Below are 144,179 nucleotides of genomic sequence, written 5' to 3'. Positions count from 1 at the left end.
TGGAACCGACTGAGGAGCCGTAAGGGCATTGCATAGCTTGTACGAAGTTTGCTTTTAGAGATTATGGGCTGTTTACAGGGGCCCAACCAAACCAAACTCGACCAGACCACAACCAGACCGAATCACATAGATGACGCAAGTATGATCCGTAAATCGTACCAGACCAGATCTCATTCACGCGAGTTTATACAAGGCAGACCAACCTTAGACCGATCTGGATCGATCTAAATCGGTTTCGGTCTCTTGTTAACGGCCCCAGGGTTGTTAATTTCAGAACCTGAAACGTTGTCACATACGTCATTCTGAAAATGCTCCACTTGCGACTATTCCTTGCCATCTACCCGCTATTAATTTGACCATGTTACACAAAACACTTGGAATTATCCTAAGATGCCAAACTTATTCTTAACAGATCTTACTCTAAACACTCTAAAGTGGTATAACAGCGCTGAATAGGTACAAACAATATTAAACCAAAAGCGCTAGTAAGTTCAAAGAGCTTCTCTTTTATTGAATTATACAACACTACGGGCTTGTTATAAGTAATCAGAAAAGCCATTTTTCGCATTTGATTTCATTACTTTTTCTCAGAGCTTGTATTTGAAGTGACCTGCAATAAATGTTCCCGAGACGACATGGAAAGGCCATGGAAGGAATGCTGTGGTGATCAGACATTCTTCTATGTAGCATAAAGAAAGGCATTTCTGTACAGTTGTCTTTCCCGGACTGAGAGGAAATGAAAATGCACCATGAAAATTATTCACCACCAGCAAATTATTGGTTGATGCTTTGAGAGAGGAAGCTGCAATAAAACTTATTCCTGTATCACTTTTGTTGTTCATCTGTCCTCAAGCCGGACAAGTTCTACTGGAGTTGGGCGCCAGAGTTAGCTACGAAGGTTTACAATTTCTCCGCAACGGCGGACCGCGGTGATGTCAAGCTATATAATAGTCATTTGACCTTAGTCCTCGTCATAAAAGCTTCATTTTGGTTTTGGTACTGCCAGCACCAGGGAGCCGGCTGACGACTGAACAAGCTATGCAAACAAACTGGTTCGAGAAAAAAACATGCTTTCGCATACCTAGGAGCTTCAGATTAACATGTTGGCGTGTCAAGTGAATAGAAATATTTTGTTACCAAAGTTTGAAACATAAGATATAAAGTTTCCAATGTGGGTTATTGAAATGCGTGTTATGAAATCGTTACAGAGAGACACTGAAAGACTCCTGTGCAGCGTGGCCTTTATTAGCCTAATCTGCTGTTTCGAAATGTCATCTTAATTAGGTGGCTCCGCAATGAAACCCCCTAGTTCATCTATCACCGCAAGTCTTCTAGACTACGAGAATGCCGATTTACCTCAACGACTGTACCCAATGTTGTTTTTGGCCTACCAGATCTTGACTCGTTATCTGTGGATGTTACCAGTAGCGATGGGCGTGCCGGGAAACATCCTTTCCATCCTGGTGGCGAATAGGAAACACAACCGGGCGCTCTCCCCGTGTATCTACATGAAGGCGATGGCCGTGGTGGACACTTTGATGCTCATTCAAAACGCGGTTTATCACCCGGTAGTTTATTTTAAGTTGGGATATGTCGATGAAGACCGGAAAGAGGCATTTTTCAGGTCGGCACGGTCTAACTAATATCAATTATAACACCTTCTCTATGCATAATCTATCAAACGCGTGCACAGAATTAAACATGTGAAATACGGGTTTGAAGGGGTACCCGTTCTTAATCACCATGATCATTGGCGCCTATGTCGCCTAATGAGACGATTTTACTACACGGTTTTGCCACTTCATTAAATTCCTTCATACGGGTTTTTTCTCGTTTCATTCTATTAACTTCAGTAGCCCATCGGTCCTTTAGTGTACCGTTTTCTGTGAAGTTTTCGGAGAGAACGCTTAGTGTTGGGAAGCTTAAACCTAAGAATGTTTATGTTTTTGACTCTTTGTTTTATGAACATTATATGGAAAACTATGTTTCTCGTGGGGAAACTCTTTTGCATTTATTCTGGCATTTATTCGTTGATGCCTTTGAAGAAGCCTAATCAAGCTTTACGTGTTGGTCGTGGAATGTTCATGGCCTTTCTCAATGCAGTAACGATTCATCCTTTATATACATATATATATGATATCTGTTAATAGCTCATTATGTGTACGGTAAGAGAGACACAATACCTGTCTGATGCATTTAAGCCACGCGATGTTGAGGTCTTCCATATACGGTTTTGACATGTCTAATAGTTGGTATCCATAAGGGACATACAGACGTTTTTAAATAGTCTATATATTGTGCTGTAGTTGGTAAATCTAAACTGAGACATTAAAATGTTCGTGCGTTTATAAAGATCATTTATACATAGTTGTATCCGCCTACGTCGTACGTCATGACCCAGAAGTATCCCTAAATGAATTTCCTCTTGGGATACTCTGATTGCATTACCTTGAAAAACCACCACGGGTGGAGGATCATTACACCCAAATACAAGAAATTTGCTTTTCAACGCGTTGAAAGAAATCATATACTCAAGCGAGAACTCGCTTGCAACCTTCAACATTTTCCTAAGCCCGATTAATGACGGCGCTAAAATGATGACATCATCTGCATAGGCAAAGGCGTCAAAGAACATGCTGCCAATGTGGCAGCCAACCCCAGATTTACCCAATTTATCTAAAAGTTCGTCAAGATATATACAGAACAATACTGGTGATAATACACCCCCTTGTTTCACACCATTCCTAACTGAGACTTCCATCGATAAAACCTCACCCCACTTTACTTGCATGATCTGATTTGTATATAAATTGGCCAGAAGTCGTGCAATTAAAGGGCACAGGCTTTTCTTCATCAATACCCTAAATAATTTAATGAAATGAACACAATCGAAGGCCCGACTTGCATCAAGCATAACACAGTAGACTGCAGTTTTGCAGCTATTGTAATATTCTATAACCTCATTCACAACAGTGCTGCATGTAGCCGTTGACATCCCAGCCTTAAAACCAAACTTGGAGTCAGATGTAGATAAAATAGAATCGTACTTCTTTAATAGGATGTTATCGGGAATCTTGCCAATAATGCTGCTCAGAGAAATACCTCTATAATTCTCTGATGAACATAAAGACTTCCTATTATTTTCAGGTATCGGTATTACCTAAGACCTTGTTAAATTGGTAGGACAGTAACCATGTGAGATCATCGAACTAAGCAGAAACGATATATACGTATAACGTTTAGGACCACCATTCATAAAATGATCAGATCTAATGTCTGAAATACTGTTTTTGTTCCCGCTTTAAGCTGTTTCACCCCGTGAATAACTTCCTGCACATTAACTCGATGATCATTTTGGCATTGACCAACTCAGCAATTTTGTAAAATACTATCATTTAGCAAGGAGGATACCGCGGTGACGTCACATCACGTGATCACGACCCATATTACTGATCGTTATGGCCAATCAGATTCAGTCTACTGACAGCATCAGCACTGAACACATCTCCACGGCTCACTGTCTGGTGCGCTCCTGTACACAAAAACACCAATAGACATGAAATATTGCAATACCTAGTATGGATTCTTCCTGTGTAAAATAAAATTTACAGAGCAGATTAACTGCCACGAATAAAAAAGACGTTTGGCGTGTCCAAAGTGCGGAAATAAAGTCTCCGCTAAAATACACTACGAAATACACTAGGCAATGCACTACGCGATACTCGGTAGAGATGCAGTTGAGTTTGTTATTGTTTTGACTTAGAAGCCCGCCCATATCATAATATATTCATGTATTCATGAAGTTTGAACTCATTTCTGTCCCATACAACTCTAAGAACAGTCAATTTCTCCTTAAATCATCACCGAAACCGCGATATCCGCGGGAAGATTTCGTTCTCGAAAATGCATGATCTTACGGTGGCGCTAACTCGACAAATAGAGGGGATCTATGGGGATCTATGCGAGTTTTAGGTCCTACAGGTCTCGAACTTGTAAAATCTGTAATCATGCCTCCAAATCCCATTATGATAATGAAGAGATTGCCCCATATCTGGGAGACTGTTTTGAAACCATCGCTAATTTTGGAAGACCGATGCCCGGCTATTTGGTTTTAAAAACCCTATTTTTCCCCATCAAAACAGCACTTTTCATTATTCAAATGATAACTTGTTGTCTGAAGACTTATTTCATAGCAGAAAGTACTAATAACTCTGATTTGATGCGAAAAATCTAACTTTATTTGATGACTTGATTTTCCCTTGGCCGTGGATCGAGTTTGTTTACAATATGCAGCGCCATCTTGGAAAAGCCGTGACGTCACCGCGGTATCCTCCTTGATCATTTAGACACATTTTCAACTCATGCATTTCATCAACTTCATACGGAACTGAGTTCTTTAACCTACTGAATTTATTTGCAAAAACTTGACATATCGCCTCACTCCCCTCAACACCGTCCATAGTATTAGATGTGACACGACCTGTACCTTTTATTTTCTTTACATCTGTCCGGAATTCCTTACTACTCTTACCCCTAGTTGAGTTTGCCAATTTTATCTGCAGCTACCTTATCTTGATTCTTTTTCACCTGTTTTACCGCTAAATGATATTGTGCCCTAGTGTTGCGACGTATGTCTGCGACGTAACCATTTCTTGGTCTCCCATTTTCCTTCCATAACTCATGCCAAAACTGAGCCCGTCTCTTTTGCTCACTGATTTCTTCGTCTCAACCTGCTCTACCGCGAAAGGTACTCTTATTACTAAAAGGTATGGTTTCATCACCTGCCCTAACGCATGCCGATACTATATCATCGTGGAATTTTTCTATATCCCCAGTGTGGTTCGTACACGAGTAATTATTACACCTAAGTGCATGAAAGGGAACATTTATTTCGCCTAATTTGGCTGTTAATACTTCCTGATACCTCACAATGTCGTCTTGAGCGACACTGTCCCATAACTGGATTTTTACCGCCTTTCTATCATTGTTATCGGACATTTTATCAGTTTGATTATTTACTTCAACAACCAGTTGTAAACTGGAGTGGTCAGATACCGATGATACTAGTAAAGATGTTCACATATTTGCATGCTTGGAGACGTGGGTTAGTTCCACAAGAATAGATGAGATAACAAATGTAGATTAGTATATTCAGTTTTCGAAACCTGGGATAAAGTACAGTGGGGATGGTACGGGTTGGTAATCAGTTGGTACCAATTTTAGTTCTAGAAGATGTTCGACGTGGCGTGAAGTTATTGCAGATAAATGCTTATTGTGCCTGGTTAAAGTTGCTAAAATCTTTTTTGGTACTGAAGATGATAGTTACGTGTGTTTCGTGTACACACCACCAACAAGGTCTAGCGTGTACACAGCATCACCTGATTTTGATGCTTTCAGTCTTTTGTGAGATGGATATCAGAAATAAAGTCAGCTTGGGTGTGTTTTGCTAATGGACGATTTGAATGCTAGAACGGGAGTGGTGGACGATTTTGATGATTGTCAAAATACTCACTCTTTTCTGATCAGGTACTAGATACACCGGTGTGGGAGACATTAAGATCTCGTGTAATGGGGATTCTCGGTTGAATGTTTTTTGTCGGAATTTTGTTAATTGCTTGAGTGTAGAATCGTGAATGGCCGCGTGGGTGGGGATTACTTGGGACAGGTATCCTGCCATACGCATGCTGGGGTGAGCTTGGTTGACTGATGCAAACGCTGACAAATCTGTGTTTAAAACATTTCGTCTTTTTATGTATCTCCACCAAACCACCTATCAAATCATTCGTATTTCGTCATCGCTTATGGATGTGAGTTATTTTAAGAATGACCACATTACCCCCAAAAGCCTGGAGGGGATATGCTTTGTATAAGCAGGTATTTGGTAGGCATTTTGTCCATGTTCCTCTGTGGAGAAAACGAGGTTAAAGATTAGGGACTCGTTAGAACGTAATTTGATTGATGAACTGAAATGCAAAAGTAAATTGGAGTTGTATTCTTCTCTTAAGGTCAATTTCAGAAGAGAACGGTATTCAGATTCAGTGGTTAACGCTAACTTTAGGAGTCATTTCAAGGGTTCGTGTATCAGAAGATCATAACTGTCATATTGTGTCTTGGAGAAAGAAAACTATCCCTAGGGAAAACGGGTATGTTCATTGTGTACCGCAGGTGAGATAGGGTCGGAGTTTCATGCAAAATGGAATGTGTCAGGCATGATATGAAAGAATTTCGGGCAAAGCTCTGGAGGAATTGAAATTAATTGATTTTTTTCGGGGGGTTGGCAGTAAAAAGATCTTTACATACTGGTTACTGGGTCATGACGTGAGTATGAGTCATATAGTAGAGGCCTTTCTATGGAAAATTGTGAAATTAACAAAGTTGTGTCAAAAAACAACCTGCTGCTTTCAGTCGTGACTGACGAGTGTCACGACTCAGAGTGAACTCTGTGTCAAAAAAGAACCCGCTGCTTTCGAGTGTCACAACTCAAAGTTTTCATTAGGCCACACTGTGTCTATGAAGGGTTAAGGTACATGTAGATGTAGGAGAAGAAAAAAATGGAGGTCCCATACGCACCAAAGGTACGAAACTTCAGCATTTTTATCACTTCACAAGTTCGCCCCTATACGTCATTGTACTAGGCAAGGTACAGAACGGGGAACTTTCGCTCCTTCGATACCTCTTTGGATTTTTGCTCCCTCTTCTGCCTGAACCCCTTTACAATGCTTTGACTCCATACTGACACTTGATTCAGTAACCTTTTCTTTTTAGGTTACATTGTTATACAGTATACATGTTCGCCGTGGCTTCCGGGCTCTTTCTCGCAGAGATGAGCGTTGATCGTCTGATCGCGGTGAGGTTTCCGATGGCTGCCCCAAGACTCTGCACCAAATCAAGGGCCATCAAGACGGTCATCATCACGACGGTTATATCGATAATATTCAATCTCCAAGTTCCATTTGTGATGGTGTATGTCAAGAATCTAGTAACAGGTATTATGAGTGAAATGGTGAAACTTCGTCGAGGGTCGTCCTACTCCCTGAGATCAGCGAGCACACCTACCTTGGTAGAGCCGCGCACCAGATGTAAGGCATTTGGGGGCCGGTCTTTCTATAACTCAGCTCCAGAATGCGGCTAAGATTCCTTAAGTAATTCTTCTAATTGGGGCGCAATACTAGTTAACTTTAGATCGATTGATAAAGTCCCTCAATACTCCGATGCATCAACAGTTCGATAGGGCCAGTCTCTGTGCTTGCATTGGCTGCCATTAAAACCGTCCAGGTTATATCAGTAACAAAATAGTAACCCAGGCAGAGAGCAGTAATACGCAGGCCCTAGGTAATGGACGAGTCTCGACTCTGCACTGGTACGGTGTGAATTCAAGATTCTCCTATATATATATATCTTCCATTTCCCCCAATAACAATAACGAAATACTGGTCAGTTTCACTGGTAATGTTACTTATTTCCCAGTTGGTGCAATATGTACCACAAGAAGTTTAGTTGTTTTTATTGATACTTTGTTAAGAGTATGCGGTCAAAATGTCTGGCAGGTTTATCAAGGAGATGATGGTAGTGTCGTTATCATGATGCGAGTGTAGGAGTTGAAAATGTTGAGCCCGCCTCTCGATCACATGACAAGTTAAGACAGTCAAATATTTTGAAATGACGTGGATATGGATTCACATCCTATGCCATGTCTTATTAAAGTTTTCATGCAAAATGTTATATCAACTGCCACTAACAGCAAGCTTAAGAAATCGATCAATGGACACTTGAAGAGCACTGGAAAACATCACTGAAATCGCGATATGCACGTTACATGGTTATCATTGTTTATCCACTCTGCAGCATCAGGCCAGAGCCCTCTATCAATCATTGTGTACATTAAGAATACATTTTTTTTCATAAGTTTTGGTAACAAATTACACCAAGGACTAATCGACCCGCTCAAAATTTATATGTGTCGAGAAAATCCTTTGCCAATATAAAATTAAAATTTAAGAAAATTCCGAAACCGATCGCCTGAGAAAAAAGGAATTTCCGTACAGCATATCCATCAAATCGTCACTCGGGCATCGATATAGCACTATCAAAACACAAGTTATGAACTGACCAGTAGGACCATATTTTCTAAAACATATTGTGAAAAAGCATATTTCTGTGATGGCCCGGCTCTGAAGATTTAGAATCAACCACAGCTTGGGAATAATCTCACTTTGATCCATCCCAGCCATGTATTTACCACAACCTGACATTTTAATAAGCTCTATGTGACGGTGTCACACTTAAGGTTGTGGACGAATGCCTGTCTCTGCCCATCATGAAATCGGAACAACATGAACAAACCCGCCCATCACTGACACGACCTCCATAAATATGCTTCCAGTTTGCAAGTGTATTCTATAAAGCTGCGAAATTCTTGGAAACCGGTCCGAAAGCTTTATCGCGGCCAGTGGTTTTGCTCCAACATGTAAGTGCATGACCTATTCGCAGGGAAAATGCTAGGGACAATCGTTCGCCTTATCCCTTCGTATTTTGTTGTCAAAATGTTTTGTTCGTGGGCATTGCGAATGGATGTCACAAACCAAATCACAACTCGTGCTGTACTCATAATTGCACAGTATCAACTATTGGATCAGCCGGCCCGATGCAGTCTCTCACATGTGCATACGCGATAAGCCAGAAAACCCAATGGAAGTCTGAGTATTCGTTCAAGTAAAGTTTAAGTAAAGTCTACGTGACCTTGTTTTCGTTTACGAAAAAAATACCATTTTATTCCTCAGGCACCGAAATTCTCATCATCCAAGTCCAAGAATACCCACAAATCGAGATTGTTGCCTCATTGGCACAAATGTTTATGGCAACTTTCGGCCCGTTCGTCGTCATAATCGGGGCAAATCTAGTCATTATTGCCACGGTTAAAAAGGCATCGGCGCAGCGGGCAAAGATGGGCGGAACTATCAGAGAAGGTCAAGGTCAGAGGAAACTGAGGGAACAACAACACCTAACGCGCATGCTCATATTTGTTAGCCTGGCATATTGCGTGACGTCACTTCCATATCGACTGCACGGAGTGTTGATGGATCTGCCAGCTATCGGGGAGATTTACAAAATGGATGAAGTCTATTGGAACCTGCGGTATCTCGTCGAGGTCTACGCTGTAGTAAATCTGTGGCTTTTCAACTATGCAATTAATTTTTATATGTACTGTATAGGGGGCGGTGCGAAATACAGAAACGATTTGCGCGAAGTATTCAGAGAATCATTCCATTGTTGCTTCAAATCATAATCGTGCTGTTCCACCTTGACTTACGGACCCCTGAATCATGAGACAGCTATTTTCCCTTGCAGTAAGCAAAGCTTAAAGGGGATTACTCACAAACAACGCTTCGGCCTATATTTTGCCTTTTCTCGGGTGGTGAAAATTGACCTTCTCATTTCCTTTTGATAAGTCCGGTGCAGGTCAGAAAGCTAGACGCGGCCTGTTGAACAACGATGTGGACAATAGGCCAGGGACCTGTTTCATAAAGCCTAATAAAGTGCCTTTAGCCCTAATGCTAGGATAAAGTCACTCCTTAAAGGAAGAACGCGTTTCATAAACGCGGTGCCTTTAAAATATCTAGGTTAATGTTACCATTAAGAGTGTTTCAGGTAGTGGTTTTATCCTGTCTTTATTTTATTCGGTTCCTTTAAACCTGAAGGTGTTCTAGAGTTCCTTTAGTCGCGAGGACTTCGTCCAGGGAAGACATGGAATCATGTTGCGCTTGATTCAGGAACGGAATAGGCGAAATCTTCGACGAGACCGGGTATTCAGGGATCGATTCAATCCGCTGGATTCCGTGAGAGATGATTTATTCATCAAGAGATATCGTTTACCGAAGAACATATGTTTTGATTTTGTCGTCAGCTGTCGGAGGAGTTGGAGCATCCTACTCAGAGAAATGACGCCCTCCCAGTATCATTGCAAGTGTATATAGCATTACGATATTTGCAACCGGGCATGAACAATCTGGTATCGGTGATATTAACCATGTGAGCATTGCGACAACATCGAGGTGTATTGGCGCTGTGTCATCCGCGTTTGCAGCACGCATTGACCAACACGTTCACTTCGAGAGGGACCACCAGAAGGTCACAACCAAATTTTTTGATAACACGGGTTTTCCAAGAGTAATTGGATCGATTGATGGGACCCATTGTCGTATACGCAAGCCTCACATCAACGAAAACGTGTATATCAATCGGAAAGGAATGCTAGTTTGTGATTGGCATATGATCATAAATAACTGTGTGGCACGTTTTCAAGGAGGGTCTCATGACGCCTTCATTCTCCACAGTTCAGCCCTTGGCCAGGCATTTGAAAACAATCCATCGAATGGTTGGATGTAGGGAGACTCGGGGTATCCTTGCAAGAGGTGGCTTTTGACACATCTTGCCAATGCCCAAACCAGACAGAAAAGGGCATTCCAGTGGATGCAAATAAGAGCCAGATGCATCATAGAACGTTGGAACGGTCTCCTAAAGCAACGGTTCAGATGCCTCCGCAAGGAGATTCAATGCACACCACAAAAGGCAAGCATTATCATTCAGTCCTGCTGCCTGCTCCACAACATTGCTGTCCGTGATAGATTGCCCTTAGTGAAGGATTCAGATGACGATGACGATGATGACGAGACCTCTGAATTGATGACGCAGGGGATGATGACTTTCCTCCTCGAGACACAGAGTTAATGCATGGAAAGGAAGTTTCGTATGTCGAAAGGGCATTCATATAGTGTATAGGAACCAAAGACACTGAAATCGACACATTTTGCCACGGCCCGATCATGTATTACGAATCTCAACACAATAAATCACTCTGCGTTCGAGTTTGTTTTTTTTTCACTAATGAGGTACACCATACAATCATTTATTAATGGCAGGCATGTTAAATTTAATGTAATGGCAGAGTAAAAACGAGTTATGAAACGCTTTTGATACACAGCTATAAAGAGACGTTATAGCCTTCCTTTATGGTACCTTAAAGGAAGTCTGTTAAAAAGTTTTATGAAACAGGTCCCTGGCCTGCAACAGGGTTCCATTCAGAAACTCGCGCATGACATGATGTTGCATCAATTGCTCTGGTACCGACTGATGAGCGGTAAGGGCATTATATTGCCTCTATGAAGTGCGCTGTAAGAGATTATATGAGCCGTTTACAGGGGACCCAACCAAACCGAACTTGACCAGACCACAACCAGACCGAATCACATCGATGACGCAAGTATGACCCGTACATCGAACCAGACAAGATCACACTCTCGCGAGTTTATACGAAGCAGACCAACCTTAGACCGATCTGGATCGATCTAAATCGGTTTTGGTCTCTTGTTAACGGCCTAGGGTCGTTAATTTCAGAACCTGAAACGTTAGTCACACACGTCATTCTGAAAATGCTCCAATTACGACTACTCCTTGCCATCTACCCGCTATTAATTGGACCATGTGACGCAAAACATAAAATAATCCTAAGATGCCAAACTTATTTTTAACAGATCTTACAATAAACACTCTAAAGTAGTATAACAGCGCTGAATAGGTACAAAAAATGTTAAACCAAAAGCGCTAGAAAGTTCAAAGAGCTTCTCTTTTATTGAATTATACAACACTACGGGCGTGTTATAAGTAATCAGAACAGCCATTTTTCGCATTTGATCTCATTACTTTTTCTCAGAGCTTGTATTTGAAGTGACCTGCAATAAATGTTCTCGAAACGATATGGAAAGGCCATGCAAGGAATGCTGTGGTGATCAGACATTCTTCTATGTAGCATAAAGAAAGGCATTTCTGTACAGTTGTCTTTCCCGGACTGAGAGGAAATGAAAATGCACCATGAAAATTATTCACCACCAGCAAATTATTGGTTGATGCTTTGAGAGAGGAAGTTACAATGGAATTTATTCCTGTATCACTTTTGTTGTTCATCTGTCCTCAAGCCGGACAAGTTCTACTGGAGTTGGGCGCCAGAGTTACTACGCGCGCTTAAAATTTCTCCGCAACGGCGGACCGCGGTGATGTCCAGCTATATAATAGTCATTTGACCTAAGTCCTCGTCATAAAAAGCTTCATTTTGGTTTTGGTACTGCCAGCACCAGGGAGCCGGCTACCGACTGAACAAGCATGCAAACAAACTGGTTCGAGAAAAGAAACATGCTTTCGCATACCTTTAACATGTTGGCGTGTCAAGTGAATACAAGTATTTTGTTACCAAAGTTTGAAACATAAGATATAAAGTTTCCAATGTGGGTTATTGAAATGCGTGTCATGAAATGGTTACAGAGAGACACGGAAAGACTCCTGTGCAACGTGGCCTTTATTAGCCTAATCTGTTGTTTCGAAAAGTCATCTTAATTAGGTGGCTCCGCAATGAAACCCCCTAGTTCATCTATCACCGCAAGTCTTCTAGACTACGAGAATACCGATTCACCTCAACGACTGTACCCAATGTTGTTTCTGGCCTACCAGATATTGACTCGTTATCTGTGGATGTTACCAGTAGCGATGGGCGTGCCGGGAAACATCCTTTCCATCCTGGTGGCGAATAGGAAACACAACAGGACGCTCTCCCCGTGTATCTACATGAAGGCGATGGCCGTGGTGGACACTTTGATGCTCATTCAAAACGCGGTTTATCACCCGGTAGTTTACTTTAAGTTGGGATATGTCGATGAAGACCGGAGAGAGGCATTTTTCAGGTCGGCACAGTCTAACTAATATCAATTATAACACCTTCTCTATGCATAATATATTAAACTCGTGCACAGAATCAAACATGTCAAATACGGGTTTGAAGGGGTACCCGTTCTTAATCACCATGATCAATGGCGCCTATGTCGCCTAATGCATAGTTGTATCCGCCTACGTCGTACGTCATGACCCAGAAGTATCCCTAAATGAATTTCCTCTTGGGATACTCTGATTGCATTACCTTGAAAAACCACCTCGGGTGGAGGATCATTACACCCAAATACAAGAAATTTGCTTTTCAACGCGTTGAAAGAAATCATATACTCAAGCGAGAACTCACTTGCAACCTTCAACATTTTCCTAAGCCCGATTAATGACGGCGCTAAAATGATGACATCATCTGCATAGGCAAAGGCGTCAAAGAACATGCTGCCAATGTGGCAGCCAACCCCAGATTTACCCAATTTATCTAAAAGTTCGTCAAGATATATACAGAACAATACTGGTGATAATACACCCCCTTGTTTCACACCATTCCTAACTGAGAATTCCATCGATAAAACCTCACCCCACTTTACTTGCATGATCTGATTTGTATATAAATTGGCCAGAAGTCGTGCAATTAAAGGGCACAGGCTTTTCTTCATCTATACCCTAAATAATTTAATGAAATGAACACAAACGAAGGCCCGACTTGCATCAAGCATAACACAGTAGACTGCAGTTTTGCAGCTATTGTAATATTCTATAACCTCATTCACAACAGTGCTGCATGTAGCCGTTGACATCCCAGCCTTAAAACCAAACTGGGAGTCAGATGTAGATAAAATAGAATCGTACTTCTTTAATAGGATGTTATCGAGAATCTTGCCAATAATGCTGCTCAGAGAAATACCTCTATAATTCTCTGATGAACATAAAGACTTCCTATTATTTTTAGGTATCGGTATTACCTAAGACCTTGTAAAATTGGTAGGACAGTAACCATGTGAGATCATCGAACTAAGCAGAAACGATATATACGTATAACGTTTAGGACCACCATTCATAAAATGATCAGATCTAATGTCTGAAATACTGTCTTTTTTCCCGCTTTAAGCTGTTTCACCCCCTGAAAAACTTCCAGCACATTAACTCGATGATCATTTTGGCATTGACCAACTCAGCAATTTTGTAAAATACTATCATTTAGACACATTTTCAACTTATGCATTTCATCAACTTCATACGGAACTGAGTTGTTTAACCTACTGAATTTATTTGCAAAAACTTGACATATCGCCTCACTCCCCTCAACACCGTCCATAGTATTAGGTGTGACACGACCTGTACCTTTTATTTTCTTTACATCTGTCCGGAATTCCTTACTACTCTTACCCCTAGTTGAGTTTGCCAATTTTATCTGCAGCTACCTTATCTTGATTCTTTTTCACCCGTTTTACCGCTAAATGATATTGTGCCCTTGTGTTGCGACGTATGTCTGCGACGTAACCATTTCTTGGTCTCCTATTTTCCTTCCATAACTCATGCCAAAACTGAGCCCGTCACTTTTGCTCACTGATTTCATCGTCTCAACCTGCTCTACCGCGAAAGGTACTCTTATTACTAAAAGGTATGGTTTCATCACCTGCCCTAACGCATGCCGATACTATATCATCGTGGAATTTTTCTATATCCCCAGTGTGGTTCGTACACGAGTAATTATTACACCTAAGTGCATGAAAGGGAACATTTATTTCGCCTAATTTGGCTGTTAATACTTCCTGATACCTCACAATGTCGTCTTGAGCGACACTGTCCCATAACTGGATTTTTACCGCCTTTCTATCATTGTTATCGGACATTTTATTAGTTTGATTATTTACTTCAACAACCAGTTGTAAACTGGAGTGGTCAGATACCGATGATACTAGTAAAGATGTTCACATATTTGCATGCTTGGAGACGTGGGTTGGTTCCACAAGAGTAGATGAGATAACAAATGTAGATTAGTATATTCAGTTTTCGAAACCTGGGATAAAGTACAGTGGGGATGGTACGGGTTGGTAATCAGTTGGTACCAATTTTAGTTCTAGAAGATGTTCGACGTGGCGTGAAGTTATTGCAGATAAATGCTTACTGTGCCTGGTTAAAGTTGCTAAAATCTTTTTTGGTACTGAAGATGACAGTTACATGTGTTTCGTGTACACACCACCAACAAGGTCTAGCGTGTACACAGCATCACCTGATTTTGATGCTTTCAGTCTTTTGGGAGATGGATATCAGAAATAAAGTCAGCTTGGGTGTGTTTTGCCAATGGACAATTTGAATGCTAGAACGGGAGTGGTGGACGATTTTGATGATTGTCAAAATACTCACTCTTTTCTAATCAGGTATTAGATACACCGGTGTGAGAGACATTAAGATCTCGTGTAATAGGGATTCTCGGTTTTTGTTCGGAATTTCGTTACTTGACTTTTGTAAATTGCTTGAGTGTAGATTCGTCAATGGCCGCGTGGGTGGGGATTACTTGGGACAGGTATCCTGCCATACGCATGCTGGGGTGAGCTTGATTGACTAATGCTAACGCTGACAAATTCAGATTCAGTGGTTAACGCTAACTTTAGGAGTCATTTCAAAGGTTCGTGTATCACATCATAACCGTCATATTGAGTATTGGAGAACGAAAAATATCCTTAGGGAAAACGGGTATGTTCATTGTGTACCTCAGGTGAGATAGGGTCGGAGTTTCATGTGAAAATAGAATGTGTCAGGCATGATATGAAAGAATTTCGGGCAAAGCTCTGGAGGAATTGAAATTAATTGTTTGTTTTTTTTCGGGGGGTTGGCATGCAGTAAGCAGATCTTTACAATCATACTGGTTACTGGGTTATGACGTGAGTATGAGTCATATAGTAGGGGCCTTTCTGTGGAAAATTGTGAAATTAATAAAGTTGTGTCAAAAAACAACCTGCTGCTTTCAGTCGTGACTGACGAGTGTCACGACTCAGAGTGAACTCTGTGTCAAAAAAAAGAACCCGCTGCTGTCGAGTGTCACAACTCAGAGTTTTCATTAGGCCACATTGTGTCAAAGAAGGGTTAAGGTACATGTAGATGTAGGAGAGAAAAACAACGGAGGTCCCATACGCACCAAAGGTACGAAATTTCAGCATTTTTATCACTTCACAAGATCGCCCCTATACATCATTGTACTAGGCAAGGTACAGGAGGGGGGACCTCTCGCTCCTTCGATAACTCTTTGGATTTTTGCTCCCTCTTCTGACAGAACCCCTTTACAATGCTTTGACTCCATACCGACACTTGATTCACTAACCCTTTCTTTTTAGGTTACATTACTGTACAGTATACATGTACGCCGTGGCTTCCGGGCTCTTTCTCGCAGAGATGAGCGTTGATCGTCTCATCGCGGTGAGGTTTCCGATGGCTGCCCCAAGACTCTGCACCAAATCAAGGGCTATCAAGACGGTCATAATCACGACGGTTATATCGATAATATTCAATCTCCAAGTTCCATTTGTGATGGAGTATGTCAAGAATCCAGTGATAGGTATGTATGAGTGAGATGGTGAAACTTCGTCGAGGGTCGTCCTACTCCCTGAGATCAGAGAGCACACCTACCTTGGTAGAGCCGCGCACCAGGTGTAAGGCATTTGGGGGCCGGTCTTTCTATAACTCAGCTCCAGAATGCGGCTAAGATTCCTAAAGTAATTATTCTAATTGGGGCGCAATACTAGTTAACTTTAGATCGATTGATAAAGTCCCTAAATACTCCGATGCATCAACATTTCGATAGGGCCAGCCTCTGTGCTTGCATTGGCTGCCATTAAAACCGTCCGTGTTATATCAGCACCAAAATAGTAACCCAGGCAGAGAGCAGTAATACGCAGGCCATAGGTAATGGAAGAGTCTCGACTCTGCACTGGTACGGTGTGAATTCAAGATTCTCCTATATATGTATATGCGTATATATATATATATTTTCCATTTCCCCCAGTAACAATAACGAAATACTGGTCAGTTTCACTGGTAATGTTACTTATTTCCCAGTTGGTGCAATATGTACTACATGATGTGTAGTTGTTTTTATTGATAATTTTTTAAGAGTATGCGGTAAAAATGTCTGGCAGGTTTATCAAGGAGATGGGGATAGTGTCGATAACATGGTGCGAGTGTAGAAGTTTAAAAAGTTAAGCCCGCCTCTCGATCACATAACAAGTTAAGAGAGTCAAATATTTTGAAATGACATGGATATGGATTCACATCCTATGCCATGTCTTATTAAAGTTTTCATGCAAAATGTTATATCAACTGCCACTAACAGCAAGCTTAAGAAATCAATGGACACTTGAAGAACACTGGAAAACATCACTGAAATCGCGATATGCACGTTACATGGTTATCATTGTTTATCCGATCTGCAGCATCAGGCCAGAGCCCTCTATCAATCATCGTGTACATTAAGTAAAGTTTAAGTAAAGTCTACGTGGCCTTGTTTTTGTTTACGAAAAAATACCATTATAATTCTCAGGCACCGAACTTCTCATCATCCAAGTCCAAGAATACCCTCAAATTGAGATTGTTGCCTCATTATCACAAATGTTTATGGCAACTTTCGGCCCGTTCGTCGTCATAATCGGGGCAAATCTAGTCATTATTGCCACGGTTAAAAAGGCATCGGCGCAGCGGGCAAAGATGAGCGGAACTATCAGAGAAGGTCAAGGTCAGGAGAAACTGAAGGAACAACAACACCTAACGCGCATGCTCATATTTGTTAGCCTGGCATATTGCGTGACGTCACTTCCATTTCGACTGCACGGAGTGTTGATGGATCTGCCAGCTATCGGGGAGATTTACAAAATGGATGAAGTCTATTGGAACCTGCGGTATCTCGTCGAGGTCTTCGCTGTAGTAAATCTGTGGTTTTTCAACTATGCAATTAATTTTTATATGTACTGTATAGGGGGCGGTGCGAAATACCGAAAAGATTTGCGCGAAGTCTTCAGAGAATCATTCCATTGTTGCTTCAAATCATAATCGTGCTTTTCCACCTTGACTTACGGACCCCTGAATCATAAGACAAGTTTTTTTCCCCTGCGGCATGAACAACGTTTCGGCTTATATTTTACGTTTTCTCGGGAGGTGAAAATTGACCTTCTCATTTCCTTTTGATAAGTTAGGTGCAGGTCAGAAAGCTAGACTCGGCCTAATGAACATCGATGTGACCAATAGGCCAGGCCTGCCACAGGGTTCCATTCAGAAACTCGCACATGACTTCATGATGCATCAACCGGCTCAGTTAATCTTTCGGCCTGACGAAAATGTGGACAACAGGGCCTGCAACAGGGTTCCATTCAGAAACTCGAGGGTGACTTGGTGATGCATCAATTGCTCTGGTACCGACTGAGGAGCGGTAAGGGTATTATAATGCCTCTATGAAGTGCGCTGTAAGAGATTATATAAGCCGTTTACAGGGGCCCAACCAAACCGAACTCGACCAGACCACAACCAGACCGAATCACATCGATGACGCAAGTATGACCCGTACATCGAACCAGACCAGATCACATTCACGCGAGTTTATACAAGGCAGACCAACCTTAGACCGATCTGGATCGATCTAAATCGGCTTTGGTCTCTTGTTAACGGCCCTAGGGTCGTTAATTTCAGAACCTGTAACGTTAGTCACACGTCATTCTGAAAATGCTCCAATTACGACTACTCCTTGCCATCTACCCGCTATTATTTGGACCATGTTACACAAAACACTTGGAATTATCCTAAGATGCCAAACTCATTTTTAACAGATCTTACACTAAACACTCTAAAGTAGTATAACAGCGCTGAATAGGTACAAAAAAATATTAAATCAAAAGCGCTAGAAAGTTCAAAGAGCTTCTCTTTTATTGAATTATACAACATTACGGGTGTGTTATATTAAGTAATCAGAACAGCCATGTTTCGCATTTGATTTCATTACTTTTTCTCAGAGCTTGTATTTGAAGTGACCTGCAATAAATACCCCGAGACGACATGGAAAGACCATGCAAGGAATGCTGTGGTGATCAGACATTCTTCTATGTAGCTTAAAGAAAAGCATTTCTGTACAGTTGTCTTTCCCGGACCGAGAGGAAATGAAAATGCACCATGAAAATTATTCACCACCAGCAAATGATGTTGATGCTTTGAAGAGAAATTTACAATGGAATTCATTACTTTATCACCTTTGTTGTTCTTCTGAAGTCAAGCCGAACAAGTTCTACTGGGGTTTGGCGGCAGAGGTAGCTACGAAGGCTTAAAATTTCGCCGCAGCGGCGGACCGCGGTGGTGTCCAGGTATATAGTAGTCCTTTGACCTTAGCCCTCGTAATAAAAAGCCTAATTTTGGTTTTGTTACTGCCAACACCAGGGAGTCGGATAACGACTGAACAAGCTATGCAAACAAACCCATTCCAGAAAAAGCATGCTTTCGCATACCCGGGAGTTTCAGATTAACATATATTGGCGTGTCAAGTGAATACACTATCATGTTACCAAAGTTCTAAACATAAGATATAAAGTTACCGATGTGTGTAATTGAATTTCGTGTCATGAAATGGTTACAGAGTGACACGGAAAGACTTCTGTGCAGCGTGGCCTTTATTAGCCTAATCTAATATTTCGTAACGTCATCGAAATTTATTTTTTCGAGGTGGCTCCGCAATGAAACCCTCTAACTCATCTATCACCGTAAGTCTTCTAGACTACGAGAATACCGAGACACCTCAACCACTGTATCCCATGTTGCTTCTGGTCTACCAAATCTTGACTCGTTACCTGTGGATATTGCCAGTAGCGATTGGCGTGCCGGGAAACATCCTTTCCATCCTGGTGGCGAATAGGAAACACAACCGGGCGCTCTCCCCGTGTATCTACATGAAGGCGATGGCCGTGGCGGACACTTTGATGCTCATTCAACACGCGGTTTTTCAACCGGTAGTTTACTTTGAGCTGGGACAATTCGAGGAAGACCTGAGAGAGGCATTATTCAGGTAAGCACAGTTAAGCGAATATTAATATGAACAACTTCTCTATATACCATACATAACCCCTGAAAGTGATAAGTGATGTACCGATTAAAATAGGTGATGCTGCTATCAGCCCCAGTGTGTCTGCAAGAAATCTAGGAGTAATTTTTGACAATCAACATTCATTTCATAACCATATTTCAAAGGTAGTCTCAGCTGGCTTTTACCACCTCCGCAACATTGCATCAGTTAAAAAGTATCTTCCAGTTGAACTTCTCACTAGTCTTGTACATGCATTTATAACATCACGTCTAGACTTCTGCAACTCTTTATTTTATGGTCTACCTTCATATGAAATCAGTCGGTTGCAGAAACTGCAAAATCAGGCAGCAAGACTTATTACCAAGACTAAAAAGTATGATCACATTAATCCGGTTCTCAAACATCTTCACTGGCTGCCAGTTGCACAAAGAATTCATTTTAAGGTGCTAATTTTTGCTTTCAGAGCCGTGCACGGCACAGGCCCCCGACTATCTTTCCCTCCAAGGCCAGGGTCACCAGAGACACACAAGGGCATCTGCTGCCCCAACCCTGTCTTGGCAATTTGCAAAGAAAAAGACAGCGGGAGATAGAGCTTTCGGGATCTGTGCCCCACGTCTCTGGAATGCCCTTCCAACTTTTATCCGTAACATTCAATGTTTTAAATCTTTTAAATCTGCCCTCAAGACCCACCTTTTCAGTGAGGTGTATTAACTTAATTTCCTGTATGCAAATATGTTTTAATAAGTATGTTTTATTGTGTAAATGCACTTCACTGTACAGCGCCACTGACAATTAATTTTAAAGTGGCGCTATATAAATAAATAAATTATTATTATTATTATTATGAAACGCGTGCACAGAATCAAACATGTCAAATACTGGTTTGAAGGGGTACCCGTTCGTAGTCACTCGCGCCTTTGGCACCTAATGAAACTATTTAACTACACGGTTATGCAACTTCATTATATCCCTTCATATCGGTCATGCCATCAACTTTAGTAGCACATCGATTCTAAGGTGTACCATTATGAGCATGCATAAAATATGTTCAAACACGGCTTGAGATTTTGTGATTGTACCGTACCGCATCTGGATGTAGGAAAACGAACGGACTGGTCGTTGGCAACATGCGACAGCTTGAAATAATGATTCCCTTTAATAAGATATAGTGGTTAAGACCACCCTGGCGCTATGGGCGTATGCAAGTTGCAAGTGTATGGATACTATACGTGAGCTCGTCTACCATGTTATTCAGCCCTGAAAATACAATAGCCTCTCTATCAAGGAGACCCTTGGGACCGAGAAATGCTGTACTTAATCGAGAGGTGTCCTGATTACAAATGTCATATTGAGTGTTGAAATGACCAACTTCGAGCAAAATGAAGTATCCTTAAATAGAGAGAGAGACCTTATCAGAGAGGTGCCCGCTTCCACTGTACTACTCGATATCAGCTTTAACCGAAGGGACCAGCGAAAAAATCTGAGACATAATTTTGGTTACAGACATTTTAATACTTAGTGGTGGACTCTGTGTCAAAAAAACAACCCGCTGCTTTCAGTCGTGACTGACGAGTGTCACGACTCGGAGTCCTGACTACAAGACGAGGGTCACGACTCAGAGTTTTTCATAGCCCACTTTGTCATCAGACCACAGACCACTGAATCAAGGGTCTATAAGGGGTTAAATGATTGTAAACTATCCATGAAAGGTTAAAGTAGACGTAGGAGAAGGAATCACGGTGACCGAAAGGTAAGAAACGATAGCATTTTTATCAAAAGACTCGCCTGTACATCAATGCATACGCAATGTACAGGGGGTGGACCTTTCGCTGCAACCTTTCACTCCTGTGAGACATTGTTGGATATTTCGCTCCTTCTTCTTGCTGAACCCTTTTACAACGGTTCGACCCCTTACTGACTCTTGATTCAGTGAACTTTGATCTGATTCACCTTTTCCTTTCATATGTTTCAGATTAAATTACTGTACAGTATACATGTACGCCGTGGCTTCCGGGCTCTTTCTCGCAGAGATGAGCGTTGATCGTCTGATCGCGGTGAGGTTTCCGATGGCTGCCCCAAGACTCTGCACCAAATCAAGGGCCATCAAGACGGTCATCGTCACGACGGTTATATCGATAATATTCAATCTCCAAGTTCCATTTGTGATGGTGTATGTCAAGAATCCAGTGACAGGTATTATGAGTAAGATGATAAGACTTCGTCGAGGGTCGTCCTACAACCTGAGATCAGAGAGCACCCCTACCTTGGTAGAGCCGCGCAACAGGTGAAGGCATTTGGGGGCCGATGTTTTTATAAATCACCTCCAGAATGCGCCTAAGATTCCTAAGTAATTCTTTTAATTTGGGCGCAATACTAGTTAACTTTAGATTGATTGATAAAGTTCCTCAATACTCCGATGCAGCAACAGTTCGATAGGGCCAGTCTCTTTGCATTGGCTGCCATTAAAACCGTTCTGGTTTTATCAGTACCAAAATATTAACCCATGCAGACAGAAGTAATACGCAGGCCCTATGTAATGGACGGGTCTCGACTCTGCACTGGTCGAGTGCGAATTCAAGATACTGCTTGACAATAGCTATTTTTCATTTCCCCGTTTGTTGGAGCCGCTACGATTAAGAAATACCGAAAGAGCCAGGATCAAATGAGCCATGCTATAATTTACCCGGTGAAGCAACTGCTTATCTGAAAAAGCCCTTTTCCCCTATTGCGTAATGCACAACCCTTTTGCCATTACTTCTAAATCTGCACATATCGCAGAATGAACGATCGTATGAACAAATTTGCTGATGGTTTCATGAGGAAGATACGTTCCTCTCAATTTCAACGTAATGTCACGCTTTAAAACCTAGACTCATTCGACTGAACAGTTTATGGCAAGCCGTCTGTCTAATAATTAAGAAAACCAGGTTTCATTGAAAAAAACCTGGTTTTCTTCTTAAAAAACTTAGTTTCATGGAAGAAAACCATGTTTTCCTCCATGAAACTATGTTTTCTTGCAAGAAGCATAAGTTGATTAAAAAACCGAGTTTTCTTTAAAAAAACCTGTTTTTTTAACAAGATAACTTTGTTTTTAAAATCAAAATATGCTTCTTCCAAGAAAACCTAGTTTCATGGAAGAAAACTATGTTTTGTGGAATAAACCAAGTTTATATGCATTTCTTTTTCAAAACCAAGTTTTAATGAAAAAGACCAGGTTATTTTCAAAACCTAGTCTTTTTACCTCGTCCCGGACTGGCCCAAGCATGGCAGGGGAGAGGTTGGACTTTGCTTACCCGGGTTAGCAACTCGGGTTACGGATTTCTTCAGACCTAAGTGTTCTAAAAGTACAAATACGCAATGAAGCGGAATGCAAGGTATGTTCTTGACGATGTATTTTGAGCTTATGTTTCAACAATTGATGACGATAATTGTTGCAGAGCCGCAATCATGAAATTGATAATAGAATTTTATCGTGAGAGGGAAAGGAACAGTCGTACCAAAAGCCGCACAACCCGGGTAAACTAACGTGGATCGCCAATCTCGCCCCAGAGGAGCCACGCGAGTGCTGAGGTAAAAAGACTAGGTTTTCTTCTTTCGAAACTAGGTTTTCTTCTTAAAAAAACAAGTTTCATGGAAAAGTTTCATGTTTTCTTCAACGAAGCTAGCTTTTTTTGGAAGAAAAACAGGTTTTTATGAAAAAAACTAGGTTGTTTTAATTATTAGTCAAATGGCTGGATGAAAACATGCTTTTTCTTTTTTCGAAACTTGGTTTTGAAGAGAAATCATGGAACCTACACTTTATCTAAAAAGAATAAGTTATTCTTAAAAAACCTAGTTTTATGGAAGAAAACCTAGTTTTCTTGTTGAAAACACACTTTTCGGGAAGAAAACCATGTTTTCTTATTTAAAAACTTAGTTTCATTGAAAAAAACATGGTTTTCTTCCATGAAACCAGGTTTTTTAAGAAGAAAACCAGGTTCTTTTCAAGAAAACTAGGTTTTCTTAATTATTGGACGAACGGCTTGCCATAACAGTTTGCCTAGTAAACCAAACCTGCGACAAGCAAACTTACTTAAAATGACCTAAATGTACACTCCACCTATCGTGAATCATACCACCCTAAAGAATCAAGAGCGTGCACTTCTTAAATTGATTTGTAAAACGACTATTTATCGTAACTGTTACTATGGTATTTTCAATCGCACCGACTGTGAAATCAGTTGTTATAACCTTGTTTACTACCGAATCAGTAATTCTTAACCATTTTAATCCCACAATAGTATTTCTTGCTATTTTCTTTAGCGAGAACAATAACGAAATACTTGTTGGTTTCACTGGTGATGTTACTAATTTCCCAGTTGGTGCAATATGTAAAACAATATGTTTAGTTGTTTTTATTGATATATCTTTTAAGAGTATGTGGTAAAAATGTATGGCAGGTTTATCAAAGAGATGATAGCAGTTTCGATGACATGGTATGAGTGTAGGATTAGTTTAAGAAATTTAGACAGTCAAATATTTTGAAATGACGTGGATACAGATTCACATCCTATGCCATGTCTTAATAAAGTTTTCATGCGATAGAATATATCGACTACCATTAACATTAAGCTAAAGAAAGCATCGGGCACTTAAAGAAGACTGGAAAACATCACTGAAATCGCGATATGCACGTTACATGGTTATCATCGGTCACCCAACCTGCAGCATCAGGCCAGAGCCCTAATTTAAACACCGTGCAAATAAGTGTACATTTTTGTTCATAAATTGTGTTAACGAAATTACACCAAGGACCAATCAACCCACACAAAACTTATATGTGTCGAGAAGAACCCTTTGCCAATATCATACTAAAGTTTAAGAAAATTCCAAAACCGATCTCTTGAGAAAAAAGGCTTATCCATCAAACCGTCTCTCGCACATTGGTATTGCCTATCAAAACACAAGTTCTAAACTGACCAGTAAGACCATTTTTTCTAAAATATATTATCAAAAAACATATTTCTGTGATGGCCTGACTGTTTAGATTTAGAATCAACCACAGCTTGGGAATAATCTCACTTTGATCCATCCCAGCCATGTATTTGCCACAACCTGACTTTCAATAAGCTCTATGAGACTGTGCCACACTTCCCGTTGTGGATGAATACTTGTCTCTGGCCATAATGAAATCGGAACAACATGAACAAGCCCACAAGCCATTGACTCGACCTCGATAAATATGCTTCCAGTTTACAAGTGTATTCTTTAGCTGCACCATTCTTGGAAACCGGTCCGAAAGCTATATCGCGGTCTGAGTGGTTTTGCTCAAACATGTCAATGCATCACCAATTCGCCGGGATGTAGCTTAGGAAAATCATTTGCTTTATCCCTTCGTATTTGTTTGCTGTCAAAATATTTGTTTTATGGGCATTGCGAATGGATGTCACAAACCAAATAACAACTCGTGCTGCACTCATAATTACATAGTATCAACTCCCGGATCAGCCGGTCCAATGCAGTCTCTCACATGTGCATGCGCGATAAGCCAGAAAACCCAATGGAAGTCTGAGTATTCGTTTAAGTAAAGTTTAAGTAAAGTCTATGTGGCCTTGTTTTCGTTTACGAAAAAAATACCATTATATTTCTCAGGCACTGAAGTTCTCATCATCCAAGTCCCAGAATATCCACAAATCGAGATTGTTGCCTCATTGGCACAAATGTTTATGGCAACTTTCGGCCCGTTCGTCGTCATAATCGGGGCTAACCTAGTCATTATTACCACGGTTAAAAAGGCATCAGCGCAGCGGGCAAAAATGAGCGCCACTACCAGAGAAGGTCAAGGTCAGGGGAAACTGAAGGAACAACAACACCTCACGCGCATGCTCATACTTGTGAGCCTTGCGTATTGCGTGACGTCACTTCCATATCGTCTGTACTATATGATGATGGATCTACCAGCTATCGGGGAGATTTACAAAATGGATGATGTCTATTGGAACCTGCGCTATCTCGTCCAGGTCTTCGTTGTAGTAAATCTGTGGTTTTTCAACTATGCAATTAATTTTTACATGTACTGTATAGGGGGCGGTGCGAAATACCGAAAAGATTTGCGCGAAGTCTTCAGAGAATCATTCCATTGTTGCTTCAAATCATAATCGTGCTGTTCCACCTTGACTTACGGACCCTTGAATCATGAGACAGCTTTTTTCCCTTGCAGTAAGCAAAGCTAAAAGGGGATTTCCCACAAACAACGTTTGGGCCTATATATTACGTTTTCTCTGGTGGTGAAAATTTACCTTCTTATTTCCTGTTAATAGGTCCGGTGCAGGTCAGAAAGCTAGACTCGCCCTAATGAACAACGATGTGGACAATAGGCCAGGCCTGCAACAGGGTTCCGTTCAGAAACTCGCGGGTGACTTGATGATGCATCAATTGCTCTGGTACTGACCGAGGAGCAGTAAGGGCAATGTAATGCTTCTATGAAGTGCGCTTTAAGAGTTTATATGGGCCGTTTACAGGGGACCCACCAAACCGAACTCGACCAGACCACAACCAGACCAAATCACATCGATGACGTAAGTATGACTCCTACATCAAACCAGACCAGATCACATTCACGCGAGTTCCTGGATCGATCTTAATCGGTTTTGGTCTCTTGTTAACGGCCCTAGAGTCAATGGTTAATTTCAGAAGCTTAAACGTTAGTCACACACGTCATTCTAAAAATGCTCCACTTATGACTATTCCTTGCCATCTACCCGTTGTTAATTGGACCATGTTACGCAAAATACTTGGAATAAACCTGAGATGCCAAACTCATTTTAGTAGCCCATCGATTCTAAGGTGTACAATTATGAACATGCATAAAAATATGTTCAAACGTGGCTTGAGATTTTATGATTCTACCGTACCGCATCTGGATGTAAGAAAACGAACTCACTATTGTGGTAACATGCGACAGCTTGAAAGAATGATTCCCTGTTATTGTCCCTGTTAATCTAGTGGTTCTATTAAGACTTTCCTTGCGCTATTGGTGTATGCAAGTAGCAAGTGTATGGATACTATATCTGAGCTCGTCTACCACGTTATTCAGCCCTGAAATTACAAAGCTTCTCTATCAAGGAGACCCTTGGGACCGAGAAATGCTGTCCTTAATCAAGTGTTGTCCTGGTTACAAATGTCAAATTGAGTGGAAATGACCAACTTGGGGCCAAATTCAGTGTTTGTTAATATAGAGGGTGTCCTTAGTAGAAATGTGTTCGCTAAGGGAGGTTCAACTGTACTACTCACCAATGGAACCAGCGATACATGAACACATTTGAAACAAAATTTTGGTTACAGCCATTTTCATACTTTGTGGTGAACTCTGGGTCAAAAAAACAACCAGCTGCTTTCAGTCGTGACTGACGATTACATCAAGTTTGATTGAAAAAAAGATATACTGCAACAGCTTCCCTGTGGAATCAGCCGGTTCTGAATCAGATGCCGCTCGAACGTCCGTGACTGCGGGTTTTTAATACGGGGATACAGAAATTTGGCGCTAGAGAGTACAAGAAGGATAGGTAAGGAGGCTGGAGCAGATAAGACGTCAGTTCCTACCGTCTTCTTGTGTTGAGTGCCTTCGAAACACCAAGATCAGGGACAAGGCACCAGGGACAAACACCTGCGATGTAATCACGCTAATCTTTACAGAGATTGAACCTGTCATCGTGACCACGGGAGCTTTCTTTTGCAGCCAGTAGAATTAAATAACGGAATACTCATTTACCGACTAATTGAACATCATGAAAATGATTTTTTTAAACCGCCTAGTCGGGTTTTCTTTCGGAGCAATATCTGCTTTGCTTTTTGCTTTAGGCATGCTGGGCTTCAAAAAAGCAAAAGTAACGGGAAGCATCGAAAGGTCGTTGTTATGCGTGAGGGTTCCTTCTCTCGGAATTGATATGACTTGCTCAAGGAGAACCTCTCCTTGCGCCGAGGAACAAATGGCTTCTTGGAATTGCATGCATATTCACGAACTATCTGCTGTATTTGGGGCTTGGTGCTTTAGCCTTTGGAGATGTGAATGCCATTTTCTACTCCGTAACGATAATGCTTGGGATCTAAGCTTACTTTCTCCTAAAAGAACCTTTTTTAATATTTGACATTATCATTACTATTGTTATGATAATCGGTGTGATGTTTGTTGTCCAGCCAACGTTTCTAAATTAGTTGTTTGGAATTCGTGGCAGTGCCGTATACACGAACCGCACAATGGAACATCGAACCATAACTCGTAACAGGAGCGTAGTGTCGGGCTCTCTAAACTCTACAGAAAAACACTCCGTGGATCATGAAATCAGTTTTTTCAGCACGGAACATTTTATTCACGAGCAAAAGTATCAAACTATTCAGGGGCTGTAACCTTTCCCTAGGCGTGGCAAATGAAGACGGGTTCAAACTTCCACGAATCTGGGCATTCGTGGTGGTGTTCATTGCGGCTTTTGCATCGGCATTCACGTGCATTATCGTTAGAAAAGCCCGGGAACTTTCGTCAGTGTCTTTCATTTGTCAATCGAATTTAGTATCGTGTGTTATGGGAATGGTGTTTCTGACTATCTTCGGGCTGTGACGATTCCCTGCAGTGGTGGCTCCATGGCTGTATCTCGGCGCAGAGTCACTTAACATTGTGGTCGGCCACTTTGTCTTTCTAATTGCGTTACATTACAATTCGAAACAGCAACAATCGTTACAATAGCTCGAACGATGGGAATACCCTTTGCGTATGCTCTTCATGTAATATTTCTCAACGACATTCCGAATGCTTTGAATATTGCCGGCACTAGTTTGGTTTTTGCCGTAGCGCTATTGTCAAGTGGTAGACGACACTGACGATAACAAAGCATTCGATGAGGAAAGTAAAGCAATTCTACGGGACAACGAAGCAAAGTCGTAGAAAATTGGTGATTGGCGCGTGCAGCCTTCACAAATTCTACAGGAAAAAGAAGCGAATCTGTAGACAATTAGTGTTAAGGATTGAGAGAGTCGGAAGTTTGCGATACATGAACGTTTATTCCGCGACGACAACGAGGACAACGCAACAAGTGAACTAAAATATACAAAGAAACATACATAAGCTTTGCATCAGGGAGTTATTAAATACCAACGGTTAAAACGGCAATAAATGACAAATTTAAAGATAAGAAAATTACCTACCGAATTTGCCCGCACCAGTGCAACGTGGGAACACCCGGAGTGAAAGACCGAAAATGCCAACTAACATGGCGGGGAGGCGTTGCCGAATTTATAGTAGGCCCAGAAAATGATGTAACAACCGTGTCAACCCTAGTCCCTATTGATCAAGAACTTCATACCGTGGCCACGGACTTCATAATCAGGAGATCAATAGAGGCCAAGGTTGACACAGAATCCAGGCCTAGAAATTCGGAGGAAAGGAAATTTAAATATTACTTAATGAATTCTGAATAATTAGAGACTGGCGCAGGCTTCATTAATTCTACAGGAAAAAGAAGCGAATCTGTGTAGACAATTAGAGACTGGCGCAGTCTTCATTAATTCTACAGGAAAAACAAGCGAATCTGTCGACAATTAGAGACTGGTGCAGCCTTCATTAATTAATTCCACAGGAAGCAAAGCCGTTGACAATTGGTGACTGGCGCAGAAAAAAACTGCCTGTCGTTATAATAATCATCAGCTCCAGGGACAATGACATATTTCTAATCAACATTGGCGTGCTTTTGTTATTTCGACAGTGTGACATTCACATTGAGCAAATATTCAATGACGATGCCATCTGGACTCTGATGAATGATAAGATGTTCCCAAGTATGCAGTTTTCATCACAAATTGCTCATTATATAATTACCAGAGATTGTTCTCAGCGACACTCAAAAAGACTGGACATTAGTGAGACGATAACACTGCTGTTTCAAAGAAAACAAAGTTCGAGGAAAAGAAAACTAAAATTTGCAAATAGTCAATCATATTTGAGCAAAAATCTATACACCAGTCAACTAATGGGTAAACAACCCGTAACATGTGTGAAGTGATTATACTGATGATACTTTTGCGCACGATCTTTGAACTGGCATAGGACTTTAATTTGGCAAAACAAAGCCTCATTCGAATAGTAGCAGGGGCAAAAGTTGTAATTTCTCAACCCATCTTTCTTTTGTAGAATGAATTGTTACTGATGTACTTTCAACTGAATTTGAATTATTGTGATATTTTCAAGGGGAGTACAAACATGACAAAGGGCTTTTCTTGAAAATGTTAGATTTTGGCAATAAATAGAAAATGTTTAAATACCAGTTTTTTACACGTGTCATTCCACTAACTGATTCCAGCTATATTCATGCAAACTAACTCGTTCCAGAAAAAAACATGCTTTAGCATACCGGTGAGCCTCAGATTAACCTGTTGGCGTGTCAAGTGAATACAAGTATTTTGTCACCAACGTTCTCTATAAGATATTAGGTTTCCGATGTGTGTTATTGAAATGCGTGTCATGAAATGGTTTGTACAGAGAGAAACGGAATGACACCTGTGCAGCGTGGCCTTTATTACCCTGCTGTTTCGTAACGTCATCTCAATCTTTATTTCCGAGGTGGCTCCGCAATGAAACCCTCTAATTCATCCTTAACCGCAAGTCTTCTAGACTACGAGAATACCGAGACACCTCAACCACTGTACCCCATGTTGTTTCTGGCATACCAGATCTTGACTCGTTATCTGTGGATGTTACCAGTGGCGATGGGCGTGCCGGGAAACATCCTTTCCATCCTGGTGGCGAATAGGAAACACAACCGGGCGCTCTCCCCGTGTATCTACATGAAGGCGATGGCCGTGGCGGACACTTTGATGCTCATTCAACGCCTTATTTTTCAACCGGTAGTTTACTTTGAGTTGGGACAAGTCGAGGACGAAATGAGAGAGGCATTATTCAGGTAGGCATAATCTCATCGCGAATATTAACAATAAAAAATTTCTCTATCTATAATCGCCAAAACTCGTGCACAGAATCAAACATGTGAAATACGGGTTTGAAGGGGTACCCGTTCGTAATCACCATGATCACTGGCGCCTATGGCTCGTAATGAAATAATGTAACTACACAGTTATGCAACTTAATTAAATACCTTCATTCATTTTTATTCTCGTATAATTCCATTAACTTGATGCTGTCCTTAATCGAGAGGTGTCCTGATTACGAATGTGCGTCAAATTGAGTGGAAATGACCAACTTGTGGCCAAATGAAGTATTCTTAATAGATAGGGTGTCCTTAGTAGAGAGGTGTTCGCTAAGGGAGGTTCCACTGTACTTCTCACATACGGAACCAATCAACGATACATAAAAAATTCCGAAACAGAATTTTGGTTACATCCATTTTGATACTTAGTGGTGAACTCTGTGGCAAAAAAACAACCTGCTGCTTTCAGTCGTGACTGACGAGCGTCACGACTCAGAGTTTTTCATAAGCAACTTGGTCTTTAGACCACAGGCCACTGAATCAAGGATCTCTTATGAGTTTAGATTATTGTAAAATGTCCATGAAGGGTTAGCTAGAAGTATGAGAAGGAGTCCAAGGAGGTCCCGTAATACACCGAAAGGTAAGGAACTTCAGCATTTTTATCTCTTCACTAGTTCGCCCCCTGTACACCAATGCACAACGCAATGTACGGGGGAGGGTGACCTTTTGCTCCTTCGAGACCTCTTTGGATGTGTTGCTCCCTCTTCTGCCTAAACCCTTTTACGATATTTTGGCCCCTTACCGACTCTTGATTCAGTGAACTGTGATCAGACTAACCAATTCCTTTCAGGTTATATTACTGTACAACATATATGTACGCCGTGGCTTCCGGGCTCTTTCTCGCAGAGATGAGCGTTGATCGTCTGATCGCGGTGAGGTTTCCGATGGCTGCCCCAAGACTCTGCACCAAATCAAGGGCCATCAAGACGGTCATCATCACGACGGTTATATCGATAATATTCAATCTCCAAGTTCCATTTGTGATGGTGTATATCAAGAATCCAGTGACAGGTATTATAAGTGAGATGGTGAAACTTCGTCGAGGGTCATCCTACTCCCTGAGATCAGAGAGCACCCATATCTTGGTAGTGCCGCGTACCAGGGGCAAGGCATTTGTGGGCTTGTCTTTCTATCAATCAGCTCCAGAATGGGCCTAATTGTGGCGCAATACTAGACATGCTAGTTAACTTTGATTGATTGATTGAAGATAGAGTCCCTCAATACTCCGATGCAGCAACAGTGTGATAGGGCTAGTCTATTTGCTTGCATTGGCTGCCATTGAAACCATCCGGGTTATATCAGTGTTCTTGCGGTTTCATTGGGGACCGTCCAAAATGGTAGTAACCCAGACAGCAGTGATACGCAGGCCCTAGGTAATTGACGAGTCTCGACTCTGCACTAGTCCAGTGTGAATTTAAGATTCCGCTCGACGTTATAAGCTATTTTCAAATTCCCCCGTTTGTTGAAACTACTACGATTAAGAAATACTGCCCGAGCCAGGATGCAATCAGCCATGCTATGATTTACCCGGTTAATCAACTGCTGATCTGGAGACCCCCCCCCCCCCCCCCCCCCACCCATATCCCTCTATCGCGTAATGCACAACTCTTTTGCCAATATTTCTAAATCCTCGCATATCGCAGAATGATTTCATGAGGAAGATACTTTCCTTTAAATTTAAACGGAATGACACGCTCTAAAACCTAGGCTCATTCGATTGAATTGCCTGGTTTGCCATGCTTGCGACATGCAAACTTAACTACAAGGGACTAAATTTACACTCCACCAATCGTGAATCTTACCACCCTAAAGAGGCAAGAGCACGCACTTGTTTAATTGCTTTGTAAAAAGACTATTTGATCTTAACTGTTCACTACTATGGTATTTTCTATTGCACCGACTGTTAAATCAGTTGTTTCAACCATGTTCACTATCGAAGTATAGTAATTCTTTTAATCCCACAATGGCATTTTTTGCTATTTTCTTTTGCTAGAACAACAACGAAATACTGGTTCGTTTCAGTGATATTGTTACTAATTTCCCAGTTGGTGCAATATGCACTACAAGAATTTTAGTTGTTTTTATTGACAATTTTTTAAGAGTATGTGGTAAAAATGTCTGGTAGGCTAATCCAGGAGATGATGGCAGTGTCGATAACATGGTGCGAGTGTAGGAATTTAAGAAGTTTAGCCCGCCTCTCGCATGCCAAATTAAGACAGTCAAATATTTTGAAATGACATGGATACGGATTAACATCCTATGCCATGTCTTATTCAAGTTTTCATGCAATGTACAATATCAACTGCCGCTAACAGTAAGCTAAAGAAACAATGGACACCTAAAGAGCACAAAACAACATCACTGGAAATCGCGATATGCACGTTACACGGTTATCATCGGTCACCCAACCTGCAGCATCATGAAATCGGGACGACATGAACAAACCCGCACGTCACTGACACGACCTCGATATGCTTCCAGTTCACAAGTGTATTCTGCTATACCTGCGCCATTCTTGGAAATAGGTCCGAAAGCTATATCGCGATCAGTGGTTTCGCCCCAACATGCCAGTGCATGACCAATTGGCCGGGATGTTGTTTGGGACAATCGTTTGCCTTATCCCTTCGTATTTTGTTTGCTGTCCAAATATTTTGTTCCTCGGAATTGCGAATGAATGTCACAAACCAAATCACAACTCGTGCTGCACTCATAATTGCAACTAGTATCAACAGTATCAACTCCTGGATCAGCCGGCCCCCGATGCAGTCTCTCACATGAGCATGCGCGAGAAGCCAGAAAACCCAAAGGAAAGTTTGAATATAGCCTACGTGGCCTCGTTTTCGTTAACGTAAAAAATATCATTATATTTTTCTCAGGCACTGAAGTTCTCATCATCCAAGTCCCAGAATACCCACAAATCGAGATTGTTGCCTCATTGGCACAAATGTTTATGGCGACTTTCGGCCCGTTCGGCGTCATTATCGGGGCAAATCTAGTCATTATTGTCACGATTAAAAAGGCATCTGCACAACGGGCAAAGATGAGCGGAACTACCAGAGAAGGTCAAGGTCAGGGGAAACAACAACACCTAACGCGCATGCTCATACTTGTGAGCCTGGCATATTGCGTGACGTCACTTCCATATCGACTGTACTATATGATGATGGATCTACCAGCTATCGGGGAGATTTACAAAATGGATGATGTCTATTGGAACCTGCGCTATCTCGTCCAGGTCTTCGTTGTAGTAAATCTGTGGCTTTTCAACTATGCAATTAATTTTTATATGTACTGTATAGGGGGCGGTGCGAAATACAGAAACGATCTGCGCGAAGTATTCAGAGAATCATTAAGTTGTTGCTTCAAATCATATAATCGTGCTGTTCCACCTTAACTTTTGATACAAACGCCTAAATCACGAGACAGCTTTTTTTCCCTTACAGCAAACAAAGATGAAAGGAGATTTCGCACGACCAATGTTGCGGCCTACGTTTTAGGTTTTCTCGGGTGGTGGAAAAGGACCTTCTCATTTTCTGTTAACTCGGCCTGATGAACATGTTGACAATAGGGCCAGCACAAGGAGTTCCATTCAGAATCTTGCGCATGACTTGATTATGCATCAATCGCTCTGGAACCGACTGAGGAGCGGTTAGGGCATCGTAATGCTTGTACGAAGTTCGCTTTAAGATATTATATGAGCTGTTTACAGGGGCCCAACCAAACTGAACTCGACCAGACCACAACCAGTCCGAATCACAACGATGACGCAAGTCCAACCAGACCAGATCACATTCACGCGAGTTTATACAAGGCAGACCAACGTTAGACCGATCTGGATCGATCTAAATCGGTTTTGGTATCTTGTTAATGGCCCTAGGGTCGTTAATTTCAGAACCTGAAACGTTGTCACACACGTCAATCTGAAAATGCTCCACTGACGGCTATTTTTTGCCATCTAACCGCTATGAATATGTAAATGCTACGCAAAACACTGAATTTTTGTACCCAAGAGGATTTTCCTATTTCAGTCACCATGGTTACGAAATATTTTGTTTGTACTTATTCGTATACATTGACGTAATGCATTGATTTTTGACATTTTCCGCTCTGTACTGCTTAATTATCGACGAACTTTGATAAACTCGTCAGGCTATTTTTCATCTATCTCTTCAAATGTTTCAAGTTGCGTTTTGAAAAAAATATATTTTCTTGATTTGCGAATCTCTTACCCAAAAATTAAGTTGGGTCCCAAAATCAGATGTACGAAAATCCAAACTTTGAAGAAATCGGTCCATTAGTTTAGCACTACAGCCCAAAATGACAGTGACATTTATAATTATGAAAAACCTGTACGAGTCAAGCAGGTTAGTATTTCTGCTCAAAAATGGTATGGAAACTGCGAGCTGGCATGTATGTATGGTGTATGATATAGATTAGGCAATGGATTATACTGATTTTAGTAAGTCATTGATTGACCATCGAGCACGTCTAAAAAACGTTACAGAGCTGCTTACAATAAAATTTTGTTTTCAGTTTATTTTGATCGGTGAATATGCGAATGTGCGCTCTTGAAAATTCGTGTTGAATTCATACCACTGTCACTCTATATCAATGAGTGCAAGGCTCCAAAGATAAGGCTTGGCAGAGTCGATGATGCGAAGCAGATCGACTTCTGTTTTTTGGTAGGTACACCAAAAACAGTAATTGGTCGTCTTCGTTACACTGAGTGCTCTATCCTAAGTTAACACCAGACGGCGCTACCTGCGTAATTCTCGTAGTCCAGTCATTCTTTCGTGAGGAAGCGAACAGCGCAGACCTTATCTAGGACCTCACTTGTAACAAAAAGTATTCAAAATAATAAGTGGTTCGCTTGGTAATCGGACCAAAGATATGAAATAAACTAGTCTGCTGGGTGGTCAGACATTAGAGAAAATAATCAGAGATCCGCTGGATCGCACTAAAGATAAAATAGTCTAGTCTGCTGGGTGGATCAGACATTAGAGAATATAATCAGGTTCGCTGGGTGTTCGAACCAAAAATAAACATAATCTATAAGTCTGCTCGGTGCTCAGACAGAACTATAATGAAAAGGAGAGTACCGTAAATGAGCAATTCTCGATCTCGAAATGTCTGGGTGACTATCGGTGTGAACTCGATTCTTATTGTTTAAAGAGCTAAATATTGTTTAAATAGCTCACCTCTCAACTCAATGTTTTAATTCTGATATGTTGGAGGGCCCACAGAATTTGTTCCTTTTTTCCACAGAGTTTACTTATTAATCTTATCTTCAGAAGGGCCAAGAATAGTCTGCCGGGCGGTCAGACTTGGAGAATAACTTGTAATATAATATAAATTATAGGCAAAGCCTCGGTTCTAATTGGTCTGTCCCTCTTATCCAGGACTTCTAAGTCCCAGTGAAAATTCACGCGGATAGGGCGGACAAGATTGATTGGAACCTAATAAAACAACCAACGCCCAATAGACATGAAGCACGCAAAAGAGCCTCAAATTTATTAAATGGTTACATCACTCCTGGCACAAACGGTAGGCGTAACCGCACTCCGTCCTAGGCAAGCGCTGAATGGATATGTTCCACACCATTACATCAGCCAGGCGGGTTCAAGTCAAACCTTTCAAGGGAATGAAAAGATTGACGTAATCTTTCCCCTCAAATGTCGACAGCCAACACAGACGACCTCACTTCTACTCGTATTGGAGAACAGTCAACATGGCGTGCCACGATGACCAGCAGCAGGCAAGCAGTTTGAAGCCACGCCTGTGGCTGAACGCGAACGCTAACCTTCACGGGAAGGACTTGCTACAACTGATAGGGAAAGTCCGGGCGTATGACGAGACAGCAATCGAAGCATCACTCCGTGCACCTGAGCTCCTAGCTTCGTTTAAAGAAAAACACCTTCTCCACAGCTACAGTCCGGCCGAACTATTTCAAGAATTCAAAAAATTAACTGCCTTTGACCTAGAGGTAAGCAAACAAATTTCTTTAAAAAATCTTTAGAGAACGACTAACCTCGGTATCAATAAATGGCAACCTAGAAAAAGAAAAAGAAAACAGCCTTATGAAAAAAGATTGGTAACTAAATATCGAGTCTTTACCTCGTGTAAAGTCTGAACTAAAGCCGCATAATTGACTTAATGGATCGGCAGGCACCTTCACGGTTTTTAGGAGCAAATGAGATCCGTTAAAAATTCAGCGGGATAGGCCAAGCTATACTCTTACTCTAACAAAAATTTTAATCGCCACAGGCCACTCTGCAAGCTATAGGGCTAGAAGACAACATGAACAACAGGAGACTGGTGTGTCATGCGGCAATCATATTTGCAAACGAAGAGGCCACCCTGCCGGGAATGCCCGTCGGACCCACCACCGAAAAAAATTCTATGCCTACGCCAACGCAAGCACATAAGCAAAAACAGCCCCAAGGGAAGAAGGACCAAAACGAAAAGGCCAAGCCTGACGAGGAAGCTCATAAAGGGGGAAAAAGGGTGAGTAAAAAAAAAAAAAAAAAAAAAAAAAAAAAGCGTTAAGCGGGCTCAGTTAAAACAGACTTGAATTCATTAAAACCAACAAGAACTGTAAACGAATAAATCAAATCCAAGTCCATGAATGCTCAATGGGATGATGGTGGTTAATAGGAATCGTACAACGCTTGCAGATCAGGGACAGCCCATTCAAGCTTTAGACTGAATTCTTGTCGGCAATTATAAATGGAAGCTGAAAGAACATAAGCCGGGTCAATTCTACTCCCATGAAACAAATTTCGGCCAACAACTCTACACCATCATACTCAAAGTAACAATCAGAATGTTAAACCACTAAACGTTAGGTTAAATCGTCCTAGGCATGTGGATTCACTTGCTCATATTAATTTCAGGCTGAAACAGAGGAAAGTGCGGATGCCACGAGCATAAAACGACTTGCTGTTTTAGAGCAACAAATGAAAACGTGGAAGGAAACCTCCGGAAAGGTTACAGTGGACACGGCTCTAGCACAGGTGAGAGCATTAGCCGACAGGATCACCACCACTAACTCGGCCCTTTATAGCAGCATTGGAAGTGCTATACGACACTGCGGTGATTCACAATCATGCCGAGAAAGAACACTTTAAAATGGCCCTCAAGGCCGTCAGAGCTAAAGACAACATGAAAGTCCCGTTGCATGGGCTAGTCATAAAATTGATTGGTACGGATGTAGCTAAGAAAATAAATGCCAGCGTTGACAGTTGGTTGAAAATCAGCAAAAAAGTGTCCTCGCCCTCAACAAATGTAGTCTCAACTCAAGATTCAAATAATGAATTCACAAATAATTCTAACCCTTCAAGCCCGAACAACTACTGGCAACCTCAAAGATGGTGGGCCCCTCCACCACACTAGGCAACAATTTTAATGGTCCAACGTGGGGGAGAGGCTTCCAAAACAGGGGTAGGAACAATTTCTATAGGGGAAGTATTAGTCGAGGAAACCCAAGGCCAAGGCAATGCTATGTCTGTAAATCCACGGAACACTTCCTGGATAAATGCCCAAAAATCGCGGCTTTATCGGCAAATTCTGAGGAAAAATAACCGATCATGAAAAATTGAAAGAAAGATAAAATTCTTAAACAAGAAACTAATGGGGAAATTAGAACCTTCCCTCTGAGACACTAGAGAAAAAATAAATAAATAGAAAAAAAAAATAGTTCAAAGGTCCTTCCCAAAATAATCAAGGACTCTCCGAATCTCACTTCCAGGAGCTCCTAAGCTCCAGAAGCACACGCTTCGCGGGAGTGGGGTAAGGGGTGTCCCCTGCAAAAAGAAAAATTTAAATTTAAATTTAAAAAAAAAATTTAAAAAAAATGAAATAATAATAATAATAATATAAATAATAATAAAAATTTTTTTTTTCTTTTTTGGTTGTTTTTTTTAGGTAATCCCCGAATGGGAAACCAACCCCGACTTCGACCCCATAAAAGCATCAGCACAGAAAAACGAAGTGACATGGAAAAATTGCAGGGGACACCCCCTCCCCACTCCACCCGAGAAAAAACTACCAATTGAAAACGAAGACCTCACAGAAAGCAACTGGGAAACACTGCTACAAGCTTTTCCTTTCAGAGATCCAAATAGTTTTGTTGCTGGCATGTTGCACTCTCAAAAAGAAAATTGGAAATTTGTTACTGACTCAGTTGATAATGACTCGTCCAAACTCGTGATGGATTGGATAAACAACGGTGTAGACATAACGAAATACTTTAAACACTTCAAAGGAAACTTCAAAGGGAAGTCTTATAACCATGACACTCCTCCTCCAGAAATCTTCAAGAATCACAAATCCTGTGAATCATTCAAGGCCGAAATCACTCAACAAATTACTGAAAAATTGAAGAATGGGTCGTTAAGACTGTTGGGGAAAGTTGGAGAAGTAAATCCACCACATTTAGTAATGCCCTTGATTATGGTTCCACAAACCAACAAAAACAGGCTGTGTCACGATGAGAGATTTCTTAACTTATTCATAACCCCAATTAGCTTCAACTTAGAATCACTTCCCATTATTCAGAAACAAATCTCCAAGGGAGATTTCATGGCAAGTACAGACGAAAAATCCGCCTACGACGGCATTTCATTATCAGAAAACTCCCAAACCTATTTCGGAATAGAATGGGGTGGCTGGTATTTCATTCACACAACCCTTCCTTTTGGATTCAAACTGAGTCCATATATCTACCAAACCACAGGCATGCAGGCTACAGAATATTTAAGGACTAGGGGCATAACTACGTTTCAGTACTTAGACGACAGATTCCTTGGCCCCTCGCAAGTAACAAAATCCCCATCCCAATTCAATAGCACGGGTATATCCTTATACACATCCACCGCCACCCTCTCGTTGCTAGGATATACTTTCGCCTTTTATAAAATAACCTGGGTTCCTACTCAAGTGCTAAAACATCTTGGCTTTCTGCTTCATTCGGTGGAAATGCATTTCTCAATTCCGACCGCGAAATTAGAATCCTTCAAAAACCTCATGAACACATTGCTCGCTCAGTCCACGGTCCACATTAAGATCATACAAAGGTTTATGGGGAAATGCATATCTTTCCAGCTATGCATTCCAGGCGCAAAACTATTCATCAGAGAAATGGCTGTCGCCATCTCTGTGGCAGGCAAATCTTCAAGACCAATCCCGATATCGGGCAAACTGAGAGAAGAGATCGAAGCGTGGAAGTTTATATTTGAGGAAAATGTTCGTCTGCTTCCCTGGAGAAAAGAGCGACACTTTTCAATCACTCTTGCCTCAGACGCTTCAAAATTCGCATGGGGTGGCGTCATTGGCGAGATGAAAATTGGCGACTTTTTTCCCAAAGAAGACAGCAGACCCATTCACCTCAAAGAAGCTGAAGCCCTTCTCAATACGTTGATCTCAGTTTCAAATCAATTAAAAGACAAAAGGGTAGATGCATACGTGGACAACATGGCGCTCCTGAAAGCATGGGAGCACGAAGGTGCAAAAGACATAAACCTAAACAGGTTACTAAAGAAAATATTTGAAATCACGGTATCAGCAAACTGCGACCTAAAACTTCTTTTCGTACAATCAAACAAAAACCCGGCCGACACTCCCTCACGCAAACTGTCCAAACTCGATTCCATGTTGTCTCCACATCAATGGAAAATAGTACAAAACAGATACGGACCACACACCTTTGACCTAATGTCCCTCGATTCAAATGTACAATTAGACGACAAGGGCGAAGCCCTGCCACATTACACTCCGTTTCCTCTACCAGGCAGCGCGGGAGTGAACTGTTTTGCCAAAACTCTGGATCCAAAAGAAAACTACTACTGTTTTCCCCCACACGCAATGGCCGGCCCACTAATAAAGTTCATTCTAGAAGAATGCCAAAGGCCAATCAGACTCTCTCTGGTCATACCACATATCTCACCCCTACCGCCATGGTGGCCTGACCTTGAAAGAAATGCAGAATTATGCGTACTGGCTCACAAAGGTGAAGAATGTATCCTTGCCCCATCCCAAAACGGTTTCATTTCCAGCACTATAACACACAACCTTTATTTGGCAAGGTTTCAACTTACTTAAAGCGAAATATAAAGTGAAATGTAAACTTCTTTCTCAAAATTCAGTTCCAGAAAGCCAGTGCTGAAATTAATCTGTCGAGGCTGCACGAAAGGGTACAATCGATAAAACGCAGTTTTCAGGCCACAGCATATCAGAGAAACAAATGTAAGCTTTTTCAAGACTTGGACTACTTCGTTAAACAAATTGGCAAGGATATAAAAAGCTGCACCCCATATGATATATGCCTTTATCTCGCGTGGAAAGACAACAACGGGAAAACCATAGTGCATAGCACTTCTTGCCCGGAAATCACGGCAAAAAATCCTAGCTGTAAATGTCCCAGGAGATTAGCATTCGGGACAGTAGCGGGGAAAATTTCCCAACTAAAACGAATTTTCCAAAAGGAATTGGGTCGTGAGAAACCTTGGGATATTTTTGAAAAAAACGGTAACCCAGCAAACTCACAGGAGGTCGCTGATTTCCTGAAACTAATAAAGAACGAACAGAGCATCGCACACTCCTGCCCAAAACAGGCGGTGCCGCTCTTTATAAAAAAGCTGGCTCTGATCTCCATGTATATCGACAGACGTCTGTCAGATACTCAACAAAAATCGACTTCAAAATATATCTTGGCACGAGACCAAGCGATATTTAAAATGATGTTTTTTGGCGGAGATCGGGCCCATGATGCTGGCATTATGCTCTCGCAAGAGGTAAAGTCCCTCCCTTCTAAATCGGGCTATATGATAAAACACACCTGGGGAAAAACATTCCGTCTAGACAAAACAAACGTCTTCTCCCTCTTTCGCTGCAAAGATGAAATGATATGCCCGGTGGCAGCATTGGAAAAGTATTTTGAACTGACTCAATCTCTGAACATAAACCTCTCCCACGGTTACCTCTTCAGACCAATAAACCAATTAGGAGAAGTTGAAGACAAACCCCTATCATACGAGGCGATATACGACAGGTTAAAACACTACCTGTCTACTCTGAACTTGGACGAAGGCGAAACACCACACAGCATAAGGGCAGGCTGTGCCATCTCCAATGAGGGCATTAGCTAGACCAGACCCCTCCGCAAACCAACAAATAAAACGTCACGTTGGATGGTTCTCAGACTCTTCGGTAAACCACTACACGCGCAGCAAACAGGTCGACCAGGCAAACGACCTTGCCAAGGCCATGTCCAGCATTAACCAAGGCCAAAATAATGAATTTGTGGACTTTAACTGTCTTCAGTCAGCATTCAGACTGGATAGCTAGACAATAAATTTCATGGCATCTGTTTGAGTGAAACTTAGGAAAAAGCTATTCATCTTTCAATGTTCATCTTCAGGCCTACACACCTTTGCCGTCATATTTCACAACTGGCTGTTTTACAGTATAGAATAATCCAAAAATATAACGATCTCGAGAGTTAGGTCCTCAAACGTCCTCGGGGACTGGGCATGTCGCAGCAACACTAGGGTTGTAGAACTAGCACCCCAATTCTAAAAGTCTTCACTAACTAGCACTCGTGCAAAGAAGCAAAGAAAATAAAAAATAAAAAATAAAAATAAAAATAAAACTAATCACCAGGACGTTCAACAACCATATACATGTATAAGTTGGAGTAAAGGCCTCGCAGCATGATGGTCTAAATTTGATCTGTGTTAGTTTAGTTTGAATATTCTGTGTACCGGTAAGCTTGAAATCAGTTGTATCGTATTACGCACCATTATATTAATTCATTCAGTCAATTTGAAATAAAAACCACTATGAAAAAATCTTTTCGCTGTCTTTTGTTTCGTCTTAGAATTGAGAGAAATTTTCCTTAGGATGGGGTCCTTAGTTCGGGATAGACGGAAACTTACTCTCAATGCTAATACAAAGGGACCAACATCTAGCTACTTGTGGAAGGAAGGATAGAATATTCCGCCCCAAACTGAATGAAGCATGAAGGGAGCGCTCATGGGTGTTCACTTAGGATACGTAGTTATCCTAAGTTAACACCAGACGGCGCTACCTGCGTAATTCTCGTAGTCCAGTCATTCTTTCGTGAGGAAGCAGGAGGCCAAAACTTGGTTAGGTTGAAACTGAAGACTGCACCATTCTTGGGTAAGGGAATCTCTCCCCGTATGGCAATACACCAAAGAATGATAATCCATTTTTCAACACTCCCACCCGCCCACCCTCGGGAACAGGTGACACCTGTGAATGCTCCAGTCATGTCGGAAGAATATTCCGCCCCAAACTGAATGAAGCATGAAGGGAGCGCTCATGGGTGTTCACTTAGGATACGTAGTTATGCAGGATTCATCCACACACACTGCGCACGCCAAGGACCCAGCCGCTCAATCGGCGTTAGCAGAAAAAGAGAAACTTATCTCATTTCAGTAAATTTCGTTCAGTGCGGTCGCCTAATCGGTGTCAGCAGAACGTTGATTTCTATTCTTTACGCTACTATATACAGTAGGCCTAAATGGGAGATATCACGTTGTTGGGCTGCGCTGGTGTCTGTCGGTAACGCTGTTGGAGTAACTGAGCTCTAGTTAATCGGTTGAAGAGCCTTGAAAACAACGTCGTTGCGTGTGCATGTCGAAATCGCATTTAGAGAACGATGGTTGACATCGAAGTATCATCGGCGCGTGGATTATGGAAATCCTTCAAATTGAATCAGATCTACAATTGCACTACCCCTGGTATCATGTTGAGCTAAAACATATTTGATTGGTCAACGAATAAAGTTTGACATGCAAATAAGATGTAAATAATGTTTTGACACTTGGCATGTTCATGGCATATTGAATCGGCGAAAAGGGCGACTTATCAGTTACACAACCATTTACCCCGATGCGATCACAAATCAATTGACGGCATAATAGACCTTCATGGACACAGATTATATGAGGTAATGCTGATATAAAAATTAATTGTTTCTACAAGAAAATTGCGTCATTTAGTCGGGCCAAGCGGGCACTCCGAGCAAAATAGAACCGAAGAAGCAAGTGTTACAATATCCAATCGCGCGAGCACTGTGAAAATATTAGAGACTTTTAGCAACGTCGAATCTCCTGCCCGTATAACGTATCCCTATCAATTTTGCGTACGATGTCATTGGGGTGTGTAGTGTCGACGACAATTGTAACCCCATAAGTATACGGTAAAACGCAAGAACTGTATTTCATGCGGAAAGCAATACGTATGATATTAAATAATTTAACTCGCATTTGCTGCTAAATTGAGACTTCTATCATCTTTCAATCTCTATATCATTGCTTGAGAAATGTTATAGATTACATTGATGATGCTTTCGTTTATGAGGTATGTTTTTTGGGAGAAATTAGAGGCCTTTTCATTGCCATGCATCTCTTCAGCTGTTCACAAATTGTACACGGATGAACTATCGATGCTTAAGCGCATTTTATGTCCTGGCTGTGACGAGCGATATGACGTACACGAGTACCCAGGCTCTAGTGGTGCAGCCATTTTGAATGCTAATCAAGTAGATCCTGGATGTAGAGGTTGTCATGTCTAAAGACATGCTGCCAATGAGCAGTGGAACGGGAACATGTATGGAAGAGAAGGATATTCTAAACTTGCAGAGTTTTTCTGTTTTTCAATCCAAGGTCAGGTTCCTAATTCATTTCGACTTTAGTATCCAATCTGGCCTACCTTGGGTACTGCATCCTTTGTCTCTTTTACAGACTTAAAGACTTCAACAACGCAATAAGAGCAGCTATTGGGGGAGGGATCGTTATTCGCCACTTTCCTCAAGGAATCATGTAAGACTTCCTGTTAAGTTTTGACCAATCAAAACCCCCGTATGTTATCATGGCCGTGCTGTCTGTGCCGAACAAGCATTATAGCTCTCTTCTGATTGGTCAGTACTTGTGATATATACCGTGGTGATGAGAAATGGCTTCTCACTGAGACGCCGTTCATCTTGTAGTAGGATCAGGCTTAATTTTCCTGAATAGGCCAAATCGAATACTTGCTACACAGAGAACACATAATAGAATGTAGACTTTTTGTGAGTAAGATTCAGTTAATATTAGACCACATCAAAGCTTTCTCGGTCAGATTCTGCAGTTCCTTAATGCTGAATCCACTAAAAACTTTGATATATTAGTTCATCACATCTGCTTGGACTATTGTAACAGGGTAGCTTTTCGTACCCTAAGCACTATTTCTTCAATATGTCAAATTGTGAGATACTGTACACGTTTACCTTTTAGGGGGAGAAACTATCAAAGTACAAGCGTAAAGGTATGATAACTATCAAGCCGTCCGTTTCTTATGATGTTGGCAAATATGAAAACATAAAGTGTTTATGTGATTATGATTCGAATGCAATCGTTTTCGTTCAGGAAATTCATGATGACGAGTTTTGGGTCATTAAAGATACCTTAATTTACAGACCTACTAAAGGTGCGATTGATACATATTTCAGGCTGGTCCATAAAACGTCGGCATCGTCGGTTATAATTGCCTTTTTTTATAAAGCTTGTATCACATGCAAATTCTCTTCCTGGCCTTGAGAGTAAGGCCCGGTGTAAAAGTAAAAAGTGTCCCCCCTAGAAAAAGTGTCCGGGCCTATTGTATTTTGACAGATTATGGCATATGGTTCTATAGAGGCAATGACCGTCAAAAGCTCAGCGCATACTAGAATCCTTTGTTCCCGGACATTTTATCCTAGGACATTTCAAACTTCTACACCGGCCGACAAAATCATGTGTATAAATTATTTGATGTTTTGTCGGGTCAAGTAACTGAGCTTATCATATCATAAATATAAATACCATGCTCAGTTCAAAAGAAATTTCAGCATATTCCGTATAATATGGCATGAAGGACATGCAAAACTTATAGTCGTACAGAATTTTCATAGGAGAAAGGATTCCATGATGCTTTTCACGAGAAACGCCTATCGTTTGCATATATATATATATATAATTATGACCGGAGATTACACATTCATCTTATGTTACATTCAAATCTTAATCTCTACTTGAAGTCAATTTTTAATGGACAACGTTAATATCTTCGGGGAGTATTTTCAGTTACCACGGGAGCATATCAACTCTTGTAAGTATGTGGTTCAATAATGGATTTCTAAGTTCTGTTAGAATGTTCAGAATGGTTTGTTTTCCAATTAACATACGGCATAAAAAGGAATACAAGTTTTGTGAACAGGTACTCGATGCTATCGTTTCTCTCACTTTTTCCAGATTTATCCGACATTATAACCCCATTCGACATAGGCCTATTTTCACAGATTTTCTAGAAATCCGACCTTTCAGGGAAACGTTTGGTAATGTCGGACTTTAGTCGGATAAATCAGGAAAAGTTAGGGAAACCGTTAACACGGTTAAGAAGTCGGAAAAAGCCTTCTTCTACTGATAAATCAGGAAAAAAGGTTCGAGTAATCGTTAAGAAGTCGGAAAAAGCCTTCTTCTACTAAAAAATCAGGAAAAAAGGTTCGAGTAATCGTTAAGAAGTCGGAAAAAGCCTCCTACTAGTAAAATCTACATGAGTGGGCTAGCAGTGCGCGCATAGATGGATATCTGCTGACCTCACGGCTAATTTGTAATCATCATGCGCGCGTATTCTCGTATCTCTTCAACATGGTTTTCATGAAGAAAAGTTGCGACAAACCGTCCTCCTGTTGATATTTCTCTCGATAACATAATGATGCTTAACCGATGTTGTACGGCTGTTATTGTGACAGCATTTTATCTAAGTTTTATAATATGATATCATGCAAATCACGAGATAAACTCCTCGTATCAAAGTGAAATCACCAACGATCGTGCAATGTTGTTACATCACGCCATCCCCTCTGTCCTGTCTGTTGATATAAGGTATATGGTAACGACGTCAGGATGACGTTATTTAGTAAAGAAACATATCCTCCCTATCTATGATGGTCCATAGGTCGAAAATCTTGATTATTTTTACAATAGAGAGGGTAAGAGCAATGGAGGAATTGAGCAATGGAACGGGAGCCTGTTTGGAAGAGTAGGACATTCTAGACAAGCAGATCACATCTGTTTTTTCAATCAAGAGTAATATTTCCTCTGTAATTTCCAATTTGGTATTATTCCATCCATGCCTACTTGAGTAATGCGTATTCTGTCTTTTTTACAGACTAGTACCCGAGGTGCTGTTATTATCGTACCCGATTATTCACTTTTTGGGACCTCCTGTCCGTTCAAACGAGTAAATGCTATATTATGTCCTTACATGTACTATGTGTAACAAATATCCAATCAAATTAGACTGAATACCAGGGTTTGGAGACCATACAAAGACATTTATCCTATATAATGTACAATTAATATCATCAGAAACTGGCCTGTCTGCGTACAAATGCGTTTTGGAGGCGACCTGCAACTTCCTATGAGAATGTCGTTGATTTTGAGGATGAAGTCGTGTGTGGGGGAGGGTGTGTCACTGTCCACTAAGGTTACCACAGCGCTAGCAGACGACAATAACAAATTTTAAGACTCAGACCGATTCAGCAGTGAACAATTCCTGTTCTATGGTACTCGACGTAGATTTCTTGGTAGATATTTTCAAGATGATAACTTTAACCAGAGTCTTTCTATTTTGTATAGAAAGACTCTGCTTTAACACATCTGTCAATATGTTTCTATCAGTGTATAGCCGTCCTGAATAGATAGAGGAGACAGTGTTTTTTTTAGTCCTATATTTCAAGATACAAATTTCCAACATATCAGCATTATAATAATGATAATAATAATAATAATAATTTATTGAATTAAAAGTACAACATTAATGAAAATACATTTTCTATGCACTGTACATAAAATAAAGACACCGAGATAAAAGAGACTAATCAAAACTATTTATAAAAAGATGTGTTTTCAGTTTTTTCTTTAAAATTGGTGTCTCTGTGAGGCAGCGCATTTCTTCCGGCAGGGAGTTCCACAGTCTGGGGGCCACCGCCCACAGGGATCGGACACCATATTGCACTTTGGTACGAGGAATGGCAAGGAGCCAGGGGTCCGTGGTCGACCGAAGACCGCGGGAGTAAGCCCGCAGACTGAGGAACTCCTGTAAATATGACGGACTGGTTTCTTATGCAGGACATTATGTGCCACCAGTAGGAGTTTATAATGGATGCGCTGCCTCACATGTTTTCAAAACAGGAGTTATGTGCTCCCTCCTCCTGGTTCCTGTGAGAAGTCTCGCAGCAGAGTTCTGAGCCCTCTGCAGGCGAGAGATCTCACAGTCAGGCTAACCCAGGAGAAGGGAGTTTTGAAAATCTAAGCGAGTGGTAATAAGTGCGTTAATCACACGGGCACATGTTTTGTAAGTTAAGATCTTCGAACTTTTGCCAATCTAGAAATCTGGATACAGACTGATTTGACAACGCTGGATACCTGTGGAGACATGCTAAGGTGTGTATCAAATTGAGCCCCCAGGTTTCTCACCTGGCTAGAGGCTTGAACTGAGGCAGCACCAATCTGGATGGTAGGGAGTGGCTTCAACTTCGACATCCTTTGTTTAGAAGCAATGATTATGAATTCTGTTTTCTCATCATTGCCCTTTAGATGGTTGGGTGCAAGCCACCCCCTTACATCACGCACGCAGTCCTCGGCCTTAGATATGGTCCCAAGCAGCCCTGTCTGTGAGGTCTAAAACGTTGTGTACAGTTGTACATCATCGGCGAAGCCGTGTCGCATCATGTCATGTCATATTCACTCTCAACTCGGCTCTATAAGACCAGGCTGATGATACCGCCCAATACCACATTTATGATGTTTATTCATAATAAGGATATTTATCCAGGTTAGAAGTGTTAGGCCCACAAAATTTCTCGTCAGACCTCATTGGTTGGAATCGTGATTTTGGGTAATCCTACAGGTATAATTAACAATGGTCGGGCGAGAAATTGTTGCGAGTTGAGATTATATAAGTTGTAAAGATTACTGCATGCGTTGTGTTGTGTAGCATGTATATTAGTATGTATACCAGAATAGGCAGCGGTTTCATTGGGGAGTAACACTAAAACCCGGATTTTCATACACCCTCCCCCCTTGTACGCACCCAATACGCACTGGCCTAACCCTCCCCCCCCCGCCCAAAATGATGAAACAATTATCGGTTTAGATACCTGGCACGCCAATGGTGGGAGAATTACTAGGTGGTGTCGGCGTCCGATCAGCTCAACTATTAACACGACGTGGGTCGTATATGAAAACGTTATACCTATATATAGGAAGGTAGTTTTGGGCACTTTCCCCTGCAGTGACACCAACCATGCCCATTTGCTGTTCCTGAAGCCTTCCACTCCGATGGTCGCTTAACTCTGTGCAAAACTGTAGATTTGACCGGCGACACGAGACAAGACCACAATTGATTTTTTAAGCCTTTTATCAGTTAAATTGTCAATGTTTGACCGCGACGCATCAAAGAACGCGTGGTGTTGTGAATCTGAAATTTAGATTATGTTATTCCGGACAGTCGGGCAAGTAAATGGTGAAAAATAAAATGGTGATTGACCACGGAAATTTTTTTTTAATCGACAAATTAGACAGACTTTGATATTTCCACTCTTTTCAGCCAACTGGCAGAAAAAACTCAAAACACGCCCCCTATTACCAAATTAGCAAAATTCGAAATTAATTTTTTCATCAAATAATTTCTTTATATCTGTAGACTTGCCACAACAAATATTTTTTCAATACCTCTCCAAATATGTACTTGAGAGTAAAAAACATGCACTCGTCTAATAGATAGGCCTGGACCCTCCAACCTATGAATATTCATTAGTGGTCTTGTCTCAATGAAGGTACATTTCAGGGGTTAACATTTTGAGATTTTTTTCAAACTAATGTACATGACATCCCACAACCCTCCAACAAAGGAAAGTCATATCTGGACATTTTTGGAGAAATGAGAGACATTTCAAAGAGTGGTACAACTGTGCCAAAGCGAGGAAAGAGGACAAAATCGACAAAAAGTCATGATTTTGCACCCAACAGCACCAAATTCAAAGACCTGCCCTGGCCAGAATAAGCAAGCTATGGAGCTGAAACTTTAGGATGTGATTTAGGAATATCTTTGCTGCTTAGGGAACAACTTTCAGAATCAAGGCCTAAGTAGTTTCAAAGAAATTACAAAATGAATGGCAAAACAACAAGACTTGTAAAAATGAAACCGAACTTAGACCGGGGTTAGGTTGACTCTTATTTGGGTCAAATTAAGTTTTTTTCTCATTATTTTAGCTTGTTTTGACTTTAAATCATCAGCAATACAATATTCTAAATGAATTAGAGTGATTTGAGCACATTCAAATTTTTCACTATATTGACCCAAAATGTAGTGTAAATAGAGACAAGACCACAATTGATTTTTTAAGCCTTTTATCAGTTAAATTGTCAATGTTTGACCGCGACGCATCAAAGAACGCGTGGTGTTGTGAATCTGAAATTTAGATTATGTTATTCCGGACAGTCGGGCAAGTAAATGGTGAAAAATAAAATGGTGATTGACCACGGAAATTTTTTTTTAATCGACAAATTAGACAGACTTTGATATTTCCACTCTTTTCAGCCAACTGGCAGAAAAAACTCAAAACACGCCCCCTATTACCAAATTAGCAAAATTCGAAATTAATTTTTTCATCAAATAATTTCTTTATATCTGTAGACTTGCCACAACAAATATTTTTTCAATACCTCTCCAAATATGTACTTGAGAGTAAAAAACATGCACTCGTCTAATAGATAGGCCTGGACCCTCCAACCTATGAATATTCATTAGTGGTCTTGTCTCACACAGAGAATAGCGCGCGGGGTGGCCATTATCTTTAGTGAGAGAGGAACGCGCGGATCTATCTAATAATCGATTGTGCGTCAAGCCGAGCTATCGAAATTGCCATTATGACAATAATTATGACCTGTCGTCTGCAAAGTTATGAAGAGCGGTGGGGTTTGTGTTGTCTTATAAAAGCCGGTCCCTGGAGCACTGTCCATAATTTTGGTTGAAGTTGAATGCATTTTTGGGACATTTTTGGGAGGTTTTCATGGTCTTGTCTGCCGGATCACTTCACCAGGGTATATGATAAATTTCCGCACTGTTGACTCATGAAATGCTCCAATATGCTAATGAGAACTCCTGTTGACTTTTGACAATCTACCTTATGATGATGACCATGCCCCCATATGGAAGCAACAAAAAATGCTATTTCTCTATAATCGCTACAGAATCCAAATATCTAAGCCCGCTCTGTAGGGCGTCTGTAAAGCAAGAAATAAAAAAATGAAATAATGAAATGCCGTCTATGCTGATTCCACTTTCTATAAACACCCATTTCTATTTCGTTTCTATTTCATTTCTATAATATATCTTGATTTCTCATTTCTTGCATTACAGACGCCCGGTGTAATGTTTTTGAGTGTTTCTGTTTTTGAGTGTTTCCCCTCATTGTTTGGGAACGCTCAAAAATAGATTGAAAAGTCATGGTCTCTCTAGCTGCCTATTGTTTGGAAACACTGAAACATGGGGAACAACCACAGATGTTACACCGGTGTAAGATCTGTGGTTGTTTCCCATGTGTCAGTGTTTCCAAACAATAGGCAGAAACAAAATTGTCAATCTATTTTTGAGCGTTCCGAAACAATGAGGGGAAACACTCAAAAACAGAAACACTCAAAAACAGAAACACTCAAAAACATTACACCGGCTCTGTATGAATCCCGACTCTGAGGAGGAGTTTTTTAATCATCCGATCTAAACTGACGGAGGAGTTGCATTTCAAACTAGTTCACCTCTACTTCCATTATAGCAGTGATAATCGTCGATAGTGTATTTGAATTTGTACACATAACGGTGCACATGGCCGTTGATGACTAAGACACATTAGATACATTTGTGAATACATTACATTACTGTTTGAGCCACATATTAGGTTTCCTCACGTTTGACTGATAATCGCCGTCCTTGTAGCGTATAGACCTACACGTCAGAAACATCGGCCAGGTTTGCCCCTCCAGGAGCTCTCACGACTTTCGCAAAACCATTGTGGCCGGTAGGTGATAAAGTATGGAATTAGTGAAACCTTGGAAACACTGATAAACCTTGGAAACACTCCTTAAAATGCATAAAAACATGAAATAATGCCATTCGAACCTAACGTGGTTACGAATCAACATTTGGAGCTTATTCTTACATGATCAGATCGGAATTTTATGGTAATTTAGAAATCTGTCGCATATCCGATTCAATAGTCTATATTTTAAAACAACCCAGTTGTTCCTCGCCTCCAGTGTACAGTACTGATCTCCCAAATATGGGAAGACACGCCCACCACACACCCATAATATGGACCAATAGCGCTCCGCTTATAAATACGCCACCACCACGCGGGGCCTTTTCGATCAGACGAGTTGCTTGGGAAGTTGGGGGCCTGTCATGCATTATGCATGGATAAGGTTGACGACTATGTCTGGGCCTAATTGTCTATGATTGACTGATATTTTATAACAAACGATGAATAAAAGAAGCCTAGTCATGTATGTTTATATATATTATTACCGAAGTTTGCGGATGAAAATTTCCTTCGCCGTGAGCGATTTCTTACATCTTCCAGTACGCATCGAGGGATGCAGAGATCTTTGTGACGTCACCAGTTCTAAGCGGTTTTTTTTATTCACGTGTGTGTTTGTCCTATGATCTCGTGCATCTAGTACCGAGCATAATACTTTATCGTCTATGGAATACAAAACAATCATAAAAACTAATTTTTGCTTCCATTGAAGAGAAATAAAATATTTTAACGACCACAGCGCATTGCCAATTGATGACGTCATCCTCCACATTAAAAATGTTGGCTTCTGAACTAACTGGCAAATTGCTATCAATAAAGTCAGCTGGGACGAGACTGTCAGTTGGGAGGGTATAAATCGTGGAAGGAACGCACCCGATTTCCCGCGCTATTTGCACAGTGATTCCATGGTTTACATTGAATATTACAAGGTTTATCAGTGTTTCCAAGGTTTCACTAATTCCATACTTTATCAACTACCATTGTGGCCTCACTTCTTACCGCCCTTCCTCTTTCGACATTTTTTGAAAGGCGTCAAGGTTTCTGGGTCAAAGGTCGGCATGAACGGAACGTATCTGAAGAAATTTACGCTTCTGACCCAAGGCATGATATAGGGAAGATCGTAGATTCGTGAGCTTCCTTTGACGTGAAATTCTTCGTCAGTGCCACCTGCGAAGTTCAACATACCGCGTTCTCGAAGAGTGCCTATCAAGAAAGATAAATCAGTGATAGGAGTGTGACGACAGGAATAACCCAGAAGAACACAACGGATATGGTTCGGCCCATCCGGTCCGGGTGATGCGGGGACCGGTCAGTGAGCCATAGATCAAGGTATTCTGCAAGCTTTAGTGAGCACTCACCTGGAACGAGGTTGTCAAGGAAACCCGCTGTCATGCCTCCGATAAAGAGGGCGTTCGACAGCCAGGCATTGAGAAACAAATCAGCTTGGTCATTGCCTAGAAATAAAAAGAACGGACGTAAATACGTAGAGGGCCCACTTGGGAAGAATGATATATAAAATACTTTTATTACCGATACTGCTCTAAAGACTATATGCATAGTGTCATAGGTAACTGAGAAAGACTTAAGTAAGATGCTTTTTTACCATCACTACTGATGAGAAATGCATGGAAGTAGCATGCTGCCCACACTCACCAGTTTCGAACGAGTTTCCATGGCTAAGCCATGACGGTATCGCCAGACCGAGTGTCAACGAAAATCCTAAAATAGACAGATTTCTGCTGGAGTTGAGATCCACGTGACTTAGATTGGACATCCCCGCCCCCACGATGAAAGCTAACTGAGTGAATATTAGAGCACCGAGAACAGGTTCAGGTAGCATGGCCAATGCGGCACCGAGTTTACCTATCACTCCACACAGGACGAATATCAGTCCGCCTATTTGAAAGCACAGTCGACTTCCCACCTGAAAATGCAATAACCATTAGAGAACGATTGTCCTTCTTTATGTAAGGTAAAATGGGGTATTTGTAGCCCCGGTGTGACAGCGGATATAGTCCCCCTGGAGTCATAGTCCGGTAGCATTGTATTAAGCAGCATGATCTATTGTACCGCTAACCCTAACCAAAACATTTAGCAATGCGGACTATTGTTACACGGACTATCAGCCCTAGGACTACTATCCCCGTCACACCGGTCTAATTGTAGCCCCTGGCAATGTTTTTGAATCATATTCCTGTAACCATGGAATTATTCAGCCAACCCAAGCATGGATATGAAAGAGGTGACTCTTGAGTATCACAACATAAATAGTTTTGGATTATGCAACATGTTATGTAAGAGCTTTGGCGATAAGAGGTAAACAAATCACACACATGCACAAAAAAAATGGGATCGAACTCTTTACAGGTCTGAATTTTTCACACTTGCAGAGCATTGATATATTTGAAACTTGGTTCAGATCATCAGCATTGAGTGTAGAGAATGTTGTATGCGGCATTTGATGTCATTTTGAAAAGTAAAGTCACTTTTCTGACCAAGGTACCCTCGGGGTATTTGTAGCCCGTTGGTTCGAGGTATTTGTAGCCCCTATAAACAGCTCAATATATCCTGTCATGAATCATGAAAATGCTAGGTTTTTTTATTCTTATGCCCAAATTATATATTTTTTGATCATAAATCTATCCGAATGAGATACAATGTTAACCCTTTATGTTCCAACAATGATACATTTGAGGTTTAATACTAGTTTATCTAAAATTATTTAGAAATAATATTAATTTTATCAAAGTTACTGGCGTCTCTAGTTAAAGCCTCACCATTGACTAGATAGCAGCATGTGTACATTTCATTACCATTAAGGGGTGCCAGCTATAGTTGGGGTTGATACATGACCCATAACTTACCCATACAGTTTTTAATGGCGCACTACAAGACCTTCAGTCAATTCAGAATGTCACAAGCTGTTGTCTGACACATTGTGTAATGTACAACAGATGTGATAAATAGAACTTTGTGTTTCTACACCAGTTTAAAATCAGTCTGATTTGCGACGATATTATTTAAATTGATGGTAAGTGATTGCATCGAACATCACTTAATGTGTTCAATAATTATCGTTCAATTCCAGAAAAATCTCGTCGTCGATCGAGATCGGAATAATATTGAAAGCTTTATTACTCATAAAGACCATAAACCTGTGAAAAACATGTCTCATACATAAAAAAACATGCATTTTTAAATTTTAGCCTGGTACCCGAAGGCCACATGGTATTTGTAGCCCCTGACCACAAGTCTTGCATTCTTGTCTCTCTGAGGCATAGTTTTAGAATTAGGAGTGGTGCCATTACAAGATGCTGGCCAGTTTTAGTGAATCTGCCTGGAAATCTCTTGCGTAACTAAAGTTATAGGTGAAAAAGGGGCTACAATTACCCCCATTTTACCTTACATTAATTGTATGTAAAAAGGTGTGAGATGTTTACCTTTGTTATCGCAATGGCGCCGATATTGCTGCTGTAGGATGTCAGTGCAGCGCCTGAGCCGTACAAGCCAGCTAATAGACATACAAAACCCTCCATGGCCAGTCCCCGGTTGATCGCATGCAGGGGTGGTGGTGCCTCCTCACAGATTCTGGCACAGGCATAGTAGTCACCGACCGACTCGATCATCGAGGCGATGAAGATCATGAACATAAAGAGGAAGCCTGTCGCACTCACGGTGGGTAGACCCCACTGACCTACATGGGCGAGAAAATGCAAATATAAGGTATATAAGCTAAACAAACCTTGGTGGAAGCCCATGCCGTTATTACGGCTGAGGAGATGAACGGGCAAACTGTATATTATATCCCTACACTTATGGTAATACAGCATAATGCATTTGCAGAGCTTTAAATACGAGTTATTAGACTTGAACAGATTTGTACGGTACGGCAAACCTAGTAATTTCCTAATGTTTTTTCTCCATGTAACATCGACATCTTCAATGCCTTGAAAAGATAAATCGCACCTCTGGTACCCATATAAAGACATGCAGTCTGATTTAAATAACTGGTACTTTACAAGGTAACGCCAGATATACACCTGAATAACACTGAATACCCCTATACAGGGTGTCTCATAAAAAAGATAATCCTAGCAAAATGGGTTTATATCTTTTGAACCATACTTTCTACAACTTCTCTCATTGCAGCACAGTACAGTAAAAGCTATGAGCTTCGTGTTGATACCATTGCGACGTCCAACCTGTTATGCATGACTGAGTATCATGGTCTTGAAATGACATGCAGAAATCACCTTGTTCCAAGTAGGGAAATTCAAGCTTGACATAAGCCACATTACGTGGCTGAGAATGAAAGCATGATTAATGATCAACAACTCATTACTTTCTTTCAGATAAATCACATTTTACCTGAATTCAAAATTTTTACAATTTAAGCCATAACACCCTCCACGTGATGACCCCCTCCTCCTTGGATGCATTTGGCGACGTCGACACATATCCTGAACAGCCCGTGTCAACACCTCTGCATTGTCCCTCAACTCATTGATCTCCCGAATTATGCGAGCTCTCGCTTCTGCTCGACCTTTGAACTGGAGTCTCATAAACCTTGTTCTTCAGGTACCCCCAAAGCAAAAATCATAGGGAGTCAAATCTGGTGACCTTGGTGGCCACTCCACTGGGCGGTGCAGCGCGATTACTCGTTCTCCGAACAAAGCAGTGACCATCAAGGTTTCTTGAACTGCGCGAAGGCGATGTGCTGGACCACCATCCTGTGCCCGCCATAAGCGCCTGAAAGTACCCCTCCCAGTTATGACATAAAACTCATGAATCAATGAACTATTGACAATAAATCATGTGTGAGGACAACTGCATGGAATTTCCCAACTTGGAACAAGTTCATTTCTGCCCGTCATTTTATTATACCATGGTGCTCAGTCATGCGTGACTGCGTGGACGTCACAATGGTATCACCACAAAGCTTATAGCTTCTACTTTAGTGTGCTAAAATGTCAAAAGCTATATAATGAATGGTTCAAAAATATCAACTCATTTCGCCCGGATTACCTTTTTTATGAGACATCCTGTATTCCCTGCACTCATGGTTATTACGGCTGAGGAGATGAACAGGCCAACTATCAATCCATGCACGCATGGTTATTACGGCTGAGGAGATGAACGGGCCAACTATCTATCCCTGAACTCATGGTTATTATGACTGAGGAGATGAAAGGGCCAACTATCTATCCCTGCACTCATGGTTATTACGGCTGAGGAGATGAACGGGCCAACTATCTATCCCTGAATCCATGCTTATTACGGTTGAGGAGATGAACGGGCCAACTATCAATCCCTGAACTCATGGTTATTACGGCTGAGAAGATGAACGGGCCAACTATCTATCCCTGAATCCATGCTTATTACGGTTGAGGAGATGAACGGGCCGACTATCTATCCCTGCACTCATGGTTATTACGGCTGAGGAGATGAACGGGCCAACTATCTATCCCTGAACCCATGCTTATTACGGCTGAGGAGATGAACGGGCCGACTATCTATCCCTGCACTCATGCTTATTACGGCTGAGGAGATGAACGGGCCAACTATCTATCCCTGAACCCATGCTTATTACGGCTGAGGAGATGAACGGGCCGACTATCTATCCCTGCACTCATGCTTATTACGGCTGAGGAGATGAACGGGCCAACTATCTATCCCTCCACCCATGGTTATTATCTCTAAAGAGATGAGCGTTCATGATCTTTCCTAAACCCTTCCTACTCGAACGCACCTGGGTATGGTACAAAGAACCACTTTGCCTGGTACAACCCGTCAAGAGATGCATCAGTCCTTGTCGTGTAGGCAGGATCACTCGGGTCATCCGTGATTGAACCAGTGGCGGTCATGATCCAACACACTATCCACGAAATCAGCAGGCTCAGGAGAATCTGAAATTATTGTCCAAATCATTATTGAGGAGGTATAAAGTTTCCTCTCTCTCTCTCTCTCTCTCTCTCTCTCTCTCTCTCTCTCTCTCTCTCTCTCTCTCTCTCGCTCTCCAGTAGCAAAATAACTGTTTCAGTTTCAATTCAGGGCTGGCTCCTCATTGACAGCGGCACAGGCAATAATAGGCCTACACGGTCAGGTCTTGTACATAAGTAACGTGGGATAATCGGGGAGCTTCTTGCATTCCAACATGCCCCGATCGCAGTGTAGCATTGTCTGCTCTGCTTGATGTGAGGCTGAAGTTACATAGACCTCACGTTTCATCGACTCACGACTCATTTGTCACTTGTCATTCGTGACCTGATGAATGGACATTGGAAACCTATTGACCTGTTCTCATTGAAGTGAATTTTGTAAGTTTTGCCCGCATTCGTCGTCTCACGTCATTTCATGTCATTTCACGAGTGAGGCGATGAATGGACATGTTCATTCTTTGTGAAATGAGCTGGCAAAGAGAGTGGACGTCCATGTGCATTTGTAGTGATATCGCCTTCGAAACTGTGAGTATAGCTACTTTTCGGCATTTTCATTAGTTTACACATTAATACAATAGCTAATTTCGATTGGAAATGAGAAACAATAACAAAAATGCAGCACTTTTATGTACCACATTGTTCTACTTACAGGGAATAGTTTAAATGAGGGTATCCAGACAACATGAAAACGTCTCTTTTTGGACCAGCTAACCACGGGAGTTTTGAGTTCACGCATGAATGTGGAGAAGGTGACCAGTAGAGCAGTAGTCCTGGAATCGAGACATTTAAAATTTACAGTGAACAATTCCAAACCCTCTGCCGCAATTTTGTACTCTAAAATAACGGTTCTCCATCAGCCTGGAATGTTCAAGTTGCGAATGGCAGGGAAGTCTGCCAATCATTATCTACGCAATGTGTGTAATGTTTTAGTTGCCAATGGCAGGCCAGGGTCGTCTATCTATATTCTTTCAATACCAAGACTAACGTGATAAGATCGGCGCTGTTGCAACTAGTATTTTGTATCTCTGTAATATTTGCCTCGACGACATCTCCGTACGGATTCTTACCCAGGAGCTCGACTTACATTGCTCCTATTGCCCAATATTTCTGCATCAAGTCCGTGCCATATTTAAAGAGTGATAGACCAATAAGCATGATAACTGGCGTTACCGTGATGGGCCCGATAAACCGCAGCAGTGTGTTGAGAATGCCAGATGCACCAAGAAGAAACTGTGCGAGGGACGCCATGATCATTGCACCTTGGAGCTGGAATAAATCATAATGCTGTGTTATTCCGAAAGCCTGCTATTCTCGAGCATATCTTAAATGTTGTTTTTGGGGGTCCAAAGACGTCGGTGAACACGCCTAAAAAATCGGTAATTTTTCGTACCAAAAGACCCAATGCCAAAAAAATGGCAGTTTCATGCCCAGCAACACATTCTGCGCTCATGATGTCATTATATTTTCGAAGTGGCTCTGTACACAGCATGTATCCTCCGATCATGCATCACGGGCCACCATAGTTTTTAAAATGGGTTTTCAAGAACGCCATATTGCAGACACAGTCGTCCAAAGCAAATGGGTTGATTTGAATAAGTTGTTATACGCACACCACAATGTAATCCATTATTACATGAATAAAGATACATAATAATAAGGAAGGGTCATATAAAGACCTATGATATGCAATACAACAGCTGATACAACTCTCCTAACGAGACGGGATTCCTAAAAAATCGGTTTTTCAGCTCCAAAAGAAACGGTGGCCGTGCCTAAAAGATCGGTAATTTTTCGCTCCTAACGAAACGGTGCCGCTCCAAAAGAAACGGCGAGCATGCGCTTATTCAATTGATGACGTCATTCGGAATCAAGATAGATTGCAAAGCACGTGTTTACTTTCCGCGAATGTTTAATGTTTAAAGTTATGATTCGATATTTCTATGTTTGCCTTACTTTAGCCCTAATTTTGAATGCGCCTTTATTAGTCAACAGTTCCGAGGTAAGCAAAAGACTATGATAGGCTAGAAGACGAGACTTTTATGCATCGCACAAGTAAAGAATCTGCTGGTCATCTCTAGCCCAAGGCATAATCAGAGGGCACCTGTAATGTAGCCTTATATACAGTTACATTGTGTACAAGCAGTACTAACAGAATTTTTAGCTATGTAATTACATATATGGGCTCCATTGCATGATAGTGTATGTTGTAGGCTTAAGTTGCTGCATCTCTTGAGCCGCTCTTGAGTTTTACCAGGTATTACTTCTCAGGCATATATTAAGGGCGTTTAGACGCTTCCCAAGAAAACTGCATTCGGATCCGATCGGATCGAACCCATTCCAAAACGAATGGGGGTCTCATTAAAATGTACCCGTTTAGACATCCTGACAATATAAAGCCATTTCAATGAAATAGGCGTACTTCAAAAAGGTACCCCGGATCTTCTGGTTTATGTAGTCATTCCTTAGGCCTATCTTAGGCCTATTAATCGCATAATAGCGCGAACAAATCATTCTAAAAAATATTCACTTTTGCTTTTTGCAATATTCTAGAATATACAAATCTTAGATTAATGTGCTTATTTATGTAGGTGTAGGGCCTACTTTCTTTTGTACCGGATTAGCAAACACAAACTGGTTTCATTGAATAAAATTGTATGTTGATGCAGCATATCAAAGGTTTTGTCTTCTGATACTTTGTCTTTTTTTCAGGATGAAAAAGATTAAAGATGTCGTGGCTCAAGCGTTATACTTGATGATGACTTACTGATGGCTCTATTGAAGAATGAAAAAAACGTGAAATGGTCTGACACTTTAACATCTAAAGTTAGTATCTCTGCTTACAGACGTTTTAAGTCAGGAAAGTATTTGTTTCGCCTTCATCATAATCCAATGACCGGAAACACCAGTATGAGAGAAATCCCTCTTTCAAAAATGAAGCTCCTCTTCGGTCGATCCAATCGCATCAGCCGATGGAAAGGTGTCAAATAGACCTTGTTGAATTTTCTAAGATCCCTGTGACAATCGATGATAAAACATTTAAGTACGTTATGTCGCTAATTAAATTTTTTTCCCGCTTTGTTTGGATTCGTCCAATTCAATCAAAATCTGCGGACAATGTGACCAACGAACTTTTCCCATCTTTATGGAATACGGTGCGCCCAGAATTATTCAGAGTGTCTAGGGTGGTGAATTCAAAAATGTTGTTACCACCCTCTGCAAGCTGTTGAACGTGAAAATCATTCACAGCAGTGCGTACAATCCCCATCACAAGGAAAGGTAGGTTACGTTTTTCAAGAAGGAACCAACAAATCATTTCAGTTCAGTTTCAGCGGGACTTGCTGTACGCTTGGAGTAATAACCTTGACTACTCCAAGCTGTACGCTAACCATCATTCATTCAAAATACACAGTTTACATAAAGACATCATTAAAATATCACAATGTATTAAGCCGGAATTCATGGGTATACGGCTCGTGCAGTGCATTACTTTTGGTTTAGTCCAGTGTTTGCAATTGCTAGGATTAGTATGTTGTTAGCCCCGACGGGCTGCTTTAAACCCAGTCAACACCTTTTGTGAATGTAAAACTCAATGACTGTATACAGCAGAATGCAGCTTCTTAATTTATCGTTGAATTTCTAATTGCAGATCGAGCGGTCACATTCTACGTGGAAGGATAAGCTGCGATACGACTTAACAAACACAGACATCGGCGCTTTGACAAATTGGGTAGAGAAAACACCGCATTACGCTAGGCTTTACAACGAGTCTCCTCATGAGTCACTTGGAGGTAAATAGCATAATTAACGTGTCGTGATTATTCGGAAAAGCAAAGCGACTATGTGCAATATGACGTAATGCAGTGCCGAATATGTTACATCGCACCCATCTGGGAATCCTTTCATACCTCCTCCAATAACGAATTATTCGTATGGTTTACTCGAAATGATGGCTGGCCTTCACCGAACATGTATCGTTGATACAAATGCAGTAGCCTAAGATTGAAAATATAATACTGAACATATATATATTATCAGTGATTCACAAGAAGTAATATAGGCCCATGGTAATAACGGGCACCATGTCATTGAAAAAAACAAAATTAATACAGAGACATGTCTTGGTCAGAGGTGTGTCAAAGATCGATGTATGTCACACTGTTTCGTTACAGTTTTTGTATTAGTGATGATTAGCATTTTGAATATATAATAATAACATTTAATCCTTTTAGGAGCTACATCATCATTTGAGGCATTCTTTGCAAGACAATCCAACCACCCTGGTAGTCTACTAAAAGTTGGGAATGACGATAATCATATAGTGACTTTGAATGTGAAGAGGAAACATTGAATGTGAGCATCTTAAAGAACGCACCGCACTCCTTGTTTGACATTGATGCCCACCGTATAAAAACTTAGATGTAATTGGAGACAAGTCATGCATAGTTCCACACAAGTCATTGGACCAGTTGAAAGTAAATGATATAAGATATCTGCAAGAGTTGTTAAAACACAATACTTAATGGCCTAATGTAATGATAGTGTCTGAAACAATTTCTGGTCCTCAAAATGGTAATGACAAACAACACGTTCATGTGCCTACCCATATTTGAGGGTAAATGAAGCCAATCGGCCGGTCTGTATTAGTGTATTTGTTTGAGAGAGTTTGTTAAAGGAAATAAGATATTTGACGCAGCCGGTTACTTACAATTATATAAATTTTGACTAACTATAGCCTCTTTTACACTACGCATTTTCAACCGCGCTCAGCCCGCGTCGAGCGCGTCTCAGGAAAAAAACACGTAGTGTAAATGGATTGAGAGGGTTCGGCACTGTGCTACTTTCATGTGGGTCGAACCCCCCAAAGAGTGGTGAGCTCGACCCGGGTCGGGCACGGCTCGGCATGAAAAACGCAGTGTGTAGACACGCTACCAGGCTCGACCTACTTCCATGGACCACTTTTTGCGAAGTGCGCATGCTCACTGATCGACCTTGATCCCTCGGTGTCATTCCCGCGAACTGCCATTGACTGCTGTCAGCGTTTTTCCATTCTTTATTGTGTTTTACCCTTTTGAAGCCGTTAAAATGGCAACTCGTGGTACAGCGTGGTCGGCAGATGAGACCAAAATATTGATTGCCTTGTGGGGGGGGGGGGGGAAGATGTTACCCAGGCCCAACTAGAAGGAACACGCCACAACAACAAATGGTACAAGGAGATTGCGAAAGGACTGGAGGAAGCTGGTTTCCCTGACAGGGAGTGGAAGCAGTGTCAAGAAAAGATCAAGAAGCTGAAGAAGAAATATCGCGAAGTTTTAGACAATAACGTTCGCTCTGGAAAAGGAAGAAAGGAATGGGAATATTTTGACAAAATGCACGAGATTCTAGGTACAAGGCCCATGTCCAGGCTTTCAATTTTGCTACAATCGGCAGAAAAGAAACCCAAGGCAAAAGGAAAAGCGAAGAAAGTGTCCGCAGCAGCCTCAGGCAGCGAATCTGCAGACAGCACTAGGCCTAGTAGTCGGGCTTCGACCTCCACAGCAACAGATGATGCAGGTGCCAATAATGCCAATGAGAATTTCCTACCTCAAACAGAGGACGGAGCGTCGATCCAGGTAAATTGGCGCGGTGACAGAGATGGATTCTTGTGCGTAGTGTAAATGGTACATCAGAGGCGGGCTCGGCCCGGGTGGAGCACGGCACGGTTTAACCGGGTTAAAAAACTGTGTAGTGTAAAAGAGGCTTATGTTTCATTGTGTGGAAAATTCGTATGTTCACATACGCCACGAATTATCATATAATACCTTTTTTTCAGGATTCCATAGTAAATACTACGGCAGAAGAAGAGAAGCAAGATTGCACTGACGGGTTCTTGAAATTTGCAGAATTGAGACGTAAAGGAATCCGCAAGGATTCTGCCAGGGCAGCTCAAAGGATCAAAACGCCCTCCGTCTGTTCACGATGTGGATGAGGAAGTTTTTGTCAGGTTTATTGGAAAGGATAAACGTGTAGCGCGTGTGGCCGAATCATAAAAGCCCCAGTTGCCGTCCAAGGAACTATAATTGAGGCAAATCCAGAACAATATAGATACAAAGTGTCGTACAGAGCCGACGATGAAGAAATGGTGACCGAGTGGGTAGGTGGACAGGCTTACATCAGTTACTAAGGAAACCGAAGAGGGCAAACAATGAAAGATACGCGAAAATCCCCCCAAGTTCATGAAATTAAAGAAGGTGTGTGCATGCGACAATGAATGTGAACGGAAGCCATCACCTCGATGCAGCTACAATATGCACCGGATTTGCTGTCAGAAAGTTAAATCTGTTTATCCTTGTGCAGTGCACCGAATGGCAACACCCCACGTTCCTAGTGCAGGCTATTTGGAAAGGACTGGTGACATTGATCACACCATTTCAATGCTTGAAATGGTGCAGCTTCAAGCGGCTACAGAGGAGTCGCAGAAGGCTAACCGCGAACACGACGAAGCAGTAATGAACCTCCTCGAGAATGCCAGACTCAATGGGTATGGAATACGGAATTTTATTGAAGCGGATGGGGACTGTATGTTTGCGGCAGTTGTAGACCAACTGAGACGCATTGGTGTAAATGATTTTGATACTGGCAGTCTTCGGCAGACAACAGTTGCCTACTTAAGACAGCATCCGACGACAAGTGACGGAACGCCACTTTCCTCGTTTATTGCCGGCAATAACTGGAACGCGTATTTGCGTCAAATGCAAAAGGACGGAACCTGGGGGGACCATGTTTGTCTCTTAGCATTAGCTGAGGTGTTACAACGAAGAATACAAGTTATACCAAGCATTGGAGACGCAATAATTTAAATAAATCCAAGTGGGATAATTATATCGCCTACAGAGCCATCAAGAACTTCATTACGTCAGTTTAGAACCCATTGATACACCGGCTGACTCACCAACCATTTCACTTGTGAAACCTCATACAGAACCAAATAACTCAAGCGATACCTTGGAGTATATAGGCTCGCCTACTACTGTAACAAATGCGATTGACCTAAATGATACATTAATTAACATGGCAAGGGAACGAAGAGGATCCTGAATATCTTGCGACACTTGATCTCGGTGACACGGAGATTGCTTTGGGGATTAACAATATCTCTAGGCAGTGGGCCATGGAGCTTGAGAAAGAGGGAGTAAGGCTGAAAAAAGTTTCTGGTCAATTCGTTGTAACGGAAGAACAGTTAGACAATTTTGATACATTTCGAGACAACCTCAGTTCTACGGACCTGAGCAAGCGTTCAAATTCAGCTCTGCTTCGTTTATGAATGAAACATATTAGGCCGAATTCCCAATGAGTTCGTTTTCCTTGACACTCGTGCTGCAAATGAATACGATCTTTGGAAAAATGCAATAAGTAAACTAGGATGACTCCAATGTTATGATTGGCCTTATAAAATGACAGACTAGACTCGACAGCATTAGATAAAGAACGCTTTTCCAAAATGGGATAAGTGTCTGCTCAATTTTTTTTCTATCATGGGCATCATAGTAATATTATCGTGTCATGGACTATTTTCTCCGCAAGTTTTCCTTCTTATTGAACGAAACACCTTGATCATGTGTGTGTGGGCAATAATGCGGTAATCTTTTAATGCGTTTTGTATTACGTAATGTAATGTATTTTCAAATGCATTTTACTCATTTTGAAAAAGAACTCTTCATAGGCTGCACTCCTGTCTCTCAGGGTAATGTTCATGTTCTAAGGGTAACTTAGGTGTTTTCTTAGGTGGTTTACACAATAATTTTCATTGATTCTGTCGGAACGCCACCACGTCTTATAATATCGCGTGAACGTACAGTGTTCATGTAAATTACTTATTCATAATTGAAATCAACATTTGTGTGCATTTATACCGACGATATAGCGTTTTGTTGATTAGTATTGGGGCATTTTGTCAATCGTTTTACAAAGTAGAGAAGTCAGGTGTTATTCATTTATTTGGCGCAAAGTACATTTCCATAATGTATTATATTTTGTGTGTGATAATACGGTCCATATACTCCAAATGCAATGCAATAACTGGCTTCTCGAACATTTTGAATCGCGCATATACATTTACAATCATTCATATAACGTTTATTTTTAGAAAATTAAAACAGATCATTCGTTCTCAATGCTTTAAATTATTTTCGCCTTCTATTCCTTTCCCATGATGAGCCGCGAGGATAGGCCCTAAAGACCATTTAGTGTATCCCACTGCAGGTTTCCTATATTCTCTCGAAACTGCCCCTCTAAACAGTATTATCGGATCTCAAACTCCTGAATCCCGACATTGCATAAGGAATGATACTACAAGTCCACATCATTGCGCCTATCTGTGAATTCATTGCATAGAAAAAAGACATATTGTCGGCAGATTTGTGTGAAAAATTATAACTATAATTATGACTGTAAAGAGCATCTTTGATGGTGTAAATATTAATTTTGAACATCCCATTAATCCACGATGATATACAGATGGACTGCTTATGTACCCTTGACACAAAAATAAAATAATAGCAAAAATTCCGATTGAAACTTTGCGCCACTGACCGTTTCTTTTGGAGGCACCGTTTCGTTAGGAGCGAAAAATTACCGATCTTTTAGGCACGGCCACCGTTTCTTTTGGAGCTGAAAAACCGATCATTTAGGAATCCCGTCTCGTTAGGAGAGTGACATACGTGGCCTAGCAGATAAACTACACCTCTAACTAATATTGATGCGTGCCAGTGCAGATAAACTGCACCTCTAACTAATATTGATGCATGCCTTGGTAGATAAGCGAAATCACTAAGCACTACTAATATTAATGCATGTCCTGGCAGATAAACGGCCAATATCATGTTCGTCTTCAACCTTTCCTTGACTGCATTACCTCTCTCATTCGAATCTGCCAAACTTCTGTTCGATCTATGTTTGTTTCGTTAAGACGAGTTGCATTCAATGTGGAGTTGAAGAGTGAATGATTCGACAGAATTGATTCATTACCTGCAGAAAATAAGGAAACTATGCTAAGCTAGTTGGTGGAGATTGGCCTCCGTGGCATTGGCCACCGACCAGTTTGAGGAGAGGAAAATCTCTGACATGAAAATCGTGCAAAACGGGCTAGGATAGGGGTTGCTGAACGCTCAAGAGGTAGAAGAAGCAGGAGAAATTGTAGAAAAAGAACGTTATACTATTAGCAAGTGAACCATTCAAAGGTGGAGATTTAAGCAAACCTTTCATTTATTGTCTTTCTGAAAATCTTCTTATCTTCTTATTAAAGGCTGATGCCTTCATGCGAAAGTCGAATAGAATGAAAGAGAACCAAGGTAGAAGATATAAAATAATTTGAATAGTGTTTCTTAACAAATTACCTATTGTTAACTAATACCAATTACAGTGCAAAAGTCATATTGCCTCTGTTTCTGAACTAAGAATGTAGTGCGGTTATTCGGTTCAAGAGGGCAACTTAACTAATCATCCTCATAGAGTGTGTCAATGAGTTCATCATGTTAGAAGACATTACAAATGCAGGCTACTCACCACGGGCGAGATCTGGGCATCTCATATGGTCAACTGATAATGTTCCTACAATGGCTGGGAGGATGAGATAGTTTCCACCCTGCAATATAGGAAGCCTGAAAGCGGAATATTCATTATCTAAACATTAGCCTTAGACAGTGATTGACCCCAGCTTCCACTGGTCTGCACCACAAGTCATGGATCAAACATCTAAACAACAGTCTTCAAACAATGATCGACCCCAACACCCACTGGCGTGCACCACAAGTCATGGATCAAACATCTCAACAGCAGTCTTCAAACAATGATCGACCCCAACACCCACTGGCGTGCACCACAAGTCATGGATCAAACATCTCAACAGCAGTCTTCAAACAATGATCGACCCCCAACATCCACTGGCGTGCACCACAAGTCATGGATCAAACATCTCAACAGCAGTCTTCAAACAATGATCGACCCCCAACATCCACTGGCGTGCACCACAAGTCATGGATCAAACATCTCAACAGTAGTCTTCAGACAATGATCGCCCCAAGCTTCCACTGGTCTGTACCACGCGTCATTGGTCACACATACAAACAGCAGCCTTATACAATGATCGACCCAAACTCCTACTGGCCTGTACCACAAGTCATGGATCAAACATCTCAACAGCAGTCTACAAACAATGATCGACCCCCAACACCCACTGGCGTGCACCACAAGTCATGGATCAAACATCTCAACAGCAGTCTTCAAACAATGATCGACCCCCAACATCCACTGGCGTGCACCACAAGTCATGGATCAAACATCTCAACAGCAGTCTTCAAACAATGATCGACCCCCAACATCCACTGGCGTGCACCACAAGTCATGGATCAAACATCTCAACAGTAGTCTTCAGACAATGATCGCCCCAAGCTTCCACTGGTCTGTACCTCGAGTCATCGATCAAACATCTAAACAGCAGTCTGTAGACAATAATCGACCCCCAACACTCACTTGTCTGTAACACACGTCCGAGAAAGGGACTTTGTGAGGAGGAAGATGTCAACATATCGCATGCTTAGAGAACAGTGAAAGTCATGTGAGAGCTGTTCGGTTGCATTCCACTCCACCCTTCTCCTTCCCGTCATCCTTGCAGCTATTAGAGTAACCGGATCACCAAGATCATATTTTGAATCGTCCCACTTACCTCACGCCGATGGTTGTCTGGAGAAATGTGGCAATCCCGCTTGTGACGAGGAATGTGGAGACGAGTTCGGCTTTTACAAGGTTCAGATCCCCGGCACAAATGAAAGGGGCTATGAGCAAGGGCAGGCCAACACAAACATTAATAGACACCATGATTTGCTGAAAATAGTGATAACGCGTTGTTAATTCTACATGTATCATTTTTGCATGCAAGATGACAGCCTTATTCAAGTATATTCAATGGATTTAACATGCAGTGATAAATGAAAAATGTTCATTGGAGTACAGGAATCGTGCGGTTAAACAATAGTTTTTATTTACCAGGCCACTTCACTTAATAAAGCATTATCTTGCACAAACAATGGTTACTAATGTAACATATGAATATGTATTAGGTTCACTGGTAGCAGCCAATAGGAACATCCTGTGCCATCTCATGCCAGGCTCTGTTATGTAATGCTACCAGGTGAACCAAGGGGTACTTCCTGTAGAGAGAGAGATAAGCCTTGGCTCTGGTCGAAGATAGACCGATCAAAGGAAGTAAGAGGAAATAAAGAATATGAAGGATATATCACGTTGTCATTGAGTCGAACCTGGAGGGCGAAATCCACTACACTACAAGGCCACCTTCCCAGGATAATTTAACGTGAACCGGATGGATGTTATGATAACTAAACGAAATGAAAAATGACAATGGTTAAAGGAACGATGTGAAACGAATATGGAAACCGTTACGCGAATAGGAACACTGTATATTTTGTTTTCACCGGAGCGAAGTTTATGCCCGCCATCTGACCATCCGATGGCCATCGTCATATTTAAAGTTGCAGAGAGAAGCAAATGCCAAATCTGGAATTAACTCTATCGTCTTTACTATCATTTAAGAACAAGAACGGATTTTCGTTTTCATGATTTACCATCATTGAAATGAACTTTATTTGATTAATGACACGGTTTTATTTTTGCAGCGGATGCAATGTTGCTTTGACAACATTTAAATTTGTTTCACACTATGTTTCCAGATTATTTTGCATTATCCGAACTAGTTTTGAACCTATATATTAGAGATGTTACCGCTTGCAGACACTGCCTCTCGTTTTCACTGAGTGTCTGAATGTCTGAACAAACGCTTTATTGCAAATGCAGCTGAACATTTCGCGGCGTGTTAGAATGTAAAAGTGGTACGTAGATTTTTATTGATATTATTCGGTTTTTCGCAACATCAGTTAAGATTTTGAATGGCTGTATTGCTATGAATTGTAGCCTAACTGGTTGAGTATCAATTTAAGATTTATTTGTATCACTATGATACAAGTAGCTTTAACAAGCCTCTAATTTGAGAACACTCAACATAATTTGGTTCTTTTGAATAGTGGATATGATAGAAAGTTGCGTGCGGGATAAAACAGACTACGGCCCTGTGTGTATCAGTAGGTAAATTATTTTGCCTAGGCCTGCCGGGGTCGCCATGTAGTGTAGTGGCATTCGCCCTCCAGTTTCCGACTCAATGACAACGTGATATATCCTTTATATTCTTTATTTCCTCTTACTTCCTTTGATCGGTCTATCTTCGACCAGAGCCAAGGCTTATCTCCCTCTCTACAGGAAGTACCCCTTGGTTCACCTGGTAGCATTACATAACAGAGCCTGGCATGAGATGGCACAGGATGTTCCTATTGGCTGCTACCAGTGACCTGATACATATTCATATGTTACACTAACTATCAGACTATTTGGTTAAATAAAGCTGACCATAGCTACTAACTAACATGCTATTTGGCTGCACACATGTGAAATGTACCTGGAATCCAAAAATAACCGCCATTAAGATTGAGGGTCTGTCTTCGACCCGATACATCATACCTTCCACTTCGTCTTGGGCCTCGGTATGACTCTTTATTACGGATCCATCCTCGAAAACTCGATGATCATCTGTGTCCTGCTGGAGCAACGAGCGGGGAAATTGGCCTATACTTTGATTCATGACTGCCCCTCCTAGTTCAGTCGAATCCATTAGCTGAAAGCAGATATCAGTATTACTGTAAACATGCCAAACACTAAATCGACAAAGCCGAGACACAAAGTTTAAATCTGATATATGTGTGCAACACAAAAAAAAACGGGCCGAAGATTACGAGCAAACGACCTTATTATTCACATAGTGAAAGATCGGCACCTGTTATGAATACTTCCATTACACATGGCGAGCTACATGCAGATATGATTCACATCTGCATTTTGAATAAGATCTACATATCACATGTCACATTTTGCATCCAGGTCGTCAATGAAGGTGGCAGTAAGTCACGTGATTGGAGCCGCGCCTCATCCTCGATTATGCCTTAACCAAGCACAGACGTCCTGAAACAAAAAGGGTTCAACCAATCAATCAATCAATCAATGTTGGCATTTATAAAGCGCTCCCATTGATCAGCGAGTGGGTATTCTGGTGCGCTTTTTTCCCAAAGGCTTCTGCAAAAAGGTAGGCCTTTAGGAGGGACTTGAAAGTCTGGAGGGAATCAGTGTTACGAAGCTTTTGCGGCAGCTTTGGAGCAGCCGCCGCAAACGAACGACCACCAAGAGTCTGGCACTTGAATCGAGGAACCTCAAGGAAAATCGCAGGTCCTGATCTAAGGCCTTGGCGATCAAACCTTCTTAATTGAATCATGGATCTGAGATATCCTCCCCATTCAAGCACTTGAACACTAGAAACAGTATCTTGTACTGGATCCTGAACTTGACTGGAAGCCAGTGCAGGTGAACCAACACAGGGGAAATATGGTCGAACTTTCCCACCAAACACACAACTCTCGCGGCAGAATTGAAAACCCGTTGGATTCGGTTTGACAACTTGGTGGGAATACCATTTAGGAGAGCATTACGATAATCAAGGTGGGCGATGATAAAAGCATGTACTAGGGTCTTGGTGGATTTTTCTGAGAGAAAAGTTCGGATTTGTCGTATCCGATAGAGACCGTAGTAGGCATTGGCACACATTTTGTTTACATGTGTCTCCATGGACATGTTGCAATCGAACCATGCACCGAGATTGTGGACACATTGGACTGGTTTGATATCTGTCCCTCCAACCGTTATTGATGCAATGTTCACCTTTGCAAGCTGCTGCCGTGTGCCAAAGATGGCAAACTCAGTTTTAGTGTCATTGATCATGAGTTCATTTTCAATATACCATGCTCTAACTTAAACTATGCATCTCTCGGTGGCTTCATCGCTTCAGTCTGGGATGTTAGTGGCATTGGTTTAAAGGCAAGGTACAGCTGATTGTCATCTAAGAAACCGTGGGCAGAAGGTAGATATTTTGAGATGAGGCTGTACAATCTTGACACGTAAAAAAAAAGAGAACGGGGCCCAGGCAGCTTCCCTGTGGCACGCCACATCTAATCGTAAAGTCCCCCGAATCTCCCCCCTTTAAAACAACGCGTTGCCTCCGGTATCTAAGGTAACGGCTTAGCCAGCCAAGGGCACTACCACCCACCCCAAAGTCAATGTTCAAAGTCTCCAGAAGCTTGGAAGTGTCTACAGTATCGAATGCTGCACTGAGATCCAGCATCACCAGGAGCACGACTTCTTGTTTATCCATGCTCATGAGAATGTCATTTTGAACCTTGACTAGAGCAGTTTCAGGTGAGTGGTTCTTCCGATAGGCGGATTGCACCACAGGCAGTGGCGCGAAAGACTTACTATGTACAACCAGTTGTTGGACAACCGCCTCCTCCACTACTTTGGAGATAAAACTCTGGTTACTTACAGGTCTGTAGTTCGAAAGGACCAGATCAAGTCCTGACTTCTTAAGTATTGGTGTTAGTAGAGCTGTCTTCCACTGGTCAGGTATCAGGCCTGACTCAAGGGACCGATTGACTATCTCAGTGATAATCGGAGCAAGGTCACCGACTGTTTGCTTTAGGAGCCAGTTCGGGATAGGATTAAGACCACATGAAGCATTCGAAGAGCTCATAATGATCCGCTTTACCTCATCTTCCGTAAGAGGTGAGAAGGCCTCAAGAGTGGACGAGGGCTGTGATGTCACAGCCACAGTTGGTGCCACGTTGATGTTGTGAATCTTGTCTCTAATGAGGTCAATCTTGCGCACGAAGAACTCACCGAAGTCATTTGCCAGTGTCTTGATATCATAGTGGTCAGAGAGCTGGACCTCATGGCTACCTTTCATGAAAGTGTTAATAACACGAAACAACTTTTTCGAGTCACTGTCACATTCATCAATAAGTCTTCTGTAATATCTCCTCCTGGCAGATATAATTGCCCTCGAGTACTCATTCCGGAGTTTTCGATATTCTGAAGCGGCTGCTGAAGACATGTGACGTTTCTTCTCCAGCCTTTTCCGTTTGGATCGAAGCTGCTTTGATGGCCATCGAACCACGGTATCATTGGTCTCGTTTGTTTCGTTTTGGTGATGACAGGTGCGTGTTTGTCAAGCAGTTCTGACAGGGTGTGGTTATACTGATCCACAAGAGTAGTCACTTTTTCATGCGAGCTAATAGCGGAGCATAATGGTGATGACCTAATCTCAGCCCTGAAATTATTGACATTGATCTGGCGCAATCTCGGTAGGTGTATGTATGCGTAGTCGCTTTGGGTTTCAGGAAGATAAGTTTTGCAGGAACAAACAAATGATCCGATAGCCTCAAAGTAGCCCGTACATCTCCAGATATAACCTCTTGGGACTCCCTTGTGAGAATGAGATCCAGGGTATGTCCCGAGATGTGTGTTGGACCCCTGACATGTTGCTTCAGACTAAACATTTGCAGGAGATCATTGAATAGCCTAACTTCACGTTTTTCAGGCATGGCCATATGTAGGTTGAAGTCGCCAGAGATAATGAGGACCTCCGGGGTTATAATGAAGGATTCAAGATATTCCGAGAATTCCCGAATGAAAACCCCAATGCAGTCACCACAAGATTTTGGCCTGCAGATCACAACATTCTTTATCATCCGTGATTGATATTTCAAGGTCCATTCGGAGCATTCAAACGAATCCTTTGCAAAACTGTCCCCTAGCTTTATATCCAAATTCGTACGATACATCAGCCCAGTACCACCACCTGACTGATCACCTGGCCTGGGGACGTGGTTGAAATTGTATCCCTCGATGGAGAGCGAATTTACAGTGACAGTGTCAATTTCCTTTAACCATGTTTCTGTGAATGAACAAATGTCAATGTCTTCGTGAACAATGTAGTCAGTGATGTCAGCCACTTTATTTCGGGTTGATCGAGCATTGACGAAGGCAAAATATAGCCCTTCAACACCTTCCCTAGGAACATAACGCTTGGCAGTGTGTTTATACAAATGTTGGCTTGTTGTTGTTTTGAAAAGTGCTACTGTATTCACTGTATTCGAATGAACTTAGCTTTATGATTTCAACATCACCAGATGTCACTCCAGATGAACACAGCATCCCTACTACCTGTCTCATATACCTGGGACCTTTGGTGTGGGATGCGACTTTTTGATGAACACAGCATCCCTACTACCTGTCTCATATACCTGGGACCTTTGGTGTGGGATGCGACTTTTTGATGAACACAGCATCCTTACTACCTGTCTCATATACCTGGGACCTTTGGTGTGGGATGCGACTTTTTGATGAACACAGCATCCCTACTACCTGTCTCATATACCTGGGACCTTTGGTGTGGGATGCGACTTTTTGATGAACACAGCATCCTTACTACCTGTCTCATATACCTGGGACCTTTGGTGTGGGATGCGACTTTTTGATGAACACAGCATCCCTACTACCTGTCTCATATACCTGGGACCTTTGGTGTGGGATGCGACTTTTTGATGAACACAGCATCCCTACTACCTGTCTCATATACCTGGGACCTTTGGTGTGGGATGCGACTTTTTGATGAACACAGCATCCTTACTACCTGTCTCATATACCTGGGACCTTTGGTGTGGGATGCGACTTTTTGATGAACACAGCATCCCTACTACCTGTCTCATATACCTGGGACCTTTGGTGTGGGATGCGACTTTTTGATGAACACAGCATCCTTACTACCTGTCTCATATACCTGGGACCTTTGGTGTGGGATGCGACTTTTTGATGAACACAGCATCCCTACTACCTGTCTCATGTACCTGGGGCCATTATGGTGTAGGATGCGACTTTTTGATGAACTCAGCATCCCAACCACCTGTCTCATATACCTGGGGCCATTGTGGTGTGGGATGCGACTTTTTGATGAACTCAGCATCCCCACCACCTGTCTCATATACCTGGGGCCATTGTGGTGTGGGTTGCGACTTTTTGATGAACTCAGCATCCCCACCACCTGTTTCATATAACTGGGGCCATTATGTCGTGGGTTGCCACTTCTTGATGAACTCGGCATCCCAACAACCTGTTTCATATACCTGTTGCCATTGGTGTGGGATGCCACATCTCGATGAACTCGGCATCCCCTCCACCTGTCTCATATCTCTGGGGCCGTTATGGTGTGGGATGCCACTTTTTGATGAACTCGGCATCCCCACCACCTGTCTCATATAACTGGGGTCATTATGGTGTGGGATGCCACTTCTTGATGAACTCCGCATCCCCACCACCTGTCTCATATACCTGGGACCATTATGGTGTGGGATACCACTTCTCGATGAACTCGGCATCCCCACCACCTGTCTCATATACCTGTTGCCATTGGTGTGGGATGCCACTTTTTGATGAACACAGCATCCCTACTACCTGTCTCATGTACCTGGGGCCATTATGGTGTAGGATGCGACTTTTTGATGAACTCAGCATCCCAACCACCTGTCTCATATACCTGGGGCCATTGTGGTGTGGGATGCGACTTTTTGATGAACTCAGCATCCCCACCACCTGTCTCATATACCTGGGGCCATTGAGGTGTGGGTTGCGACTTTTTGATGAACTCAGCATCCCCACCACCTGTTTCATATAACTGGGGCCATTATGTCGTGGGTTGCCACTTCTTGATGAACTCGGCATCCCAACAACCTGTTTCATATACCTGTTGCCATTGGTGTGGGATGCCACATCTCGATGAACTCGGCATCCCCTCCACCTGTCTCATATCTCTGGGGCCGTTATGGTGTGGGATGCCACTTTTTGATGAACTCGGCATCCCCACCACCTGTCTCATATAACTGGGGTCATTATGGTGTGGGATGCCACTTCTTGATGAACTCGGCATCCCCACCACCTGTCTCATATACCTGGGACCATTATGGTGTGGGATACCACTTCTCGATGAACTCGGCATCCCCACCACCTGTCTCATATACCTGTTGCCATTGGTGTGGGATGCCACTTTTTGATGAACCCGGCATCCCCACTACTCTTATATGCCTGGGGCCATGGTGTTGAATGCAACTTTTTGATTTACTCGGCTATGTCTTAGCAATCATGATCACTTTACACATGTTACAGGTTGTTTACCCGTTAAACTATTAGTTCACTGCTGTATCGATTTTTGCTCAAATATGATTGACTATTTGCAAATTTCAGTTTTCTTTTCCTCTTACTCTGTTGAAATGTCACTTCCTTTTTTCTTTAGAACAGCTGTGATATCGGCTCACTAATGTCCAGTCTTTTTGAGTGTCGCAGAGAACAATCTCGGGTAAGGAGCAATTTGTGATGAAAACTGCATACTTGGGAACATCTTATCATTTATCAGAGTCCATATGGCACTGTCGTTAAATATTTGCTCAAGTCACACTTTTGTCGAAAAAAGTTGATCAGCAGTATACAATTTTCCCTGGAACTGATGATTGTTATATAACGACAGGCAGTTTCTTTCTTCTGAAGGACGACCGGGAATCGAACCCGGTGTAACAGTAACAATTACCCCCCTGGAAAAAGTGTCCGGCCCTATTCTGCAATATGGTTCTATTGAGACCCTGACCGTCAATGGCTCAGAGATTGAAGCGCATAATAGAATCCTTTGTTTCCCGGGCATTCTATCCCAGGACATTTCAAACTTCTACACCGGGACCTCAGTGGCCACAGGGCCATGTTCTCATTGCTCTACTTCACTTCAACATACCCTGATGAGGTATTAAATAGCATATATACAATACGGAAGGACGTTTTTACAGGGGAGGGGCATACCAGACTGCTACACTGGCGTTAACTCGCGCTACATGTACTCCCCTATGTTTGAAGGCTGTGCCAGTCACCAATTGCATCATTTTACCAGCTTTGTTTCGATGTTCCATCGTGTGGTTCGTGAATACGGCACTATCACGAATTCCAAACAACTCCTTTAGAAACGTTGTCTGGACAACAAACATCACACCGATTATCAAAAGAATAGTAATGGAAATATCGGAGATTCCCAAATGTTCTTTTAGGAGGAAGTAAGCTAAGATCCCAACCATTATTGTCGTGGAGTAGAAAATGGCATTCGCAACTCCAAAGGCTAAGGCACCAAGCCCCAGATACAGCAGATAGTTCGTGAATAAGCATGCAATTCCAAGAAGTATGCAAATTTGTTCCTCGGCGCAAGGAGAGGTTCTCCTTTAACAAGTCCTATCACGACCAAGAGAAGTAACCTTAGTAGCGTGCAGATCTAGAAGAACGACCTTTCGATGCTTCCTATTCCTTTTGCTTTTTTGAAGCCCAGCATGCCTAGGGCAAAAAGCAAAGCAGATATTGATCTTAAAGAAAACCTGACTGGGCGGATTTTTATCATTTTCATGATGTTCAATTAGTTGGTAAATGAGTATCCCGTTATTTCGTTCTACTGGCTGCGAATGAAATCTCCCGTGGTCACGATGACGGGTTCCATCTCTGTAAAGATTAGCGTGATTACATCGCAGGGGTTTGTCCCTGGAGCCTTGTCCCTGATCTTGGTATTTAGAAGGCACTCAACACAAGAAGACGTTAGGAATTGACGTCTTATCTGCTCTAGCCTCCTTACCTAGTCCTTCACCAGCGCCAAATATGTGTGTCCCCGTATGAAAAACCGCAGTCACGTACGTAACACATACGATGAAAGCATTCCACTCGACGACAGCGCGGCTGGAGATCCAAAGTTCGAGCGCCATCTGCTTCAGAACCGGCTGATTCGACAAGTGACATCCCACACCATAATGGCCCCAGGCATATGAGACAGGTGGGGGGAATGCCGAGTTTATCAAAAAGTGGCATCCCACACCATAATGGCCCCAGACATGTGAGACAGGTAGTGGAGATGCCGACGAGTTCATCTAGAAGTGGCATCCAACAACATAATGGCCCCAGGTATATGAGACAGCTGGAGGGGATGCCGAGTTCATCCAGAGTGGCATCCAACACTAATGGCCCCAGGCACCTGAGACAAGAGGTGGCGATGCTGAAAGCATAGAGCTAAGTGCATTTGAGATATGGCATCGCATGAGCATGGATCCAGTGAATACAGTTGCACTTTTCAAGATAACAACAAACGAACATTTGTATGAACACAGTTGAACCCTTTTTGTTTCAGGACCGCTTTGCTTTGGTGCAGGCATCATGGAAGATGAGGCATGGCTCCGCTCCAATCACGTGACTTACTGCAATCTTCATCGGATACTCCAAAGCGACACGACCTGGATGAAAAATGTGATGAGTAAGTTATTATTATTATTATTAAAACAATTTATATAGCGCCTTTTGTAAAACACTTCAAGGCGCTTTACCTTTAATTTAGGTTTGTTATTTAGGTTTTAATGACGAGTATGCAAAATGTGATATGTAGATCTCATTCAAATGCAGATTTGAATGAAAATCTACATGTAGCTTGCCATGAGTAATAAAAGTATTCATAACAGGTGCCGATATTTCACTGTGAGCGGATCTGTAATTTCGTGGCTGCCGCAGTAATACATTATTTTCAATTTACTCAAATCCTCAATCTTTGTGGATAAAAAGATGGTTTGCTTTGAAATTGTCGGCCCTTTTGTTTCGTTGTGTTGCAAAGATATACTTTATTCTCGGTTTTAAACGACCAGTCCGTTGGCCTTGTCCCAATTCACGATTACAATACTGCAAAGCCACATCCATGAGTGGAGAATGGAGGCATGTCGTCAAGAGCGAATTTTCAGTGTCTGGATTGGCCAGATCAGCAATAAATTGACAGATTTGACGTAACCGGCTGGTTATCATTCTGATATTCTGACCAGTCACTATAAAATCAACACCATTTCTTCAATGAGCGGCAAAGCTAAGATTACACACTGCGGGTCTATGCTCCGGATTGGCTTGAGCGTTATAGCAGTACTAAATTATGACCGCCTCATTGTTGAAAAGGGGCTGGACAAACTACACGCTGAACTGGTCTTTTAAACCGTAAAATAAAATATCTGATTCAAGCTTTTGTGCATTTTGATCAGCCAAACGCCATGCATGCTGGTGTGGTGGACAATGACTCGATGCTTCTCGGCTTTGTCGATTTTGTGTTTGGCATGTTTACAGTAATATTGATATCTGCTTTCAGCTAATGGATTCGACTGAACTAGGAGGGGCAGTCATAAATCGAACTACAGGCCAATTTCCCCGCTCGCTGCTACAGCAGAACACACATGATGATCGAGTTCAATTCGAAGATGGATCCGAAATAGAGAGTCAAACCGAGGCCCAAGACGAAGTGAAACGCATGATGTATCGGGTCGAGGAGAGACCATCAATCTTGATGGCGGTTATTTTTGGATTCCAGGTACATTTCACATGTGTGTAGCCAAATAGCCTGTTAGTTAGTTACTATGGTAAGCTTAATTTAGCCAAGTAGCCTGATAGTTAGTAACCGTTGTTCAAGTGCAAGATCAAGCTTTATTTAGTGAAGTGGCCTGGTAAATAATAACTATGGTTTAACCGCACAATTTCTGTACTCCAATGAACATTTTACATTTATCACTGCATGTTAAATCCATTGAATATACTTGAATAAGGCTGTCATCTTGCATGCGAAAATTGATATACATGTAGAATTAACAGCGCGTTGGCACTATTTTCAGCAAGTCATGGTGTGTATTAACACTTGTGTTGGCCTGCCATTGCTCGTAGCCCCTTTCATTTGTGCCGGGGATCTGAACCTTGTAAAAGCCGAACTCGTCTCTACATTCCTCGTCACATGCGGGATAGGCACATTTCTCCAGACAACAATCGGCGTGAGGTAAGTGGTACAATTCAAAACATGATCTTGGTGATCGCGCAACTGTGATAGCTGCAAGGATGACGGGAAGGAGCAGGGTGGAGTGGAATGCAACCGAACAGCCCTTACTTGACTTTCACTTGACCTTCACTGTTCTCTGAGTATGACGATATGTTGACATCTTCCTCCACACAAAGGCCCTTTCGCAGACGTGTGTTACAGGCCAATGGATGTTGGGGGTTCGATCATTGTCAGAAGACTGCTGTTTAGATGTTTGATCCATGACTTGTGGTGCACGCCAGTGGGTGTTGGGGGTCGATCATTGTTTGAAGACTGCTGTTGAGATGTTTGATCCATGACTTGTGGTGCACGCCAGTGGGTGTTGGGGTCGATCATTGTCTGAAGACTGTTGTTTAGATGTTTGATCAATGACTCGTGGTACAGACCAGTGGAAGCTGGGGTCAATCACTGTCTAAGGCTACTGTTTAGATAATGAATATTCCGCTTTCAGGCTTCCTATCATGCAGGGTGGAAACTATCTCATCCTCCCAGCCGTTGTAAGCATATTATCAGTTGACCAGATGCGATGCCCAGATCTCGCTCGGGGTGAGTAGCCTGCATTTGTAATGTTCTCTGACATGATAAACCCATTAACAAACTCTGTGAGTGTGTTTAGTCGAGATGCCCTCGTGAACCGAATTACCACACTACTACATTCTAGGTTCAGAAACAGAGGCATTATGACTTTTGCACTGTAAATGATATTAGTAAACAATTGGTGATTTGTGAAGAAACACTATTCAAACCATTATATATCTTCTACCTTGGGTCTTTCATTCCATCTGACTTTCGCATGAAAGCATCAGCCTTTTATAATAATAAGAAGATGAGAACATTTTCAGAAAAACAATAAATGAAAGGTTTGCCTAAATCTCCACCTTGGTTCCCTTGTCAATAGTATAACGTCTTTTTTTCTTTTTCTACAATTTCTCCTGCTTCTTCTACCTCTTGAGCGTTCAGCAACCCTTATCCTAGCCCGTTCTGCACGATTTTCATGTTATAGATTTTCCTCTCCTCAAACTGGTCGGTGGCCAATGCCACGGAGGCCAATCTCCACCAAACTAGATTAGCATAGTTTTCTTATTCCCTGCAGGTAATGAATCAATTCTGTCGAATCATTCACTCTTCAACTCCACATTGAATGCAACTCGTCTTAACGAAACAAACATAGATCGAACAGAAGTTTGGCAGATTCGAATGAGAGAGGTAATGCAATCAAGGAAAGGTTGAAGACGAACATGATATTAGCCGTTTATCTGCCAAGACACGCATCGATATTAGTAGTGCTTAGTAATGTCGCTTATCTGCCCAGGCATGCATCAATATTAGTTAGAGGTGTAGTTTATCTGCCCTCGCACTCATCAATATTAGGTAGAGGTGTAGTTTTTCTGCCCAGGCACGCATCAATATTAGGTAGAGGTGTAGTTTTTCTGCCCAGGCACGCATCAATATTAGTTAGAGGTGTAGTTTATCTGCCCACGCACTCATCAATATTAGTTAGAGGTGTAGTTTATCTGCCCTGGTACGCATCAATATTAGGTAGAGGTGTAGTTTTTCTACCCAGGCACGCATCAATATTAGTTAGAGGTGTAGTTTATCTGCCCACGCACGCATCAATATTAGTTAGAGCTGTATTTTATCTGCCCACGCACTCATCAATATTAGTTAGAGGTGTAGTTTATCTGCCCACGCACTCATCAATATTAGTTAGAGGTGTAGTTTATCTGCCCTGGCACGCATCAATATTAGTTAGAGGTGTAGCTTATCTGCTAGCCCGCGTATGTCATGCGCCTATGCGGCGGAGCGCCTAAAATGCCGGCTTTGGGGTCCAAAAACGTTGGTGTCCGCGCCTAAAAAATCGGTAAATTTTCGTGCCAAAAACGATGGTCCCGTAATCTTTGGCAGACAATGACTGAGAAACAGCTATCACTTTTTGTTGTGGTACCATATATCATTGTCTACTGTTTTCAAGTTAGTCATCATAGGATCAGATTTGGGGGCTGCAAATATTTCAAACAGACGTTCTGGAATTTCTATGAGTTCTCGCCTTATACAATCAATGCCAATCTAGTCAAAATTGTAATCTGGCTCATCTCTTATCTGTTGTATTGCATACTATAGGTCTTTATACTTCCTTAATCTATTACCTTCCAAATAGCGAAGAACACTTGTTCCTTGGGGCCATTTAAGGCTGTTCAAAGGCACCAAATTAAATTGAATTTGCTGATGAATTTCTGTGCTACGGTTAGAACAAGGACTGCAGCAGTATATTGAGAATAGGCAGTGCACACGACGCTGTCCCATTTCACTACATCCGGTCACATGCCAGCTGCACGCGTTCTCGGGTTTGTAAATACTAGTATACGCATTCTTAGAGTATATCATATCATGCATATGACGTTTATGTTAAAATGCAGACTCAGCAATATATTGCAAGGCACTCGCAGTACTTGTCACGTCAGCAACCCGTAAACAAACAATTTTTATCGCAACGGTTTGCAATTATGACTGCGATTGACGATGCATGTATGTACAAATACTTCTCGCCTGGGGTAAAACCGGTAATCACTGTGTAACTTGATCATTGCGGGCCGCAGCTCATACCGATTCTTGACCATCGCAATCGAGAGATTTTTGCGTCTCAGGCTCCAGCGCTTGAGTTGTTACAGTAGTATGACAGGCGAAGTGTTGTTTTATTCGATCTAAACAAAAATTTTATTTGCGATAAGAGTTTTTATCTGCAATAAAACTTTTTATATACAGTAAAACTTTATATATCCAATAATATGTTTTTATATGCTGCCATAAGTAAATTTTGGCTTATTGAACATACATGTACCAAATTTTCAAGTAAAAATTTGTTTGTGCGAAAATATGTTTATATGCAATAAATTGGATTCTGGGAAGGGAGTGACGTCATGGATGTAAACATTTCTACACGTGCTTCACCACGTGTTTGTGAACAAAGACTGGCTTTGTGAAGAATGTAGGCCAACATTCCTGTCTCATTGCAAGTGCAGTGTAGCACGCCGAGACACTGGGTGTGCATCGGGTATTGACATCCGCCGATTGTGATAACCGGAAAGGGGTGGCGGTAGTGGTCGTGGCAATGGCTAATTGGCAGATTTAGGACGTAAGGCAAGGGAATGTGAGATGAGTGTTGGGTCACTTGTCACTTGTAAATGGAACTCGTACAGAGGAATAGTCTTTATCATCGGCAGTTAGGCCCCTTGCCCTGCCCTGCTCCTCAAAATGTTATCAACTTCAGTTTTCCCTAATATTGTCGACCTATACCCCCCTCCCCCAGAAGGGCACGATGATCACCATGAAAACAGTCCTTCTCACTCTTAGGTCATCACGTCACTTCCTTTCCCAGAATGCGAATTATCGAACATATAAAATGTTTTCGCACATAATTATAAAAATGCGAATGCTTGAAATGTTTAAAATACCATAATCTTGTTATCGCATACAAAAAATACTATCGCACAAATTGTTTTCAACAACTGCATAGAAAACGTGTTAACAAATAGAAAAAAATTATTGAAGATAACAATTTTTAAGATCGAATAAAACAATACTTCGCCTGCCATACAGTAGCGTGTACGGGAGATATTGAGGCAAACGGTTAACCCTCTGGTTATCACCCATTGGCCAAAACCTAGGAAAAATGCTAGGATAGTGCCAAATATCTTAAATCTATACATAACTGATAAAAATATGAAAAACAATTTTTTTTCATTTTTTGTAATGCATTAATTCATTACGCACTTCTCCAATTGACCACAGTTGCTGTGGAGCAATATGGTTTTGGTGTGGGTATTTCCGGCTTGATCCAATATGAACCCTTTCAACCCACCCCAGAGACACCTGGGTGCTGCCACCTTGAATATATGAATATTTGGATTTGGAGATAAACAAAATGTGCTATACAGGTATCACATATGGAATATTGATAATTAGGGTTATTTATGCCATTTGGTGAATAACTAATAACCCAAACTAACCCTAAACAATCGGCACTAGAGTTTCACTTGCCCTCAATGCAGTAATGCTATTGTAAAGAGATAATAAATCTGTAATTATAGGACAGTGGGGAGGCTTTCCCCTTTCGTTCTATCCTTAGAGTAACCAGACTAAAGTCTGAATTCTGTGAACAGCATTTATATTATTATTCATTAGCGGGTTCATTACAAAGCTCAAACCCGATTTTATGCTGAATGCTGCGGCAAGCAGAAAATGCATGCTGCATACCGTCTGCAGACTGGGGGTTTTCTCATGAGTCAATAGAATCTAAGGTTTGGAATTAGGGGACCATATCAGTAGTTGCTTTGCGCCAACTTTTTTTCAAAGTTTGTTTTCTTATATTTGAATTACCTGTGAATCATCTTGCAGGAAGATTTTTTTGGGTGTGCATGACAGATGACGTACTTAATACAGAACATGTATATTGTATCGGCCTGTTGTGCCTCGTGCGCCTGGTTGATTGGCCGGCAAGGTTGGGTTCGTTTCAAAGGCAGCATTTCATGATAAAAAGTGCTGAATGACATGGGTAAAGATAATTAAAGATAACAGAATGAAGAAACCCAGGGAACAGAAAACCATTGTATATCAAACACCCACCTTGACAGTTCTCCTCTGTCTCTTGATGTCAAGTGAAAATACCGGCCTCTTTGACATTCTAAACAGGTGTTGTTAGGCCAAATAAAAAAATTTTTCAGGCAAATGTTTATTACTACAGTCCTCGTCACAAGATACATCCTAGCTGATTAGCATCATGTAGGCCCTACGTGCTAAATCCGTGCGAGTCACACATACATGTAGCGTGCCAGTGGATGCACTTGGTTCACAGTTAAAGGAATTTAGGCCTACACCCAAACTCGTGGTGTATCGCAAAGCCTGTTTGCACAACGGCCTAGATAATCTTTGTTCTACCGTTTGGCATATACCTGAAATGGCCTCTTATTTTTTAGTGTGAAAATCACATGGCAACTGTTGAGATGGTCCCCTAATTCCAGATCTTAATTTTAATACAGAAGTTGGCTTAAAGCAACTGCTGATATGGTCCCCTAATTCCAGACCTTAGATTCTATTGACTCATGAGAAAACCCCCAGTCTGCAGACGGTATGCAGCATGCATTTTCTGCCCGCCGCTGAACGCTGTGAGTTATTGTCATACATAATGTAGTCCATTATGCATGTAGTCCATAATGCATGTAGTCCATGTACATTACTCAGCCCTACACATACAAGACATGCAAGACGCGTGGAGCTATTGAAAAGATGTGCATGTATGTCAGTGTACTGGGGTGTATTCGACTCCCCGTTCTCGAACCAAGAACGGTGTTCTCGAAGGAGTCGAACACGCGAGAACGCATTCGGGAACCGCTCCTGTTCCCAAATCCCACATCCCCTCGTCTGCTGGTGCAGCGGGAACAGACCAAGAACAAAGATGGCAGACAAGGACAGTTCGTCTGCTTTTTACGTTATTTTTTGTGCGATTTCAACAAGAAAACAATATCTTGAACAGCTTTAACCTGCTCTACAACTTAAAAATGTAAATATGCACTTGTACTAATAGTCGACGAGACGTAAGGCGGAAAAAGGGACTTTATCGCGCCTTGTTTGTAACTTGCCGGCCTGGTTTTCCCGTGGTCCGTTTTCCCCTGCCAGCAAGCTAAACATATTGGCTAAGACACATCCAAGTACTTAAGAATCCCTGGTTCGCAAACCTTTTCGTTTCTTTCCGCTCCAAATAAGCATTCTTATAAAATTCGGATCATCTGTCTTTGGAGGGAGATTTTGACTCCATGATGACTTTAAGCACCGATGGGGTATTGGAAAATGAGCTAGGACAGGGCACCAGTTCATTCATTCCAGGCGGTGGAGAGTGATGACTGTCAGTCCAGACTTTTCCAGTCCAGTCCAGTGTTTTGTAATCCATATTTTTCCAATACCCAGTGTCCTGTGTGTAGCTACGGCAATCAACTCAATTTCAGACCGACAATATGGTACAAAAAATTACCGATTTTTTAGGCGTGGTCACCGACGTCTTTTGGACCCCCAAAACCGACATTTTAGGTAGGCTCGCGACACACGTACAGTTTCAATATTCGAGAATAGCAGGATTTCGGCATAACACAGCATTGTGATTTATTCCAGCTCCAAGGTGCAATGATCATGGCGTCCCTCGCACAATTTCTTCTTGGTGCATCAGGCATTCTCAACACACTGCTGCGGTTTGTCGGGCCCATCACGGTAACGCCAGTTATCATGCTTATTGGTCTATCACTCTTCCAATATGGCACGGACTTGATGCAGAAATATTGGGCAATCGGAGCAATGTAAGTTGAGCTCTGGGATGTCGTCGAGGGTAATGCTACAGAGATACAAAAATACTAGTGGCAACAGCGCCGGCTTAGTGTTGAAAGAATATAGACAGACTACCCTGCCATTGGTAACTCAGACATTACACGCATGGTGTTAATGAATGATTGGTAGACTTCCCTGCCATTGACAACTTGAACATTCCAAGCTGATGGAGAACCGTTATTTCAGAGTACAAAATTGCGGCGGAGGGTTTGCAATTATTCCCTGTAAATGATGAATGCTCTTGATTCCAGGACTACTGTTTACTTGGTCATCTTCTCCACACTCGCCCTAAATGATGAATGCTCTTAATTCCAGGACTACTGTTTACTGGTCATCTTCTCCACACTCACCCTAAATGATGAATGCTCTTGATTCCAGGACTACTGTTTACTGGTCATCTTCTCCACACTCACCCTAAATGATGAATGCTCTTGATTCCAGGACTACTGCTCTACTGGTCATCTTCTCCACACTCACCCTAAATGATGAATGCTCTTAATTCCAGGACTACTGTTTACTGGTCATCTTCTCCACACTCACCCTAAATGATGAATGCTCTTGATTCCAGGACTACTGTTTACTGGTCATCTTCTCCACACTCACCCTAAATGATAAATGCTCTTAATTCCAGGACTACTGCTCTACTGGTCATCTTCTCCACACTCACCCTAAATGATAAATGCTCTTAATTCCAGGACTACTGCTCTACTGGTCATCTTCTCCACACTCACCCTAAATGATGAATGCTCTTGATTCCAGGACTACTGCTCTACTGGTCATCTTCTCCACACTCACCCTAAATGATGAATGCTCTTGATTCCAGGACTACTGCTCTACTGGTCATCTTCTCCACACTCACCCTAAATGATGAATGCTCTTGATTCCAGGACTACTGCTCTACTGGTCATCTTCTCCACACTCACCCTAAATGATGAATGCTCTTGATTCCAGGACTACTGCTCTACTGGTCATCTTCTCCACACTCACCCTAAATGATGAATGCTCTTGATTCCAGGACTACTGCTCTACTGGTCATCTTCTCCACACTCACCCTAAATGATGAATGCTCTTGATTCCAGGACTACTGCTCTACTGGTCATCTTCTCCACACTCACCCTAAATGATGAATGCTCTTGATTCCAGGACTACTGCTCTACTGGTCATCTTCTCCACACTCACCCTAAATGATGAATGCTCTTGATTCCAGGACTACTGCTCTACTGGTCATCTTCTCCACACTCACCCTAAATGATGAATGCTCTTAATTCCAGGACTACTGTTTACTGGTCATCTTCTCCACACTCACCCTAAATGATGAATGCTCTTGATTCCAGTACTACTGCTCTACTGATCATCGTCTCCACACTCACCCTAAATGATGAATGCTCTTGATTCCAGGACTACTGCTCTACTGGTCATCTTCTCCATATTCATGCGTGAACTCAAAACTCCCGTGGTTAGCTGGTCCAAAAAGAGACGTTTTCATGTTGTCTGGATACCCTCATTTAAACTATTCCCTGTAAGTAGTCACATATGTCAGTGCAGTGACATCAAGCAGAGATCCATCTAACTGCGCGCGGGTAAAGGTAAAGGAATCAGCAGCAACATCCATGAATAGACAGGCCCGGATCACCCAGCTAAACAAAATGCAACTCTTTCGCGCGAGACACAAATCGATCAGGAAATCGTGACCGCTGCCGACAAAAACGAGGCTTGTTACATCAAGCATTGAAGACAATCTTGCTGGAAGTGTATAATTCTGTGGAAATAAGTGTGTGTGACCAACCCCATCACCTTCCTGGGGAGGGTAGCCGTGTTCTGAGCTAACAGTGCAGTAGGACAGTGTTAGACAAATGGGAATTATCCAAAGTTGATATTCAACCAGGAAAGTCTGTTGTTTCTGAACCATTGTACATGTTGTAAGATGTCAACATGAAAACACACCAGGCAGTCTTAATTTTTGCTGTCCTACAACACCATTGATTTTTTCGTGTTTTTTTTCAAGAAATAAAACAGTTTTTTGGGACCTTTTGTAAATTGACGATTACATAATAAAGACAATAATGCACTTTATTGTAATCATCATGATCATACAGACAACAACATTTGCGACATCCTTGTCAGAATTGTTAAGAAGATATCATAAGTTGTAGGTGTTGATATTAGTATGAGCTAGACTGTTTAAGACCTGATCGTGTATTATTCACTGTGACGCTGTCAATGAGGAGCCAGTCCTGTTTGTTCTAGCGTTGTTCTGCATAGACAATCACTACTGAATTGAAACTGAAACAGTTATTATGCTAATGGAGAGAGAGAGAGGAACCTTACCTCCTCAATAATGATTTAGACAATAATTTCAGATTCTCCTGAGCCTGCTGATTTCGTGGATAGTATGTTTGATCATGACGGCCACTGGTTCAATCACGGATGACCCGAGTGATCATGCCTACACGGCAAGGACTGATGCAGCTCTTGACGGGTTGTACCAGGCAAAGTGGTTCTTTGCACCATACCCAGGTAGGAAGGGTTTAGGAAAGATCATGAAAGTTCATCTCTTTAGAGATGATAACCATGGGTGCAGGGATAGATAGTTGGCCCGTTCATCTCCTCAGCCGTAATAACCATGCATGCAGAGGTAGATAGTTGGCCCTTTCATCTCCTCAGCCGTAATAACCACGAGTGCAGGGATAGATGGTTAGCCCGTTCATCTCCTCAGCCGTAATAACCATGGGTGCAGAGGTAGATAGTTGGCCCGTTCATCTCCTCAGCCGTCATAACGGCATGGGTTTCCACCAAGGTTTGTTTAGCTTATATACCTTATATTTGCATTTTCTCGCCCATGTAGGTCAGTGGGGTCTTCCCACCGTGAGTGTGACAGGCTTCCTCATCATGTTCGTGATCTTCATTGGCTCTATGATCGAGTCGGTCGGTGACTACTATGCCTGTGCCAGAGTCTGTGAGGAGGCACCACCACCCCTGCATGCGATCAACCGGGGACTGGCCATGGAGGGTTTTGTATGTCTAATAGGTGGCTTGTACGGCTCAGGCGGCGCACTGACATCCTATTGTAGCAATATCGGCGCCATTGCGATAACAAAGGTAAACATCTCTCCCCTTTTTACGTACAATTACCAATAAAATGTACACAAAGAAGGACAATCGTTCTCTAATGGTTATTGCATTTTCAGGTGGGAAGTCGACTGTGCTTTCAAATAGGCGGACTGATATTCGTCCTGTGTGGAGTGATAGGTAAACTCGGTGCCGCATTGGCCATGATACCTGAACCTGTTCTCGGTGGACTAATATTCACTCAGCTAGCTTTCGTCGTGGGGACGGGGATGTCCAATCTAAGTCACGTGGATCTCAACTCCAGCAGAAATCTGTCTATTTTAGGATTTTCGGTGACACTCGGTCTGGCGATACCGTCATGGCTTAGCCATGGAAACTCTTTCGAAACTGGTGAGTATGGGCAGCATGCTACCTCCATGCATTTTCATCAGTAGCGATGGTACAAAAAGTGTCTTACTTAAGTCTTTCTCAGTTACCTATAACACTACGCATACAGTCTTTAGAGCATTAGTATCGGTAATAAAGGTATTTTCTATATAATTCTCCCCAAGTGGGCCCTCTACGTACAGTCATTTCTTTTTATTTCTAGGCAATGACCAAGCCGATTTATTTCTCAATGCCTTGCTGTCCAACGCCCTCTTTATCGGAGGCATGACAGCGGGTTTCCTTGACAACCTCGTTCCAGGTGAGTGCTTACTAAAGCTTGCAGAATACCTTGATCTATGGCTCACTGACCGGTCCTCGCATCACCCTGACCGGATGGTCCCAACCATATCCGTTGTGTTCTTCTGAAGGGTTGTTCCTGTCGTCACACTCCTATCACTGGTTTCCCTTTCTTAATAGGCACTCTTCGAGAACGCGGTATGTTGAACTCCGCTCGTGGCACTGACGAAGATGCTCAAGAAGAGGATCACCTCAAAGGAAGCTTACGAGTCTACGATCTTCCCTATATCATGCCTTGGGTTAGGAGCGTAAAATTCTTCAGATACATTCCATTCATGCCGACCTTTGACCCAGAAACCTTGACACCTTTCAAAAAATGTCGAAAGAGGAAGGGCAGTAAGAAGAGAGGCCAGAATGGTTTGGCGAAAGTCGTGAGAGCTCCTGTAGGGGCAAACTCTAGTGACGTTTAACGCTGCAAGGACGGCGATTATCAGTCAAACCTGAGGGAACCTAATATGCGGCGTAAATAATAATGTAATGTATTCACAAATGTATCTTAATAGCATTCCGCGAAGATGAGGTCACTGCAGCTGCTGCCCTCTATTTCCCCATCGCTGAATTACAGGCAATGTCGGACAAACATGCGGTTTCGTAATTGATTCAGGCTTTCTAACTAGGGCAGTTAGATTCAATCTGGCACATGTCCGAGTGTTGGAAATACTACATAATTGTTCTGAATATTTCTTTCTCTGACTCTATGGTATCATTCATGCTAAAAACAATGCAGGGTCAAAGATAATTGACTTTGAAATAAGCTCAAATGCGTAGAAATAAGTGTCGATGTCCGACTGTCACGTGACTAAAACGTCATCAATTTCTTATGCAAATGACCTTGTGAGCTATAAATAGTAACTTCGCGGAATGCTATTACCATAGCTTCAGCAGCCGGCGGCCGTCTCTACTGCACCACGAACAAGTGTTCTGATAATGTGTCTTTGTCATCAACAGCCATGTATACAATCGACGATTATATACACAATCTTAAAACGTGCTGTAAGTGTATGCCTTGCCTAGCTTACCGCTGATCGAGATACAAATAATGACTGCGGTCAGAACATTGGCGCTTCCGAGATTTTGCGTATTATCAGCTGCGGTTTCTGCCAAAGCAAACACCTCAAAACTATTCAAGTAATGTCCCAACTGATATAGGGTATCGATTGTGCAAATACAAATTGACATACTCACCTGACAAATGTAACCAGATCAAAATTTTGCTATTCGGGTCCTTCGGATAACAAGTTGCCGAACATGTTGTCGAATGTTGTCATGTGTATACAGCGCCAAATTTTTGTTGCCCAGGTGTGTTGCCGAGATGTTTCCAAAAATGTTACCGAAAATGTTGTCAGTGTGTACAGAGCTGAGGACACACACAGAAATTGGTTAAATTTTCAGCTAGGTTGACCCCCGTGCTCCTAGTCTAAAAGGACCCAAACATGCTCCCTGTATAGCAGGTCTCCCATAGCACAAGTTTATGTGGCCTGTCTGACTTGGCATACAGTCATGTTTTCGAGTTAAGAGGTGTTTGTTTTCGGTGTAGGCCCAGGGGCAGTGATGTTGGGAAGTTGTTGTGGTTGGCCTTGGGCCATCATGTAGGGTTGGATTTTGATCCACTTATTTCTACTTTCACTCTGGTCCTTCTAATATCGGTGTTGCAGGGATGATTAGTTATTTATCGTTATATAAGTATAGGAAGAGACTATTTGGCAAGCCCGGCTCACCAAACAGCGCCTTTTTTCTGTCCCAGATGGAGAGCCGAACTCATGCATATTCAACCATCCAGGAGCTCATTATCATTCGTGGCAACACGGTCAGCAACACTGGAGTTACAGTGAAACGCCTTTAGAAATGCACACTAATGCATTTAACATGCTTATCAGTTAAATCACGTTTATGACTTTTTTTGTAAATCCATACAGTCATGTACATGTACATGCTTCTTCATGGATTATTGACCAAAACCCGAGTTCAGTAACAGAAATTGAATCGAGAGCGGGAAGTCGGCCATTGTTAAATATGCGCATGTAAATTCGAATATGACGTCACTGCTCTCTGATTGGCCAACATGTTGTAACCTCTCCGGCTTGCCGAACAGGGTGGCTTTTTAGTGCTGTTTGGCAAGCGGCTCTCCAAACAGGACAAAAAAAGATGCCTGTTCGACGAGCGGCTTGCCAAATAGACCCGGTGTAACCATCTGTGGTTGTTCCCCATGTGTCAGCGTTTCCAAACAATAGGCAGCTAGAGAGACCACGACTTTTCAATAGGGGGGATACACAGAAAAACTTGTCAATCTATTTTTGAGCGTTCCCAAACAATGAGGGGAAACACTCACACACGGGAAACACTCACATATATTACACCGGCCATAAGTATATACGCCCTTCATTTCATTTCTACATGCTATGCATGCATGCAATGCACGAGGTAATGCATGCGTTAATGCATTAGCTAGGCCCTGGCCTTATTTGCTTTTAGGATAGGCTCATGTCGTGTAAGGTGAGCGCAAGCATTTACACGCCCTCAGTGGCTTATAGATTTGCCGTATAGGCCTATTTACATTGTACTGGTTTTATTCATATTTTAGGTGTTCTGACTCATGAAACATGTCTTCGTTGTATGTACATTATTATTAATAAACATTTAGTTGAAGTTGTTTCCCACTCACCCATCATTTAAATTTTTTGAACCCAACCCCACACGGTGGGTGTTATCGATCAAGTGTAAGGGGTTACACAAACACCAAGGTTTGATAAATTCAGCAAGACATTGATTATTGGATTAACATCAATCTGTTGAATCGTTGGCAGTAACACATTCTTGAGAGATTCTTAATAAATAACTTATTCAGTTATATCTACTTCGTTTCAAAATTCAAGATTGTACATAACATGCTCATATGCACACAAAACCGAATAAAATATTACCTGATAACCATGTTTGGACTTTCGACCTGGGAAGGCGTGACAGGCAACGAGAAACAAACTATGAAATACATGTACATGTAGTGTCAAAGAACATTGTTACTCGAGCTGACCTTATGGTAAGTTTGGCCTCAAAATTTCATAATTCATGGGTATAAAAAGGTGCACATTCTGATCATCGGCGTTTATCTCCAAAGGTCAGCTCAAAACGAGCTTGAAGAGTGCTCACTGACAACGTTAACCCCTTGTGTTTGGCATGATAGTCTGTGAAATGTGAAATCGTTGTATCGATGTTAGGGGGGTCAACGAACAATTATTTTTCTCCTGGACCCTGTCAGAAAGCATGCTAGCTTATAACATCATGTTGACTTGTTGTTTTATGTACATCAATGCATCCATGTGAAACACCAATGGAACTTGTCGTTCATGGTGACAGATCATATGTTAACCCTTGCACTGCCATGTGCAACATACTTTTATTTTTCAAAATTCAAACTGTCCCAGCTCATTGCATCGTAAAGTGTTAATGATGACACTGGTATAATTCGATGCAGAATCACACCCTTTACAAAGGGGTGTAGCCAGTTTTTCAAAACTCCTCCCTATGTTAATTTCATGATGAGTTTTTTCGACAGTCTACTTTTTTCTGATATACCCTGTATAGATACTTGTATTGTCTCTCTATGTAATCACCTGTGGAGCCATGTCATGAACTATCGATGAGTAAACACTCTCTATTTCCAAATTGGCTGAGAGGTCTGTTCGAGTTTCTCAACATCAAACGTTTTAAGGATTAGCAGATCAGACCATCATCATCGTTTCGCTCCGGAACCAGCATGATTTTGTTTCGTGTTGTATTTGTGCTCCTAGGAATTTGTGGCTGCGTTTCGACTTGGAACGATGACCAACAAGGTACGTGTTATGCTTCCACTATGGGGACGATGTTAGCTACTTGGGTCGAAATCAACTGGAAGGGCCGGCTGCAATATTGGCAACAGTCGAGAAGTTAAGCTAAACTAACCGATAGACCACCAGGAGGGTGCTATTTGGAGCTAAGGAGGACTTCTGGCTGCTAGTATGTGGGCACTAATAAAGGTGATAAACACCTAATGCCATTATCCTACGATGGCTTTCCCTCTTTTATAAAAGTTGTTTCCGGTTTCACCATTAGGATCTACAACTGCCTTATGAGGAACGCATCTCTAAATATCATCATCAAACACTTGTACAGGTGACCTAACATGGACTTGTCTCATCCAAACATACACGGTATAGAGTGACACGACAGGTCATAATTATTGTCATTTTGGCAATTTCGAGAGCTTCACTTGACGCACAATCGATTATTAAATAGGACATGTTTTGATTAATCGGGGAAGCGGCGTGGTCTCGTGGTCAAGGTCTCGGACTCAATCCGGAGATCGTGGGTTCGATTCCCGACTCGATTCCCGACTCTGACTGCTCGCTTTGGATCTTGGGAAACTCAATTTAACCTACTTTCATCACCGCAACCAGGTGTTGAATACCAGTCGGACTGGGGAGGTATCCTGCGATGGACTAGCATCCCATCCAGGGAGAGTTAATTCTCCTAAAAGTCACTTAGCGCTATTGAAACTGGGATAAGCTCCAGTAATTGGCGCGGACCTATAGGCCGAGCAGACTTTACCTTACCAATCATTACATTATTAATCATTACTGCGCTGCCACAGTAGATGATAAACAACAGCTTGGACTGAGCCGAGCAAGTTCAATCATCAAGCCTCCCAAAGCCCTTTCATTATAAGGAGGTACCTTAATTTGTAAGTAACGCGTTAGCAAAACATTCTGAAGCCTAAAGAATGAAATGCACTCCATCCGGAATATACAGACAACAGAAGGAGAGTGCAGAGTCAATTTGCCTGCGCAGAATTTCTGTGATTTCCCCCGAGATCCGCGCTATCCTCCGTGTCAAATATTTATACTTCTTTCCACAGTTCTGCACAGAGTTAAGAGAATCATCGGAGGGGAAGGCTTCAGGAACGGCAAATGGCCATGGCTGGTGTCACTGCAGGGGAAAGTGCCCAAGACTACCTTCCTAGGTATAACGTTTTCATATACGACTCATGATTGTGGAGCGGCGGTGCTGAGTAACCGCTGGATCATTACTGCAGCTCACTGCTTTGGCAAGCGAGGGTAAGTACCCGCCTCAGAGAAAGCTCTCTCCGTAGTTCAGCGAGCACTTCAACCTTCGCCCAAGATGCACCAATTTATTGCAGGCTATCCGAAAGCAATCGTGGCATTCAACAAGGCTCATAGAACACTTGTTTTGTACACCGTGCCATGTCGTACATGGACCTCAGCCAGTCATCTGACGGGTACGACACCTGTGTAAAAGGTCACACTGCAGGTCATCATTTCATCTTTTCTTATAGAACCAAGAACCAGAACCCACGATATTGGGAAGCAAGACTGGGAGCGGTCACCCGCAGGGTAGGTAAACTGGCATTCTGAACATTTCCACATTTTGCCATAATCCTCGCCAATCAACCTATACTCGCCGTAGCATTTATCATAAATACGTCACTTGTCGAGCAGACGGGCTCATAATACGTCTGTAAAGTCTCACACAGTCACCAGTCAATTTGAGAGTGCACTGAGTGTCGCACCACAGACAATTTGTTCGCAATGGTTTGGTGTTAAGTGCCCAAATCTGCTACACAATTTACGCTCTACTGTCCATACTGTTCATGGTAAAGATATTCTCACTTTCAGCCGAGCCTAGCTAACTACTTCATGCATGTCATCGGCAAGATCCTCAAGAAGAAAGAATGGCAACAGTGGAACATAGACGCCGAGAAGATCATCATCCATCCCCGCTATGATGAAACAGGTATGAGATGACTTGACCATGTCCCGAGTTCATCAGGCATTACCCGAGTTGGCTGACGGTAACACAACACGCAGATAATCTCACGTGGAATCCAAGTTCTTCTTTTATCCATAAAGCCCGCAACACACTAGCCGCCAACTTTGGCGACAAGAAGCGTTCGGCTGACGCCTCTCGACGCCAAAGTTTGCGGCCAGTGGATCCCGGTCAGAGCACATCTGCCCAGAATTGGCGTCCAGTAGCGTCTTTTCCGCCACTTTAACTCATCCTGGGCCATGCAGCGCGAAATCATGTGACATCAAGACGCAAGCTGATTGGCCACAGCCTCCCCGCCGACGCCAAGTCAGGCGGCAATCCGTAGCACACCTGGCTTCTTCTTGCCTTCAAACGCGGCGACACGCGTCAAAAATCAAACATGTTAGATATTTGGCGTTTAGTTGCGGCAAGTGGCGGCAAGTCGCGTTCGCCGATGCCGTTCGTAGCAGACTAGAGATTTTTCAGGCGTTCAGGACTCTTGCGGCAAAAAACGCCTGTGAACGCCGAAGTTAGCGGCTAGTGTGCTGCGAGCTTTATGGGCACTTGGTCACGGGATATCGCTGGTCACTAAGATATAAGAAACACTAAATGTATGTGTCTATTTGTTGACAGACACATGGAGTAACGACTTGGCTCTCGTGAAGCTGAAGAAGAAAGTGCCAGCGGGTCGCGCTACGGTAGAGAAAATACAAACCATCCAACTCCCACAACAAGGAGAGGGATTCCCTGGTGACGGGACCCAGTGTGTCATGGCTGGCTGGGGATGCAGTTCAGGAGGTAAAATGGATTGGGGAGGGATTCCCTGGTGACGGAACCCAGTATGTCATGGCTGGCTGGGGATGCAATTCAGGAAGTAAGATGGGGTTGGGAGGGATTCCCTGGTGACGGGACCCAGTGTGTCATGGCTGGCTGGGGATGCAGTTCAGGAGGTAAAATGGGTTGGGGAGGGATTACCTGGTGACGGGACCCATTGTGTCATGGCTGGCTTGGGATGCAGTTCAGGAGGTAAGATGGGGGTGGGGAGGGATTCACTGGTGACGGGATCGGACCCAGTGTGTCATGGCTGGCTCGGGATGCAGTTCAGGAGGTAAGATGGGGTGGGGAGGGATATCCTGGTGACGGGACCCATTGTGTCATGGCTGGCTGGGGATGCATTTCAGGAGGTAAGATTGAGTGGTTTGGCAATAGAATGCCTAGTCCGATACACCCCACTGGGCATAGCTACGGAATATTGTTCCCGATGTAGGTTTGCTTCTGACTGACCTTTTACTGTCCTTAACTCTTTCTTATATGGACGTTGCAGTGAGTCCCCTCAACAATGCTCTCCCCAGCAAACAACGTTGTAACAATTGATAAGAAAAACCAAGAGAAGAATATTCCCTATCCGCCCTAGGTTAATAATTTCAAATGTTAAAAATGTGGCGAGAGTTGAAACTGAGATTTCCTGGTAGATGTCAATACTGGCGGCTTTGGACTCATGGTTGGACCTCTTTAATCGTTTTTATGTTTAAAAGGTGGTAAGAGTTGAAAGTGAGTTTTCCTCGTCTCTCTCAAGGTGGTAAAGTGTCCTCCCAGGCCCACGAGGTGATCTTACCTATAGTAAGCAACAGGACCTGTCGCGCCATCTACGTCGTATCAACAGACACAAGAATCTGTGCTGGACACAACCTGAAGGGGAAAGGCATATGTCCGGTACGCTGTTAGCTTGTGTGTAATCGTTACATAATATAGATTTCCCCAAAGTCAACAAGTGCATCTGCAAAATGTGTTTTTGCCATAGAATTAGCTCTTCGACTCAAATCTCGGCCAAGGCTTTATCCACTGTTACCTTTCAGATGGGTCTTGCTTTGGGAATGCCTCAGGGATCGCCACGCGCACTGTCACTGTGCAGTCTGGATATATTACACAGCAATCAACAAGTCGACTGTTTTTACTGTAACCTTGCAGATTGTTCTAGCCTGGGTGATATGTTACATGGTAATCGCCCAGTCGACCACTGCGCACTGTAACCTTGCAGATTGGTCGAGTCTGGAAACGTCTTCAAAAGATACAACAAAGTCGACAGCTCCTGTAAATTATGTTTCTCTCGATCCTCGCGGTTAATGTCGGTGTGGCATGTTTTCAGGGAGACAGCGGTGGACCCCTGATGTGCCCAAGAGGAAACAACCAGTGGACGCTGTCTGGAGTCGCCTCTTTCACTAGCAAGAGTAATCCACAGGACTACCCAGGAGCATTCACAAGGGTAACCGCATATGTCAACTGGATAAACCACATCATGCGGTACAACTAGGTTGAACACATGAAAACCTTTCGCGCTCATAGCACTGCAGGTATAACGTGTTCGAGCAAGTACTAAAGGGCAAACTGATGACCGTTCTTACATTAGCCATGGTATGTGCATCGGCTAAAATCTAATATGTTTATCATCAGTACTGTATAGAAAGGTAGACTGTCTATTCTAACTTGTTTTGAGACGCAAGGTCGAAAAAAGCATTATTCGTGATTACTCACTAACTATAATGGGCTCAGAACAGAACTAACTATTCACATTAATAATATTCAATCGGGTTTCGATAGTGTCGCGGAGACGACCAACTTCTTCGAGTTATCCTGTCTACACGCGAACACACTGCGACATCTATCTTTAATATGATAAAACATTTCTTTCTTCTGTAAATTTTGTTATTTTGAATTGAGGCTCAGGCCTACGGGGCCTTAATAAATCGCTTCACCGCGAGACGTCGTTGATTTCATTTTTCGCTTGACAGTTAGAGCAGACTCGAAATATCTTATGAAATCATGACATTTATGGCATTTTGTTCGAGCACTTTTGCTGCGTAAATTTGTGTGCATCATACATGCATTAATACACGTGCATAATGGACAGTACCAATACGTGGCAGAGATAATATGCTTGAATACCATGCCTGCTTTGGAGAGTGAACCAGTGAGTCTGGTGTAAAAGTTTAAAATGTCCTAGGATAGATGTTTGTTGTCCAGACAACGTTTCTAAAGGAGTTGTTTGGAATTCGTGATATTCACGAACCACACGATGGAACATCGAAACAAAGCTGGTAAAATGATGCAATTGGTGACTGGCACAGCCTTCAAACATAGGGGAATACATGTAGCGCGAGTTAACGCCAGTGTAGCAGTCTGGTATGCCCCTCCCCTGTAAAAATGTCCTTCCGTATTGTATATATGTTATTTAATACCTCATCAGGGTATGTTGGAGTAAAGTAGAGCAATGAGAACATGGCCCTGTGGCCACTGAGGTCCCGGTGTAGAAGTTTAAAATGTCCTGGGATAGAATGCCCGGGAAACAAAGGATTCTATTATGCGCTTCAGTCTCTGAGCTATTGACGGTCATGGTCTCTATAGAACCATATTGCAGAATACAATAGGGCCGGACACTTTTTCCAGGGGGGGGGCATTTGTTACTGTTACACAGGTGTGCAAGGGATAGTAGTCCTAGGGCTGATAGTCCGTGTAACAATAGCCCGCATTGCTAAATGTTTTGGTTAGGGTTAGCGGTACAATAGATCATGCTGCTTAATTGATCAAATACAATGCTACCGGACTATGACTCCAGGGGGACTATATCCGCTGTCACACCGGTCCTCTGCCAAGTGATATTTACATGACATAGTTGACTACTTCCGTGGCATTTTTTTTTTGTAATCGACGTAATCGAGTTAAATTGGCCTAAATGCCTAGATTCTAATAAATACTTTGTATGTTTATGTATTTATACACGCACTAGACTCGGAGTGTTCTTTCTTGACGTGGGATTTCATCGCGGATGGTCATCGTTTCATCAACAAGGCTGCATTTCAGCTCTGAATATTGAGAACTGAGTTTCACGACTTACTACTTCAATGAGAACAGGTAAATGAGATGGGACGCGAATTTTGACTTGTTTTTTTCCGGCACCATTGTGCATTGTTATTTTGCTATATTTTTGCTATTTTTGCTATTCTTTTAATCAGTGCATGATTATAACACTGCATAGCCACATCATGTCTTCAAGCGCGAATTTTGTCTGGATTGGCTAGTTCAGCATTGAATTGACAGATTTGACGTAACCGACTGGTTGTCATTCTAGTCTGACTAATCACTAGTAATCGACACCATTTCTTCAATGAGCGGCAAAGCTAAGGCCTTTGCTCCGGATTGTAACTATGAAAAGGGGCTGGACAAACTACACTCTGAACTGGTCGTTTAAAACCGAGGATAAAGTATGTCATACATGTACAGTCTGGTTTGCATTGATATCACCCCCTAATGTATGCACTATATCCTAATTTGGGTGACAATACATGAAATCGGTGTTGATATTAAAATAAACCAATACAATTGATTTGGACATCACAAACAACATTACATACAAGCTCGCCCTCAGGTGGAAGCTAAATGAAATGTACATCACTTTGTATGGCCCCCCATGTCTTGGACGCAGGGCCACATCAACAAAGGATATCGTTTACAGGCTGATGCATGGCATGATTCTATGCAAACCAACTTGACCAGTGTTCCATTTCATTCACCTTTCACCTGGATATGCGAGCTTGTGGGTAATGTTGATTGTTATGGTCAAATCCAAGTACTTCAATACTCGGATGCTCTAAGAGAACATAGGAGGTATGCACACAAATTTTGTAGTAGAATTTTGCCTTTTGGAGAATGTTGCATATTGCATTGTTCTTGATGTATACTTCATGCACTTGACAACACCTTTCGAAAGCAATTATTGGCCATGAATTACAAACATGCACGTCCTGTACACATTTTTCTAGAATTTCCAGGAATTGCCTTGCCAAAAATATACGGGGCCAAGAAATTGTTGGCAAAAATTGAAGCCAAAATTTCCTTTCCAAAAATCCAAGATGGCATCCGATAACATAACCCTCAAACATAAGCTTGGCAGAGCTTAAGCTCATCAAAAGCTCTTTTAATGTGAGTTGCGCTGAGTTTTCCCTTTCATCATGCACCAGGATGACATTAAAGTGTTTTATTATCTTCATTTTGTAATTGACCATTCAAAAAAGGTCAACAAAAAGAACTCTTAAGACTCGTATGTAAGGAAAAAATACCAAAAGTAACGTGTGTCGAGTGCAGCAAGAATTAAGACTATTTATCGTATTACTATTGTCTTCTGATCTCCTCCCGCCACCCCCCCCCCCGCCTAACATTTATATGCCATTGCCGGTGTATAAGTTTAAAAATGTCCTAGGATAGAATGCCCGGGAAACAAAGGATTCTATTATGTGCTTCAATCTCTGAGCTATTGACGGTCAGGGTCTCTATAGAACCATATTGCAGAATACAATAGGGCCGGACACTTTTTCCAGGGGGGACATTTGTTACTGTTACACCGGTATTATACAAGTGTTATTAGGCGCCAAGGGGCCAATGTGTAGTGTTCGTGTTAGCAACACATGCAGAGACCTCATGTTTTGTGGTTATAGTAATTCAGATTATTTCATTACTACGACACAACAGATAATCTTCATTCAAGAGAGGCGAGACATGAATTTATCAAAATCGTGATTACTTTAATTGGGTTATTAACAACGCATGATATAACCATATACATATCACACATTGCAATACTACTGTTGAAGATATGTATGACAAAAAAAGAGGTAGGAATTATTAAGAGGGGTGTTTTTTCAACTTTCATTCACATTTTTTCTTTCAAACATTAGTCTCCTTAAGTCTCCTCGTCACGAGATTGCACTCGTGAATTTTCTCCGGCCAGAAAGCTCTCGACCTGCGGCCTAAGGTCAAACCAACTCGTGCAGTCTGGTGACTCGGACCACACACTCGAGCAGTATTCTTATTTTATTTTAAGCATAATAATCATATGCGTACAGACAAGAAGGTTTGTGGCAAACCAGTGCAAGCTTTATCAACTACTGTGTATGTGTATGTTGAATAGTTTAAGTTGAGGGACTGATGTTGATGTTAATGAATGTTAATATGAACATGAGTCGGCTGTACATTTGTATTGCCATACTACAAAAGCAAAAAACGCCCGACGTTTCTATTTCTAATTACAAGATTTGTGTACTAATGTTCTGTTTTGGTTATTATTTTCAGAACTTGATTTCACAACGACTTTCCTAGCACAACATCATGGGAGGAAGTAACACTAAAGAGATACGCGAGAGGCGACTCTCTCCAATCCATAAGAGGATATTGGAACTAAGGGCAGATTTTGGTACAAATCGTAAGTGTGACTAAAGTGTTTCTAGCAACTATCGCATCGAAATCATTTACATGTAGTAATAATTGCGAGTTAATGCTATGTGGATCAAGTCATTTCCTTCAGAGTAAACCCTTTCATTGTACACGAAGAACCGGACTTTTGATCCATGTAGCCCTGTAGATGGTGCAGTGAGTCACGTACCCGTTCGATCTAAGGGCCCGTGCGGGGTTTGTAACGACCACCACGCAAACAGCTTTACACATCGACAGTGCCACAGGGGAAAATTGAGGGTAGGGATCGGTCAGGGCCGAAAGCATGAATAAGGGACACACCTTGGAGAATCAGTTTCCCCACTGACTGAGAGTCTTGAATCAATCTTGTGTATATTCAAGACAAGCTTTCCAACATATCGAGCAGCTCAGCCTACACATGCTATAAATGGTGCACTGTAAAAGTGTTTGCATCACACGACAAATAGCCGAATTGTGCACTCGTTGGTAACTTCATTGAAATCACCTGGACATGTGTTCATCTGGAAACTAGGACCATGTGATTTTATTGAAACAGAAACACACCAGTTCTGTATGGGAATCTGGGACCCGGGGAACATCGAACCCGAGGAACATAGATAGTGCACACAACCTGTTTGGTCTTCCGACAAAGTCGCATCTACCAGAGGACATGTAGGATGTATAGTTCCACGATTAACGCAATCAAGCATTTGAAAAGGCTGTTGGTCTTCGTACTGAATGAACGTGAACCAACCCCCGAGCTTTGACCAAATATAACAATATAAAAGTGCTACATTTCTGTCTGACTCGGGTTTGTTTTTAATGTCACAATGTCATCACTTGAGATTTGATTACACCCGTGCGATGCAATGCATGTATTAAGCACAACGGCCAAACTGTCAATAGTATTGATCTACGAGTTCATAACCGTGCAGCGGTATGGGTGTTATCTTTGACTATCAAGCTCAAGAGCCCTCTATGCTTACGCACGTGCCTATGTCTCAAAGCTTCTTGAACATGGGACGATATCGATCATATCCTACATGGGATCATACCCTGCATGGGACAAACGTCAATCATACAATGTCATATTATTGGCGTATGCAAATTTATCAGAATTTATCTCGTTGAGAATTACTACGACTTCGAAAACAGGAAATGCTTCGTCATTTAAGTTCTCTACATTCACCGGTCTCAGACCTTTTGATCGATTAGTACGAATCAAAACGAAATGCAAAGCTGATATATGACGTCACGACCCTTGGCCAACTCCTCGTTGTCGCCAACCAATTTGTCTGTCCAAATTGATCATTGAGTGGCATCTCTAACAACCATATATATAATATCTCCGTTTTTCATATTTATCAAAATAAACACCAAAACATGTTTGCCTTTGGTATAATAATGCATCAGTAATTACGGAGAATAGGCCAAGTGAGATTGGTCAGGTCATTGTATGATTTCATGCAATCTTAAGCCCGCACTTTAAGCTACGTATTTAACATGGACAGCCGAAAATAATTAATTTCGGGCATTTGATAAAACGGCAGTTGTAACGGGCTTTCGCGATTGGTGCTCTATTAAAAATGTCAGATTGCTCAGAAATCTGAGTTGGATAGAGGGAGGTAAAGAATTCACATTTTGCCGCATCTATAATTATGATTCTCTAAGATGCAAATGGATTTAATTGTGATTGATACACAGCACTTTCCAATCTCGAACTTCTCTTTTCTATTCTTTCAGGCCAAGACAGTGATTGGTCCGACACGAACAGTGATGACCTTTCGGGCCTAGATTTCAACTTAGCAACCATGTTTGATGCCTGCAAGTACGGCCACAGTCACGTTCTCTCTCGGCTGATTGAGCAGGGATGTGACGTCACAGCTTCTACCCCGACACTTCAGACACCACTGCACCTAGCGGCTGGAAGTGGTCACCTTGAATGCTGTCAGATTCTCCTATCTACTGGAAGAGTGGACTTAGATGCATGTAATTGTAAGAGATTGACTGTGTTGCACTTAGCGTGTTTCTACGGTTTTTCTGACGTCACAGAATTGCTGTTGCGATCCGGTCACAAATGCGACCCGAGAGACAAACGGGGCCGCACACCACTCCACCTGGCGACTGCGAAAGGGTTTAGCGAATGTGTCAGTCTTTTACTTCGTCACGGTGCGGACCCAACGCTCATGGATGACAAGGCAAGGAATTCACTTCACCGCGCATGTCAGAGCGGACTACCCGAGATGGTGAACGACCTTCTAGAGCATGGCGCCGGACAGGACTTGGAACTGAGGGACAAAGAGGGCAAAACGGCCCTCTCAACAGCTTGTGAGTTCAGTCATTTTGAAGTTGTGAAGTTACTCCATGATCGCGGCGCTGACTTATTTACGCGGGACAAAGAAGGACTATCGATGCTTCACCACGGATGCGATCATGAGGCTCTCACCAGATTCCTTGTCGCCCATGGATGTGACCTTGACCCAATGGATGATTCCTGCATGGCCCCTCTTCACTACGCCGCGGGAGAAGGCTACACGAACTCGGTAAAGATTTTAATAAACAGTGGCGCACATGTGAACATAAGGAACGCGCAGCGCTGGACCCCCTTGCATTACGCAAGTGAAGTCGGCCATTATGAGATAGCGCAAGCTTTACTCAACCACAATGCGTCCCCCAATATTAAGGACGAAAGTGGTCGTACTCCCTTGCACTATGCCATAATCCGCGGCCATGACAGCACGTGCCAGCTTTTGATCAACCACGGAGCTGATGTCAACGCCAGGGACCTAAGCGGCGGCTCATTGCTCTACTATGCCTTCAGTCACGGACAATATCACATTACGCCGATACTGAACAAACACGGCGCCAAAATGTAGAATGTACAATTGTTACTATTACCTGACTGATGCCTAGTCCTTCCTCAGAGGGACATTGAATTTAGGCAGCAGCATTGCGAGAGGTAGATTTACCCTGTGGGTCCATAGCGAGGGCTCCATCGCATTACCACGGGCCAGAAATAACCTTAATGTTGCCGAGAAAAAGAGGGAATTGTCTTTTGCTGATCAATAAACCGATTTATTTTAAAGCTGGCATGCACAAAAATGTCCCAGCGGCCAAGTTAGAAAACGCAAATGCCCCACCATCAAACGACAAACCGGTCTCACCCGTTTGCATCTTGATCCGCAATGTTTTGAGATCACTGATATAAATGACACGATTTCGATAGTTTTTAGAGTCAGGAAGACCTGTTTACAGTATACAAGGAACAAGTTTATTGACGAGATGTGTCACAGATACACTCCTGTGAAAAGGACGAGCGATAAATATCCCAACGTGCTTGAACTTGGGATCATCGACATTATCCTTCCCCTTTTCTCCACTAGCTTTGCCAAGGAGCTTTGTGGTTAAACAAGACTACATGCTTGTGGTCTACCAGTTGCGTGGGGTGGTCACCTTGTTTCAACATATTTCAAGTTTGTCGTTTTATGGTCGAGCGTTTGTGTTTGTAACTTGGCAGCTAACTAGGGATTTTTTGCATGCATATGTCGTCAAAATTGTCACGCGATATAGTAGTTAATCCAGGCTGTTTGATTACGGAAGGTCACAAACCAAGACCTCACAACAGCAGGTCATTTTGTTCCATGGACATCTTCACCCTGGCAAATCAGCTTCTTCTTTCCCCGCCGACACTCGACTTCCCACCGATAACCAACAGGGCTCGGGAAAATGACTGGCCTTTGAATTCGTTTTCGTAAGATTTAAGAAGGTACAAATGATAGCTGTTCCATTTTTTCACATTGTAAAATAATTTGAATCAAAAATGTTAAAAATGTTTAAATTTCTCTCTGGAAATCGAACGAATTAAAGCTTAGCATTTTCTTGAACTGCACAACTTTCGCCAATAAGCTGCGGGTTCATTTCTTTCTAAAATCTACAGATGGTGTCCTTTATTCAAAATGGATAGACTCAGTACGTTCTTTTTGGTAGCACCATGATTGTAAACAGATCATTTTGACGATTATCTGATGATTTCACAAAGCCCGGTACGGAACAGGCCTTTGGCGGGGAGAATGGGTGCCATCCCATTTTCATGGTGTTCGACGCGGAATGCGGGAATACTGATCATCCGGCCCAGGTGACCTTTAATTTTTTTAGTCAACCGTAAAATTTGCAGGTGATAAGCTTATAATGTGACGCCCACAAGTTTAGCAAAGAAAACCTATCAGTGGCCATGCCGTGTCGCGCGTTGTCACAACAGGCCAATTACTCAGTAATAGACAGCGCCACGTAGCACTGGCCAAAGTTTAGCCGGTGTGACAGCGGATATAGTCCCCCTGGAGTCATAGTCCGGTAGCATTGTATTTGACCAATTAAGCAGCATGATCTATTGTACCGCTAACCCTAACCAAAACATTTAGCAATGCGGGCTATTGTTACACGGACTATCAGCCCTAGGACTACTATCTCCGCCACACCTGTACCATTATTTGGTCGAAATTGCGTACTGTGTTTACTGACAAAACGTTTACCAATAAAACGAAAAAAGCTTTTTTAAATGATCCATTTTTTGTTTACAGTCATGACAGTAGATCTTCTTTATCAAGGACGGCATTGGGACTGATCAATGATGTTTTGATAAAGAGGTGTCCTAAGCGATTACAGAGGTCAATTTCCTGAATTGAATGACAAGTTTGTTGACAATTTTGTTTGATAGCGATCAGTAACGAGCAAAAAAGACCACGTGGTTATGCTTTGGTGTTGTGTACCGCGCCACAGGTCTACGGTGGGGAATTGGTGAATTCGACGAGATTATGATAAGAAAATGATTTATAATGTTCGGTCTAGATCTGCCGTGTGTTCTTTTGTAAGTAATATTATTCTTTTCCTGACATCACATTTCATACTTGGTGAACACGATACGCGCACAATTTTTCCTTTACATAATTTTATTCATCTTGATGTGCATACTCTTAGTGTTTCTTGAACTTGTTTCAAGTTTCCATTACAGAGGCAATATCAATGTGAGTAAATAGCAACAATTGTTTTGTTATACTTTGATATACACTAAATTGTATTTCGCACTTCATTTCCAGTCGATGATTAAAACTATCGTGCAGCGTTCAAATACTATGTTTGTGGTTGATTATTCGAGTAATGGTGAGGATCCCTGGCTCGTTCCCGATTAGAAGGTCGTGGGTTTGACGCCCGGTATAGAACCACAAACTGATTCATCAGTGTCCTTGAACCAGACACTTTTACAAAGCAGTTACGCCTCTCAACCAGGAGTATGATTTAGTGTCAGTCGGAGAGTACAATGTATAGAGATCTGATCTATGAGCAGCTTTTTGAATTCCCCTGAAATGTTTCAGGGGTGCCATAAAGATATCTGAAGTCAGCTGGTCATATTAAGTACTTTGGACATCCAACATTCACCCTGTTCATGGGTAGGACTTATGTTAGGCAAGCTGTTCACACCAAGAAGAGTATCAACATCTTGACCCTCAAGTTTTGGATCCATTACCCTGACCCGGACGACTCCGTTACACCATGTATAGCACGAGGAGAGGCCACGTACCTTTGATGGTTCAGAATGGGCATCGTAGGAAAAAGTTCGAAATGATCGAGGAGGAATAAAGGTCCTGTTCTGAGAAAGAAAATAAAATCATCGTAGACGCCTGGAAAAATGACCTTTGTTCGAAGTATACACAAAAGTAGTACTGTGTTCCTGTCACAGCTTGATCCAATTAAAACTCGCCGGGGAACTGCGTCCGCCAATATCATTTACCGCAACAACACATTGCGTATATATTTGCCTTTGCTGACTTTAGCCCGTCCGACCTCCATGAAGCGCGCTTCATGGGGTCGGCATTGTCTTTGCCTTGATGACCCACAGATAAGCCGTTCATTGTAAGTATCTTCGGAATTCTACCTGCCTGCAAAAGAAAGAGAAGAGGTTCAAAAATCTTCTGCGGGGATGCTTTTGAGAACAGGAATGTCCGACTGTAGACAAATAGTTCTATGAAATTTTTAATTGACTGAAAAATAAGAGAACTTGAAACACTTGATGACAATTTAGTACCTATTGTTTTAATTTTGACTGAAGTTTTTTCCCTTTGAGGATGTAACCCTTTGATGATTTGCGACAGATACAGCTCCAAAGTCACTGTCCAGCAGAGACCCTGGGCTAGAGGATTAATATAGGCTCACACAATAATGACTTTGTTTTTAACACAGTAGAAGAGTTAAGATAAACATAATGCATGGATAACCCCATCTCCCACCACCAACACATCCACCAAAACCACCATCACCACGTTCCAAAGTTCTCATGTTCTGTCACTCCAATACATCACTTGTATGACCAGAAATGCGCACTCGGCTCGTGGCCGTTTTTAGCATCCTCATATAACCAGTGGTTTTAATACACAGCACCTCTCAATATTTCAAACCCCTGGTGAAAGGGGTTCCCTTCAGACGTGTTTTTGTAGTGGTCGGGAAAAACGTGTCCATTCAATCAGAGCGTCGCAAGTCACCGATTTTTGGAGTTTCATGAATATTGTTAGCAACGTAACTCAAACATGATTTTTCATTGATTGTTATCCTGTCGACGGAGGAGAAGACATGCGTCCGTATACTGCGATTGAACTGCACTGTTATCAAATTATACATCACTACGGGGGCGTCAAGCTCTGCATGTGACGTTATAGGAGTGAAAGAATGCTGAAACTCAGGATGCTTGTTAAAATGTTGTTGCTTTTAGTGGTTTTCATCAAAATGTTACATAAGTGACGATGACGATGATCCCGAATAATCATTCGACCGCAGCCATTGACTATGATACTGCACATAGAAGTTTGATTGATATTTTGCGAAGTCTAAAGTATATCTTTCAGTTCGTGATACCTCCGTTGCTTGCTATCGTCGGCCTAGTTGGAAACTATCTAAGCTACAGATTGATGACAAATGAAAAGTACAACACTTCAACGACTTGTTTTTACATGCGCTGTGTATCGCTGGGAGACACGTTGTTTATATTTTTTGATGTAATTTTTTCGTTTATTTTAGAATTATTACGCAGGCATATTGTCCAATCAAGCAACAGGCGAGAAATATGCATTTTCTACTTTGTTGGCCTCACATTCAGTGGCGGTATATCGCCCTTGCTTCTTGTCGTGATGTCGATCGACCGCTTTGTGGCAGTAAGATGGCCGCTGAAAGCGAGATTATTTTGCACGATGAAGAAAGCGTGGTTTCTAACGGGTGTGATCTACACAGTATCTATCTCGTGGGCGCTTATCGAAATTCTTCGACACTATGCTCCAAGTATCAAATACTCTATTTGTCCGTATGGACACAATAATTGGAAATACGTGTATCAACAGTCTAGAGCTGTCTACGTGACCTATGTCCCAATTGTCGCTCTTACAATGTTTAGTGTTGGAACCGTCCTTGCAGTGCAGGAAGCTGGAAAACGCCGGCAAGCGATGAAGCTGTCTGAAAAACCAACCTGCGACAAGGAATCGTCGGTCACAAAGATGATGATTCTTGTTTGCTTGACCTATACCATTTCCAGCATCCCATTCCGAGTGTACCTTTACCTCCGTTTTATAGACGTTGGGAAAATTAGTGAATTAGTGGCGCTTCAGAAGACATTGGCGTTTCACATTGCTAAGAGGTTTGACGGTATAAATTTTAGTATGAATTTCTATATCTACATTTTAGGATGCAAACGTTTTAGATCGGAGCTTCGGGGGTTATTCTCTGATTTTTTCCCCGGAATGAAATAATGGAATAGGTGCGATACTACATGATGTATTCATGTATTCATAATGTATTCATTTTCTGAGGCTTCCTGATTGTCAGAGTATAAATAGTGTCATTGCAATAGAAAGAATTAATAGGAACAAGTAAATGTCGGTGTTTCATAATCCTTTCTTGCAAGGAAAGGTTTTCGTATATAACTCAGTCATGACGTGATTGCAAGGAAAAGGAGCAGCATAACTCATATTCTGATGGCAAGAAAGATGTGCAGTATAACTCATGTTCCGATCATGGCAAGGAAAAGGTGTATTATCACTCATGATGTGATGATGGCAAGGAAAATGTGCGGTTTAACTCATGTTGTGATGGCAAGGCATAACACACCATTGTGTGGCACAGGGAGAGACATTCATTGGCATTTTATAAAACATTCTTTATCCCAAATCGATGTGTTGAGGAAAACGTTACAGCCAGAGAGCATTAATTACCTTGATCAATATTTTTCCTTTTTAGAACCACAGTTTTGGGTTGTGTTTTTACAAACATCACAGATGAACCACTCTTCTCCTACAGTTTACTATATACACTCACTCACTCACGCCAGCAACTTGACATTTCTATGTCAACTATGCCACCACATCCCTCCAGGCACCACGGTCCTGAGCCGCCTCTTTCATTACCCCTCTTGCAACTCCTGCGCTCTCTGCATCGCGGGCTACAACATCCATCCAGCGAGCCTACATAAAGGCAGCTTGAAATAATGCTGTATGGAGCCAAGTTTGGGCCCCTCAACCCGTGTTAACATGCGAATCACATGAAAGCGATTTTCTTTTTTCTTTTCCCCGAGAATTTATTTAATAACGTCTTTGTTGCGTCCTTCGCCAACCTCATGGCGTCGAGCAGCATAATGACAACATAATTTCCTTGATATTCGGACCATTCGTATTGTGTTAATAGTTGAAGACGCCTCTTTACCAATATAAGCCACCTATAAATAGGATAACTTCGACATAAAAATATACGTAGATACTCTGTTTTACACATAAAGCCAGTCCTTGTAAACTTGGTAATTCCACCCACTATCAATATAGGAAGGTCAAATATACCAATATAGGTCCTATACTAAGCCCGATTGGTCAAAAATTCTCTGAAAGTCTCTGAAAAGATTGATAACCACCTCTTAGTAATGACCACCATTGGAAATGTACAATTCTAGTAGCTAAAGGAACATAGAATTGGGCTGTGTTACCTGTCAGTCATGTTTTCTGTACACTCTTGGGGACTGACCTCTTAATGTGTAAAAGAGACTACACCGATCAATTGAGCGGCATTAGGGTACGCAACCAAGATTTCCCTCTCAGAAACTCTAACTTTGGTGGTTCTGAGAGGAAAACCGCTTTTCAAACTGCCTAATATGCAATGTCACCTGGTTCTCATGTTGTCCGTTAATTCTTGTTAAGAACAAAAAAAGATATCTTGGAGGTTGTGCATGATGCAACCATCACCGAGACAACATTTATCTCAGTTTTACATTAATCCATAGGTTAGAAGTCCATATATGTATATACTTTATTCTCGGTTTTAAACGACCAGTTCAGAGTGTAGTTTATCCATCCCCTTTTCAACAATGAGGCGGTCATAATAGCACTCAGGCCAATCAGGAGCATAGGCCTCAGCTTTGCTGCTCATTGAAGAAATGGTGTCGATCACTAGTGATTAGTCAGACTACCAGAATCTGTCAATTCATTGCTGAACTAGCCAATCCAGACAAAATTCGCGCTTGAAGACATGATGTGGCTATGCAGTGCTATAATCGCTAAGAGACTGGTCGTTTGAAACCGAGAATAAAGTATGCCAATGAATCATGACTGAAGATGGGAACGATTGTTTTAAACAGTATCTGAGGCATATAGTTTTATTGTACCGAAAGGTTGACAAGGGGTATAACAGTTCCGGGATCGATAGGGCAATCAATATATGGAGGATACAATGTTTATTAGATAATGTCGTCGTTGATAATCATAACAGCAAAGTTATAAATCAATCAAATTCCTATTTCTACAAGTGTACACACGACATAGTTCGACCATGTGTAGTATCTTTTTAGACCCTTCACTATTTTGGAGTGCCCGGCGCGACAGCAATAATTAAAGACCTTTTTTTCGACAAGTCTCAAGATAAAAATATGGAACAGACTGTCTATAAAGAAGATACAATGTTTAGTTTTGACCTCTCAAAGTGAAGAATGACGTTGATCAGATTGTTTTGATCGAATCTACACTTTGTACTCAAAACTTGTACTCGTCTGATTTTAGGGATTTCGCGAATATTCATTGAAATGGAAATCTTGAATTCGACACAACTTTTGCGATTAGAATATCTGCTGATCACGGTTGTGGTGATGATGGAAAAGGCGCCCCCTAGATCTCACCAGCCAGTGGAGACGAAATGGTCCACCAGCGAGCCCCGCTGGTGGACTAACGTGTTTCACATACTGTTTGCATCGGCTTACTGGACTTTGCGCAACGAAACGAAACGAGCGAAATGGGGGAGCGACCATTATGTTTTACCGCGGTACGTCAAGTTCGATACATGATGTCAGTCACCAGTATGGATGTGTTTTCCATTATGAATACGTGTTTTTAAAAATCAAAATCATGAATTTCCTTTCCATTAGAAGAAAACGATGACGACGTTTCAGTTTAGGAGCCTAAGTTTTGTTGTCCATGGCCAAATTAACCCCTCGTTGGCTGAAAAGTCGATTCACCGGTCACAAATGGTCGAAAATGACCCCCAAAACTTCAGACCCCCAACCTGGTAAATATCACGGTCAGCCCACAACAAAATTTCTATGGTTTGAAGATCTAACCCCGGGCTGTATTATCTGCCGGAAATTGACTTTCATCGGCATGTCTGGGAAAAATATATGGGGCGCTAAACTTGACCAATTCAACTTTTTAATGCATTAGCAATTTGATAATAAATGTAGTGTGTACCCGTAACCGCTTGAGGTCTGGACTTAAAACTTTGTTTACAAATTCACACCAAATTTCGTTTCAAAATTATTCTTTGTTTGGCACCAGGGGGCGTAATGCAAAAAAACATGAAACAGACGATACAGCCCATAGTTTTGTTGATACGAATCGTTTCCTGTATGGCCATTGTCTGAATATGATGTGAACCTGTTTACCGTTCAATGCTGCTCCCTGTGACGCTGTACCCGCAAATGTTCAATGAAAAAAATGCTGATAATGACTTACACGGCTTGTTCGCATCATAACTGTCTTTGCGTTTGGCCTAATTTTACAACGATTACTCCCCATGTAACCACGATCTAGGATGGACAGGCTGTGTATTATGAATTGGAAAAGTCACCAAGGGACCGTTGCGTAGAATACTTTTTTGGTGAAATATTGCGCAAAGTCCAGTAAGCCGTTTGCATCAACATGATGTCCAAACCGCGGTGCGAGGTTTGACCTTGTTTAACGAGTTCAACGAGTGCTAGTTTCCTTGGTTCGTGTTCTGGGCCTCACAGTGAAAAAAATATATGTAATGGGGTACACTTCTGGCAATAAATCTCCGATGTAAATCTATTTGGCTATCTTAAGGACCGGGGGCCAGATCATGATGTGGCCAAAAAAATCTCATTCACATGGTATGAGCCCTCTCGACTTGGGATATAGATCCCAAGTCGGGCGAATCGAGCGTAGTTTTTATCGTTTTTCGGATCTAGGCGGTGTCAAAGGTAGCGCCCCCTATTAGTTCTTTTAGTAAATCGCCACGTTTACGGCATTCTGTTCGAGCATTCTTGCAGCGTACATTTGTGTACATTATACATGTAATACACGTGCAATGGAAGCCAATACTGGCAGAGATAATACGCTGTTTTTGAGAAAGAGACAAGGGGTTGTGTAAAAACAGTTTATATCTAGTTGCCTTCTGACACGATAAATTACATATATGCGTATATATGTACGCACATTGGATGATATGCATGTACCGTCCATATCAGCCCAGCAATTAGAGTCACATTTCAGTGTGACATTCTCAGAATCTCATTCCCTGCCTTGGGTATTATTATGTAAAGGCTATATGCAGTTCACAGCCAGTACCTTACAAGTCTCCGGTGTCACGTACATCTCCGTATAGAATATACGTCAGCGGTCTCGGGGGGGGGGTGCCTACGTCTCAATCGTGCATTATTATCATACAGCATGCGAATTTTGGTGCTTGCAGTGTTTGTATACTGTTTCTACAACGGCAATGCTGAAATTTATAGGCCTATTTGGTTACGTATTTACGCAAAAGGAAATTTTCAAATTCAATAACAAATTCCATTTCTTAACGAACGGCGTAGGCCTTTAAATTATCAAGTCTTTATAGTTCAAAGCAGTGCAATAGGTGGTGCAGATAAATTTCTATGATCAATTTCACTATATTGGCCTTGATTATCTGTGTCAGAAAACCAGCCTCCTGTCTTCACTTTGATAGCTTTCGTATGTAAACAAAACCTTAAAGTTGCCATATATCTCTCCTGACGTGGTGGTTCAAGTTTAAAGATTCTTCATGAACTTCATTAGGCGGGTGGATGAACCACCTTCGATTTTAAATATATGTTAGACCAAAATCATGTTAACACATTTTTTATATTATAACACTAGTGAGGTTTCGCAACCACCCGTTTAGGCCCTACGACGACGTTTATCTATTGTGTGAGTTTACCTGAACAATAGATAAACGTCGTCGAAGGGCCTAACCGGGCGGTTGCGAAACCTCACTACTATCTAGAAGACCACAACACTTACTATGACGTAACCTAAATGCTTAACTTATCATGTGAACGAATATTGTCATAGTAACTGGCTCGTTATTTTTCTTCGATATAATTTCACGCATTTTGTAATATTATAGATGATGATATAAAGGGATCCGTTCCCCGTGACTGTGACTCAGCACATCTTTGAAGGGAATCATTTAAATTGAAACAGACGATGACAGTGGAAGGAGGAAAGGAAAATGGCGATCTCGAGCCCAAGGTAAGATAATTGTATTTCATTGTCTCTTCAATGTTATTCAGTGACGTAGGAGCTTTTGGCATGTTTGAAGATTGCCATTCTATCCTGGTACACTCTTAGAAATAAAATCTGAATGAGCTTTTTAAAAAAACGGGGTTTTCGACTTTTCGATGTTAATAAAGGGTCTTCAGAATCTTCTTCGAGAGAGAAAACGTCCTTTGGTCCGAAAAGCCGCTACATGTAATTTGAGGTTGTCCAGTCGGATAACCAGGCATTGACCAGCCATGAAGCCGACGTTCCGTCATTGCAGGAGCCACTGTACAAAAGCCAATTACCAAGAACGTTTTAGGTCAGTTGTCTCTTTTTGTAACCAAAACTATCACTTTGCGCGAATATAATTAATGACATCAAGATTTCACACGGCTGGATGGCACGTTGGACAAAGCGCAGAAACAACTTTTTTGACGAGAATGAAATTTCAGTCCAATTTTATTACAATGTCTTTTTCAGAAGTGCACGCGGCGTGTTTTTGACATCCTTATAAAAGATATACACCCGTCTTGTTAATCGGAGAAGAACTTATTATTATCTTTGAAAAATTACAGGTCAACTTCGGGTTTGTCGACGAAGTAGACACCAACCGCAAAAAGGAGGGTGCAAAGGACGATATAAAGAACGACCAGGCGCCAAAACCGGCTGCGGAAAATGTTACGGACCCGCTGCCGGAGTTTTCTCAGTGTAGCCTTCAACAAGATACTCAAGCTGCAGAGAACGGGACCCCCGACAGTACCGGTGATGCAAAAGACGGTGAGGCGATCGATGGCAACTTGCATGAGGTAAACGCTGAACAAGAGGGGCCATCGAAGGATGCCAGCGCGGCGACGGAGTCGACGGATGACTTCCCACAGGAAACACAGGCTGGGTCTTCGGCGAGTGCCGGCCAGGGACGTAGTATCAAGGTCAAGCAAAGTAGCACAACTAAGACAGTACTTAGTAAGTATGAATAGATATGAAATAGAACCATTCTATGAAGGACACCCTCGGGACCGGTAAGTGTTGTTCTTAATAAAGAGGTGTCCTGATTAGAGACTAAATTCAATGGAAACAACGGTTCCTTTCAAAAAAAGATGCGATAAACTGGTCTCCTGTTGATATTTCTCTCGATATCATAATGATGCATAACCGCAGGGCCGTATTTAACTTTTTTGTCCAGGGGGGGCAGTGGGATAGATCGCCGAAGGTGATCTGCATGCGCCGCAGGCGCATCCGAACGGGGGGGGTCTGGTGGCCCTCCCCCAGAAAAATTTGAAAATAAAAGGTCTGAAATGGCATTTTCCTGGCATTTGGAAGTGTGAATCAATAGTATTTTTACTCTAAAAAAGGACCACTTTTATGAAGTATTTTACGAAAATACCACATTTGGACAGCTAATGTTAATTTTCATAGTTTTTCACAGCTAGTCTTTACCTAATGTTGCATCATTGTGTTTAACCATAGAAGACTAGGGTCAGGGCACTCGACTGGTCAGATTATAAGGGTTGCACCTGAGTTGATAACATCTGCTATCCATATGCTGCTATCATGCTGGTAAAGCTATGGCTAAGATTAGTTTGTCTTTTTATTACTGTCTGAAAATTTTTTTTTCAACATTTATTGCACAGGGGGGGCAGCTGCCCCCCTGCCCCCCTCCCCTCTAAATACGGCCCTGAACCGATGATGCTTAACTATTCCTGTCATCAAAATCGTATTCAGGTTTTATTCTTGAATATCCTGTAAGTCAGGAGATAGGCGCAAAAACTCCTCGAACGATCTTGCGACGTTATCACTGATATTGTTACCTTATTGTTACCTTAATACACCATCCTCTAATGTGTATGTGTATGCGTATGCGTGTACGCGCAATAAGTTTTGCATGACGTCAGAATGACGACAATTTGTAAACAAAGATATCCATCTGTATATTTCCAGGTTTAACTCGAATCGGAGGTACAAAACGGAAGATTCAATCACGAAAGTCAGTCAAGTCTGTTGCCTCGGAATTGGGTTCGCACGAGGTGTCCGACTATAGCGATAAATCGGATGATGAGGATTCCAAAGACAGCAACGCCAACATCGGCGTCTCGATCGCCATCACATTTATTGTCCTCGTGGGTGTGACCGTAATCTCTACCATTATCTACACAGCGGGTAAGTGAGTGATAGAGAAGTTACGATATCGATGCACGAACGTGAAGGAGAACGAGTTGTATTTTCTGTGGTTGATGTCATCAAGTCGAATGTTTTGTGTTATTGTAGCTAACGTTGCGCGATATTCTGTGTATTGCCACGTCGTGAGATCATTGTGCGTTAAATGCATATCGCCACCTTTTAATAGGAATTAACGTCATGACTTGAAATGGCGATATAACGCAGAAGTGGCGATACAATATCGCGCAACGTTAGCAATATACCAGACATTTTTATAAGACACACAGTTTCAATGCATTTTTGACAACTGTCGGCACGCATTTCAACACAAGCCCGACGCACATCCCACGATCTGTTTACACATACGTCGGCAACAGAGCAGTAAAATGTGTAGTTTCTTGTTATCAGCCTATTGAGCAGTTCTCCAGGTTTCAGAAACTCCCAATAACATGCCTTCACCAAAACAATTGCTAAATCAACACTGGCATACACTGAGGACCAAGAAATCAATGATTTTTTAGGAACTACGGTTAGACATTGGTTACTTATCAATGCGCATGCGTAACCGGATGCAAATACAGGAAGTTTTGTTCTAGCCGACTTGCCGACCACGGCCCTGACTCACTGTCCTCAAAAGGAGTGTAAAGTGGGTAAAATCTGCTGCCATCGCCATAATTTCGGCAGATGATTGTGGTATTATTGGATAGATTGACCCCTTTGGGTTCGATGTCAGAATTTGCTTGCAATGATATAGGCCTACACCACGGCTGAAAGGGTGGATGTCGTCCTGAGTGCCGACAAATGGTGCCCAGGTTCGAGATCGACTGGACAATAGGCACCCTGGGTGCCATTACACTAGACAAACAGCACCCAGCTTCTTCTTCTACACTTTTTCTATACCTACAACCGAGGTTGGCCCCACGCTCACGGAGGTCACGTTTCACGATAACCATCATTTTGCATATCGACTGAATGTCAAGAAAAATATGCAGCAAATCCATTCATTTTGTCATCACACAATTTTTTTCATTCTCTGAATATATCCCCCCTACATTCCTTTTCTGAATAAATCATCCGAAATGTGCTTTCAAAGACCTATAGGCCTAAACGCGTTTTTTTCTGTTTATCTGTTCTTTCTTTTCGCGCACTGCTAAGGCCGCAAGTACCACGGCGCGAGATAAAACGCGATTGCAAGAAACGTCCTCGTCCCTAAGATCCGTAAGCCAGGCAAAAGAAGCTGGGTGCTGTTTGTCTAGTGTAATGGCACCCAGGGTGCTTATTGTCCAGTCGATCTCGAACCTTGGTACCATTTGTCGGCACCCAGGACGACATCCACCCTTTCAGCTTCACTACGGTAGACATATCTGTGGCAATCTTGTATTTGACAGCGAGCAGAAGTTGGCATATGATCGAACCTCGCTGGTTGTGAGGCACTTCGCCATGGAAAATTGTTTACAATATGAAAAATGTTCCGATTGGTGCCCATTTCGATTAGCTCACGTGCTTTCCCATTATTTCATTATTTATTACAATTTTGATCATGAGTTTTTACAGTTTAACCAAATTTTGATGACGCTCTTTTCTCTTCAGCCGCCTCGAACAGGAATGACAACGTCCGTAAGTATAGTCCAATCCAAAGCATATACTCCATCCTCATTTCTCCAACACTTTCACTGTAACCCACTTTTGAATACTAGTAATGCGGGAGCCTTACAGTTGATGTCAAATCGATTTCAAAATCTGTTTTTTTACTACAAAGTATTGGGCACATCTAAAATGGTACCACTTTCCATCCGCCATCTTGAAATCCAAAATTGCGGACATCTGACGATACCATTATTTTGATTGGCCGTTCCCTAGAACATGGGGTTAGAAGTATAAAGGACCATTGGCATTATTAAGGGCAATATTACCCAGCTATCGGCTGCCCAGTCACCTCCTATTCTACATAAGTAGTTCCCATTAACAAATTGCACAAAAAAGGAAATATTCAAAATCTGACTGAATTATTCGGCTTACTGTATTTAGCGCAATCATTACGCTTAGCGCAATGAATGGGGGGAAAACCCAAAATGTGGTACCTATTTCTCTGCCTATTGAGAAACACGATGAAATGCATGTAATTGGACATAGGGCACGAGATCAACTACTTCCGCTTAGGGAGTGTTCATTATTTGGTTTAATACATTTACCCACACATGATGATTTACCATGGATAAACGTTCGAGGACGGACCTGTAGCTCCGATATTTTCGATGTATACTAACACTACTAATCCAATACTACAATCAAGATGTACAGACCGGGGGAGCTGGCGGTACGTACCCATAAGTCTTTGCGGTAGTCTCGCGCGTACCGGATATAACCCATCAAGCTTTTCTCCTTCAGAGAAATACTGCGTTGCGCTCAAGTGCCTTAAAAGGCTGTGAACAAAATTAACGTTCGACCAATGAGAAAGCCACATTACCCTGCATACGAGGTTGGACGCGTGATCACTTAGTGACAAGTAAAAATAGAATCAGACCACATGTTTCTATGTCAGAATGCTGCCGTTTGCGCTGTAGTACACGTGTGTTGTCCAAATTTTCGATTTCAAGCAAGTTTAAGGCCAACCTCGTGTCCACCAGACTAATGCATAATTGGCAGTTGAGCGCAACGCAGTATTTCTCTGAAGGAGAAAAGCTTGATAGGTTATATCCGGTACGCGCGAAACTACCGCAAAGACTTATGGGTACGTATCGCCAGCTCCCCCGGTCTGTACATCTTGATTGTAGTATAACAAAAAACTGAAGTACGGGTACTGTGAGGTCGACGACTTTCGCGAGTGTGAGTTTGTGTTTACCTTGGTTCCATAATCGTCGTAAGATGGCAGGGTGGTAGGTAGACTTAGTTCCCCGACCAGCCAACCGGCACCCGTCCCGAACTGTACAGTACACAGGGTGGTTTATCGTACGTTAACGTAATAGTGTTGATTGTCTGCATTCAGTGGTGTAAGTAGATTTTGACCTGATAAACCTGATATGTGTCATCCCCGGAATGATTGGATAGGTTTGATAGGCGATTTTCTTCCGTGAAAGACACACTTTCGTGCTCTGTTCCATCAATGTCAATGAGTTCAGTCACTCGCATGGCAGCATGTCATGCATGTCGGCGTGTGTTCCAGCCCGGCGGTACAGGGGCATGGCGATTTAGCGGATCCTGCGGATTCTGCGGATTCTGCGGAATCTGGTCTGCAGCGGATTGGTATCCGGTCGTTTCGCTCCCTGACGTTTTCGCCCCCACTATTTTCGCCCCCAAACTTAGCCTAATACCATTAGGCCCCACGTGGTGGCACTGAAGGTGGCCGCTGCCGTGATGTAATGTAATCAAGCTAAAATCAAGAGAGTGTCTGAGAGTCACTCTACCCAAATATTAGTCGTTTCGCCTCCTGGGACTTGGGTGTTTTAAGGATCGTTGCCAGGATCTCGGGCTTGTCACCTGTCATCGCATGATCTTGCTGGCTGTTTGGTCATCAAGAGTGGGATGATTGACTCCGGTGGACGTTTTAGAAAAATCTTTATTTATTATCATGAGAGTGGGAAATTCTCTGTTTAAACTGATTTGTCATCTGGGAGTCCTGGACATCATCAGTCATCATGTGACTTGAATATCTTAATGATGGATCATCAAGGCAATCGTATGTTGCTCGTGCACAATTTTGCGATGTTGTGAAATAAAGAGAGACGTGTCAACCAGGCCAGTGTAGAAGTTTAAAATGTCCCCTGGAAAAAGTGTCCATCATCCCTATTGTATTCTGCACGATATTAACAAATTAACGAATGAGCGAAAATGACGTGTGACTCGGCCTATTACCAACTCGGCCTGGGTTATAGATCACGGTCAATGTTCTCATTAGGGAGGTTTTTTTTTATTCATGCGCGCCCCCGTAGTTCCTAAAATCATTGATTTCTCGGTCCTTACAGTATGTCAGTGTTGATTCAGCAGTTGTTTTGGCAAAGACATGTTTTTTTGGAGTTTCTGAAACCTAGAGCGCTACTCAACAGGCGGCTAACAAGAAACTACGCATTTATACTGTTGTTGCCGACGTATGTGTACACTGAACTTGGGATGTGCGTCGGCCCCATCTTGAAATGCCGTCCAGTGCCAGTTGGTGCGTTTTTCGCTGATTTATGCAAAATTCAACATATCTCAAAAGTTCAATGGTTGACCCTCGATTTTTTTTTGATTTTTGTGTAGCGTAAGCAACTGTCTTTCATGGGAGAATGGTCACTGTAAGAATTATTCAGGAAAAAATGTATAATATTTGGGGTTTTTCGTGATTGTCCGGCCCAATTGGCAATATTGCCATTTGGGATGGTGAACAGAGCTAGGAGCAAATGCGACGCTTATGATTTATTTAAAGAAATAAAATACCCGATTTAACATCCTGCAGAATCAGGGGCATCGGGCCTTTCCAGTGATATACGACACAAATGGGTTGTCCTCATGCATTCACTTTGGAAACGCATTTTAAAATAGATGTTACGTCCTGTTAATGGGGCACGTCATCATCGCGTACATTTGGGAAAAACTCCCTAACGAGACCAATGTGGAAATCGTCCGATAATAGAATGCAGACATTTTTTTCATGCATGTTGGGGTTTTTCCGAAATGCTTGATAATCTTAGCGGTTTAGACAATTTAACAGTTATGGAATATTACAAATATTTATTATAAGGATAATTTATCATAATATCGATATTCTCGAGCTGTTTTTATGCTGATTCAGCCCAGATTCCGCAGGTTCCGCAGAATCCGCAGGATCCGCTAAATCGCCATGCCCGCGGTACAGTGCCAGTGGGAAGACGCTATACATGATCATGATGATGTACAATGTAGGCCTAGTGTAATGTGTTGCATGGTTGCATGCAAACTGGTCAGCAGCCATTGCCACTGCAATGCCACAGGCCGACCGGGTGTAGAAGTAGAAAATGTCCCCTGAAAAAAAGTGTCCGGTCCTATGTATTCTGCTAGCCTAAAGGCCCTATGCCTGGTGCGGTTACTAGCCCATGATCAATACCATCACTGGCCTTCTCCGCTCACCACACCCTCTTCTCACCAAGGCCAATCCATTAGTAAATGCCTACTCCCCTGGAGCTTATTAAAGGGGGACTATAGGCCTAGGCAGGAGCAGAGGTGCTAATTTGGCCATCTTCAGGCGACTTTTGCACAGTGAGGGCGCTGGGCCATGTCCGATTCAGCACTAAATATATTCCTTACACAAGCGTGAGATGTGAGAGAACCCTTTTGGCGACTTTGTGTAACTTTATCTTGCTGCCTATATTGTCTCTTTAAGGTAATCTTTATTATCCCAAAGCAAAACAGACATGATATTCAAGCTTATAGGTCACCGCCACCACACCATGTACTACTACTAGTATATAATAGTAGATCAATAGGCGCGCCATCTATGAGATGATACAATAACTGACATCTACCCTTGTTCCATTGTATTTTTTAGTGTCAGAAAATAATGATTGATCCCGAGGCGTAATATTGCGCTAAATAGGCGTAATATTGGGTAGTATGTAAACACTGAAACGTTTCAAAAGAAACAGGTCAAACGAAACGCGTCAAATAAATGGTCAAAACGTGAAATTGAAAATGCACTATTTGGATGTGTCGTTTCTCAAGGCTCTGTTTTGTATTTTTACCGCATAAAAGCCACAGAAATTCAAACAGAAAGCGATTAATTATAAATAGATTTACCACAGTCCGTTCAGCTCTTTCACAATTTAAATAAACCGGTATTTCCCCACGTAACCTCGTACCCTGCCCCAATATTTAGCGCTATCGTATACTTTATGTCCAATTTTGCCTTGAACTCTTTCGAATGTAGCACTCAGACACGGAGCATCAGCAGATCAGAGGTCATAGCATTAATCATGTTATTCCGCATTTCATCTGGCATTTCCCTGACCTAATTGGCCGCCATTATTGCCGAATGTGCTGGATCCACTCATTTCATTATTACAAGATGTTCAAGGCATATATTGATGCGAAACTTTAAGACATGACAAGGGTGGTTCATTCAAACATTTCAATTGTAATTGTTTAATTTTAAACGCCATAACCTTTTGTTATTTCGTCCCCACAGTGAGTACGAATCTGTGGCCGCGGCCATTGTCAGTTCAATTACACTGCGCGATCGCAATGCATAATGTACAGTGATTCGCCAACATGGAAGCCAATTCGGGCAGAGATAATATTTTGAATATTAACTCTTCTTTTGGAGATTGGCACGGGGACGAGGCCGATTTACTTATTGCGCTGAAAATGTGGAATGCCAAGGTGGGTCGCCGTCTTGCAAACAATTTACCAAATTCAATTTCCCTTAAAAATCGATCCAGATTATCTAAGTACGCAAACATAATTATTGTAATCATTATAACAGATCATGAGTATAATTATTCAGTAATATTCATTTTTATGCCATATCTTATTTTTGACTCGTTTCGTTTGACCTGTTTCTTTTGAAACGTTTCAGTGTTTACATACTACCGTAATATTGCGCTAAATACAGTAAGCCGAATTATTCCGCATTTCCGACGTTGACTCCGATTTGACACGACTTGGCTCTCCACGCATCGACTCTTTCCACGTGAACGATGCACTAGTAAGGCGTTTCCCGGAGCTACCCCTTGACGTCATGGTGCTGGTATCAATTTTCCGACGTCACGCTGATGGCGCTTGATGACCCCGCAACTTCGACGATAAATGGAAATGACGTTGCGTCTTAATAGCGGGGATCACGTGGCGGGAAAGGTATTTCGCGCCAGGACTTGCGCGTACTGAAAATAACGAATAACGCGTTTTCTACCAGCTAAGAACTGAAACAAAATTTGAAAAGCGTCAACACGTTCAGAAAAATAGTTTACTGATGAACCAACAGAAGAACAAACATACTGCAATAATAATCCCAGTGGTCATTTAAATCATCGTCTCTAGAACAAAAGTTATTGTAAAAAAACAGTCAAGGGGTACTGCTATGGCGGAAATTTTGAAATTCAAGACCACCATGGGGTGTTTTTCGAATGTCACCCGTCCTTTAAATTGTTTAGTACATAATAAAGTACTTAATCGCCAGGACTACATAATATACATTATATCCAATGCAGAGACTAAGAATTTAAATGAATCAGTCACACCGGCAGTGACCTCTTATAAGAAAACCGTCAGTTTAATTTTTGCGGACCTTGCGAATAAATGAGATTGCCGAAAATAAAAATCATGACATGTGATTTCTATAATTGGCAAAGCCGATAAAATTTCTGGCGAAATAAAAAACGCGCCAATAAAACCTCTGATTCTTTTTTTGTGCGATTAAACGAAATTTGTTCCGTTTATAGATCTGGGGCCGGTTGCACAAAAGTTATGGTGATAAAAGTATGTTAGTTTATCTTTTTATGTTAAAGTCCCTAACTTAGCGTTAGCTAACATAACGCTAAAATTGAGTTTCACAAATCAATGTTAGGCCCAATGTTAACTAACACTACTTTTAAGTAAATCAATGTTAGTTGCTAGGGACATTTCCCATAATGCATTTGGTCCTCATATTGAAAGCAAGACATGCAAGATGGCTGCCTCCATAGAGAATCATTCATCTCAAAAGACAAAAAGGGAGAGAAAACCAAATTTTTCACACTCAGAAGCCGAAGTTTTAGCCGATGTTGTCATAAATGAACTTGGGATCTTGCGATCCAAGTTTTCGTCAGATGTGACAAACAAAATGAAAAAAAACAAATGGGATGAAATTGCCCTAATGGTTAGTTCCTTGGGAGTGGCCACAAGGACCGGGGATAACTGCAGGGAAAAATGGAACCAGCAGCTTTCAAAGGCGAAAGAGATCCATTCCCTGCAGCAAAAACACCAGAGAGGGACTGGCGGAGGGGGAAAGATGCCACAGGCCGACCCTACACTGCAGAGAATAATAGAAACATTCGAAAAAGACGCAGCATTCAGAGGCATCACTGGTGGATTTGAGTCTGCAGGTAGGTACACCAGGCTCCGATTTAGCCTAATTAGGCCATAAAACGCTATCTACTTCTACCAGCATATATTTCTGAACATAGGCCTAAGCCTTACATAGGTCTAGATTTCATAGCCTGATGTCAATCTTCAAAAATATTGGTGGAATTAAGCTCAACTCGGCCCTACCCTGGCTAAGTTCAAAGTATGTCGTCTGGTGCCTGCATCGATATTGGCACTCTGCCAGCCATTTCTGTTGGACTTCCTGTGTGTATAGCGACCATGTGTACATGCTGACATGACAGTGCATGCATGAATTTTTCAAGCGGCCGAAAGTACAGCTTTTCATGACCGTCACTTAGAAATAGTACCATAGTAGTTGACTTCATAGCTCTATAAATCAAATTCATCAGCAGATAAGGTAGTTCAACTGCACAAAAGTACAGAAAATGTGGTTATTCGCTGCTCCAAATACGCGCTTGCAAATTTCCCGACTCCATATTTCTAAACGCACTGAGCATGCCCAGTAAGTGTATGGAACGCAAAGTTTGCAAATAGTACTATACAGGGTGAAACAGAAATAAGTTCCAATATAAATATTTTGTTAATACTTTTAATTTATTCAATAAGTCATGCATCATGATGCATGTGAATTACCTCAAAGAATTAACAAAATGATCGCAATTGTACACATTAGGCCTATTGTTAAGCTGACATCACCCTGTTTTAATGGAATATCATAGAAATTTGGATTTTCAATGGATTTAATTAGAATTTATTGATTTTTCCCGCCAATTTATGTGATTCATTCCCTTTAAACTTTAAAACTTTCATTTGTTAATATTTTCAGTAACCACACCTATAAAGGCTACAGCAGCAGTCTCCCTCCCTGCTACATTACCTGATCTGGCTGGTTGGACTCCTGGTAAGTTTAATTTAAAGGTGCTGGAAGCTCGATGATAAATATGCCCATGTCAATTAAGAGCCGAGTATTTCTTAGACTATGATACATTACATTGGTACCGGTATACAATGGAAGAAATACAAGTAGGCCTACTGAGAAACAGAAAGCGACTGTAGTGACCCGGTTAGACATCATGCGTCTTTAATTTAGAAATAGTAAAATTATTTTTTATGATAATTTCATTTAATTTTTCAGTAAATCAAGCTGCAGATGTTGATGTCGACTGCTCAGATGCAGTGGTTGTGGCAACCTTTGATCGTCAACCACACGAAACACACATAGAGGGAGCCACAATAATTCTTGGTATGCTATTAGATACAGGTTCGGTCTTTCAGTAGGCTATCAGGCCCGGGGTCTAATACTGTATCGATGCTGATAGCCTGGCCCACACCTCATATATCAAGGCATTTGCATTTTGGATATTTGAATCTATATTTGCCAGAGTTTTGGTTGCAAAACATTTTGTGACCTTTCGTGATTTGATATTTATCATCATATAGGCCGAACTGTCATTTTTATTCTAGATTCTCAACAGACGATGACAGCCACTGCAATGACTGCCCCAAAATCTCCAGCCAAAAAGAAGGCCAAACTGTGCAAAGTCACTGGTGAGTAGTTGGGACTCTAGAATGGCGAAAGCCTTTCTTGATTTTAAGCAGTCCCTACATGAATCAATCAAATGTGCTAAAATGAGCTCTGGCCGTTCACAAAGTGACAAAATTGAAGTGCTTTGTGATCCATTTAACCCGTCATAATTTGTTTCATTCTCTCCTAGGTGCCAGGAAAGCACATGCGAAGGGTCTGCTGACAGACGCCATGTGCCGACAGAAGACTCAGCAGGATGTATTTAACATGCAGCTTGAGGTCCTTGAGGCAACTCTTGTTACGCAGAATGCCACAACACGTACTCAGGAAGTTCTTCAGAAAGAGGCTGGCCTTCGAATAGAAAAGCTACAGCTGGAGATTGCTCTGCTGAAGGAAAAGGAGTTCTTGGGTCTGTCGGGCATTGAACTGTAAATTTATGTGTAAATAGTATCTATGTTTATAGGATTTGAATTTTTTAGATATTAAATATATTAAATAGTAAATATATAGTAAATATCAAGTTATTTAAAACACAAAGGGAATGTATCAAAATTAGAAGCTACAGTGTCAGTGACATGATGAAAATGTTATGGTATATTTCTTACGCGAGTGTTGATTATGCAATACATAAGTTATAGTTTTTAAGTTTGAAATTGGAAAATTCACTGGCTGTAGCTTCCACTGTTTTGATATTTCCCCTCACTCAGGTTGCAGTGGATCACAGTCAATTAAGCAAAGTAGCGATTGGCGAGGTAGTCCCTGTAAACACTGCCAGAGTTTGGGCCAGCATACTCCTCATCATCATCTTCATCATCTTCTTCGTCATCACTGTCGTCGTCTTCTGGCCGGGGGTCACGTTCTCCTCTCATCTTTGCAATATTATGCAGGACAAAACAGGCAGAGATGATCTTAACTACACGGTCTGGCTGCATACGAATCTCCCCATGGAGAACATGGAACCTCCTCTTTAACACTCCAAAGGCATGTTCTATCCTCACTCTTGTGGCACATAACGAAGTGTTCAATCTCTGCTGGGCTTCTGTTGTGGGTGCTCCGTACGGGACGATGAGATACGGCATACAAGGGTATCCACTATCTCCTAGCAACAGTCCATCTTCACCTCTGGGGTTTGTCAGTTCCAGGTGCTCTTTAAGGTCACTGTTCCTCCAAATAAAGGCATAATGGGTTGCCCCTGGCCAACGTGCAACTACATTGGTGAATTTTCCTGAAAAGGAAATGTATCATTTTAGTTAGGAGGGCTATTGATCATTATTACACGACCACTCCGTATTTTATTATATTCAACATATTTCAGCATCAACAAGTTTCTATGCAATTAACGATGAAAAAATACAAAAACTATGCGTATTCTATCTTTATGAGCAACAGTGTACAAGAGATAATTTTTGCATAAATGGCATTCCATATGTTTTGTTGGTCAGGCAATCATGGAATTGGTCAACGTTCGTTTACCAAAAAAGGCATGTCAGTCATGGTGCATGTCATGATGTCGAGGATGTGGCGCTTGTTGTGATATCATGGATATTGGCCCTAGTATTTAGCATGTTTTCAGGTATAATTATAAAAGTAATTACCCTTATCGTCAACCACTGCTTGCACGTTGATGGAGTGATATCCCTTCCTGTTTACAAAAGATGCTTCGTAGGCTGGAGCTGGAGGAACTTGCGCGGGTTGTTCTGCTTCTTCCATGGCTTCGCCTTCGCGATCTGCAGGCATGGGCAGTGCAGGTGCATGTGCAGGATCAGGAGCATGTAGGCCTATCTGGTCATCTCGCATCTCCTGGTCATTCTCAGCAGCATTGGCTGGTTCTGGGATGTGATCAGCATCAGGACGTGGCTCACTGGGGCATATTATTCTGATGTGCGTGCCGTCGATGCATCCCAATACTTTGGGAAAATGTGAGATCCCATAGAATCCAGCTTGAATTCGACGCCTCTCCTCCACCGACTGGGGCCACACAATATAAATCGTCCCGTGCAGCATCTAACAGGCCAGCCACCCTGTGCACCACACGACTTACACTAGCTTTGTCTACACCGAAAGTGTCCCCAATAACTTCAAAGAAAGCTCCAGATGCAAAATAACGGAGAGCAATCAAGACTTGCACCTCAGGCGAAATTGCATGGCTTCTGTTGGTCGCACTTTCAATGTCCTCCCTGAGCATATCAACTATCAAAACAATGGTTTCTCTGCAAAAACGGTATCTTTTAAAAAGTTTTTTGTCATTGAAGAACTCCAAGTGGTTGATTCTTTCTCTAAAATGCCGTGGAGGTTGAAAAAATGGCTGGAAAGCCACAAACAGGGCCTGATTGTCCACCATTTTGTTTCAACTAACTCCAAAATAGGGATTTATCTTGGGGTTAGGAGGTCAGTTAAAGTTAGCGTTAACTTAACGCTACTTTTAAATAATTTTCTTTCTTGCAACCCAAATTAACTTTTTGGAGTTAAGTTAACGCCAAGATAAACTAACAGTGATTTTTAACTATTTTTTTCTTTTGTGCAACCGGCCCCTGGTATTTTGTGCTTATTCGGAAAATTTGGTGCAGAACGCTTTGTAGCCTGAAATGATATTTCCATCTGTTGGTGCACGGTAGAAGAGGTTGGACACTGCATATTTTGACCCATCGTTTTTATAATTTCTACAATGAGTCTAAGACCATCCAGCCTGAAGCAAAATTTAGGATGATATTAGGAACAAAGAGGGCCTATTAGTCACTAAATCTTATTGCCATAGATTGATATCTTATTCACTCTTAAATTTCTTTTATCCACTCAATATATCCTTTTTTTTCTGAAGCTAATTCAACGATCACTGCATCCGTACGTAATGGCGACAGTAGCGCCCCCGTACTTCAAGCCCCCTCCGAGGCGAAGGGAATGACTCCAACAAGAAATGAATCCGCTGGAAGTGTTACTGGGGGTGATGTCATAGCCGGAAATACTAGTATCACGGCAACAACGCCTGTAGTTGAGGATGTTGGCGTCGGAACTACAACCGATGGCACGCGCCAAACGAATAGCTCATTCGTCAGTTACCATCGATAACTCTATAAACTGACCATGCTCTATACACTGCACTCCTAAAAATAAGAGTCCTGAGTTGCACCTCCAGGGATTTGCTGGCAATTGAAAAAGACTTCCAAGGTTTATCACAAACTCAAAGAACTGGTTTAACATTTCTGTGAATAAATCTTTTGTTGACATGACTCGTATAACGTTTTTTCGGACCGTGCTGTCTTGTTTTGCATTGTGTGTGCCAGCAGGAAATAAGAAGATATGGCCCTTCTGCAGAACACATTCCACTTCTTAATACTGATAACAAATAGTATGTAGGGCTGATGGCTCGGTTATGGCATAACGAATGTTGATGTATGAGGTAAATGTGTGTTAAGCAAAACTGGCTGTCATTATTAGAGTGTGGTCATGACAAAAGAATCATGCCATATTAGTTCCAAATTCATGTCTTACCCTAAACTGTCGCCACTGGTGAAGGCATAGTTGGCGTCTGGATGAAACTTCGATCCGCTCAGACCCAGGTAGGATGGTAGTTTCGCCCGTTCAAACCCTGGTACAGCATGTGCTAGGAATCGACAACCAAGCAGCAAAGTGTATCGGGGAGGAACAGTAACGGTTATTACAGCCACAGGTGGCGTCGTGATGGCACCTCCACCCGTTCAGACCCTGGTAGGATGGTAGTTCCACCCGTTCAGACCCTGGTACAGCATGTGCTAGGAATCGACAACCAAGCAGCAAAGTGTATCGGGGAGGAACAGTAACGGTTATTACAGCCACAGGTGGCGTCGTGATGGCACCTCCACCCGTTCAGACCCTGGTAGGATGGTAGTTCCACCCGTTCAGACCCTGGTACAGCATGTGCTAGGAATCGACAACCAAGCAGCAAAGTGTATCGGGGAGGAACAGTAACGGTTATTACAGCCACAGGTGGCGTCGTGATGGCACCTCCAGCCGTTCAGACCCTGGTAGGATGGTAGTGTCACCCGTTCAGACCCTGGTACAGCATGTGCTACGAATCGACAACCAAGCAGCAAAGTGTATCGGGGAGGTAAGTTACGGTTATTGCAGCCACAGGTTGCGTCTTGATGGCACCTCCACCCGCTCAGACCCTGGTAGGATGGTAGTTCCACCCGTTCAGACCCTGGTACAGCATGTGCTAGGAATTGACAACCAAGCAGCAAAGTGTACCGAGGTTGAACAGTAACGGTTATTGTAGCCACAGGTTGCGTCTTGATGGCACCTCCGCCCGCTCAGACCCTGGTAGGATGGTAGTTCCACCCGTTCAGACCCTGGTAAAGCATATGCTAGGAATCGACTACCAAGCAGCAAAGTGTACCGAGGTTGAACAGTAACGGTTATTACAGCCACAGGTGGGGACTTAATGGCACCTCCGCCCGCTCAGACCCTGGCTTGAATGTAGTTCCACCCGTTCAGACCCTGGTACAGCATGTGCTAGGGAACAACAACCAAGCAGCAAAGTGTACCTGTGTTGAACAGTAAAGGTTATTGCAGCCACAGGTGGCGTCTTGATGGCACCTCCGCCCGCTCAGACCCTGGTAGGATGGTAGTTTCACCCGTTCAGACCCTGGTACAGCATGTGCTAGGAATTGACAACCAAGCAGCAAAGTGTATCGGGGAGGAACAGTTACCGTTATTGCAGCCACAGGTGGGGACTTAATGGCACCCCCGCCCGTTCAGACTCTGGTAGGATGGTAGTTCCGCCCGTTCAGACCCTGGTACAGCATGTGCTAGGATTGACAACCTAGCAGCAAAGTGTATCGGGGAGAAACAGTTTCGGTTATTGCAGCCATAGGTGGGGACTTGCTGGCACCTCCACCTGTTCAGACTCTGGTAGGATGGTACTTCCGCCCGTTCACACCCTGGTACAGCATGTGCTAGGAATTGACAACCAAGCAGCAAAGTGTACCGAGGTTGAACAGTAACGGTTATTGCAGCCACAGGTGGCGTCTTGATGGCACCTCCGCCCGCTCAGACCCTGGTAGGATGGTAGTTTCACCCGTTCAGACCCTGGTACAGCATGTGCTAGGAATCGACAACCAAGCAGCAAAGTGTATCGGGGAGGAACAGTTACGGTTATTGCAGCCACAGGTGGGGACTTAATGGCACCTCCGCCCGTTCAGACTCTGGTAGGATGGTAGTTCCACCCGTTCAGACCCTGGTAAAGCATGTGCTAGAAATCGACTACCAAGCAGCAAAGTGTACCGGTGTTGAACAGTAGCGGTTATTGCAGCCACAGGTGGCGTCTTCATGGCACCTCCGCCAGCTCAGATCCTGGTGGGATGGTAGTTCCACCCGTTCAGACCCTGGTAAAGCATGTGCTAGGAATCGACTACCAAGCAGCAAAGTGTACCGGTGTTGAACAGTAACGGCTATTGCAGCCACAGGTGGCGTCTTGATGGCACCTCCACCCGCTCAGACCCTGGTAGGATGGTAGTTCCACCCGTTCAGACCCTGGTAAAGCATGTGCTAGGAATCGACAACCAAGCAGCCAAGTGTATCGGTGTTGAACAGTAACGGTTATTGCAGCCACAGGTGGCGTCTTGATGGCACCTCCGCCCGCTCAGACCCTGGTAGGATGGTAGTTTCACCCGTTCAGACCCTGGTACAGCATGTGCTAGAACAACAACCAAGCAGCAAATTGTATCGGGGAACAGTTACGGTTATTGCAGCCTCGGTTGCAGCCACAGGTGGCGTCTTGGTGTTACTCCCGCCGGTTCAGACCCTGGTAGAGCATGTGCCAAGGAACAAGGTGTACCGGGAAGGGGAAAAAAACGGTCGTGAAGAGATGTATGATAAATTAATTGTTACTTGTTTCTTACTTATCATGATGTATGATTAAATTTCCTTGAGTTTCTTTATTGTAAACTTCATCTACAATGGCCTACAACTTGCGATTGTGCCGGATTTAATCATCTTATATATTACCAGTGACCAACCTCATCCTCAGGGCAGTTCTGTTGCGCCAATCAAAAAAGCTGCAACGACAGTCATGACAAAAGCGGGCATGTTGCTCAGATGATGATAAGGTTGGGATATAACTGATGCTCAGCAAAGAAAAATGCTAGGTGACAGCATCGGTAGCATTTCCGCCCCGTTCAAACCCTGGTACAAAATGTGCTAGGATTTGCAAACCAAGCAGCAGGGAGTACCGGGAATGAACATCAACGGTTATGGACGCCGCTATTAGCTGCGTGTATTTATACGGTTGACCGTGATTTGTAACTGAATCTATAACACTGTCTTCTGGCTAAGACTCCTAGATTACGTCAAAACTCTACTTTGAAACTGTCGTCAAACCCATTTTTTAAATTGTTTCAACATACGGGGACTCGCCCTCGTAACAACTTGTAACAAGAAGTGACCATGAAGGATACACTGAATTGCCTCGCGATCGATCAGTTGCACGCCCGCCCGTTCAGACCCTGGTACAGAATGTGCTAGGAATTGATAGCCAAGCAGCATAGTGTACCGGAGGTGAACAGCAACGGTTATTGCAGCCGTGGGTTCTTGACGTAGGGTCTCACTGCGCGTAGGCAATGGCAACTGCATTCAGAACCAGGCCTGGTCGAAAACGCACTTCTGACTACACGTACATGCAGTTGGCGTCGTGGCGGCACTTCCATCCGTTCAGACCTTGGTACAGGGGCGGGCATGTTGCTCAGATGATGATAAGGTTGGGATATAACTGATGCTCAGCAAAGAAAAATGCTAGGTGACAGCATCGGTAGCATTTCCGCCCCGTTCAAACCCTGGTACAAAATGTGCTAGGATTTGCAAACCAAGCAGCAGGGAGTACCGGGAATGAACATCAACGGTTATGGACGCCGCTATTAGCTGCGTGTATTTATATGGTTGACAGTGATTTGTAACTGAATCTATAACACTGTCTTCTGGCTAAGACTCCTAGATTACGTCAAAACTCTACTTTGAAACTGTCGTCAAACCCATTTTTTAAATTGTTTCAACATACGGGGACTCGCCCTCGTAACAACTTGTAACAAGAAGTGACCATGAAGGCTACACTGAATTGCCTCGCGATCGATCGGTTGCACGCCCGCCCGTTCAGACCTTGGTACAGAATGTGCTAGGAATTGATAGCCAAGCAGCATAGTGTACCGGAGGTGAACAGCAACGGTTATTGCAGCCGTGGGTTCTTGACGTAGGGTCTCACTGCGCGTAGGCAATGGCAACTGCATTCAGAACCAGGCCTGGTCGAAAACGCACTTCCGACTACACGTACATGCAGTTGGCGTCGTGGCGGCACTTCCATCCGTTCAGACCTTGGTACAGCATGTGCTAGGATTTTACAACCAAGCAGCCAGGTGTACCTGGGATGAACAGCATGTAGATGTTTCTACGACGGAAGATCGAATTACTCGCAGTAACTGACTTTTTTGAATGTCAACATCGGGATGTGCCGATTTTTTCCAACATATCAATGGAATTTTACTCTAGCTGACGAAGACTATTTTCAGTATTCATGTTGTGATCAAAGTTTTAAAACCACTGTGAAACTATAACAAATAGTCGTGTTTCAGATACAAATCTATTTTGGTAATATTTTCCGCTATCTAAGTGCCCATTGGTCTATGCTTTTAATCACCGCCCGCCCCAGTGTCGGTATGTGCTAGTTGTTATTACACACTATCACTCACCGATATCAGGACGGGAGAATGATTCGCACAATCATATAATACGTAAGCCCTAGTATCCTATGGTGCTAGAATCGAACCCTCCAGAACACAAAGAATACTAGGATTCACAAAGAAGTAATTTTTGCTAAAAGCCGAAGTAACTGAGCTTCAAACACAGGCTTGTCTCAAAATAGCTTCGTGGATGATCCTACGTAACCCCTGGTATCCTATGGTGCTAGAATCACACCGTCTAGAACACAAAGAATACAAGGATTCACAAAGGAGTAGTTTTTGCTAATAGCCGAAGTAACCCAGCTTAAAACACAGGCTTGTCTCAAAATAGCATCGTGGATGATCCTACGTAAGCCCTGGTATCCTATGGTGCTAGAATCGAACCCTCCAGAACACAAAGAATACAAGGATTCACAAAGGAGTAGTTTTTGCTAATAGCCGAAGTAACCAAGCTTAAAACACAGGATTGTCTCAAAATAGCTTCGTGGATGATCCTACGTAAGCCCTAATATCCTATGGTGCTAGAATCACACCGTCTAGAACACAAAGAATACAAGGATTCACAAAGGAGTAGTTTTTGCTAATAGCCAAAGTAACTGAGCTTAAAACACAGGCTTGTCTCTAAATAGCTTCGTGGATGATCCTACGTAAGCCCTGGTATCCTATGGTGCTAGAATCGAACCCTCCAGAACACAAAGAATACTAGGATTCACAAAGGAGTAGTTTTTGCTAAAAACCGAAGTAACCCAGCTTAAAACACAGGCTTGTCTCAAAATAGCTTCGTGGATGATCCTACGTAAGCCCTAGTATCCTATGGTGCTAGAATCAAACCCTCCAGAACACACAGATTACTAGGATTCACAAAGGAGTAGTTTTCGCTAATAGCCAAAGTAACTGAGCTTAAAACACAGGCTTGCCTCTAAATAGCTTCGTGGATGATCCTACGTAAGCCCTAGTATCCTATGGTGCTAGAATCGAACCCTACAGAACACAAAGAATACTAGGATTCACAAAGGAGTAGTTTTTGCTAATAGCCGAAGTAACCCAGCTTAAAACACAGGCTTGTCTCAAAATCGCTTCGTGGATGATCCTACATAAGCCCTGGTATCCTGTGGTGCTAGAATCGAACCCTCCAGAACACAAAGAATACTAGGATTCACAAAGAGGTAGTTTTTGCTAATAGCCAAAGTAACTGAGCTTAAAACACAGGATTGTCTCAAAATAGCTTCGTGGGTGATCCTACGTAAGCCCTGGTATCCTATGGTGCTAGAATCGAACCCTCCAGAACACAAAGAATACAAGGATTCACAAAGGAGTAGTTTTTGCTAATAGCCGAAGTAACTGAGCTTAAAACACGGGCTTGTCTCAAAATAGCTTCGTGGATGATCCTACGTAAGCCCTGGTATCCTATGGTGCTAGAATTGAACCCTCCAGAACTCAAAGAATACTAGGATTCACAAAGGATTAGTTTTTGCTAATAGCCGAAGTAACCCCGCTTAAAACACAGGCTTGTCTCAAAATAGCTTCGTGGATTATCCTACGTTAGTCCTAGTATCCTATGGTGCTAGAATCGAACCCTCCAGAACACAAAGAATACTAGGATTTACAAAGAAGTAGTTTTTGCTAACAGCCGAAGTAACTGAGCTTCAAACACAGGCTTGTCTCAAAATAGCTTCGTGGATGATCCTACGTAACCCCTGGTATCCTATGGTGCTAGAATCACACCGTCTAGAACACAAAGAATACTAGGATTCACAAAGGAGTAGTTTTTGCTAATAGCCGAAGTAACCCAGCTTAAAACACAGGCTTGTCTCAAAATAGCTTCGTGGATGATCCTACGTAAGCCCTGGTATCCTATGGTGCTAGAATCGAACCCTCCAGAACACAAAGAATACTAGGATTCACAAAGGAGTAGTTTTTGCTAATAGCCAAAGTAACTGAGCTTAAAACACAGGCTTGTCTCTAAATAGCTTCGTGGATGATCCTACGTAAGGCCTGGTATCCTATGGTGCTAGAATCGAACCCTCCAGAACACAAAGAATACTAGGATTCACAAAGGAGTAGTTTTTGCTAAAAACCGAAGTAACCCAGCTTAAAACACAGGCTTGTCTCAAAATAGCTTCGTGGATAATCCTACGTAAGCCCTAGTATCCTATGGTGCTAGAATCAAACCCTCCAGAACACACAGATTACTAGGATTCACAAAGGAGTAGTTTTCGCTAATAGCCAAAGTAACTGAGCTTAAAACACAGGCTTGCCTCTAAATAGCTTCGTGGATGATCCTACGTAAGCCCTAGTATCCTATGGTGCTAGAATCGAACCCTACAGAACACAAAGAATACTAGGATTCACAAAGGAGTAGTTTTTGCTAATAGCCGAAGTAACCCAGCTTAAAACACAGGCTTGTCTCAAAATCGCTTCGTGGATGATCCTACGTAAGCCCTGGTATCCTGTGGTGCTAGAATCGAACCCTCCAGAACACAAAGAATACTAGGATTCACAAAGAGGTAGTTTTTGCTAATAGCCAAAGTAACTGAGCTTAAAACACAGGATTGTCTCAAAATAGCTTCGTGGGTGATCCTACGTAAGCCCTGGTATCCTATGGTGCTAGAATCGAACCCTCCAGAACACAAAGAATACAAGGATTCACAAAGGAGTAGTTTTTGCTAATAGCCGAAGTAACTGAGCTTAAAACACGGGCTTGTCTCAAAATAGCTTCGTGGATGATCCTACGTAAGCCCTGGTATCCTATGGTGCTAGAATTGAACCCTCCAGAACTCAAAGAATACTAGGATTCACAAAGGATTAGTTTTTGCTAATAGCCGAAGTAACCCCGCTTAAAACACAGGCTTGTCTCAAAATAGCTTCGTGGATGATCCTACGTTAGTCCTAGTATCCTATGGTGCTAGAATCGAACCCTCCAGAACACAAAGAATACTAGGATTTACAAAGAAGTAGTTTTTGCTAAAAGCCGAAGTAACTGAGCTTCAAACACAGGCTTGTCTCATAATAGCTTCGTGGATGATCCTACGTAACCCCTGGTATCCTATGGTGCTAGAATCACACCGTCTAGAACACAAAGAATACTAGGATTCACAAAGGAGTAGTTTTTGCTAATAGCCGAAGTAACCCAGCTTAAAACACAGGCTTGTCTCAAAATAGCTTCGTGGATGATCCTACGTAAGCCCTGGTATCCTATGGTGCTAGAATCGAACCCTCCAGAACACAAAGAATACTAGGATTCACAAAGGAGTAGTTTTTGCTAATAGCCAAAGTAACTGAGCTTAAAACACAGGCTTGTCTCAAAATAGCTTCGTGGATGATCCTACGTAAGCCCTGGTATCCTGTGGTGCTAGAATCAAACCGTCTAGAACACAAAGAATACAAGGATTCACAAAGGAGTAGTTTTTGCTAATAGCCGAAGTAACTGAGCTTCAAACACAGGCTTGTCTCAAAATAGCTTCGTGGATGATCCTACGTAAGCCCTGGTATCCTATGGTGCTAGAATCGAACCCTCCAGAACACAAAGAATACTAGGATTCACAAAGGAGTAGTTTTTGCTAATAGCCAAAGTAACTGAGCTTAAAACACAGGCTTGTCTCAAAATAGCTTCGTGGATGATCCTACGTAAGCCCTGGTATCCTGTGGTGCTAGAATCAAACCGTCTAGAACACAAAGAATACAAGGATTCACAAAGGAGTAGTTTTTGCTAATAGCCGAAGTAACTGAGCTTCAAACACAGGCTTGTCTCAAAATAGCTTCGTGGATGATCCTACGTAAGCCCTGGTATCCTATGGTGCTAGAATCAAACCCTCCAGAACACAAAGAATACTAGGATTCACAAGGGAATCAAAAAGACTGGTTGACCTACAACGACTGCCTCATCAGTATCTGTAGGTGCAAGTTACCGCAGGTGCCGACCGATATCCGGACTTATGACCTATGGCTCCGGAATTTGTTGTTTTAAATTCCCCGTTAGCCCTAGTATCATATGGTGCCAGAATCGTACCTTCTAGAACGTAAAGAATTCTAGGAATCATTTTACTGCAGACAATGTGTCCTTTTGTTGTTGCTTTAATCACCGCCCGCGCCACTGTTGGTATGTGCTAGTTTTCAACATGCACTGGCTAATATCAGGACAGGATGGTGATGCTCGCTATCAAACCGTGCTCAGACTATGTTACTCAAGTCGGGGCTTGATTTGTCTACGGGAAGTTGGTTCCCCGCTTGACCTGGTATCCTATGGTCAAACCCCAAATAATACTAGTAATATGGGCATAATTCGATACGAGCTACAATCATTGCCCGCCCTCGGTATCGGCATGTGCGAGTAATATTATCACGCAAAGGCTCTGACTGTTATTAGGAAGGGGATGCGACTCTCGCTTAAGCTCGTCTCAAAAAGTATCGTTGTCGATTCCCAGTCAGCCCTAGTATCCTATGGTGCTATAAACCTTCTAGAACACAAAGGATGTTAGGATTCACAAAGAGTGGTTTGTGATAGTTAAATCAGTCATTATTTTGCAGTTCTACTTTATGACCTGCAGGGCGGGAGTATGAGGGACAGGTCACTAGACTAGCGAAAAGAGTAACTCTATGTCGTAAATATCCCGTCAGCCCTGGTATCCGATGGTGCTACAATCAAACTTTCTAGAACACAGAGAATACTAGGATTCACAAACACGTGGTTAATATAGCCACCCAAATAGCCGTGACGAGCAGAATTCTTAGGAGCTAAATTCGCTGCCCTCTGTATCGGTATATAAGTTCAAGTTTTATTTCTTAACACACAAACACTGACCTAGATCAGGACTGGTGTTTGTTTCGCGCTATCAAGCTTCAATTGGAAACGGAATCTATAGGATGCTAGGAATCGCAAAGGGGGGCAGTTATTGCTTTTTATCTGCAGGCCGTGTGCCTGTCTGCTGTTGATAAGGCAATCACCATCCCATTATCGGTATGTACTAATTTTTCATACCACAAGAACTGGCGAGCAGTTAATAGAAACCTTTCTCAAATGTTGCCAGACATCAGTATGTGCTACGATCACCGCCCGCACCACTATCGGTATGTGCTAGTTGTTATTTACCACAAGCACTGGCCGATATCAGGGCGGGAGTGTGATAAAAATTTCAAATCCTTGTCAGCCATTGTATCCTTTGGCATCTACAGACAAATATCAGGAAAAGACTTGTTTCTGGTAATTCGTATCAAAGCAAGACACGACCGAAAAATAACTGAACTGCTGATGTGGTAGACCATGCCATCGCTTACCCCAGTATCGGTATGTGCTAGTATATGATTGACAACAAGCACAGACAAATATCAGGAAAAGAAGTATTTCTGGTAATTCGTATCAAAACAAGACTTGACCTAAATCAGGTGAATTGCTGATGTTGTAGACCATGCCACCGCCTGCCCCAGTATCGGTATGTGCTAGTATAGGATTGACAACAAGCACAAACAAATATCAGGAAAAGAAGTATCTCTGTTGATTCGTATCAAAGCAAAACCTGACCTAAATCAGCTAAACTGCTGATGTTGTAGACCATGTCACCGCCTGCCCCAGTATCGATATGTGCTAGTATATGATTGAAAACAAGCACAGACAAATATCAGGAAAAGAAGCATTTCTTGTGATTCGTATCAAAGCAAGACCTAAAGCAGGTGAACTGCTGATGTTGTAGACCATGCCACCGCTTGCCCCAGTACCGGTATGTGCTAGTATATGATTGACAACAAGCGCAGACAAATATCAGGAAAAAAAGTATCTCTGTTGATTCGTATCAAAGCAAGACTTGACCTAAATAAGCTGAACTGCTGATGTTGTAGACCATGCCACCGCCTGCCCCAGTATCGGTATGTGCTAGTATATGATTGATAACAAGCACAGACAAATATCAGGAAAAGGAGTATTTCTGGTGATAATTTCAAAGCAAGACCAAGATCAAGTGAACTGCTAATGTTGTAGACCATGTCAACACCGGCGCCAGTATCGGTATGTGCTAGTATATGATTGACAACAAGCACAGACAAATATCAGGAAAAGAAGTATTTCTTGTGATTCGTATCAAAGTAAGACCTAAAGCAGGTGAACTGCTGATGTTGTAGACCATGCCACCGCCTGCCCCAGTATCGGTATGTGCTAGTATATGATTGAAAACAAGCACAGACAAATATCAGGAAAAGAAGCATTTCTAGTGATTCGTATCAGAGGAAGACCTGAAGCAGGTGAACTGCTGATGTTGTAGACCATGCCACCGCCTGCCCCAGTATCGGTATGTGTTAGTATATGATTCACAACAAGCAAAGACAAATATCAGGAAAAGAAGTACATGTATTTCTGTTATTTCGAATCAAAGCAAGACTTGACCTAAATAAGCTGAACTGCTGATGTTGTAGACCATGCCACCGCCTGCCCCAGTATCGGTATGTGTTAGTATATGATTGACAACAAGCACAGACAAATATCAGGAAAAGAAGTATTTCTGGTGATTCGTATCAAAGCAAGACCTAAAGCTGGTCAACTGCTGATGTTGTAGACCATGCCACCGCCTGCCCCAGTATCTGTATGTGCTAGTATATGATTGACAACAAGCACAGACAAATATCAGGAAAAGAAATATTTCGGTGATTCGTGTGAAAGAAAGACTTGACCTAAATCAGCTGAACTTCTGATGTTGTAGACCATGCCACCGCCTGCCCCAGTATCGGTATGTGCTAGTATATGATTGACAACAAGCACATAAAAATATCAGGAAAAGAAGTATTTCTGGTGATTCGCATCAAAGCAAGACAAAATGCAGGTGAACTGCTGATATTGTAGACCATGCCACCGCCTGCCCCAGTATCGGTATGTGCTAGTATATGATTGACAACAAGCACAGACAAATATCAGGGAAAGAAGTATCTGTTGATTCGTATCAAAGCAAAACCTGACCTAAATCAGGTGAACTGCTGATGTTGTAGACAATGCCACCGCCTGCCCCAGTATCGGTATGTGCTAGTATATGATTGATAACAAGCAAAGACAAATATCAGGAAAAGAAGTACATGTGCATGTATTTCTGATATTTTGAATCAAAGCAAGACCTAAATCAGGTGAACTGCTGATGTTGTAGACCATGCCACCGCCTGCCCCAGTATCGGTATGTTCTAGTATATGATTGACAACAAGCACAGACAAATATCAGGAAAGAAGTACATGTATTTCAGATATTTCGAATCAAAGCAAGACCTAAATCAGGTGAACTGCTGATGTTTTAGACCATGCCACCGCCTGCCCCAGTATCGGTATGTGCTAGTATATGATTGACAACAAGCACAAACAAATATCAGGAAAAGAAGTATTTCTGGTGATTCGTATCAAAGCAAGACCTAAAGCAGGTGAACTGCTGATGTTGTAGACCATGCCACCGCCTGCCCCAGTATCGGTATGTGCTAGTATATGATTGAAAACAAGCACAGACATATATCAGGAAAAGAAGTATCTCTGTTGATTCGTATCAAAGCAAGACTTGACCTAAATAAGCTGAACTACTGATGTTGTAGAACATGCCACCGCCTGCCCCAGTATCGGTATGTGCTGGTATATGATTGACAACAAGCACAGACAAATATCAGGAAAAGAAGTATCTCTGTTGATTCGTATCAAAGCAAGACTTGACCTAAATAAGCTGAACTACTGATGTTGTAGACCATGCCACCGCCTGCCCCAGTATCGGTATGTGCTAGTATATGATTGAAAACAAGCACAGACAAATATCAGGAAAAGAAGTACATGTATTTCTGTTATTTCGAATCAAAGCAAGACTTGACCTAAATAAGCTGAACAGCTGATGTTGTAGACCATGCCACCGCCTGCCCCAGTATCGGTATGTGCTGGTATATGAATGACAACAAGCACAGACAAATATCAGGAAAAGAAGTATCTCTGTTGATTCGTATCAAAGCAAGACTTGACCTAAATAAGCTGAACTACTGATGTTGTAGACCATGCCACCGCCTGCCCCAGTATCCGTATGTGCTAGTATATGATTGAAAACAAGCACAGACAAATATCAGGAAAAGAAGTATCTCTGTTGATTCGTATCAAAGCAAGACTTGACCTAAATAAGCTGAACTACTGATGTTGTAGACCATGCCACCGCCTGCCCCAGTATCGGTATGTGCTTGTATATGATTGAAAACATGCACAGGCAAATATCAGGAAAAGAAGTATTTCTGGTGATAATTTCAAAGCAAGACCAAGATCAAGTGAACTGCTAATGTTGTAGACCATGTCACCACCGGCGCCAGTATCGGTATGTGCTAGTATATGATTGACAACAAGCACAGACAAATATCAGGAAAAGAAGTACATGTTTTTCTGTTATTTCGAATCAAAGCAAGACTTGACCTAAATAAGCTGAACTGCTGATGTTGTAGACCATGCCACCGCCTGCCCCAGTATCGGTATGTGCTAGCATATGATTGAAAACATGCACAGGCAAATATCAGGAAAAGAAGTATTTCTGGTGATAATTTCAAAGCAAGACCAAGATCAAGTGAACTGCTAATGTTGTAGACCATGTCACCACCGGCGCCAGTATCGGTATGTGCTAGTATATGATTGACAACAAGCACAGACAAATATCAGGAAAAGAAGTATTTCTTGTGATTCGTATCAAAGTAAGACCTAAAGCAGGTGAACTGCTGATGTTGTTGACCATGCCACCGCCTGCCCCAGTATCGGTATGTGCTAGTATATGATTGACAACAAGCACAGGTAATTATCAGGAAAAGAAGTATCTCTGGTGATTCGTATCAAAGCAAGATTTGATCTAAATGAGCTGCACTGCTGATGTTGTCGACCACGCCACCGCCTGTCCCAGTATCGGTATGTGCTAGTATATGATTGATAACAAGCACATACAAATATCGGGAAAAGAAATGTTTCTGGTGATTCGTATCAAAGCAAGACTTGCCTAAATAAGCTGAACTACTGATGTTGTACACCATGCCGACGCCTGCCCCAATATCGGTATGTGCTAGTGTATGATTGACAACAAGCACAGACAAATATCAGGAAAAGAAGTATTTCTGTTGATTCGTATCAAAGCAAAACCTGACCTAAATCAGCTGAACTGCTGATGTTGTAGACCATGCCACCGCCTGCCCCAGTGTCGGTATGTGCTAGTATATGATTGAAAACAAGCACAGACAAATATCAGGAAAAGAAGCATTTCTGGTGATTCGTATCAGAGGAAGACCTGAAGCAGGTGAACTGCTGATGTTGTAGACCATGCCACCGCCTGCCCCAGTATCGGTATGTGCTAGTATATGATTGAAAACAAGCACAAACAAATATCAGGAAAAGAAGTATCTCTGTTGATTGGTATCAAAGCAAGACTAGACCTAAATAAGCTGAACTGCTGATGTTGTAGACCATGCCACCGCCTGCCCCAGTATCGGTATGTGCTAGTATATGATTGACAACAAGCACAGACAAATATCAGGAAAAGAAGTATTTCTGGTGATTCGTATCAAAGCAAGACCTAAAGCTGGTCAACTGCTGATGTTGTAGACCATGCCACCGCCTGCCCCAGTATCTGTATGTGCTAGTATATGATTGACAACAAGCACAGACAAATATCAGGAAAAGAAATATTTCGGTGATTCGTGTGAAAGCAAGACTTGACCTAAATCAGCTGAACTTCTGATGTTGTAGACCATGCCACCGCCTGCCCCAGTATCGGTATGTGCTAGTATATGATTGACAACAAGCACATAAAAATATCAGGAAAAGAAGTATTTCTGGTGATTCGCATCAAAGCAAGACAAAATGCAGGTGAACTGCTGATATTGTAGACCATGCCACCGCCTGCCCCAGTATCGGTATGTGCTAGTATATGATTGACAACAAGCACAGACAAATATCAGGGAAAGAAGTATCTGTTGATTCGTATCAAAGCAAAACCTGACCTAAATCAGGTGAACTGCTGATGTTGTAGACAATGCCACCGCCTGCC

The 144,179-nt window shown here is 42.2% G+C and overlaps 5 protein-coding genes across 7 annotated transcripts; 4 read left to right on the top strand and 1 right to left on the bottom strand.

Annotated features, from left to right (window-relative positions):
* Positions 1-51,327: 51,327 nt before the first annotated feature.
* Positions 51,328-70,764, bottom strand: LOC135503331 (solute carrier family 23 member 1-like). Of its 2 annotated transcripts, XM_064796872.1 has the most exons (12): positions 70,733-70,764; positions 70,358-70,573; positions 68,558-68,715; positions 67,399-67,493; positions 66,749-66,861; positions 58,943-59,124; positions 58,508-58,628; positions 57,669-57,825; positions 55,360-55,613; positions 53,573-53,843; positions 53,278-53,373; positions 51,328-53,122 (listed from the first exon to the last, which is right to left on the bottom strand). In XM_064796872.1, the coding sequence occupies exons 2-12, from the start codon at positions 70,568-70,570 to the stop codon at positions 52,908-52,910; spliced, it is 1,875 nt and encodes a 624-aa protein (XP_064652942.1). In that variant the 5' UTR covers positions 70,571-70,573; positions 70,733-70,764; the 3' UTR covers positions 51,328-52,907. The 2 variants fall into 2 exon arrangements, with proteins under 2 accessions (XP_064652942.1, XP_064652943.1); XM_064796873.1 differs by lacking the exon at positions 70,733-70,764 and having other exon boundaries at positions 53,783-53,843; positions 70,358-70,677.
* A 7,277-nt stretch (positions 70,765-78,041) lies between these two features.
* On the top strand, positions 78,042-92,562 carry LOC135503365 (solute carrier family 23 member 1-like). 2 transcript variants are annotated; one of them, XM_064796918.1, is made up of 12 exons: positions 78,042-78,160; positions 79,028-79,246; positions 79,545-79,702; positions 80,193-80,287; positions 80,835-80,947; positions 85,904-86,085; positions 87,512-87,632; positions 88,474-88,630; positions 88,959-89,212; positions 89,302-89,572; positions 89,772-89,867; positions 90,026-92,562. In XM_064796918.1, exons 2-12 carry the CDS (start codon positions 79,031-79,033, stop codon positions 90,313-90,315), a joined length of 1,953 nt encoding a protein of 650 aa, XP_064652988.1. In that variant the 5' UTR covers positions 78,042-78,160; positions 79,028-79,030; the 3' UTR covers positions 90,316-92,562. The 2 variants fall into 2 exon arrangements, with proteins under 2 accessions (XP_064652988.1, XP_064652987.1); XM_064796917.1 differs by lacking the exon at positions 78,042-78,160 and adding an exon at positions 78,373-78,410.
* Positions 92,563-93,515: 953 nt separating this feature from the next.
* Positions 93,516-98,462, top strand: LOC135503367 (chymotrypsin-like protease CTRL-1). Its single transcript, XM_064796920.1, has 7 exons — positions 93,516-93,735; positions 94,797-94,995; positions 95,235-95,292; positions 95,575-95,692; positions 96,338-96,502; positions 97,281-97,417; positions 97,851-98,462. The coding sequence occupies exons 1-7, from the start codon at positions 93,660-93,662 to the stop codon at positions 98,013-98,015; spliced, it is 918 nt and encodes a 305-aa protein (XP_064652990.1). The 5' UTR covers positions 93,516-93,659; the 3' UTR covers positions 98,016-98,462.
* Positions 98,463-99,496: 1,034 nt separating this feature from the next.
* On the top strand, positions 99,497-105,593 carry LOC135503366 (ankyrin repeat, PH and SEC7 domain containing protein secG-like). Its single transcript, XM_064796919.1, has 3 exons — positions 99,497-99,613; positions 101,828-101,957; positions 103,691-105,593. Exons 2-3 carry the CDS (start codon positions 101,864-101,866, stop codon positions 104,821-104,823), a joined length of 1,227 nt encoding a protein of 408 aa, XP_064652989.1. The 5' UTR covers positions 99,497-99,613; positions 101,828-101,863; the 3' UTR covers positions 104,824-105,593.
* An 18,854-nt stretch (positions 105,594-124,447) lies between these two features.
* Positions 124,448-126,898, top strand: LOC135503423 (uncharacterized). Its single transcript, XM_064796998.1, has 5 exons — positions 124,448-124,940; positions 125,768-125,842; positions 126,077-126,184; positions 126,406-126,489; positions 126,657-126,898. The coding sequence occupies exons 1-5, from the start codon at positions 124,460-124,462 to the stop codon at positions 126,896-126,898; spliced, it is 990 nt and encodes a 329-aa protein (XP_064653068.1). The 5' UTR covers positions 124,448-124,459.
* The last annotated feature ends 17,281 nt before the right edge of the window (positions 126,899-144,179 follow it).

This window comes from Lineus longissimus, chromosome 19, assembly GCF_910592395.1.
Source record: "Lineus longissimus chromosome 19, tnLinLong1.2, whole genome shotgun sequence".
NCBI lineage: Eukaryota > Metazoa > Nemertea > Pilidiophora > Heteronemertea > Lineidae > Lineus > Lineus longissimus.
This window is presented reverse-complemented; position numbering and strand designations above follow the sequence as displayed.

Excerpts from the sequence above, each read along its gene's own strand:
- LOC135503366 (XM_064796919.1), top strand. The coding sequence starts at position 101,864 with ATGGGAGGAAGTAACACTAAAGAGATACGCGAGAGGCGACTCTCTCCA. Across the intron at positions 101,958-103,690 it reads GGCAGATTTTGGTACAAATC|GCCAAGACAGTGATTGGTCC; the intron begins GTAAGTGTGACT and ends CTATTCTTTCAG.
- LOC135503367 (XM_064796920.1), top strand. The coding sequence starts at position 93,660 with ATGATTTTGTTTCGTGTTGTATTTGTGCTCCTAGGAATTTGTGGCTGC. Across the intron at positions 94,996-95,234 it reads CACTGCTTTGGCAAGCGAGG|AACCAAGAACCAGAACCCAC; the intron begins GTAAGTACCCGC and ends CTTTTCTTATAG. Across the intron at positions 95,693-96,337 it reads TCCCCGCTATGATGAAACAG|ACACATGGAGTAACGACTTG; the intron begins GTATGAGATGAC and ends ATTTGTTGACAG.
- LOC135503365 (XM_064796918.1), top strand. The coding sequence starts at position 79,031 with ATGGATTCGACTGAACTAGGAGGGGCAGTCATAAATCGAACTACAGGC. Across the intron at positions 79,247-79,544 it reads CGGTTATTTTTGGATTCCAG|CAAGTCATGGTGTGTATTAA; the intron begins GTACATTTCACA and ends CACTATTTTCAG. Across the intron at positions 80,288-80,834 it reads ATGCCCAGATCTCGCTCGGG|GTAATGAATCAATTCTGTCG; the intron begins GTGAGTAGCCTG and ends TATTCCCTGCAG.
- LOC135503331 (XM_064796872.1), bottom strand. The coding sequence starts at position 70,570 with ATGGATTCGACTGAACTAGGAGGGGCAGTCATGAATCAAAGTATAGGC. Across the intron at positions 67,494-68,557 it reads CAGACAACCATCGGCGTGAG|GCTTCCTATATTGCAGGGTG; the intron begins GTAAGTGGGACG and ends TTCCGCTTTCAG. Across the intron at positions 53,844-55,359 it reads GCGCCATTGCGATAACAAAG|GTGGGAAGTCGACTGTGCTT; the intron begins GTAAACATCTCA and ends TTGCATTTTCAG.
- LOC135503423 (XM_064796998.1), top strand. The coding sequence starts at position 124,460 with ATGTTAGTTGCTAGGGACATTTCCCATAATGCATTTGGTCCTCATATT. Across the intron at positions 124,941-125,767 it reads TGGTGGATTTGAGTCTGCAG|TAACCACACCTATAAAGGCT; the intron begins GTAGGTACACCA and ends TAATATTTTCAG. Across the intron at positions 126,490-126,656 it reads CAAACTGTGCAAAGTCACTG|GTGCCAGGAAAGCACATGCG; the intron begins GTGAGTAGTTGG and ends ATTCTCTCCTAG.